Source organism: Schistocerca piceifrons, chromosome 2, assembly GCF_021461385.2.
Source record: "Schistocerca piceifrons isolate TAMUIC-IGC-003096 chromosome 2, iqSchPice1.1, whole genome shotgun sequence".
In the NCBI taxonomy this organism is placed as follows: Eukaryota; Metazoa; Arthropoda; class Insecta; order Orthoptera; family Acrididae; genus Schistocerca; species Schistocerca piceifrons.
The window spans coordinates 805,260,203-805,404,381 of NC_060139.1; the positions used below are offsets into that span (position 1 = coordinate 805,260,203).

The 144,179-nt window shown below is 38.8% G+C and overlaps 2 protein-coding genes across 2 annotated transcripts; both read right to left on the reverse strand.

Annotated features, from left to right (window-relative positions):
- Positions 1-17,000: 17,000 nt before the first annotated feature.
- On the reverse strand, positions 17,001-71,856 carry LOC124777431 (androgen-dependent TFPI-regulating protein-like). The gene is made up of 5 exons (XM_047252832.1): positions 71,555-71,856; positions 62,466-62,609; positions 26,789-27,009; positions 17,400-17,551; positions 17,001-17,294 (listed from the first exon to the last, which is right to left on the reverse strand). The coding sequence occupies exons 1-5, from the start codon at positions 71,732-71,734 to the stop codon at positions 17,236-17,238; spliced, it is 756 nt and encodes a 251-aa protein (XP_047108788.1). The 5' UTR covers positions 71,735-71,856; the 3' UTR covers positions 17,001-17,235.
- An 11,583-nt stretch (positions 71,857-83,439) lies between these two features.
- LOC124775876 lies at positions 83,440-86,080 on the reverse strand. Its single transcript, XM_047250710.1, has 4 exons — positions 85,650-86,080; positions 85,406-85,550; positions 84,019-84,291; positions 83,440-83,973 (listed from the first exon to the last, which is right to left on the reverse strand). Exons 1-4 carry the CDS (start codon positions 86,078-86,080, stop codon positions 83,440-83,442), a joined length of 1,383 nt encoding a protein of 460 aa, XP_047106666.1.
- Positions 86,081-144,179: the final 58,099 nt, after the last annotated feature.

Sequence of the window (144,179 nt, forward strand, 5' to 3'; positions counted from 1 at the left end):
AACTAATGAGGAGGTATTGAATAGGATTGGGGAGAAGAGAAGTTTGTGGCACAACTTAACTAGAAGAAGGGATCGGTTGGTAGGACATGTTCTGAGGCATCAAGGGATCACCAATTTAGTATTGGAGGGCAGCGTGGAGTGTAAAAATCATAGAGGGAGACCAAGGGATGAATACACTAAACAGATTCAGAAGGATGTAGGTTGCAGTACGTACTGGGAGATGAAGAAGCTTGCACAGGATAGAGTAGCATGGAGAGCTGCATCAAACCAGTCTCAGGACCGAAGACCACAACAACAACAACATATTATTATTCTAGTCAGCAACTTTGATGCATGAATTTTTAAGCTGACTGTGCAGTAATTCTCACACCTTTCGGCTCTTGTTATCTTCAGAATTGTGTGGATAATGTTCTTCCTGAAATCTGATGGTACATCACCAGTCTCAAAAATTCTACACACCAAGTTAAATAGTCAGTTTGTTGCCACTTCCCCCAATGATTTTAGAAATTCCATTTTAATGTTATCTATCCCCTCTGCCATATTTGATTTTAAATCATCCAATGCCCTTTGAAATTCTGATTCCAATAATGGATCCTGTATTTCTTCCCTGTCGACTCCTGTTTCTTCTTCCATCACATCATCAGAGAAGTCCTCCCCCTCATAGAAATCTTCAATGTGCTCTTTCCACATATCCATTCTCTTCTCCACATTTAACAATGGAATTCCTATGGCACTCTTAATGCTCTTAATGTTACTATCCTTACTTTTAATTTCACCAATGGTTTTTTTTACTTATCTATATACTGAGTCAGACCTTCTGACCAACATTTTTCATGATGTCATTTCACCTTAGCTTCCCTGCACTTCCTATTTATTTCATTCTTAAGTGACTTTCTTTTCTGTATTTCTCACTTTCCCTGAACATTTTTGTGTTTCTTTCTTTCATCAATTAACTGAAGTATTTCTTCTTTTACCCGTGGTTACCTTCTTTGTACCTATGGTTTTCTTTTCAGCTTCTGTGACTGACATTTTCAGAGATGTCCATTATTCTTCAAGTGAACTGCCTACTGACCTCTTCATTATACCTTATCTATAGCCTCATGGAGCTCAGAGCATTTCTTTTCATTCCTCAGCACTTCTATGTCCCACTTCTTTGTGCATTAATTCTTCCTGACTAGTCTCTTAAACTTCAGCCTACTCTTCATTATTATTAAATTGTGATATGAATCTATATCTACTACTCTGCATAAATTACAATCCAATATCTGAATTCAGAATCTGTTCCTGACCAAGATGAAATCTAATTGGAATCTTGCCATATGCCCTGGCCTTTTCGAAGTATGTCTCCTCCACTCAGGATTTTTGAACAAAATGTTCACCATTACTAGCTGAAATTTATTGTAGAACTCAGCTAGTATTTCTCCTCTCTCATTCGTCCTGTCAGGCCCAATTTGTGCTGTAACCCTTTCTTCTATTCCTTCCCCTACAACTACATTCAAATCCCCCATCAGTGTTAGATTTTCACCTCCCCTTACAGATGGAACAGCCCATTCAGTACCCTTGTAGATTGTCACTATCTCATCATATTCTGTTTGTGATTTTAGTATGTACACCTGAACTATTGTTGTCGGTGTTGGTTCACTGTTGTTTCTGATGAGGGCAACCCTATCACTGAACTGTTCACAGTAACTCACCCTCTGCCCTGCCACTCTATTCATAATGAATCCTATTCCCATTATACCATTTTATGCTGCTGTTGATGCTACCCTATACTCATCTGACCAAAAATTCTTGTCTGTGGACTATGTGAACATTATTTTGGACTGCCTGCACCCTTTCATGTTTGATGTCTTCCCCATGGCAATGCCTTCTTCCAGCAGGATAACTGTCTCTGTCTTTGTCCAAAGACCAGAATGATGATGTAGAGATTTGAAGGGCATGATAGTGATCTCATGTTGACATTTAGGCCACATAATTTGCTTGATCTGAATGCATTGGAATATACTGGGGATGCCACCAGGGGACAGCCCGTCATCCACAAATGACTGGCCTGAAATTTATGGAAAATGTATGACCTGTGCATGGGCATGTCATACCACATACCTCTGGAAACGTATTAAGGACATGTCAAATCTGTGCTATGCATTCATAAGGTTGACCAACATGATTAAACAGGTGGTCATAACGTGTCTATTGGTAGTACTTAGATTTTGACTCGCAGAAGCTAAGAAGTGACCTGCAGTTCCGTGACCTTGCAATTTTAAAACAATTATTTTGTCAATGTTAGACTGAATAAGTCATTTGTCTCATTAAAATATCAGTTATGCCAATTTCTGCTGGAGTTATAGGCAAATGTCACCTACAGTTAGGAAAGCATCATCAGCTATGATTTTGTAAATAATTTTGGTTAATTTTGCATAGTATTTGGTATCTGGGATATGTATTCTTTCTTAAGAAAGGAATAAAATATGAAAGATTATGTAAAATCAGACAACGGAGATTCCAGGTGGGAATAACAACAACGTAGGAAAAGATAGATTGCTAATTACCATAAAAAAGAGACATCAAGTTGTACACAGGCACAATTAAAACACTCACATGTAGCTTTTGGCCACAGCCTTCATCAGTAAAGACACACACACACACACACACACACACAGACACACACACACACACACACACACAAGCAAGCACACCTTAACACAAGCAAACACATCTCATGCACACATGACCCCCAACTCCAGCATCTCAGATCAGAATGCAACATCATGTGGGATGTAAGCAGCAATCTGGAAGGGATGGGGAAATGGAAGGGGAAGGGGAAGGGGAAGGGGAAGGGGAAGGGGAAGGGGAAGGGATAGTAGTGTATGGGTGGGGAGAGAGACAAATGCTGTGGAGTGCACACAGGCTATATTTCAACAGGGAAAACCTTAGGAGGTTGTGGGGCAGGGAGGTGGGGAAAAAAGTAACAAAAAGTGAGAGGAGAAAAGACGAGTGGATGTATTGGCAGAGGGTTCCAAATAAATAGGGTGGGAAACTAGAATGGGGAGGAGATGATAGAACATAGGGTGTGGAAATTGTTGGGCAGAGGGTGTGGGGACAGTATATTACAGTAGGTTGAGGCCAGGATAATTACAGGAACAAAGAATGCATTGGAAGGATAACTTCCTCTGCACAGTTCAGAAGAACTGGTGGTGGAAGGAAGGATCGAGATGGCTTGGGTACTGAAGCAGCTATTGAAATCAAGTGTGTCACATTCAGCTGCATGCTGTGCCACAGGGTGATCTACTTTGCTTTGGTCACAGTTTGGCAGTGGCCATTCTTCCTGGTGGATAGCTGGATGGTAGTCATACCAATATAAAAAGCTGTGCTGTGATTGCAGTAAAGCTGATAAATGACATGGCTGCTTTCAAGGTGGCCCGACCCCTGATGAGGTAGGATAAATCTGTGACAGGACTGGAATAGGAAGTGCTGGGTGACATGATTTGGCAGGGCACCTGGGTCTTCCACAGGGATATGATCCTTCTAGCAAGGGGTTGGTATTGGGTGTGTCATAGGGATGGACTAGGATGTTGTGGAGATTGGGTGGGTGATGAAACACCTGTTTAGGAGGGGTGGGAATTATCGTGGGTAGGATGTCCCTCATTTCAGGGCATGATGATAAGTAACACATGTCTGCAAAAAAATATTTTTTGAAAGTTGTTCGAAATCTGACAACAGACTTTTATATACTTTTCAGCACTGATTTCAAAAATGCAATTCATTTTTTTCTATCATGTCAGGTGTTCTCACAAAAAAGGGAGTAATTTTGGGTATAATAACAAAATTTAAGCAATTTATCACATTTTTCCCAACGTTATAAAATTATATTTTATTTTTAAATCATGTTCTAAACTACATTTCCAGTACACTTCCATTTCTCTTTAAGCTCATAAGTCCTTATAATAACGCTTTTGCTTTCTGTCGAAGCTTCTTTTAGTGCTTTTCCAACTCTGGACTCATTGAGGATCATCTCCTTCTATCATCCAGCAGTAGTCGGCAATAATTCTGATGTGCCATCTTCCTAGATATCTTCTTTCCATCGTAGCAATCTCTGTCTTCTTCACTATCACCTTGCTGAGCCAATCATCTATATCATCCAAAGAATCTGGAGGAGAGGGTATTGCTACTTCATGCACATGAGGAACAGGGTGAATGGCTGAGTGAATTTAGGGTAAGAAATATCCTTTTTGTTTTTCAGATTGAAACCTCATACATTGAAAGAACAAAAACAGCAGTCATCACTATGATTTTTGGGCTCCCTCCAAACCGTTGGTATTCCAAAATGTAAGGACTGCTTTTTACAGTGAAACCAATGCCTCAGATCTTCAACACACACTGAACAAACTTTGTGTGGGGCCCAAGGTTTATCTTGATTGCCTAAATTTATATCCAAATAGGTGAAATATACTTTTTCAACAAAATTGGAAATGTTTCTTTGTTGCTTTTTAATGGTATAGTTACCACAAATGTAGCAGAAGCAATCTGGCCAGTTTAGACATCCTCTGGTAGCCATTGTCCATTGTCCATAAAACAACTTCACAACACAAGAAAACAGTCACTAATTTAAAGCACTAGTAACAACAACATGTGAACAGAACAGAGTGAAGAGGTACTGTGAGCTGAAGGACAATAGTAAAAGCTCACTGCTTGGTGATGGCGGGGGAAGGGACATGTATATCTAGTATGAAAACGGCTAAATAACAATTTGTGGAGTTCCTAAAAACCAAAATTCAAACTCACTAGACTGCTGAAATATCAAAAAATGCTAAAATTAGACAAGCAGTTTGTGAATAACTGTATGCGATGGAATTTTTTCACTATTTTTTCCCAAAATCATTATTGAAAACACTATAAAAATCACTTAATAAATTTGAAGCAATTTTTATATTGCAGACCTGTGTAATCAAAGTCCTGGCAAAGGATGTGGTTCAGTTGTTCCAGTCCAGTGGGTGATGAAGGGGACACTCTTTTGTGGCTGTTTTTTGTGTGTGTTGGTAGGATCGGGGTTGTGAGGGGAAATGGCATGGGAGATCTGTTTGCAGGATAGGTCTGTGGCTTAGTGCTTGTATGTGAAGGCCTTGGTGAGACCCTCAGCACACTGTGCAAGGGAGTTTTTGTCACTGCAAGTATGCCATACCTGGGTAGCCAGGCTATATGGGAAAGATTCTTTGGTGTGAAAAGGATGAAAGCTGTCAAAATACTGGTGCTGTTTATGGTTGGTGGGTTTAATGTTGACAGAGGCATGAACGGAGCCATCAGAGAGGAGGAAGTCAACATCTAGGAAGGTGGCTCACTAGGCTGAGGAGGACCTGGTGAAGTGAATGCGAGAGAAGGTGCTGAGGTTGTGAAGGAACAAAGATAGGGTTCTTGGCCCGAAGTCCATATGATTAAGATATCATCAATGAATCTGAACCAGACAACGGGTTTGGTGTTTTGGGAGGCTAGGAACGTCTCCTCTAGATGGCTAGTTAAGATGGCGGACATTGGTTTCCAGTTTGTCACATAACGCCACCTCCCCTCTTTTTTTTTTACATCCATGCTGCAGATTCTCCAGTGATGAACTTACCTTGATGCATGTAGTTGCTCATCAGTGCAGTGTATTGTAAATAAATTGCTTATAGTGTAAGGTATTTGTTTCAGAAAATTGTGTGTAGCACCTAATAGATGAAATAAAATTAATTCAAGTTAAATTGGTTGTTTGTAACAAATGCATTGTTTGTATGTGCGTAGATAATTAACATTCAATGATGTTATTGTTGTTTGCAAATTTATAGAGATGAAATGTCATTTTTATTCAAAAGATTTTATGAGCATTATGTACACTGTTGATGACTGCAACAAGCTACACTCAGTGCAGCTGGTCTGCTGCTTAGCACTTATCAGCAGTGCTATCCAAGACTCACCAGGTCAGTTGTCTTTTCTATGGCTTGAGTGGCGCTTCCGGAGTGCAGGCAGCTAGCGGCAAATACCACATAAAAAATACATTCAGTTGTCTGTTACTTATTTATGCAGTAGCAAGATAGGTATTGATCTATGGTATATGCCTTTTTCTTTTTAATTCTGCATGCAAAGATCAAGTAATTACCTTTCCATAAGTTCCTCAAGGGAAATGAAATGCAAGTAAAAATTGTCATTTTAATAGTTTGGTTATGCATGGTTGCTTTAGAGATTCAGGCTCTCCCATTTCAAGAACAGCTATTAACAAATGACAAATTTTGTCTTGTCTGGGTGAAACATTACTACATATTGTCAATAGTAAGTATTGTTCACATTGTGGTGAAAAGTAAGATTTCACAATTTTGCATTTCAATTAGAAATCAATGCTTGGACTAAAGTCAGTATCAGACATTGATCTGTCTGGCAAAATCTGACTATACTGTAGTGCATCTCTCTTGTAGTGAGAACTTTCATAAAAATGCATGCTGAGTTAATCACCTTGGCGACAGTGACAGATAGGATGGCCAAATCTGCCAGCAATCAATGCCTGAACACTGGAATAATTCCATTTATGCAAGATTATTGGCATTAATATCCCGAGTTTCCAGTCACAGTTAAGTTGCTTGACAGATCTCCAGTATGCCTGTTTTTTTCCTATGAGAGGGACTCAAATATTTGCTTACTATGCAAGGATTCTGCCAAATTATCAGGGTGAGCTCTGTACCTTCCAAACCTGATTTTATTCAAGCCATTATGCAAAAGTATAACTATTCATGCAACAAGTGGGTTTAATTTTCAATTTCATCTTTTAAAATTTCATTGTTAAGGTATGATAATGCAACCTATGAACTTGGTGAGAAGAATTCATATTTTGATGTTTGGAAAGTTAGCTTGACACATGTGCATGCATCCTTGCACAGGCAGATTGCTGACACATGAAGCAAGGCTCTGTGATCTCACACAGCAGCAATTTTGCTGTTTTGATGTCATGGAGTCACACGCTTTTACAATCTGGCACTGTTCACAACATCATGCATAGTGGTGATGGAACTTTTTGACTCATATTTTCACCAATAATCCTTATAGAGAAGGGAGAAAAGCATTTAATGACTAACCTGTATGTGATTCTACAGTCTGATGACCTGTAGTGACACATTCATAGTTCTGCTGTCTCTGTGCTGACAGAAGTAAACTTACACTGACAGACTTGCCATTGTTCTATTTGTTTTTTATAAGTAGGTACATGGGTCATAAAGGCATTAATGTGATGAAGAATTAAGCAGTCCTTATGAATTATTTCAGTCTCGTATCAAGTAATCTGAATAAATGTGTAATCAGCAGTTATAAATGTTGAATTTGGCTGTGTTATACCATACATAAGTATCATTAAAAGCTCACCTGTTGCAATATAAATCACTTAGTGAAAACATTTGTAGCTGACTATCAGATAGAACTGCAATGTACATAAAGTAATTGAACAAAGTATAAAATACTGGTGTAATGATGTACAGATGTTTCATTTAAGTATGTAGCTCTTGGCCTACTCATAATATTGTGATACAATGAAATATTTGTAAACTCATAAGTGTTGCAGGTTGTTTATTGTTAACACTCATAACTGTGTTTACAGTATAATGGTGTGGTTTCCATTCTCAGATAGCTTCAACATATTGTTACATAGCAGTTAACTGAGAATGGATTTTAGACTCAAATGTACCACAATATCAAATATGTAAGCTGAATGTCACGTCCTCCTGTAGGAAGGCTAACTTGACAAAAGTCAGCAGTTATTCTGCAAAAGTGTTCAAGGTGTAGCACAAGAAGTGGTTTCCGATAAACCCTTTAACAGAGTGTAATTTGCAGTCTCTGAATGCATTTAATGTTCAGATGCAACTTGCAGGTATGTATTCCTGAGATGGTTCTTGGTAAGCATTTAAGAAACCTTTTACAACATGTTACACCTGTTTCTTGTGGAAATAATACTGTGTGAATAAATACTTCCTATACACCTCACAGACGCCTTTTGTCTTACGTTACTTATGGATGCAATGACCTTGTAATTATTTAGCCTTTTCTACATGAAGTATCCTCATCCACGACCAGGAACAACTGGTTGACAAATAGTAGTCTGTGCAACTTAGAGATTCTATTTAAAAAGCTCAGCTGTACTTTCATATTTTTCTGTGATTGGCATAATTTTTTCACGACTGCAAAAGTAGTTATTATGACTCCCATGTAACATTTATCTCAATTTCCTATTATTAATTACAAAATTATTTCTCTTTTCTCTGGATGCTAATTCTCAAAACTATGACATATACAGTTATTCAAAAAAGTGTTGCATACTTTGAGAGCTGATGGTACTCATCGAAACAAGAAAAATAAGTCTAATAAATGTGGGTCCAGAAATGCATACTTTCTGAGATAAAGCCAATAAATGTGAGTCCAGAAATGCATATTTTCTGCTATAAACATGTGTTTACAGGCATTGTTCAATGTGGCATCCATTTGTGACAATGCACTCCTCTGCCCTCTGGCACAAGGAATGATGCACCCTTTGAAGTACCCAGTTTTTGTCATACCTGCTGGTGCACATTGCAGACGTGACCCTGTAGTGTTTGTGCATTGTTGATTGCCATGGCATAGACCAACCTTCAAGTTTTCTCATAATCAAATGCCTAGGCAACTGAGCTCTGGGAAGTGGGCGGGTTAAATTGTGGGGCCCTTGACAAATCCAGTGGTCCAGAAATGTCTGCATCAGATGTTAGCGCACATTATGATGAAAGTGTGCTGGTGTGCCATCACACATGAATCACATTTGTATTTGTTGCAGCAGTGGCACAGTCTCCAGCAAGGTACGTAATCCATTAACAAGAAAATCTAGAAAATGCACCACAGTTAACCTTTGTGGTAGCACGTATGGCCTTATTAATCTATCGTCATGTACGCTGGCCCATGCATTGATTGAGAATTTGTGTTGATTCCCTTTCTCCTGAACTGCTTGGGAAGTTACATACGCCTGTGCATGCTGGTTATGAAAATTCACAACACCATCCCTTGTGAACCATGCCTCATCGGTAAATAATAACTTGGATGAGAACTGTGGATCTGTGGCACATTTCTGCAACAGCCATTGACAGAACAACCATCTGCCTTAGGGCCTGAATGCAATGAAGTATGCCCCAGATAACAGAGTGAAACACATCTTCTGCTGCTAATCATTGCATGCTGGTCCCAGGGGTCTCCTCCACCGAATGTAGCACAAGGTCCTCCATGTCAGGCATGTGGATTGTTTGGAGCCTTCCACTGTCAGTCTTCCAAGGTGCAAAGGTAACTGTGTCCCTCAGATGCTGGAAAAGTCTGCTGAAGAGCTTATCAGAGGGCACTCTGTACTGTGGATATTTTTCAGTGCAGAGGGCATGGACTCATGGGCTACCTCCATTTGCTAACCATAGCAGAATATGATATCCACCACTTCATTTGTCGAGTAGTAGGCTTCCATTGCTGACAAGTGGTGGAAGAGAGAAAATGTGAACTATAGCATTTGTAAGTGCAAACAGTGCAATAACTGTAAAAACATAAATGAGTCTGTGTTTGCAACAAGGTAAAACATCGTGATTCATACCCAGGGTTGACAGCACTGTACAATAAGGCACACAAAGATGACAAAAACTAATGTAGCCTACAACATGACTTGAATCACACAACTGGCTGCAGGTCACCTAATGGTAGGTAGAGTACTGTGAGTAAGACATCATAATACCTCATCAGTGCATTTGATGGAGTGACAATGCAATGACTGTTGCTAATATTTGCAACCAAGTGTTGCAAAAGCCCATCCTATAAGCAACTGTTTATTTCAGAAAGTATGCATTTCCAGGCCCATGTTTGTTGGACTTATTTTTCTTTTTTTGATAAGCACTACCACTTCACAAAGTATTCGATACCTTCTTTTGAACACCCTGAATATAACAAGACACAAATGCGAACACATATGAACAGCACAAGCAGGGCGCAGCAATGCATCTCCTTGGCAGTTGTCTTCATCCTCTCAGTATGTTTCCTAAATAAAACTTCCATTAAACTTCATTCAGCAATAACCTCGATGTTTTTGCTTGGTTATGGAATGTATTTTATTTATAGAAGGAGAGACAGGTGGATCTAATTAAGACATCACAGTTGATCCATGATATGGCTTTAACGGGTAGCATGTACAATGATAGTATGAACATATAATTATATTTCAGTACTTACCAGAGAAGTTATCCATAAGAGTTGGTAAGGGCCCTCATAAGGAGGAGTTAACTTCTTGGTTCGCCCTTTCTTCACCACAGGATTTAGAAGCAATACTGTATTGCTGGGCTTGTACTAAGGAAGCGTAGTGCCTTTGTTTCTGTTTTCCAACTGCTTTTGTGTGGCTTTGGAATTACTGTGTTTATCCTGTTTCAAAATGGCTTTGATTTGAGGCAGTGGATTAGCCTTTTTGTGTCACCTATATTGATTCCAAAGTGTAATTTGTCGATTTCAGAACGTGAATTCATGGGTCTCCTATAAATGGCTTCATATGGGGAATATTCCGTTACCTCATGGACATGACTGTTGATGTCTACAGGTCTGTCACAATTTAAGTGTGTTTTCGATGCATAATGTGATAACATTTGCACAATAGTTTTGTGCACAAGCTCTGGGTACCTGTTGGCTTTACAGTAAAAGGGCATAGTTCATCATCCTTTGATTCATAGCATTTTGAAAACTTGTGCAACAATGACGACATGAAATCTCAGCCTTGGGTGGTGAGTATTGCTTGGGATCTTCCAAATGGCAATACAAAGTGACTGACAAAGGTGCAAGCAACAGTTTTAGCAGTCACATCTGCAAGTGGTATCAAAATAAAGTACCTTGAAAAGTGCTCAATAACTGACAATATATATTTACTATTCTTGATGCTCTGTGGAAATGGGCCACAGATTTTCAGGGCCACAGTATTAAATCCTTTTGATGCTTCTGGTAATATTTGTAAAGGAACTTTAGTCCTTAGTGGAAGTGCTGTTTGCACCTGAGGCAGACAATTTTGTATATACTTCCAAACATCAGTTTGTTCACGTCTCCACCAGTAATTTGAGGCTATTCTTATGTTTGTGGCTTGTCATCCATTATGGCAGGCCTGTATACTGTCACGACACTGTGCCATTACTTGTTGCAATTCTTTAGGTATTACTAATGTATTACCCAATGGAGTCAGTAATCTCCACCCACCTTTCTATGTCCATCTATTGTCCACATTAGTCTTTTATGAAGATTCGAGAGAAGCAAAGATTACAATAAACTTTCTCTTTTACTTAGCTTTTCATGTAGAGTTGGCTCCAGTTCTTCTTGTCTAGGGATGTGATTCTTGAAGCTGAAAATGTTACATTTCAGGTTCTCACAGTTGGATTGATAAACAGATTTGAAAATTGTTATTGAAGAATTTTTGTTTTTACGCTAATCTATTTTCTCACATTTTAGCATATCATACAGTCTCCTGATTTTTCACATTAACAAAGCTGAAATTTCATTGTTTGCACAAAATACAAAAAACATCTGATCACATCAGAGGCATGCTTATGACTCACACACTCTGCGGAAATAACCATATCCCAAAGGGCTTACAATTTTTCTTGACAAATGAATTTCTGTTAATTTTGATTATTATTTCATAGATGAATCCAGAAATAAATATAGTAACCAGTATAGGATTGCTTGATTAATAATAGAAATTTTAAGCATACCATTAATTCATAATTTCAAATGTTTCTAAAAAAAAATAATTTCAACTGTAAATTCAGAACTAGTACTTATCAATTATAGCAGCCAGACTAAAACATTTTATAAAGTAATTCATTTTCATAAATTTTAGTTTGAAATATAACACACTGTGTACAAAATTATATGTTAGTTTTCAGAAAAGCAACTGAGATAATATTGACCTGTCCACAATTCGAAAAATAATACTGGTATTGACAACTACTGTTGATAATGCTAGAGGAGTTACAAGTCTTGTGGTATCGTATACCATCATCTGTAACAGAATCAGAAAATTGTGCATACCAGTGGCATTCTACATCTCCCTCTTCGGGATTCTTTCAGTTCTTCTATGGGAACATCATCCGTTTGCACAACTCTAATTTTTCTGCTAAGCATGTCAGCATGTCCATGTAAATGACCAACTTTGTGCCCGACTGTATAATCATACTCAGATTTATGGGGTCCTTTAAATTCAACATCCACGTTGGCTTGGAGTGATCCGTAACCACAGCAAATTGGCATCCATATAACTATCACTTAAACCAATTTATGCCAAAAATAAGAGCTAACAACTCTTTCTTGATACTGCTGTAGTTAAATTCTGCAGAATTCATTTGCCTGGAAGCACAACCTTCTGGTCTTTCCTCACCATCTATTTCCTGGCTTGAAAAGGCCTCAACCATGTATCAGAAGGGTGAACAGTTTTTCAAAGGTTGTGTATACTACTAGGGGCAAACTAGTCAATACATTTCTAATTTTTCTCATTGCTGCCTCACACTCCTCTGTCCATTCAAACACTGTACCTTTCCTTAATAGATTTGTCAATGATTTGCTATTGTAGCCTAATCTTATAAAAATCGACAATAATAATTGGCTAAGTTGAGAAAAGATTGTAACTCTATAACATTTTTTGGCACTGGAAAATTATCCACTGTTTCAGTTAGCCTAGGATATGACTTAACTCTTTTTGAACTAATGACATGTCCGAGGTACTGAACCTGTGACCGCACAAAAGAACATTTTTTTTTACTTTAAACTTAATTTTGCATTTTTAAATCAAGATATTACGTTTTTTAATCTCTCAGCATGCTCTTCAATTGTTTTTGTAGAAATTAGAATATCACTGAGATACACAAGACACATAGTAGGTTTTAAACCTCTTAATAACAAGTTGGCAAATCTTTTTTAAAGTGGCAGGTGCATTTCTTTGACCAACTGGCATGAGCGAGAATTCATACAGTCCAGGCAGAACCACAAAAGCAGTTTTTGGTCTATCTTGTGGTGCAATATCAAAAACACATGTGCAGGGTGGTAAAGTATTTGCTGTTTCCTAATCTGTCTAAAGTCTCGTCAACATATGGCAGGGTGTAGGAATCAGGTGTGGTAACCTGGTTTACTGCCCTCATATCGACACATATACGATAGGTTTTCTTCCCATTGATTGATTTTTTAGGCACAACGGTGACAGGAACATCTCTAGCTATTTGTCTCATTAACGAACATATGTCACACTTCACTGGCATGTGCAGGCGCATTTACAAATCTCCTCACTTCCTTGCATAATAGAGAAAGTCTAACTGCTTCATACAAGGAGGTGGAGGAAGTTACCTTTACCTCACTCCCTATTTGTGGATTGATTCCGTGTATGAATACTTTGATAGCTCTTGCTTCAGCTTCTTCAATTAACACTTTGTTAGGTGTATTGTCTCTTCTTAGGGTGTAGGTGTAACAAGATAATGCCCTAATCCTGTCTGGAAATCCCTCCCTGCATTACTGTCTAAGGGTGGACAGCAGATCAGATAAAAGCTAACCCCATGCATGTCAGAGTAGTGCTCTGCAAATCCCTTTGCCAAGAATTCAAAAGTGGGTACTTCCCACAACACATCTACTCACTCAATATAAGTTTACTCAACACTTGGAAGCTCCAACTTGTTGGCATTTAATGAAAAATGATCTGGCCATGCACATGTACATCCCACATCACAGATGTTTTTAAAGAAAATGTTATTACATTTTTGCCTGGTTTTCCAGCAATAGGAGGTACAAAAGTTGTGACTATATCTAGTATTAGTTTTTCAGGTTCAGCCTTAGGGGCCCTTGAAGGTCCTGGAGTTGCCACATTTTCAGCAGCTCTGGCTTGATGTTCACAAGTTATCACATTAAGCCACTCTTATAACTCTATTTTTTCAAGTGTCAGGGTGCTTATCTGGTGTTATAGAAAACTAATTCACTCAAGCTCTTCTGTGGCAACAGATGCAGCATTGGGAGCTGATTTGCTCCTCTCCACTGGTTGGCAAGGTTGTAAATCAGGCATGGTTACAAAACTTGGATTGAGACTGAACAGTTCCACACAAAAAGAGGTCTCACTCAATTCTAGGTGACAAATATATTCCTTTGTTGGAAGTTCTACAGAGTTGTCAACTAACACAATACACTGCAGCAACACTTACATCACATGGAAATGGTGGTGGTGGTGGTGGGGGCAGCAGGGGTGGTGGCAGCAGCAACCTCAGCAGTGACATCGGAGCAGTGGTGCTGGTGGCATTGGCGACAGTGGTGGGAGAGGCGGCGACAGCATTGGAGGTAGCCTGGGGAGGCTCACTGTGTCCATCAAAGCAATGCTGCCTGCAGCAGTCCAGCAACTGCCAGTGGCTAAAACTCTGCTTGGCTTGGACGGTGGTGGCACGTGGATTACAGCATGGTCAGCATAATTACTTAGCCATCCTGGGTGACTGATGTGACAGGTGCGCTTGGCATGCAAACTTGTGTACGAGCACACTAGGCATGCGTCCAGTGCTAGCAGACATGTAACCCATGGCAAGGTCCCCCTGAATAGGTCAGGCGTGCACTACACGCAGGAAGCAGCTACAAGGGTAGCGGAGTACGTGTGGAGTGCACATATGGATTTTTAGGTTAGAGAATTCCCTCCCTAGGCCCAACAAGATGCCTCCTGAGATGCGACAAGGTAGTAGTAGGCAAAACACAACAGGGAATAACAATATTAATGTGGTGATAGTAAACTGCAGGAGCATCTATAGAAAGGTCAAAGAACTGCTCTCATTAATAAACAGTCACATGAAGGGACGTCGAACAGATGTGCAGAACTATAGACCTATATCTCTAACATCGATCAGTCGTAGAATTTTGGAACACATATTATGTTTGAGTATAATGACTTCTCTGGAGACTAGAAATCTACTCTGTAGGAACCAGCATGGGTTTAAAAAAAGACGATCACGTGAAACCCAGCTCGCGCTATTCGTCCGTGAGACTCAGAGGGCCATAGACATGGGTTCCCAGGTAGATGTCATGTTTCTTGACTTTCACAAGGTGTTCGATACAGTTCCCCACAGTCGTTAAATGAACAAAGTAAGAGCATATGGACTATCAGACCAATTGTGTGATTGGATTGAAGAGTTCCTAGATAACAGAACGCAGCATGTCATTCTCAATGGAGAGAAGTCTTCCGAAGTAAGAGGGATTTCAGGTGTGCTGCAGGAGAGTGTCATTTGACCATTGCTATTCACAATATACATATATGACCTTGTGGATAACATCGGAAGTTCATTGAGGCTTTTTGCGGATGATGCTGTAGTATATTGAGAGGTTGTAACAATGTAAAATTCTACTGAAATGCAGGAGGATCTGCAACAAATTGATGCATGGTGCAGGGAATGGCAATTGAATCTCAATGTAGACAAGTGTAATGTGCTGCGAATACATGGAAAGAAAGATCATTTATCATTTAGCTACACTATATCAGGTCAGCAACTGGAAGCAGTTAATTCCATAAATTATCTGGGAGTAGGCATTAGGAGTGATTTAAAATGGAATGATCATATAAAGTTGATCATCGGTAAAGCAGATGCCATACTGAGATTCATTGGAAGAATCCTAAGGAAATGCAATCCATAAACAAGGGAAGTAAGTTACAGTACACTTGTTCGCCCACTGCTTGAATATCCATACCAGATAGGGTTGATAGAAGAGATAGAGAAGATCCAACGGAGAGCAGCACACTTTGTTACAGAATCATTTAGTAATTGTGAAAGTGTTACGGAAATGATAAACTCCTGTGGAAGACTCTGCAGGAGAGATGCTCAGTAGCTCAGTATGGGCTTTTGTTGAGGTTTTGAGAACATACCTTCACTGAGGAGTCAAGCAGTATATTGCTCCTTCCTACATATATCTCGCGAAAGACCATGAGGATAAAATCAGAGAGACTAGAGCCCACCCACAGGCATACCGACAATCTTTCTTTCCACGAACAATACGACACTGGAGTAGAAGGGAGAACCGATAGAGGTACTTAAAGTACCCTCCGCCACACACCGTCAGGTGGCTTGCGGAGTATGGATGTAGATGTAGAAGACACCGCCGGGCACATGCGTGTCACCAGCACATGTGACTGGACAGGAAAAGGTTGAGTAGACCTAACGGTGGTGATACCATTACAGGACACCACTTGTGCTTATCATGATGGGTTAAGGAGTGTAAGTGGATGTACAAGACTGATTCTGTTCACTGTAGCATATACAGGAAGAATGAAAAAGAGGGTTGCCAAAAAATAGAAATTTGTTCTCTTTTTCCTGTTCTAAAATGGAACATGCTCAGAAGTCATCATTTTGCATGTGTAGTACTGCAAGTGGGAAAATAATAAAGGCATATGGACCTAAAACTGTTTTAGCTACTCTTCAATGCTGGCCATGGACCAACAATCTACAATGCTTACATTTGATACTATTTAATTTTATAACTGGGACATTCTTTTATGGATATAATGTATAGGATAAAGAGCAAGTGACAATATTGTAATACTGAAAGACAGACATTGTTAGAGAGAAATGTTGCACTTGGTAAAGTCTACAAAAACAACTCAAGGAATTGCAATTAATTTAACAATTTAAATATTAATGTAAAGGCATACTGCATTGACTGCAGTTTATACATACTTACTTCAGCAAGTTAAAAGTAAATGTTTCTGTGTCTGTCATGAAAAATGAATAATATGTAATATGTTGTGCATCACTTAAAATAGCATTTGAACATTTATACTAGGATTCACTGAGAAGACTTTACAAGAAAATCTAAAACGAAAATTTACTTGACTTGTAAATATTTCCTTCTTTTTGTATGGAGAAGTAATATTTCCTGATAGACACATGTCCAATATTTAACTATTTCAGTTGTATGTGCAATATTTGTTGGATAGAATAAAAATACTACACAAACAAGTCTACAGAAGAAAACTGTTGTATCTCTTATTTCCACCTCTCCACATTTGTACATTCATAACATAAGTTGCTTCTTAAATCCAATAAAATCCACAACAATAACAGCAAGGATACCTTAAGAATTAACAAACTAATCACATATTAAATTTGAAATATCAGAAATGGAACTGGTCAATTACTGCTACAATTTTGTGTCATTTGTAAAGTTGTTCACAATAATAAAATTGTGTTTGGAACTCTATCTGTGTTTCTTTTGTTTTGACAAATCCTTTGCTTTCATCTTCTGTATTTCATGGCCTGCAAACAACATCCAAGTTATTCTCAACATAGTTTACAGGTTACTTATATAAAGAAAATGTAGACATTATTAGCATAAATATGTTAAACAAGCTGGATAGTTACCCCATATTTGCGAATTCAGATATTCACCAAACAAAGACATCAGTATCCATGCTATAAATATTGCAGCTGAGAAACAAATACGCTGGGTCCAGTCCAAAACTCCATATATTGGATAGAGCCATCTTCCATCATAGTAGTATGTAGAGAAAAAGCTGAAATTTTGAAAGAGACATGTATATTGTCCCTGCATAAGTAATTATTTATTAGAGATAATTGTTCCTGAGAATATTGCATAGCCATGCTCTCATGCAGACTGGAACACCATAAGCATGAAATGAAATGTAAATGGCTGATAAGTCACAAATATGTCTTACTGAATTTAAATATTTGTTGTAAACCTACGAAATGATTCAGATAAGAACACACCACTGGTAAAGATCGTACCCAGTTTAGCTTTTATTATAGGTTTCATCATTCACACCTAAGCAAAAAGGATGTAGGAGCATTCAGTGATCATAAAAAGATTTTCATTATAGAAAAGTGATGAATTTGTTAAAGGTTTCACTTCAGCACAATGATTCGTACTACAATATTCTCTGATGAGCCAAAACATTATGACCACTGCACACCGTGAGGTTGAATGGCTCCTAGTGGTGTTGTGGGCACATGATCCAGTAAGGAAAGAATTTAAGTGGCAGAGAGATGAATGGGCAGTCATTATAATGAATATATGGGCCGAAATGCAGAAATTCACTGATATAAGTGGTTTTGACAAAGGGCACATTGTTGTGGCACTGCAGCTGGAAATGAGAATCTCTGAAATGGTGAAGCTTGTCTGGTGTTTGTATACTACTATCATGAGCACCTATGGAAAGTGGTTGGAGGGTGGTGGTACAACGCATAGGCTGTATGATACTGGACATCCACATTTCATCACAAAACATATAGGTCGGAGGATCCACACCTGTGTAATCCAGGATAGACAGTGATCTGAGGCAGATCTAGAGTACAATGTTGGTGCAGCACACCATTCAAACACCATTGTTGAATCTTGAGCTCTGCATCAGTCAACTCCTCCATGTTCATGTGTTGACCTAACAACATTATCAATTACAAATGCAGTGGGCTCTGCATCACTGAGGTTTCACTGTGGATCAATACAAATGTGTCACCTGCTGAGTCAATCACACTTGTTGTTACACCAGGTCAATGGCTGGATCCTTACACACCACCATCCAGGTGAATGGCTGCTTGAAATGTAAACTGCACCACAGATGCAGGCTGGTTAGAGCCCTTAATCAAAGCTTGAGTAGATCCCAGCTTTTAATCCAGGCACTCATACCATTAGAGCTTCTTACCAACTTGCATTGCAAACAGTACAATGAGTAAATGTCTGCAACTTTCAAGACTTAAATCAAATAGAACTCACATAAAAACTGACTGAGTGCTAAATCACAATACTGACATGAAGTCTTTGCTGCCACATGGTCTGCAAGTGATATAGTCTTGTTGATCTCAGGCTCTTGGTTTTAAAAGCTCTCAGTCCTGTACTGAGAGTGCTGCTCAGACTCAATAATACATTCATGTCACACTAAATGCTTTGGGCCCTGACACACAAATTTTTCATGGATAGCATTCTTGAAAACTGTACTGATATGTTCTAGTTCTTGAAACATCAGTATTTCATCCAGGTGGATGAATATTGGAAAAAAAGTCTGTGGATGCAAGTGGTTCAGATGTTCCACCTTGAATGTTTTTGTGATCCAGTGTTGTTGCTGGGAATACAGAAATGTCTGCCCCAGACACATCAATGATGTTTGTTGCAATCCATTATGAAGATGCAGTGAGATGATTCAGCCTCCTCACTGTGTGCCACGCTGAACAAGTCACATACTGGTTTTCCTTCTGAGTGTTAGCAGACTGTTGAGAAATAAATGAACATGGCAATGTGCACTTCTCTGCAGTCTGTTTGAAATTATGACACCAGCAGATAGAATGTTTCTGTGCAAGTTACAGTGATTTTGTTTTGAAATGCTTCCTGATAATGTCCCAGTTTGTAGTTTCTAAATCGGTGTCATTGGTTCCGAAAGCTGTTTCTCCAGTTGGAAAATTCTGTCATTGTGATTATCTACAGACTGACTGTGCATTGTGATCCCTTCATTTTGTCAGCCATAAAAGGCACTGTTTCAAGAATTTCACCTTGCAAATTGGTGCATGGATAGAATGCACAATGGGTGGTAGTTGCTGAAGATGTATATTTCTTAAAAAAAAAAGAAGAAAAAAAAATTAGGTTACTTGCATTCCTGCAGGAGCCCACACCTCCCTGAGTAAAATAGATGGCTTTTTGTCTCCTACATCTTCTTCTGTTAGCAATTTTTGACTTTTTGTGACTGATTCTTCTAAGTCTCAAGTACAGCATTTTTCTTTTTTTTTTTTTTTTAAGTTTGTACTTGGAAAAGCTGATAATGGTTTTGAAATGAATTAGCTCAGTAACTTCACTATCAAACAGTCCTAAAGCATATTGTTACTTTGTCACCTAGTTGCTAATTTCTGTGGTAGCAGATTGGGACTACATTTGCAAAAACCAGACCTTTGCAGTTTTTCACCAGAAATGAGGTATTTTCGCTGCCATATGTGATATTTCTGGACTGGTGTCATTCAGTGGTGAGTCTCCCATGGAAAAACATATTTAAATTAACACACCAAAACTTTAATAATGATATTAGTGATTCTTGTATACTCACAATCATGTCAGTGTCACAAGTTGTTGGTTCTACTAAAAGTGATTATTTATTTAGCACAACACAATGGAAACTGCCATGGATGCACACAAACATACACACACACACACACACACACACACACACACACACACACACACACACACACACACACACACACAGAGAGAGAGAGAGAGAGAGAGAGAGAGAGAGAGAGAGAATTTACATTTTGCTGTGTCCATTACAGCCACCTTACATCAACATTTCACATACATCTGGACTTACCGAGCGAGGTGACGCAGTGGTTAGCACACTGGACTTGCATTCGGGAGGATGACGATTCAATCCCATCTCCGGCCATCCTGATTTAGGTTTTCTGTGATTTCCCTAAATTGCTTCAGCCAAGTGCTGGGATGGTTCATTTGAAAGGGCGCGGCCGATTTCCTTCCCCATCCTTCCCTCACCCGAGCTCGCGCTCCATCTCTAATGACCTCGTTGTCAACAGGACGTTAAACACTAACCTCCTCCTCCTCCTCCACATCTGGACTTGGACCCCTAGAACACTCTGACAGTCTCTCTAAACCACAAATGCACAGACTGCAGCACATGAGGCACATGCAGCCCACCATTAAAGTGATGGTAGCCTGCCCCTCACCATCCATTCTTGTAATTTTTTCCTCATCTTTCAATTCCTTTTAGAAAGTAGAGGACTGACAGAACTTCATTCTTTTGAAGCAGACCAGTCTAGCTGGCATTGGGGCTAGTAGATCCCAATTTGGAATAATAACTTGTCTCATGGCACATTGTTTTTGAGCTTGCACGCTTACACAACGATGCAGTGGCACAGTGTTCATGTGTTCCTGTAAGGAATGACATTGTTCAGTCATCAGCTGTTTGTGTATTCTAAAATACACACCTTGCATCAATGAGCTTCATCAGCCTACTCATTAGTGTGTTGAACTTTTTGCAGTGAGAGTAAGCAACAAGTTTATATGTTGCTGATACCTGTACGCATTTACTTCATGATCACTGATCGATAATAATGTAAGAAAAGTTTGTACACTAATCATTTTTTTGTTTACAAAAATTTTTGTTTTTCTCTTCATAAGCATTGTTGTACCCAGTTGGAGGATGCTGAAAAATTAAACCAAGAGTGGATAAGGACCAAGTTGAAAGCACAGATTACAGGATGAGAAGTAGCAGTTTCAGGATAGATGGACTGAAAAATACTTTTTCGAGTAGTTGCTGAATAATATCGTTTTCATTATTTGAAAAAGTTTTGTAATTATCCCAAAGGAATACAACTGGGAGATACTGTGAAAGACTGCATTCTGCATTTTCTGAATTGACAGAAGAATTATGTAAACAGAAAATTTATTTCATAAATGAGAATGGGAACATCAGTAAGTGATGTTCAGAAAACCTGTTAAAGACTCAGAAACTGCAACAGAAATAAGTTTTGAAATCTCTCGCCATATAGCAAATAGGCTGCGAATTTGTCATAAATTGTTTCGATATGGCTGCTAAAAAATTTGCTCAAAATCTGTTAAGCATTATGAGAAACTTCAGCTAAAACATATGGCTATGCAAGGGAGAATTACTGCAGTATTGGTAAACATAAAGGACCAGTTGAATATTTGCTCAAAGAAATTTGATTACTTTTCATTGGCTACCAATGAATCAACAGACATAACTTCCGCACCTCAGATGTTAGTATTAGCGTAGGGTATAATGCATGAGTTTGAAGTATGTGAAGCATTGGCTGGAAAGAGTTCATTGTCAGAGCAAAGTAGATGTTGCGATATGTTACTGAACTCTTACAACAGTGTTCGAACATTAATTTAGATCTGTCTAAGGTATCAGGTATTGGGACTGACAGAGCACTTCCATGGTAGGAATTAATTCTAGATTGGTGTCATTACTAATATGGCATTTAGGAGTGCATGATGATTATTTGATACTGTTACATTGTATAATCAACCAAGAGACTTTGTGTCCAAGGATAACAAGTTTTGAATGTGTCATGAAAGTTGTGGTTGCAATAATTAATTTCATAAAATCTCAGGGCCACATTCACAGACACTTTAAAACTATTTTTGAAGAAACTGACAGTGAAGGTGATTTGAATACAGAAATAAAATGGTAACGTTGCAATGAAATGCTGGAGAGATTTCTGAATTACTGATGAAAATGAAATTCTCACGACTAAAAAGAACAGTAATATCTCTGAATTTAAAATACAGACTGCTTATGTGACTTGGCATTTTTAACTGATATTACTAATCACTTAAATATGTTAAATACACAGCTTCAAGGCAGAAATCGATTGATTACTCAACTTTATGGCCATATCATATCCTTTCCACTTCTTGTTGCACAAATGGTGTGTCATCAAATGAATTTATTTATTATTGTTTGGCTTTTGCGTGGAGGGGCATGATGGGGAGCTGGGGGGTGGGAGGGGGGGGGGGGCAGGTTACATAAGAGTGTAGAGCAAAATACTTACAATATAAACACTTATAAACAAACTAATTGAGCATTTAAGTAATCTATCGACTTTGGAGTTGCCAGCGGAAGTTGATACATACTTATCAGTTCCTCTCTTCTGGCGCAACATAGCTTTTGTTGGAAGTGTTAACTCCAGCCTGCACTCTGCATAACATTAATCTGTAAAACTCTTTCCAGTGGTGTTTACTGGATGTCAAAAGCAAGGGACTTTTCTTTTATTGTCCCATTTCAAATCTTTTCCTAATTACCAGCTTATTCCTATGTTGAGACTCGTGTGTCTACCATTATGTATAAATTGTGCTTCTCTGTTTCAAAAGCCCACTTGCTATTGTGTACTCCAGAGATTACTTAGTGCAGGGTGTGGGTGTACTGGCAGTTGGGGCCAACAGCAGCCTGAAAATGTTGATACTAGCCAAATGAAATCGAGCACACACTGGTTTAAGATATATATGTTGTGCACTTGTTCACATGTCTGGGAAAAAGGTTGACAACTGTATGGGCAGAAGCCCACTGTGTGTGTGTGTGTGTGTGTGTGTAAAACTTTCTGGGAAAAAAGTCTACAGATTTAAAAAAAAATTAGTTGTGGCTTTATAATTATGTAGTGATTAATTTTGCTAAAAATTGAGTATCTGCTCAAGTACCAATGTGTGCAAAATTTATATTCTAGTTATTTGCTGTGCAAATAAAATTTTGTAAATAAAGGTTCAGTGGCATACCAGTTAGGGATCTTTGTATACAAGCAAATCTGCTTCATGGTAGTTCCTCTACCAGCATACCAGAAGTCTTCTGGTCTACTGTCACATAATCTTGAGGGGAATTCTTGTGTGATGTGCCTGATGGTCTCTGGTTCTCCACAATCATTAAGTGGTAGTGGCTGCTTACCCCAGTTGTGCAAAAAGTATGCGTATCTCTATTGTTTGGTTCTAATTCTATTTAGTACTGACCTCATTTTGCATGGAATGGGTGATATATGGCATATTATTTTGTCCAGTCCAATCCATGCATTACTAACGTTGAACTCTACAGCGAGCCTTGCGGTTACTGTTGATGATCATTCAGAGCAGAGTCAGTTATAGTCTCCATCATTGGCATCTTGATGTGCTGTTAGATTTTTATAATCCATGATCTTCTAGTATTCATTCATGAGATCATTTATATGTAAAAGGTGAAGGAGTGGAATGTGGCCTTGTACTGGCAGTCATTCTGTAGGTGTTTATTTAAGGGGAGTCGGAATGACGCAAATGACGAAATTAACATTTTTTAGTATTTTCATTATAAAATTATTTGGAGTTTTCTGAATAAAACAAATCAAGTTTCATCAGTCTAAGTGAATTCTAAGTGTGTTTTTTATCTCTGAAAAGTTGTCGAGCCGCGTAAACAGTTGTAGCGACTTGGGGGGGTGTGTCACTTCTGAAGGCACCGCTTGCTGGCTGCAAGCAGTGTATCTTTGTGGAATTAGACAGTGTTTTGTTTTCCAATGTTGTATGGCTTTATCTCTGTGACAAGTGACTGTTCATATTGGTAAACATAAAGACTATACTGTATGTGTTGACTTGGTGAGTTTGCTTCGTGTTGTTTGGCTGTTCAATTTTGCATATTTGACGAATTTTCCTCATACCTGTTTTACATGTTTGGTTTGTGGATATTAATATGCCCAGTTTGAGCAATTGAGTGTTTAAGAAAAGGTACAATGAGTGGAAGAAGAATCTTTTGTTGTTTTGAAGGGAGATGCTGCTCAGACTGCTTCACCGCCTACTCCAAATGAATGTGATAGAACTTCTTCCAGCAAGAAACTTTGTGGCCACAAAGAAAAATTTGAAAACTATGAAAGTGACAGTAATGATGTGAATGAAATAATTAACATTTCCTTGCTCTCTAATATTTTGAAACAAAACATATTACGCCAAGTTTGCAAAGGAAGAGGACTGGAATTGAAAATTGGTTTGGCATGTAAAATGTTATTGAAGTGTAACAAATGCACCGCAGAAGTTTCTTTTTCCAATTCTAACAGCATTTCTCATAGTGGTAATAGTGGAAAGAAGGTGTATGATATAAATGTTAGGCTAGTGTATGGCTTGCACTGCATTGGCAAGGGCAGTGCTGCAGGGACAATGTTATGTGGAATTATGAACTTGCCAAAACCACCAACCAAGTTTGGATTTTATAATGAATTGGTGGGATCTTCTGCTGAAGATATTGCTCAAGCAACAATGAAGAAAGCAGTTGATGAAGCTGTGACAGATAGTGGGAATTGTAGAGATTTATCTGTTGCTTTAGATGGATGATGGCAATGTAGAGGTCATAAATCTCTAAATGGAGTTATGACAGCTACCAGTGGAGACAGTTGCAAAGTAATTCATGTTGCTATTCTCTCAAAACATTGTAGATTTAAGGGCAATACCAAGGACAAACATAGTGAAAGTTCTGAAGCAAACTTTCACGGTACGAGTGGAGCGATGGAAGTAGAGGGAGGGAAAGCAATTTTTTCCAGATCACAGGAGTGGTATAATGTATGATACACTAACTATCTAGGAGATGGTGATTCTAAAGGATATAAAGCTGTGGAGGAACTCAAACCTTATGGTAATGACATTCACATTAAAAAAACAGGAGTGCATTGGACATGTGCAGAGGTGCATGGAGGCTCGATTCAGAGATTTATCACAGCCAAGTTTATTGGTAAAGTGTTTACATGGGAAAACACAAAATCCAAATGAAAGTGTAAATAATTTAATTTGGATTAGGATTCCCAAAAAGTGTTTGTACAGATAAAAACATTGCAATTTGGAGTGTGTGATGGAGTGGCAACATACAATGAAGGAAACATTAACAAATCTGATGTGCTGAAACGTTTAGGTTTCCAACCAGGACACAACACCATTTCAACAATGCGCCTAATTGATGAAGAGAGACTAAGAGGTGCAGGAAGAAGAGACAAAATCCTACAACATGCAGAAAAAGGGAAAGAAGACCATCGAAAGGGAAACTAACACTGGAAAAAGAAGAGAATGCTGATAATCCATCATATGGGGCAGGAATGTATTAAAAAACCTTGGAGGCCATTTCCCGTAACTTTAAACTTTTCATATTTGAGGAACATTTTCTCAAAAACTGCTAACAGTATATCAATGAAATTTATACACAATATTGTTTACTTCTTTTCCTTCATTTTTATAAGAAATTGTAAAAAAAAAAATATGTAATTGAAGAGTTATAGAAGAAAAAGTGCAAAGTTTTAGAGAAAAAAATAAGCAGCTACAAAAAAAAATTGTAAAACAAAAACCAATAAATATTTCTTAACATGGCACTATAATTTTGTAGAGAAATATTGACTGAACATGTAGTGCAAATTTCAGAGCAATATGTTCAATGGTTTTAGAAAAAATGTTCCTTCTATTATCTAAAATTAACATGGAGGAGATGGATCGTTCCGGCTCCCCTTAATACTACCTGCAATCATTCGAATGGTGTTATTTATTTGGACATCTATCTCTTAGACTTATGAGCACAATATTCAGCAGCTAAGAAGACAAGACCCAGAGCAGAAGAACAAAGTTGGATGCTGATATTCCTCAGGTTGTACCACATAACTTTTGAATTATGTTGTTTCTCGTTTTCAGTTTTTTGGCTGTTTTTGTTAGATGCTCTCTGAAATGCAGAGTTCTATCATGGGTTACCCCCAGGTGCTTTGGTGGTTTATTATGAGTTAGTGTAGTTTTTGATTTCTTCTGGGAAGTTAATTACTTAGGTGGAAGCAGGAAACCTTCATTTTTGTGGCATGTGCTTGGGGCCAACATTTGCAAAAGCACTATCCACTACATCTAGGTCCTCCGTTGGGGTTTCTTCTGATTGGTGAATTGAGGAACGCCTTGTTGCAGGTCCCTGTCATCAACGTAACCAAACTTCCTTGATTTTGTTTTTTTGTCATGCCTGCATTGTATAAATTGAAGAAAAGTGGGGCAAGAACTGATCCCTGTGGTAGAGAGATTTTTAATTTTCGTGGGGAGTGGATACTGGATACCGTGACCACTTGGAAAAGTCAGTTGTTTAGCATACTGTCAATTAGGTGAGTGAGCAGATAAAAAAAATGATCAGATGCTTATTATCTAGAAAACATGGGAAATCATTTACATAACATAAAGAAACAAGTGGTTGATAGGAACAGTCTCATTAAGTATGATTCATTCCTGTAGGGAAACTCATTATAATTCAGTTACATACCATACACCATAAGCCACCGTAATTGCTGCAATACCATACACAGTAGTCCGTCGTGATGCAGGATACCAGTGAAATGTTATTAACATCTCAGTAAATGCAGCAACAGTAATATTTGTGTGCAGTGCATGATTTAACCAAAGAGGCAAAAAGGTGTCCAGTGCTTTAGGCAATATGAGTTCACGATCTATTGAATATATAGTCCAGAATACCAATGTCACGATCTGTGCAAGAAGAAATTAAAATGTGAAACATTGATTGCTGTTTTCTTTTCACTGCTGTGCTATTCAGCAGGTATTGTTTTTCATAAAATTGAAAAACTGAAGTGCCACTTAATTACTTATGTACATGAAACACTGTACAACTCAGCTCTGACAGTTACATAAATTTCTTATAGTCTAATGACAATAATACTTTTAACACTGAAGAATGACCACATTACTAAAAATACACCCACAGTTAATTAATCTGTAAGAATTTCTAGAAACTTTCATTTGATATCAACATCATGGTTGCTTTAAGAATCTCACAACCAAATAGTTAGTTTTTGTGAAGCAGTTGCCCAGTTACTGGGTACTGTCTATAGTTGGAGGAAACTAATTTTGGTGATTACAAGATGATGCAGGCTGTATGTATACTTATCTTCACTATAGTGTAGTTCCTATATTATTTTAAATCACTATATAAAATCTCATCCTCTGAAACATCATATTCCAATAAATGATTACACTTAAGAAATTTAGTTAAGTGTGTTACACAATAAAGTTCATTTTATCTACAAATAATGCCCCTGTTTGTCTCCTAAAAATATCTGGAAACTATCGAACAAGCTTTCCTCAGTAAAACAATCAAAACTGACTGGCATTAAGGCAGAAAGAAATAAAAAGCAGGTTGATACATTTTTAATTTGTTTTCTTAATCATTTTCCATTCATTAATCTTAATAATTGTTACATTATAATAAATGTATTGTGCCTTTTACAGTCCTTATTAGGTTTCTCAGACATTTTATTTCTCACAAGATGCTTGATACATAATGCAAGACCTGCAATATAAGCAAAATATATTTTCTTTCATCTGCAACAACTGGTTCTGTCACTATGAAAAAGATCTTAGGCCATTATATTGCTAATGTTTGCCTTGGCATCTAATATGTGTGTGTGGAAATGACAAACCATCAAAGTCACAATCACAGATAGCACAGATAATGATGTGAATGTATTTATTGAAAATTTGAAGTAGCAATAAAAAATTTAAGATAAGAGTCTGTGTATAATGATATCAGTATAGAAATTGTAAACAAGGATTAGCAATGTGCAACTAATATTTTGAATATTGTATCAACATCAAATTTATATCATACTAACTAACATGTGCCTACATTCTGACAAGGAGGTAGAAGACCTGTACTAAGAATTTTAAAAACTGATAAATGACAACAGCCTCCACTAAAAAGAAAATTGTAACACAAGTAGGTGAAAAATGTGGACAACTTTCCTACATAGATACCTCAGGCAGTTACAGCTAACTATACTTTATTGAATCATACATACAGAGATGTGACTTACATTGAACATGACTCAGATGTCACTATGTGCATGTCTTCATGGCAGTTGTTAGTAGTTCTGTGTTATTCTCTGGGCAGTGACTTATGAACAAAGTTATTCTACAGGGTGTTACAAAAAGGTACCGCCAAACTTTCAGGAAACATTCCTTACACACAAATAAAGAAAAGATGTTATGTGGACATATGTCCGGAAACACTTAATTTCCATGTTAGAGCTCATCTTAGTTTCATCAGAATGTATTGTACTTCCTCCATTCACCACCAGTTGGCCCAATTGAAGGAAGATAATGTTGACTTCGGTGCTTGTGTTGACATGCAACTCATTGCTCTACAGTACTAGCATCATGCACATCAGTACGTATCATCAACAGGTTAGTGTACATCACGAACGTGGTTTTGCAGTCAGTGCAATGTTTACAAATGCGGGGTTGGCAGATGCCCATTTGATGTATGGATTAGCACGGGGCAATAGCCGTGGAGCGGTACGTTTGTATCAATACAGATTTCCAGAATGAAGGTGTCCCGACAGGAAGACGTTCGAAGCAATTCATCGGCGTCTTAGGGAGCACGGAACATTCCAGCCTATGACTCGCGACTGGGGAAGACCTAGAATGATGAGGACACCTGCAATGGACGAGGCAATTCTTCGTGCAGTTGACGATAACCCTAATGTCAGCGTCAGAGAAGTTGCTGCTGAACGTGGTAACGTTGACCACGTAACTGTATGGAGAGTGCTATGGGAGAGCCAGTTGTTTCCGTACCATGTACAGCGTGTGCGGGTGCGATCAGCAGCTGATTGGCCTCCACGGGTACACTTCTGCGAGTAGTTCATCCAACAATGTGTCAATCCTCATTTCAGTGCAAATGTTGTCTTTACGGATGAGGCTTCATTGCAACGCGATCAAATTGTAAATTTTCACAATCAACATGTGTGGGGCTGATGAGAATCCACATGCAATTGTGCAATCATGTCATCAATACAGATTTTCTGTGAACGTTTGGGCAGGCATTGTTGGTGATGTCTTGATGGCACATGTTCTTCCACCTACGCTGAATGGAGCACGTTATCATGATTCCATACGGGATACTCTACCTGTGCTTCTAGAACTTTACGACACAACATGTGGTTCACGCATGATGGAGCTCCTGCACATTTCAGTCAAAGTGTTCGTACGCTTCTCAACAATAGATTCAGTGACCGATGGATTGTTAGAGGTGGACCAATTCCATGGCCTCCACGCTCTCCTGACCTCAACCCTCTTGACTTTCATTTACGGGGGCCTTTGAAAGCTCTTGTCTATGCAACCCCAGTACCAAATGTAGAGACTCTTCGTGCTCATATTGTGGACGGCTGTGATACAATAAGTCATACTCCAGGGCTGCATCAATGCATCAGGGATTCCATGCGACAGAGGGTGGATTCATGTATCCTCGCTAACGGAGGACATTTTGAACATTTCCTGTAACAAAATGTTTGAAGTCACGCTGGTACGTTCTGTTGCTGTGTGTTTCCATTCCATGATTAATGTGATTTGAAGAGAAGTAATAAAATGGGCTCTAACATGGAAAGTAAGTGTTTCCGGACACATGTCCACATAACATATTTTCTTTCTTTGTGTGTGAGGAATGTTTCCTGAAAGTTTGGCCATACCTTTTTGTAACACCCTGTATAATTATGTCATGCCTGTATTGTGGAACCACATTCCATCAGGTTATAGGCCCAGATTATGGTTCAGGTTATGTGATCAAAAAAATGGGATTTTTCAATTAGATGAAACCTCAAATTTGTGAGCTTAAAAGTGTAGAAATCAAAGTCATTGCCAAGATGAACAGGATGCACATTACTACTGCACAAGGAGTTCAACTAGAAACTCTGTCATGTGATAGTTCCAATACCTGGAGAATACAATTCAAAGCAGTACTCATTAAAAAGTAGATGAATATACATATCTGAGAACATAATGCAAATTGCAGTACTTGATGAACATGAAGTGCTCACCACTGTGGAAGCTGCATACAAAGCAAGAGTAGCAGCAGACAGGAAAGCAAAAGCAGAATTGTTTTTCTCGAAGAACTGAAGCAAGTAAAAAACTACATCACAGCAAGTATGGCTTAGACTCACATCAGTCTATGCACTCAAAGGAACTACTCACACAACAATACTGCTCATAGGCTTTACAATTCACAAACTTCAACCTAGTGATGATGTGACACAATATCTAACTGAATTCTTTAATGTTGTGGACAAGTTACGTACAAGCAATGGATGTTGACAAAAAAGGTGATCTTTTGTCAATACTGCCACTCTGCAGTATTCCTGATAGCTACAACAATATTAGATGTGGTACTGAATATTGTGACAATACACCACATGTTACAACAGTAAAAGTACAAATCTTGGAAGAAAACAATGCAAAGATTTGAAAGACAGTGGACGTGTGAGTGTCTTTCTTAAATTGCATAAAATATTTAGTGAACAAGCCAAAAAGTGCTGTGAGTAATAGTGATAAACCGGAACAAAAATCAACGTAAAAACAAAACAAGGAAAATCAGCATATAAATGCACATTCTGTAACAATTAGGGAAGCAAAGATGATGAGTGCTGCTTCAAGAAGAAGTACACAATGCAACAAAGATTGTTGCTGTTTCTTACGAATGAGGCTGGTCCAGAGTGTTGTGACTCTAGCATAGAAATGCAAGAGAATTTAATGCTTGCATACAGCATCACTACACTAGTATCAGTCAACATTGACATAAACTTCATAACCACTGCCAGTAGTGTCAGCTCCATAATCATGAAAAACATTTCATACATGCCAAAACTTTTAGTATTAAATAAAGTGGACAAAACTCACACAGGAACATTTGAGAAAACTTATGCAGTTATGTGAGATACAAATGTTACGGTCAGAGTGATCACAAAGAGAGCAGGTAATTTGTTTTATGAACAAGAAAATGGTCCAAAGTCATGCATCATTGCTAAGCCAAAAGCTACAAAAAGATATGAAAATTTGGCGTGCTCAATTTGACTACTAGTACTCATGAGATATGATCAAAATGCTCAAAAGTGAGTAGGTGATAGTTTGAAATTCAGTAATTTCTGTCTCAATAAATGCTCTACATGTGTTAAAGGAAAAAGTCACTGGCCCTCTGTTCACCAAATGAGAAGGAAACAAAAAACAAACTACTGGAACTGACCCTCTATGATGTCTCTGGGCCATTGAGAGAAACATCTCAAAGTGGAGCATGTGGCCTTTATAGACAACCATAGCACATGATGTCAATCATTTCCTTTGGCATAAATGAGAAGTTGCCAACAAATTTATTGAATTCAAAAATGTGTTTTTGGAAAGCATTATTTAAATCATAAATTCTTTCAGCCAGATAATGGTCAGGAGCACTGCAATGAAAGAATGGACTTCATCTTCAAAACAGCAGGAATTCTGTTACGTCTGACAGTTACATACACACTATAGTGGAATGGTATTGCCAAACAAAAGAACCTTCATTGGTCAAAATGGCCCATTGCATGCTGCTCAAGTCAGGATTACTGTCATCATTTTTAGCCAAAGCCATCAACACAGCCAACTACATCTGAAATAGTAGCTTCACTAAGGGACAGTCTGATGGAGCTTCTTATGTGAAGTAGGTGAAGAGGAAAACCTGACCTATCTCATCTTCATACATTTGCAGAAAAGTTTGTTATCCTGAATTAATCACAAAACAAAGCAAAGTTTGATCCTAGAGGCAAAGAAGGGATTTTTGTAGGATATTCCAACTGTTTGAAAGCCTGTCATGTGGACACCAACAGATCCCAGGATTCACATATCAAGAGATGTGTCGTTCCTTGATCATGACAGTTTTGAGCCCAAACAAACCTATATAGAGTTTTATTAAGATGAACCAGACCATCACCAAAGAGGAGGAATCAACATGAATTCTACTAGAGAAGATTTCAGTTGAGATACAAACACTGTACCAGAGCCATTGTCAGCTGACAAACCATTCTACAGCTTTGAAGATGACAGGCTTCCAGTCACTATATGCCAAGAATTCAATCTGGATTATGACTTTTCATGTGATGAAGACTATAATTCTTCAAGTGCCACTCTTGCTCAACAGTCTGTGTTAGGTGCGGATCCATCAAATGCTTCAATACATGATGGTAACTTCATTTTGAATGCAACAGAGGTCAATGCAATGATACATGGCCATCAAGAGTGGTTTGAGCTACACATGATAAAACCAGGTCACTAGTGAAAATGATACCTGGGACATTGTAGACAGGCCAAGTAATTAAGGATGATTGACTGTAGGATTGTTTTGAGGAATAAATACAAAAGTGATGGATCACTGCTGAGGAGAAAAGCAAGAATAGTTGCACAAGGAGAATAGTTGCACAAGGATTCAAACAATGGCCAGGAGTAGACTTTGTGGAAACAGTTTCTCCAGTTGCAAGAACTGAATCATTTTGACTCCCCACGACTCTGACAGTCAAATTTGACAAAGTGTGTGAACTTAGAAAAGTCATTTGTGAGCTGCACCAATCTGACCAACAATGTTATGCTAAGTTGAATGAAACCCTAAAATCAATTGAATTGTGAGCCACAGATTCAGTTCCATGTATCTTTGTAGCCAGTGTAGGAAAACATGCAGCCTACATACTCATTTATGTAGATGGCATTATAATTGCTTCAACACACCTGGAAAGGATGATACAAATCAAGTTATCTATCAGATTTTATGTCAAGGTTCTTGGTGCCATAAGATGCTTCTGCACATCTAAATAAATCGATTTGTTGTCAAAATTACATTATGTCAAAGTGGCTATATCAGAGAAGTTTTATACTGATTCAAAATCAAGGACTTCAAGCCAGTAAGGATTCCTTTGGCACAGGGAGCAAGTTGGACACAATAGCTATGAATATAGAATATGGTGCTCATTATCCACTGAGAAAACTGTTTGGAGCATTGATGTACATTGCCATTGGTACTCAATTAGTAAGCTAAGGCAGTACAATAACACAACCATAATTTCATTCACTGGCAAGTGATTAAGCAAATCCTCAGATACCTCAAAGGATCCAAAGATGAGAAACTGATATATATCAAGGACAAGGAAGGAATCTTCAATTTTGCACACGCTGATTGTGAAAGTTCCGATACTGATAGGAAGCCATATGCAGGTTACAACTTCACCTTATCCAGATGAGCAGTCAAATGATGCTCATGCAAGCAGATAGCCATTGCTTTTTCATAACTGAAACTGAGGAAATGAGCCTCACAGAATCAGTAAAAGAAGCAATTCACCTATCAACATTCATGAACAAATTGGGTTTACAAAAACTCTTAGACATCACCCTGTTCAATGACAATTAGTCAGCTGGAAAATTAGCATGTAACTCAGTTTTTTGGTCAAAGATAAAGCATATCTACATAAAATATCATTTCTTATGTCACACTCTACAAGAGCATCAACTGAAAATGGAATATCAGCCAACAGAAGATATGATGGCAGATGCACTGATGAAGGTTCTTCCTGCACCAAAGTGTGAGAAATGTGTTGAAGGTCTTGGACTTCAATCCTAGAATCACAAACTTAAGACACAATTCTTAACTTAGAGCTGTCTGTAAACATAGAAGAGGTGCACTGAGATTCAAATTTTACTGCCATGTAATATCTTTGGCATCTATAGATGTTACGAAATGATTGTTTGCACTCAGCTGTTAGTAATTCAGCATTATTGTCTGTGTAGTGAGTTACAAATTAAGATGTTCTGTAATTTAGTACTGTACCTGTATTGTCAAATCATATCCCAACAAAACATGTGGTGAGAGTGAATTGTGATTTATTTGTCTTGTAGCTCTTTGATTCAGCTACAGGAGACAAGTCAAAATATTTGTAGTGACAGTTTAACATAAGTGGACAACTGATGCTAATAATAAAATTACTTCGATAGTAACAGATTTTCGTAAAAAAAAAAAAAAAAAAAAAAAAAAAACGAATATCACCGTGCTCAAATTATCACTGTACATGAATAATGGCACCATAAAGTTTTATGACTTGAATTTCCCATTTAAGTCTGCTAGTCATCTAAATCATATGGTTCTTAGCAGAAAGGTTTCATTGAACATTTGAAGAAGAGTTACTACTATTAGGTTGGTCCACAAGTTCAAAGCATTTTTATTTTGAATGTTGGTATACTGGTTGCTATGGGTTTATTTATTGTCATTTTTTATATTTAGTTCACTACTGGTATTTGAGTTTACACTTTGTCATTTTGTCATCTGCAGATAGGGGTTGGAGCTGTGGATGCTAGAAAATGGAGTGCCAAGTGGTGAAGTTGGAACATTACTGACTTACTTTTGAGTTCAGTAGATGGGTGATGGCAGCACAGGTGCCAGAAAGATTTGTGCCATGTATGAGAATAATGCCATTGAACAGAGCATGACATGGCAAGAAAATGGTTTTCTCATTTTAAGGAGGATCATTTTGATGTTAGTAACTCTCCATGTTCAGAAAATCTTCAGGGTTTGATGAAGACTGTTGAAACACATTAATCCACAGTGATCCATGTCAGTGTAACCAAGAACTGGCAAATGTGATGAACTGTGATCATTCCACCAACATGTGACATTTGCATTCAATAGAGAAGGTTCAAAAATAAAGTGTATGGGTATTGCATGCTCTAAGCCAAAATCACAAAAATCAACAGGTGGCCATATGTGCATCTCTGCTTGCTTGTTATCAATTGGATCATGAACAGCACTGACCATTCCTACACTGTGCCATTGCTGATGATGATAAATGGTGTCTTTGCACTAAAATGATGAAAAGAAAGAATGGATGAGCCCAAATGAAGTATAAACTCCCCATACAAAGATCTGCATACATCCACAAAAGATAATGTTGTGCATCTGGTGAAAAAGTGACAGCGTGGTGTACTACAAATTGCTTCCCTGAGGTGTAACCATCAGTACTAACAGTTATTGTCAACAACTGAGGTGTCTTGCAGATGCAATCCAAGAACAGCGACCAGGAAGGCTGCATGATGTGATGCTAGTCCACGATTACGCTGACCTGCATTCGGCTAGACTAACAAAAAGCACTGTACAGGAGTTGGGTGGGATATCATTCCACACCCACCATATTCACCTCATTTTTTGCTCTCAGATTTTCACCTTTTATACTATCTATCAAGTGACATTCAAGGAACTTCATTTCCAGACGTAAATGCACTCCAAACATGGCTCAATGAGTTCTTTGCCTCAAAACCTCAAAACCATGTGATTTCTACACTCACAGAACTGAAAAGTTATGCTAGCATTGGCAGACTGTTTTAAATGCTGAAGGAGGATATATTATTGATATATTTATTTTCTCATGAAGTTTTCTGTAACTTATTCACTGCAGCCCCCCATGCGACATGGACCTTGCCATTGGTGGGGAGGCTTGCATGCCTCAGCGATACAGATGGCCGTATCAGTTTAATAAGTCACAGCTCCAAATACTAACACGAATTCTTTACAGATGAATGGAAAAACTGGTAGATGCCGACCTCGAGGAAGATCAGTTTGGATTCTGTAGAAATATTGGAATACGTGGGGCAATACTGATCTTATGACTTATCTTAGAAGAAAGATTAAGGAAAGGCAAACCTATGTTTCTAGCATTTGCAGACTTAGAGAAAGCTATTGACAATGTTGACTGGAATACTCTCTTTCAAATTCTAAAGGTGGCAGGGGTAAAATACAGGGAGTGAAAGGCTATTTACAATTTGTACAGAAAACAGATGGCAGTAATGACAGTTGAGGGGCATGGAAGGGAAGCAGTGGTTGGGAAGGGAGTGTATATTAACAAGCAGTAAAGGAAACAAAAGAAAAATTCAGAGTAGGTATTAAAATCCATGGAGAAGAAATAAAAACTTTGAGGTTTGCTGATGACATTGTACTTCTGTCAGAGACAGCAAAGGACTTGGAAAAGCAATTGAACGGAATGGAAAGTGTCTTGAAAGGAGGATATAAGATGAACAACAACAAAATCAAAACGAGGATGATGGAAAGAAGTCGAATTAAGTCGGGTGATGCTGAGGGTATTCGATTAGGAAATGAGACACTTAAAGTAGTAAAGGAGTTTTGCTATTTGGGGAGGAAAATAACTGATGATGGTCGAAGTAGAGCAGATATAAAATGTAGACTGTCAATGGCAAGGAAAGGGTTTCTGAAGAAGAGAAATTTGTTAACATCGAGTATAGATTTAAGTGTCAGGAAGTTGTTTCTGAAAGTATCTGTATGGAAGTGAAACTTGGACAATAAATAGTTTGGACAAGAAGAGAATAGAAGCTTTCAACATGTGGTGCTACAGAAGAATGCTGAAGATTAGATTAGATGGGTAGATCACATAACTAATGAGGAAATGTTGAATAGAATTGGGGAGAAGAGAAGTTTGTGGCACAGCCTGACGGGAAGAAGGGACCTGCTGGTAGGACATGTTTTGAGGTTTCAGGGGATCACAAATTAAGTTCAAAAATTGGTTCAAATGGCTCTGAGCGCTATGGGACTCAACATCTTAGGTCATAAGTCCCCTAGAACTTAGAACTACTTAAACCTAACTAACCTAAGGACATCACACACACCCATGCCCGAGGCAGGATTCGAACCTGCAACCGTAGCAGTCCCGCGGTTCCGCACGGCCACCGCGGCCGTCACAAATTAAGTATTGGAGGGCAGTGTGGAGGATAAAAGTCATAGAGGGAGACCAAGAGATGAATACACTAAGCAGATTCAGAAAGATGTAGGTTGCAGTAAGTACTGGGAGATGAAGAAGCTTGCACAGGATATAGTACCATGGAGAGCTGCATCAAACCAGTCTCAGGACTGAAGACCACAACAACAACAACATCCACTGCAGTTCAAAAGGAACAATGATGTACATAACTGCAATAACAGAAGAGAAAATGGTATTCATTAGAATGAATAATTTGTAATTTGTAAATGCAAACTGCATGGACTTCCTTTCTTATTTATGGAGTGGCAGTGTTGTATTTTGTGTTTGTGTCTAGTGAAATTACTGATACACACATCTAGGGTGACCAACATTTAAAAGAAAATAAGGGAGATACTTATATCCTTGACAAAAAATTAAGGAGATTAAGAGCATGACGAAATTGCACAAAAACCCAAAGCAGTAATTGTAAAAGGTAACTAATTACACATCACAAATACTTGCACATATTTTGTGACAGATTTTGCCTCAGTCAGTAGTTTTATATCATTTGTAACAAATTCAAAGAATTCACTTCATGAGTAAGGAAAATGCATGGCAACTTGCCATTCAGATTTGATCAGCTTTGTACTACACTCCTGGAAATGGAAAAAAGAACACATTGACACCGGTGTGTCAGACCCACCATACTTGCTCCGGACACTGCGAGAGGGCTGTACAAGCAATGATCACACGCATGGCACAGCGGACACACCAGAAACTGCGGTGTTGGCCGTCGAATGGCGCTAGCTGCGCAGCATTTGTGCACCGCCGCCGTCAGTGTCAGCCAGTTTGCCGTGGCATACGGAGCTCCATCGCAGTCTTTAACACTGGTAGCATGCCGCGACAGCGTGGACGTGAACCATATGTGCAGTTGACGGACTTTGAGCGAGGGCTTATAGTGGGCATGCGGGAGGCCGGGTGGACGTACCGCCGAATTGCTCAACACGTGGGGCGTGAGGTCTCCACAGTACATCGATGTTGTCGCCAGTGGTCGGCGGAAGGTGCACGTGCCCGTCGACCTGGGACCGGACCACAGCGACGCACGGATGCACGCCAAGACCGTAGGATCCTACGCAGTGCCGTAGGGGACCGCACCGCCACTTCCCAGCAAATTAGGGACACTGTTGCTCCTGGGGTATCGGCGAGGACCATTCGCAACTGTCTCCATGAAGCTGGGCTACAGTCCCGCACACCGTTATGCCATCTTCCGCTCATGCCCCAACATCGTGCAGCCCGCCTCCAGTGGTGTCGCGACAGACGTGAATGGAGGGACGAATGGAGACGTGTCGTCTTCAGCGATGAGAGTCGCTTCTGCCTTGGTGCCAATGATGGTCGTATGCGTGTTTGGCGCCGTGCAGGTGAGCGCCACAATCAGGACTGCATACGACCGAGGCACACAGGGCCAACACCCGGCATCATGGTGTGGGGAGCGATCTCCTACACTGGCCGTACACCACTGGTGATCGTCGAGGGGACACTGAATAGTGCACGGTACATCCAAACCGTCATCGAACCCATCGTTCTACCATTCCTAGACCGGCAAGGGAACTTGCTGTTCCAACAGGACAATGCACGTCTGCATGTATCCCGTGCCACCCAACGTGCTCTAGAAGGTGTAAGTCAACTACCCTGGCCAGCAAGATCTCCGGATCTGTCCCCCATTGAGCATGTTTGGGACTGGATGAAGCGTCGTCTCACGCGGTCTGCACGTCCAGCACGAACGCTGGTCCAACTGAGGCGCCAGGTGGAAATGGCATGGCAAGCCGTTCCACAGGACTACATCCAGCATCTCTACGATCGTCTCCATGGGAGAATAGCAGCCTGCATTGCTGCGAAAGGTGGATATACACTGTACTAGTGCCGACATTGTGCATGCTCTGTTGCCTGTGTCTATGTGCCTGTGGTTCTGTCAGTGTGATCATGTGATGTATCTGACCCCAGGAATGTGTCAATAAAGTTTCCCCTTCCTGGGACAATGAATTCACGGTGTTCTTATTTCAATTTCCAGGAGTGTATTTCTATTTCTCACATATGTCCACTTATTATTCATAAGAGAAAATACTCTCTCATTGTGAGAATTTCTTCCTGTTGTACTCATAATCTACCAACTTACTCAAGTTTTCAAATTTCACATTATTTGATTTCAAAATTGTAAAAACTTTTATCCATTTCTTGCTATCACTTCTCTCTAAAGAGGCAACATATTTAAGTGCATCATAAGAACTACAAAATTCCTCACGTAATTCATCATCATTGACACTATCCAGTTTGACACATTCCACAACTTCATATGTGTCATTGAATTCTCTTTTTCAGACATAGCAGAGTTAAACAATTTAAACTGTCATAAAATGTGTTAACTAAGTAAGAATTGAAATAATCATAGAATTCAGTGAAGTTCTTCTCACTAGTAGATGTCAAACTTGATAGAAAAACTGTAGCTAACAATTTATGAGTACCACTACCAAAAAATCTTTCTTCCTTTCTCTGTCTATCTTTACTAATTAGTAACTGTACAGCTTCATAGGATTCCATAATATCATAATCGGTATTCTCTAAATGCTTTGCTTTTTGAATGAAAACATTTCCTGTATTCACAAATGAATTAATAGAAGCCTGAACCATTGTGTCTACTTCTGTACTTTCATTGGAAAAACACTTTTTCAAAACTTTAGGACAGTCTGAATCATCTTTGCTTTTAAAATAGCTTTTTATAGGCTCCCAGGTTTTTAAACGGCTTTTTACAACAGGTGTGAGAGATAACCATGTCAGAGGATTTCAATGCATTCAACATGAACAAATTCAAAAAATGGTTTTAACATTTCCATTCATTTGACAGAACTGGAAAAATGACTACATGTTTTTTATACTAACACTTCAGCATCTACATATTGCGAACAATTGCATGCAAGTTTCATGGCATTATGAAGTTCATGTTTGAAACAACTGGCTTCGAGGATTTTTTCATTCTCATTACTTAACAGTTTTACGACTGAAGGATCATTGCCATAATTTATATTGGCACCAGCAACACAGTATGATGATATATTACTGACATTCAAATTATTTGATTTCAGGGAGTTTTTTTAACAACCTATGGACATCCATTGCAGTTTCATCTGCCTATTCTATAAAATCCAACAATTTGTTTTGAATTCCACTAAAGAGGTCAAAATATCATATTACAACTGGAAACATTTTCCTGTTTGTATGATAGGAGGCATCTGTTGCTAAGGAAAAAAATGTGCTACACTTTTTGAGGTCATTCAAAACTTCCAAAAAATTGTTCACACTTCTTGGGGCCAATACGTTCATTGTGATCATTTCAACCTTAGTTCGCCCATAGTTTATTTATTCCTTTTTGACACATTACAATTACTGCACACATTTTATGAAAGTTTGATTGCACAGTCCAAGCTCCTATGGCTTAGCTTGTGTTGTGCTGTGTGGTAGACTAGTGAAGATTCACCAACAATGGTTTTCACATTGTCGTTAGTTAGACATGTGAGGAGAGCTGAAGAAAGTAGTTATTTTGGATGAATTAGTGACATCATTTGCTTTGCTCTTGTGACCCACAAGCATATACAAGACGTTAACTCAGAAAATTGTCAATTTCTAATTACTATGTGCTGAACAGTAGGAAATATTTTATTTAGAATACACAGTAATAATTTATTACCTGAAGTATTCATGTGCTGTACACAATCTTGTCACCTTGAGCAATGCTAAGCTCATGTTTTCTGATAGATCAGCTTGCTTTACAAGCATTTGACCATGCTGGTCCAATCCAGGAATATAAAGTTTCCCACTTTGTAAGGTATGTACACATATACTTTGTTTTCTTTTTTGGTGGCGTTTTAGCTTTTTCCTTACTGCCCATCTCAAAATCTTGAACAATGATTCACAGTCAGCACTGGCACTGAAATGAAGTCATATCTTACCATCAAGAGTTGGTTGACCATTTTTAAGATAATCAATAGATATAATGTTGATACAAAACTACACTCCTGGAAATTGAAATAAGAACACCATGAATTCATTGTCCCAGGAAGGGGAAACTTTATTGACACATTCCTGGGGTCAGATACATCACATGATCACACTGACAGAACCACAGGCACATAGACACAGGCAACAGAGCATGCACAATGTCGGCACTAGTACAGTGTATATCCACCTTTCGCAGCAATGCAGGCTGCTATTCTCCCATGGAGACGATCGTAGAGATGCTGGATGTAGTCCTGTGGAACGGCTTGCCATGCCATTTCCACCTGGCGCCTCAGTTGGACCAGCGTTCGTGCTGGACGTGCAGACCGCGTGAGACGACGCTTCATCCAGTCCCAAACATGCTCAATGGGGGACAGATCCGGAGATCTTGCTGGGCAGGGTAGTTGACTTACACCTTCTAGAGCACATTGGGTGGCACGGGATACATGCGGACGTGCATTGTCCTGTTGGAACAGCAAGTTCCCTTGCCGGTCTAGGAATGGTAGAACGATGGGTTCGATGACGGTTTGGATGTACCGTGCACTATTCAGTGTCCCCTCGATGATCACCAGTGGTGTACGGCCAGTGTAGGAGATCACTCCCCACACCATGATGCCGGGTGTTGGCCCTGTGTGCCTCGGTCGTATGCAGTCCTGATTGTGGCGCTCACCTGCACGGCGCCAAACACGCATACGACCATCATTGGCACCAAGGCAAAAGCGACTCTCATCGCTGAAGATGACACGTCTCCATTCGTCCCTCCATTCACGCCTGTCGCGACACCACTGGAGGCGGGCTGCACGATGTTGGGGCGTGAGCGGAAGATGGCCTAACGGTGTGCAGGACCGTAGCCCAGCTTCATGGAGACGGTTGCGAATGGTCCTCGCCGATACCCCAGGAGCAACAGTGTCCCTAATTTGCTGGGAAGTGGCGGTGCGGTCCCCTACGGCACTGCGTAGGATCCTACGGTCTTGGCGTGCATCCGTGCGTCGCTGCGGTCCGGTCCCAGGTCGATGGGCACGTGCACCTTCCGCCGACCACTGGCGACAACATCGATGTACTGTGGAGACCTCACGCCCCACGTGTTGAGCAATTCGGCGGTACGTCCACCCGGCCTCCCGCATGCCCACTATATGCCCTCGCTCAAAGTCCGTCAACTGCACATACGGTTCACGTCCACGCTGTCGCGGCATGCTACCAGTGTTAAAGACTGCGATGGAGCTCCGTATGCCACGGCAAACTGGCTGACACTGACGGCGGCGGTGCACAAATGCTGCGCAGCTAGCGCCATTCGACGGCCAACACCATGGTTCCTGGTGTGTCCGCTGTGCCGTGCGTGTGATCATTGCTTGTACAGCCCTCTCGCAGTGTCCGGAGCAAGTATGGTGGGTCTGACACACCGGTGTCAATGTGTTCTTTTTTCCATTTCCAGGAGTGTAGTTGTCTCTGCTCTCCAACGTTTCAATGAATTCTGACCATGTGCGTAAAATTTGAATGCTTAAAAACATTTGTACATATGTTTTGAAAAATTAAAAACTGTAGAAAAACGCCCAATGAGCCTGAAAATGTGGGAGCTGGGAGATTATGAAAACATATGTACAAATACAGGAGATCCCAGGAAATGCAGGAGAGTTGGTCACCCTACATGTATGTGACCTTTCTTTTTATCTTTGTTATAGCCTTTTAAGGTCATTGATTTTCAATACCTCCTTGATGGAACATTCTTGTATGCTTTAATTTGTGAATGAGACATATCATCATCTATGCAGCTTACCTAACACATAACTGGTGATCAAGATTACAAACCTTTGTGCCTTCCTGCAAACCAGTATCTGCAACAAATGGTTAAATGTGTACTGAGACAATGGATGACTACAACAGTTTATTTTATGCCACCATCAACAAAACCAACAAACTTGAGAACGACACTGGGTTTTGGAACTTGCTGTCCCGTCTATTATGAATGTAAACCCTGTGCAGTGCAATGAAAACAGTGATAATTTTGCAATGAGTCCACAGTATTATGAACATTCCTGATGAAGTGGAATGTGATGTTAAGCCAGACTTAAAACCTCTGTTCATAATTTGAAATTCATCTGTTTTGTGAGAACATGTACTGAGAGCCTCTATAACAGAGCTGCAAATGCAAGCAAGATGGCCAGTTCTACACTACAATCCAGTGAATTTTCCTTCTAAAAGTGAGGGTGTGCTTATATCAGGCACAGGAAATTTAATGGTACTGGTAATCTCATCTACACTGCAGCTGCAGTTCAGAGGTCACCAGTAGGATCTACATTACACTCAAGTTACCTACAACAGTTTCCATGGCAGCATCAGTAGACCATCTGGCTAAACCTGACCAGTGCCTACTAAGTTGGGTTGTGCAGACATCACACCACAATGCCTGCTGAGCATTTCTAAGGAAATCTGAAGCTTATGTAACAGAGTGGAAACACTGGCTACACATGTGGCGTGCACAGCAGTAATGATGGGGCATCCATAGTGAACTCAAGGCCCAGTTCAACCACAGTATCACCACATCAAGAACTACAGCAATAAGGGAACAATGCCCTCAGCATATGCTGGTACCACAGCTGCATTTGCCAACATACTGTTATGTATACCCCATTGTGCAGTTACACAAACAGCAATCACAAAATGAGTCACGCATGACAGATCACACATCAGATACATAGTGCTGCCAGCACAATAACATGTTTACAGAATGTCAATGAACATTCGAAGGAAATGTGGTCCATGGTAGCAGTTAAGTGGCTGCAAACTATCCTCAACAGCCACCTCCACATGCATGTTCTATTCCATAAAAAGAATTTATATATAAGACAGGTGTACAGGCATGGTGTATCTCATACAAACTAGATATGATAACAGAATGCTGCCTGAAGCTACATAAAGGACAACAAACAGGGCCTTCAAACACAGCTGAGACCAGCTAATGACTCTGAACTCAACACCTATAGCCACCTTGGTTTCTCCAACCCTTTCACATGTTCATTTACAATCACTGATGTCACTGAATCTGTTTTGGATGCTGACTTTCCCACACACTTTTTGCTAACATTTGACCTGGAGAGAAGACACTTACTGAACACAATTGGCAACACGAAATATCCAGGATCAGAGGTCACCCTACTTATAGTGCATTAGAGAGAATTGAGAAGGTTTACACCTCTAACAGATATGTCATAGTTCCTTCAGGGTTTTTGTGCACATATACATGGCAACATGGACCTTCTCCATGATGATCAAATGCCATGATTTATAGGCTAAATTAGGCACTATGATGGTGAAGTGTGATCATGTAACACAAGGAAAAAATACTTATTTACAGCAAAACCCAGGACCTGAAAATAAAATTATCTGTCACGAATAGAGAATTAGTGACAGCCAAGGCTGAGATCACGTGGTTGATATGTGAAAATGCTTCTTCACAGTTGGCTGCCTGTGTATTAAAACTATTGAGTGAGTTACAGATACAGGCCCACTGCAGTGTTATCAAACACAATAAGGCACATCTCGTACACACATGCTCACACTACCTATCTCACTATATGAATGTAGAATTGCACCTGAAGTACTAATGGAGGCAAAGGCAATTTTTGAGGAGATGTTACAGACTGTGATCATTCATCAGTCCACCATCACATGGTCTCTGCTCCTGCATCTTTTCTGCAAGAAAGATGGCTTATGGAGGCTATGTGATGATTACCATGCATTAATTACACAAATGATTGCAGGCAGGACTTCACATGTACACTAGCTAGGTCAAAGGTCTTCAGCATCCTTGAGTGTCAAAAAGCATATAACCAAATACTAGCAGTGACTAGTGAAATCCCAAAGACTGTGGTGATCATGTCATTCAGTTTATTTGCATTTTCATTCATGCCTTTTGGCCTCAAAAATGCTGCACAGGTATGCTGATGTTTGGTGGATGAGGTATTCATAGGACTACTTATCTTCACACATATAAGTCACTTTTATGTATTTCTCTAATAAACAGCATGTGTGCAATGTGCATCATAGTTTGTTTAACAATGGAATACTTTTAAATGAGGACAAATGTGTCATTGGAAAGACTGAGGTGATTTTCCTTACCCATACCATTTTGGCTGATGGTATTCCCCACTGAGAGAAAAGACTGCAACAGTACAATCCCTGATGAAACTAGAAGGTTACCAGTAATTGAGATTCCTTCTTGGTATGGTAAACTGTAACAATAGGTGTACAGACACCTCTCACAGATGTGCTTGTGCACTGTAGCATCACAGTACAGCAACCTAAACTGGAGAAGGTGCTCTGCCATCTCTGGGCAAGCTTAAGCCATGCAGTACTTCTCATTGAACCTGTGTCTCGTTCTAGCGTGACTATAGTCATGGACTTGAGTTAGTCAACAATCAGCACAGCACTCCACCAATAGGTAGACAAACACTGACAACCACCCAATTCTTTCTCCAAAAGATCCCAGCCAGCCCAGAAAGAGTGGAGGGAACTTTTGCTAGTATATGAGTCAGTCAGAGACTTCCAACATCAAATTGGGGCTCATATACTGATATTTTTGCAGACCACAAGGCAATTACTTTCAGTTTTGAGAACTTTAGTAGCAAGTGCTCACCCAGACAGTTCCAACATGAGCCAGTTACACAACAAACATTCACTATGTAAAAGGTGCTGAGAATGTAGTGACTGACTACTTCTCTTGAATCTGTGGCATGGTGTGACTATAGATTACATAGAGCTCACTACAGAGGAGGCCCTGGATCCAAAGTTACAAAAGCTGTTGAAGAACCCATCTACAAGACAATATCTCAATCAGATTCCTGTACCAGATTCAAAGTTAAAAATGTGGGATGACATCTCCCAGAACAAACCACACCCACACGTTTCATAGAAATTCTGCAAGACAGTCTTCAACAGGATCCACAATCTATCCCATCCTGGTGGCCAACCATACAATTAAGCTGGTTACAGGCTGCTTTGTGTAGCCTTCTATGAAGGAGTGCACACATACATTGCCACATTTCTGCATCCCATGCCAATTGAGTAAAGTGAGCCATCATGTAAATGCTGACAGCAGTAAATTCCAGAATGTACCAGCTGGATTTGGCCACATTCACACTGACTTTATCAGCCCTCTTCCATCCTTGGATTGATGCAGGTAATTATTCCCAGCTGTAGACAGTTATACACAGTGGGCAGAGGTAAACCCCACTTACTGATATCTCACATGAAACAACTGCAAAAACATTATTTGTACAAGGGTTGTACATTTTGGGTATCCATTCCACATTACAGCTGATTCTGGCTGCCAGTTTGAATGCACCATGTTCCAGGAGCTAGCCAAATTGTATGACTTCCAATGTCATCATGCAACAAGCTACCACCTTGCTATAGCGGCAGTTATAAAAACAGGAACCTCAAGGTCATCTCACCATCCTACATCATTGCCTGTTAGTGATAATTTCAAATGTTAGTAATGTCTATTTTTAGACTAGAATATGATGGTGTACTTCCCAAAAGAAAATTCTTGCCAGCTGCTATGAAGAAAGGATTACAAGAAATTTTGAAGAAAAGTACATTTTACTTTAACCTGTGGAAAAAAAGAGGACCGCAGACATATTTGGCTGAAAATGAGATGTGAACATTCTCAAAGTATATACATGGATTTGATACATATTTTATCATGACAGTGTAAAAGTGTTCTGAATAAAAAATAAAATACTGTAGGAGGAGAGAAACTGTTCAAACTGTGTAATGAAAAATGTCATTGCTGCCAAACTGGTGTTCTGTTGGACCTCGTAGAAACTTCCAGCGAGAAAGTTGTTAAGAAAACTAAAAAATTTTGGCAATAACATGGGCATCATTACTGTATTGTGTCACATATGAATGCATTTTTTTTATGAGAGACTCTGTGCACAGCAGCATGCAAGAACCTTTATGCTGGTGCCAGGATTTCAGTTCCAACTGCTCACCTTAATAAAACTGAGACCCTCTGTCACTGCACCCATGTTGTCAATGAAGTCGAGCAAAGTATATATTTGCATGTGGTTTTGTAAAACCCAAGTTGTTTGAAGTGTACTACAAGACTACTGTCATCAGCACACACTACATACAGTTTACACAAAACTTCAGTTTTGAGGGTGCAGTGTCTCTGCATTCCATTACATATTTTTGTCCATCACTACACTTTCTGAATCAAAAACGAAGTGAGCTGAGCAGTGTTCAGTCATCTGCCAGCTATGGCTCACATTGGCACCAACAACACCTGTCGCATGGGTTCTGAGCCATCCTCAGTAAACACAGGTGGCTGGCAGAGGTGGTGAAGATTGCTAGCCTCACACATGGAGGTCGCCTTTGGTTTGGAACCTAGTGGAGGCTCTCAAGCAAAGGCTTCATTGACTCTGTGACAGGCCAAGGGCTGCAGATTTCTAAAACTGCATTATCATGTTGGGTTTGTAGAATTACCCTTAATAGTTCAGGGGTGCACCACACAAAGGAAGCACCTATTCGGGTAGCAGAGTACTTGTGGAGTGTTCAGTCGTGTACAAAAAGAGCGAGACCCCTCGCCTTTTCGTTATTCTGATCTGCATAGCTTTAAAGTTTGCTACACAGCATAAAAGGCAAGGTGACAAAGTGCTACCAACATACTACGCACAGGCATGAAATTGAAAAACTGTCTGAACTTTGTCAGACTGTTTTCAATCATGTGTAAGACTATATTAATGGTGATTAGTGTGTTAAACACAACATATAAATATAAGATATAAATGAAATAAGAAATGCTGATTAGTATGAGCTGTACTAATAAAACTGAATTTCAGCTTATCAAGATAACATAACTGTTTTAGTAAGACAAAGTACCCCAGATCATTACAAATTAGCAAAATATTATGCCCATTTAGCCGCAAAATGATCTGTTTCACCATTCAGACCAGTCATAATGGATTACTATTGCTGACCTACCATGGAAGTGTGCAAATTTAGCAATTCATGAAGATTCATAATGAAATTCAGTTAAAAATCATTCAGTGCCACACTTAAATCAGTTCAGTTATTGAGAGAAGCGGAAAAAGTGGGCAGTAACAAGAATGAAAATCTAAAAGATTTTCATATTTACATCCAGAGGGTGCCTGTACAGAATAAAGGTAGCAATGAAACCTATTGGGGGCGCAAGAAGTTTTTAAATTGCTTTATTGATAGTCTATCTGCCTCCATTGAGATTAGAACCGAAAACAAACCAGATCTCCCTTGCAGTAGCAAATACCTTTCACTATGCTAGCAGACAACCCAGGCAAACAGCCCTCTATTATTATGCCAGACATGAAGAAGCCAGCAATTTCACGATGAAAATGGCAAAAAGATCTGCAGTTTCTGTTGCATAGAGCTTTCTGGACTCAAAAACAAGAATTTTCTACCTTTGCGTCACTGCTTATGTGACAATCATTCGGGATGTTACCGAAATAACAAAATACTGTTATTAGCAAGTAAATTAAGTAGGATAATTCTGCACCACCCCAGGAAATAAACAGCTACATAGCTGCCAAACATATACTACAATGTTTTGAATTCTCCATTAGACTCACCACAGCCAGAAAACGTTCATTAGCCAAAGTGTTTCTTAAGCTAGCTTGCAATGGGAATGCTCACACTTCTAAAATGCGGTGGTATCTGGGATCTGAATTACCATGTGTAGAGGCAAATGGATTTTATTTCTGTTCCTGTAAATGTGATTTGGATCGAAAGCTTAGCTACGAGTAATATGCTGCTGTATCGATTGCAACTAGAGCATATCTAATAAAGACTAGGGGGAATTATTTATGTGGCCCCCATCTTCAGTCACTGTCATAGCTACTTTCGTTGTTAGGATTTTGTCACGTAAGTCGGTAAAAATGGAACCCTACTAGTCTCACTTTCTTGACAGTCCATCTATCTACCCAACCCTTAAAACCTGTTTACCTCAAGTACATGTAGACGTAATAAGTGAGAATGTATCGCACTTCCTGTGGTATATGATCCCTTGGTGGTGTAAAAAAGTGGGCTTCTACATCAACCCAATCTAAAGATATGGCCGTTTATGTAAAGAAAATTGACACGAAAAGTCAAAAAATGGCTCTAAGAACTATGTGACCAAACTGCTTAGGTCATCAGTCCCCTAGACCTAGAATTACTTAAATCTACCTAACCTAAGGACATCACACACATCCATGATCAAGGTAGGATTGCATCCTGTGACTGAAGCAGGCGCGCGGTTCGTGACTGAAGCACTGAGAACCACTTGGCCACCGCATCCGGCGAATCCCTTTTCACCTCATGTATAATGATAGTATATGCTGTCTGGTGAGGATAAAGTGTATTCACCAGAAACTCAGATCATTTATTCACAGAATGTTTATGAATCTACATTCAAATTTTCTTTGAAGTCATCTGAAATATCCACATATAAACACCCTAGGAACGTTGTATGCAATATCCACTTCTGAAGATGCTGGCAGTACCATAACAAGTAGTTATGAATTTATTGTTATTGGTCCATGCAAGACATTTTATTTCAGTATCAACTTAACGCACATAGGTGTTTGTCTATATCTGAAAATAATGAACAAATAGTAAATAAACAGCAAACAACTTCAATGTTCAAATCAAATGTAACTCACATGTTGCAATTACAACTTAATTTCATTGTTACATCTACATGACTACATCTACAGGATTTCTTTGCAATCCAGACTTACGTGTCGGGCATAGGGTTCATCGAACAAACTTCGGACTATTTCTCTACCATCCCACTCTTTAACAGCGTGCTGGAAAAAGGATCACTTAAATCTTTTCTTATGAGCCCTGAATTACATTATTACTATGATCATTTATTCCTGTGTAAGTTGCCGAGGAAATATGTTTTGGCACTCAGAACAGATGTTGGTGATTTAAATTTCATGAAAATATCTCACGACAATGAAAAACGCTTTTGTTTTCATGACTGTCACCCCAACTCGCATGTCAAATCTGGGACTCTCTCTCCCCTACTTCATGACATTACAAATCTTGTTCCTGTTCCTTGGACATTTTTGGCATGTACGGTCAATCACATCTGTCAAGGATACCATACCATGCAGGAATACTATAGCAGTGAACGGACAAATATAGTGTAGGCAGTGTTTTCAGTAGACCTGTTGCATATTCTTAGTGTGCAGCCAATACAACACAGTCTTTCATTTGCCTTCCCCACAAAAGTAAGTTGGTGATCGTTCCAGTTTAAGTTTTACTGGGTATTGAGATGAATTGATAGTATTTTGAGTTGCATTTTGTCATATGACCAAAAGTTAATTATTATTACTGGATGCAGCTTTCATCTTTAATGTATTCCCCATTCAACAGAATACGCTCCTCGTACACCACACATAACTGTTTCAAAGTATTAAATTGTTACTGGTGTTACCAAGTTGCAATGGTCATCTAAACTTGCCATTTTGAATCAAAGGAAAATATTATAGTGAAATATGGCAACTAAGAAATGGACTATCCAAATGAACAAACATTTCTTGTTCAAGTCATTGCAGTAGGTCTACTCCAGAGTAACATAAATTAGCAGCAAAGTCCATTAGTGGATCGTTGTCAGGAAAACCAGCCCTCATAAGGCAAACTGTCACTACAAGAATGAAAGTTTCCAAGCCTGTCAATGAGTAGTCAAGGAAAGTGGACACATTATGTCTACTGAATCGCAACGCATGCCACTTATAAGGGGACCGGCCAAGACCTTGATGAAACTACACTCAGCGAAAGAGGGGACAAAATAAGTGAACACGTGTCTCGGCTTATCTGCATACACTTGAGTGCTTCTGAGAAAATGACAGTCAAAGTTTTCAATGGACTGTTGCTATAGTGTAGATACGTTTTAGCGTGTAAGGATTCAATTGAAGCAGTGGCTCTGTGGCTACCGTAGCTGCTTCAGAACTTTGCGTTGCGAGTTCGAAACCTGGCTGTTCCTTTGTTTCCCCCATCACTCTCTGAATTATCTATGAAAGTAGCCACTGAGTTTCCACTTCAATTGCATTTTCAGGCGCAAAAGGTATCTACACTATAGCAACAGCGTGTTGATAACTTTGACCATCATTTTCTCAGAAACGGTCATGTCTGCAGATAAGCTGAAACACACGTTCACTTATTTTGTCCTCTCCTTCACTGAGCAAAGTTTCCAGACAATCAGCATATGGCACCTGGCGAGTTCCCTCGTTAGTCAAGCTGCTACTTACACCTGCCAAGAACTATGTATGCCTCAGAGTAAACTGTGCCACTTGGAAACATGGCAAGTGAGGATAAACACATTTTTCTTCTTATAAGGCAACCTTCTACAGCTAAAATTCACGGAGTGTTCTCCAGGTTGCCTCAGATATTTCAGAAATGTTTATTGCATTAGGCCTGCTGGATATTAATAATGTAAACATTTCATTTCATGTGATATTTATCAGGATAAGACATGACAAGAGCGGACCAGTCCCTTCTGAGAAGAATTACAGAGTCTAAGTTGCTCTACATTGTAACAACAAAGGTACGGGCTTGCAATCTCTCATTTATGCCATCAATTTCTGTGTTACACATACTTGGCCATTGTTTTGTGGTTGCAGTTGTGGAGGAGGCAGTCTGTTGAATCATTTAGTCAATGCTAAATGGCCCATCTGGCTGAGGCAGACAAGGGCGCTATAATAGCACTCCATGCAGAGGGATTTTCAAAGGGCTATATAGCAAGAACTATGGGTCTTCACAAGTTGACGGTAGCCAGGTGGATTAGACGAAAGGAAGAGGGTGGTAACCTGAATGGAAGCCTCATGGCCATCACTGTAAAACAACAGCAGCTCAGGATTAGCAGATACGCCGTTTCAGTGAGAACCATCCATTTGCCAACACACGACAAATTCAGCAGACTTTGGGTCTCAATGTTAGAAATAAGACCAACACTCATCATCTAAGGGAAGGTGGACTGAGAGCAAGAAGCCCTGCTGTGAAAGAGACATTGACTGTTTCCCACAGAGAAGCCCGCCTTGGTTTTGCTGCTGAAAATGCCAACAAACCTCCACAGTTTTGGAGGTGGGTGATTTGCACAGACAAAAAAGTTTTCTCTACGGCATCAACCAGACAAGTACTTGTTTACTGGCCAAAAGGTGTTAGGTATAATCCAAAATATATTTACAGTTGCCGAAGGATTGGCAGGGAGTCGGTATCAGTAAGGGCATGGATATCAGCTGAAGGGTGTGGGCTCCTGTGGGAAGTTGAAGGAAGACTTGATATGTGCAAATACATATCAGTTCTGGTGAACGTGATGTTGCATTCTGTGACAGCAAGATTTGGCAATGATCAGATCATGTTCCAACAAGATTGCTCTCCTATTCATATGGCATGTGTGGTCAAGAGGTGGTTTGACGACCATAATTACTGTAATGGAAAGGCACCTAAAGTAGCTGACATGAATCCCTTTGAGAATATTTGGGCAGAAATTGTCAGAGTAATACGGGAAAAGGGCCAGCCACCGTCAACTCGACGACAGCTTTCTGATGTGATTCATGACACTTGGAATGAGTTACTTGAATCTCCTAGTTATGTGGATAGAGTTGTGGGCTCAATGCCCAACAGACTTCAAGCCATTTTGGAAGCCAAAGGAGGTTACACGTGATACTAAGCAGCATCAGCAGAGGTGTTTTTTTTTCCACTCAGTCCTTAACCAATCAGTTGCAACAGATTTTTAATTTTTTAAATTTTTTTTTTACAAACATGTATTTTGAATAACTTAATTTGCTAAGAGAAGAAATACTCAACTTATATATTCCTGCAGTCTCAAAAAATACATGACACATGTGTATATGCAAGAAGGGTAAAAAGCAATTCAGCAAGTATGCAAAATATTCAGGAGAAGCTTGCCGATGAAGGCGTAATTGGAGAGCGAAGGTTGGGCTGGAAGGAGAGGTAAGGAGGCCCGAAAAAGAAGAGGAAAATCAAATATGCAATAGACTTCAAGTCGTTGTCGCAGCAGAGGGTGGTTGGTATATGCGATTTGGAGCAATAGTAGAAGAATAGTTTTATTTACTGATTTTTGAGGCATTATTTTGTGACGGCTAAACAGTACTGCTTCATGAGACCCACTATTTGTCCACATGTTGCTAAATTGTCAAATTGGAAGCCGAAGACCAAGTTACATACATTACGATGACAACAAATGTTTTCCAAGTGGACTGTTCACTGTAGGCATACAATGCATTTATTGTGTGTTACATACACAATATATAAACTGGCAATGTCACCAACACACAATACCACTAATCTATGAAACAACTGTAACAAAACAGGGCATCCTCAATGTCCATGTGATGGATAAGATGACTAATTCGCAACATAATTGTCAATGTAAGCAGCAATTTCTGTTGGAACATGCTTCCTGGACCAAATAACATACATTTCCTACATCTTCAGTGCAAATCATGTAGCAAATGTAATTTAAAGGAGATAAAAATATCGAGTGGATTTACTAACACAGTTATGAACCACTTAAGAACATAATTCGATGGTCACATAGTTTTCAACCATATTATACGGTGTAGCTGTTGTCCATTAGGCTAGCAGCAGGAAGAAACATTCGCTCAGCTGATGTGCTGAGATAGCTAGCACTGGCAAAGCTCACGCTTCGACGATGCCACAGCATCATCTGCCACCACCTCCTGAGAAACAAAATACCTCAAGTATAAGCCAATGTGTTGTATTCGCATATCTGTGACTATGACTTGGGGCTAAAGTGTAGTTATGGATAGTGGGATGCTCAGATTGCGAATCTAACACAATAAATCATGATAAAGGGAAATGAATTAGGTGTCCTTCATCTTCCGTAACATCAAATTCATTTTAGTTATTATATCTTAAATGAACTGCACAGAAAATCATTCACCAGAAGTAAATAACTTTTTATCAACGCCAGATGATATTAACAGCTTGCTGGCATGGGTTAGCCGTGCATTCAACAGTGTCATATTGCGGACTGCGCGACTGCTTGTGCCGTCAGTTCGAATCCTTCCCTGGGCCTGGATGTGTGTTAGGTTACGTATGTTTAAGTAGTTCTCGGTCTAGGGGACTGATGACCTAAGCAGTTTGGTCGCATAGTTCTTAGAGCTTTGACCTTTCGTATAAATTTTCTTTACATAAACGGCCGTATCTTTAGATTGCATTGACATAGGTTTTATTGCTACCTTTATTCTGTACAGGTGCCCTGTGGATGTAAATATGAAAATCTTGTAGAATTTCATACTTGTTACTGCCTACTTTTTCTACTTCTGTCAATAATTGAAATGAGTGGCACTGAATGATTTTTAACTGAATTTCATTATGAATCTTCATGCATTGCTAAATTTGCCAACTTCCATGATAGGTGAGCAAGGGTAATCAAGTATGACTGGTCTGAACGTTGACACAGACCATTTCGCGTCTAAATGTGCATAATATTTTGTTAATTCATAACGATCTGTGGTATTTCGTCTTATTAAAACAGTTATGTCATCTTGATAAGCTGAAATTCAGTTTTATTAGTACAGATCATACTAATTAGCATTTCCTCTTTCAATTATATCTTATAGTTATATGTTGTGTTTAGCACGCTAATCAGCATTAATATAGTCTTACACTTGATTGAAAACAGTCTGACATAGTTTGGATAGTTTTTCAATTTCGTGCCTGTGCATAGTATGTTGGTAGCACTTTGTTGCCTTGCCTGTTATGCTGTGTAGCAGACTTTAAAGCTGTGCAGATCAGCATAACGAAAAGTAGACCAGTCTCACTTGTTTTGTCCATGACTGTACATGAGTTTTTTTTTTAGGCCAGGCAGTAGTTTGAAATGCTTTGTTGAACACTTGCCAGTCAATATGCAGCAAGGGAAGTCAAACGGCGTTAAGAATAAAGACACTTTGACTGTCAAACCGTTATCAGTAACCTGTCAAATTATTCATAACAAAGTTCCTGGACTCACTGCCCTCCATGAAAGTTCTTGTGCTCATGTTATTCTTTGAGCTGAGAGCTGGCTGAAACCTGAAGTGGAAAGCTCTGGGATATTTAGCAATATATGTCTGAAAGAGAGATTAGAGCCCATAAGAGGGGAGTGTTCATTGCTCTATTGAGGTCAATGCGAAGCTATCTGAGTGCGTATAACAGATGTAGGTGAAACCAAGTTAATTGCTGTATGTTTTTACTGGCCACCCAATTCTGATGTGACACTTCTAAAGTCATTCAAAGAAAGTCAGTAGCACACAAATACTCAGATCATGCAATACTAGTAGGAGGCAACTTTAACCTACTGAGTATGGACCAGGATGTCTATGGATATAATGAGGGGAGGGGGGGTACAGTACAGAGAGACAGTCATGCAAAGTACTTTCGAACATGTTTTCTGAAAACTGTCTTGTGCAGCTAGCTCAGCAGCCCACACAGAATGGAAATGTCTTGGACCTTTTAGCTACAAATAGACCAGACCTCACTGACAATGTCAGTATAGAAACAGGGATTAGCAATCAGACATCATTATAACAACTATGGCTATGAAAGTAAGTCAGTCAAGAAGACTAGGAGAGTGTTTCTACTGGACAGAGAGAGAACTGATGTCATGGACATAGAGGAATTATGGGCAAAGTTGAAGCAGATTGTAAATTGTGGTCTGGAGATTTTTGTGCCTCTTAAGCGAATGAAGGATTGAAAGACTCACCATCATTTAGTAATGGTAAGCTAATACGGATGAGTAAGAAAACAGACCGTGTAATGTTCAGAAACAGCATATGTTGTGTCCTACTTAACACAGTCATGTTGTTTAAATATCTGGGTGTAATACTGCAGAGCAATTTGAAATGGAACAAGCATGTGTGAACTATGGTAGGGAAGGCGAATGGCGAACTTTTAGGAATTTTAGGAAAGTGCAGTTCATCTGTAAAGGAGACCACATATAGGATGCTGTGACCTATTCTCAAATACTGCTCAAGTGTTGGGATCTGTACTGGGTTGGATTAAAGAAAGACATCAAAACAGTTTGAGGCAGGCTGCTAGATTTGTTACCGGTAGGTTCTAACATCACATAAATGTTACAGGGGTGCTTCAGGAACTCAAATGGGCCGCCTAATGCCTGAGCCTAAATATTTTTTAGCAGAGTGACAGCTGGAGCCCTCCCATTTCTGGGAAATTGAGGAGGAAGGAAGAGCAGGGGTAAGATTGACACATCTGCGCAATGTGTTGTAAAATCTTATTCAAGAACACTTGTTATTCTACATGATAAATAATTAAGTAATGTGAGTACATATTCAGTCAACTTTGCACACATAAATGTTCATATTATTTAATAATACCCTTTTACTGACATTCTGCAGTCATACGCACATCTCAAAAGCAAAATGAGTAAACCTAAGCAACTGAAGAATTATTATGGAATGAAGTTAATGATTTATGATTTACACTTTAATAAAGCCAATAATGTTGAAGAATAGCACCTCTCCTGCAAATATACATCTCCTTAACACTGTCAACAGTGGTGTTAGTAATGACACACCCATTAGTCTCATTAATTTACTCTGCATTTGTGAATCACAACATAAAAATGTTCAAAACAAAGAAATCTCTGGCACAAGCTGCTGGTTAGAAACCACACACTTTTATACAAATGAATGAAATATGTTACCAGTATCGCAGCAGTATTTCACAAATCTCTTACTCACTCCACTGTAAAGTTCTTTACACTCAGGCACAAGGCGGTTGCAGTGGGGTAGAGTTAGTGACAAATATTCATGCCATGTGAAATTTAAAACCTGTATAATCAGAAGGTCATAATTACTATCAGAATTATGGGCCAATTTTTGTGTGGAATTGATTATTGGGGCTGATATCTTGCAAGCGTGCTTTCTCCTCCCATAGTGTGAGGTCAAGTTGGTGATGATTTGTTGTTAGTTCTGGCATCACTATCCAACACAGCAGAACTTACACAGTTAGTGCTGCAAGTAAAGTACCACTGCTCCAATATCTGTTGCTTACCAGATCCTCTCAAAAGCAATCATCATGTGCTTGTGCACAAAGAATTACACAGCTGTTTGCATGTAATGCTGCATATAGACTCAAACAGATTTGCCTCTCCAGCCACCATACCCTGTCCGTTTCTCGATGTTGTATAGAGAACACGTTCTGTATAATGTCTCCATTGCACATGTTGAAAATGCATGGATTTTTTCCTCAACCAACCCAGACACCTTGTTGACATCTCATGCTACAAACAATCCATTGGCTCATACTTCCCAGACCCTGAGCAACCCTGTGTCACCAGCCTGTGGATACACCTGTATCACAACTGACAGCTTTGCTACCACCATGGCATCTGACCCACACAAGAGCCAGTCATCTAAATATCAAGACATTCCAGGTAATCTGCACTATGGATGGTGAAATGGGAGGGGGGGGGGAGGGGGGGAGGTGGAATAGGGGACTGACAGTGATGCATTTTTTGTTTGTGGGAAGTGAAATTATTGATATGCACACATTACATCTCTGGCACAGATTTTTTTATCTTTGTTGTAACCTTATCAGTTCAGTGTCTTCTTGACCAAACATTCTTATAATTAATGAAAATTAATTCTGTAAGTTTAAAGAATACATATCATTATTTATGTGGCATACCTACCTAACCCACAATGGTATCAAGAATACATTTGCTCAGGTGGTATTTCAGTGTTACGTTTTGTATTACTTGAATAGAATAGAGTATTGTTTAGCATTCCTATCCTTATTTATAACTTTCTCCTACTATTGAGAACTTTACATGTATCAGCAAACATTTTGCAAAGAATTTTGAATCCTAAATGTTTAATTGCAAACTATTTTTATGCAAAAATTTATTGCTTAAGAAAGTATTTTGATTTATGCACAGACCCTAGACTATTACAGTTTTTGTTTCTGTCACAGTTTATTCTCTCGATATATCAGCCACTGATGGATTTGCTGTAGACAGTGCCACTCACTTTAGTCCTAGATGTTTTGTCAAGTTTATTGTCAGACTGAATAGTACCTAATAATGTCACAATAATTCTACAATATTACAAAAATTTCATTAAATATTTGTATTGCCGAAGAGATGGATCAGAAAAATAAAATTTTGGTAATGAAAACACTGATGTTCTCAAAGTAATGCAAATTTCGACATATGCATGTAAAACCATAACAGCTATAAAGAAAGCAAATTTGCATAGAGAAAGTCATGGTTTAATAGAATTGATTAAAACCTAATATTAATGGAACTTGTAAAACTATTTATGGAATCTGTGCAGAGGAAATTAATTCTTCAAAATCATACTAGTCATGGATTAGACTTACTTAACAACAAAGGAAGCAAACAAGAATAATAAACTATAAATCTTTCAGTCTTCTATCCATAACACATAAAATTATCCTCAACCCCACAAAAAACATAAGATTTTAATCATCAGACTTACTTCAAAGTGGTAATAGCACAGTAGACCACCTGCAAGTTGTGAACAAAACTGTAGGATAAAGCAATGTGTATGAATTACTTCTTTGTCTTGAATTCATAGATTGGGAAAAAATATGCTTGCCTAAGTATCAACAAAATGTTTACTAGAGCTCTCAAGAATATATGTCAGTGCTACAGTTTCTATCAGGCCTCACCAGAATAAATGAAAAATCAGAACAGAGAGCTCAACCCGGCAAAGAGATTTGTACCTCCAAAACTATTCTTGACAGTCCTAGAGGAAGTTTTAATTTTCTAAATTCGATAAAATGACCACCTCAACACATTTTTTATTTGACAATGATCTTTATGAACACACTGATGGTGATGCCAATGAGAAGCCCTCTGTCACCAGTAGTGGTCAATTTAAGAGAAGCTGGACTTGGCAAATTTTAAGCCTGATTTTTTGGAGACATTTTGCGAGACATCTGTGGTTTGTTTCCATGGTAGAACTTATTTATTTATTTGTCCATGAGACCTTGTTCGTACATAGACTGTATATAAGATGTTGGAGATCATTAAACAGAATACTGTTTCCATCATTTTAACATCATCAACCTCTTATGGTTACACTACTTATTACTGGTACATTATTTGTATTTGTTCAGTGGTTGCAATTTTTTCTATCCTTTCTGCAGATAAGACTGGTACATTATTATTCATACTGGTACATTACTATCTATCAAAATACTCTTTCAGACTGTAGAAGCAGTGATCAATTAGATACACCTTTACTGTGGCTTTGAACCCTGCTGTGTTGTTTACAGGTTGTATGTTATTTGGTAGTTTCCGGAATATCTTTTTTCCAAGGTTCAGAACTTCATTTTGGTAGAGCTCAGTTTTTGTATGGTGCATACAGAGATTCATTTTTTGCCTTATGTTGTGAGTGTGTACATCTTCATTTTTGAGGAAAGTTGGCAGATTTTCAATCGCATACTGCTGTATGAATAGTATGGTTTCAAACATATGAAGGCATAGTAGAGGGGGGATTTGCAGATTTCTGAAGAGTGGCTTGCAAGATTTCGTGTGTTTGGCACACCTTCAATGATTCCCATGATTCTTTTTTCAATTCTAAATACCTTGATGGTGTTTGGAGAAGCTCCCCAGAAAATGACTCCATACTTCACGATTGATTGCACAGTTGCATATTTCATATTTTAGGCAGTCTTTGCTACAGCAGGTTTCACGGATCCTCATCACATTACAAGATGTGTTCAATATTTTGCTGAGACTTTCAATATGAATTCCCCCCCTGATATTATCCTGGATCGAGAGCTTGAGAAACTTTGTCAGATCAGCTCCATTTACAGTTTTGTTTGACAACTGGATATTTATAGTTTGTGGAACCTTTTACTTGACATTATGGAAGTTGATTGCTACAGTTTTTCCTTCATTTATGATTAACTTATTGTATGTGAACCGTTCTGCTATGGTACCCATTGTCATTGTTATGTTTTCGTGTAGAAAATTTTCTGATTTTGGAGTAATGAGATATCTTGTGTTGACAACAAACTGGTAAGCATTTTGACACAGTATGTTTGCTTATTGGTCATTTACAGATAAGAGGAAAAGCCTGACCCAGTCATTAGGTGTGCCTCTGATGCCTAGTTGATTTAATTTCTATAGTAGTGCTTCATGATCTATGATATCAAATGCTTTTGACAAGTCAAGATGCACACCAGTGATATATTCACCACTGGCAACTTTCTGGTAAATTTTGCATAGGAATTCATAGATAGCACTGTTGGTTAAGTGGTTCTTCCTAAACCTGTGTTGGGCTGTGGGTAGGATTTGATATTTTTCCATAAAGGCCGTAAGTCTTTTGTGGAAGACCTTCTCTAGAATTTTTGAAAAGCCAGACAATAGGGCAATAGACCTGTAATTGCCAACTTCTTCCGTGTTTCCTTGTTTGTCGATTGTTTCCAATTTTGCAATTTTTAAGCAAGCATGGGCAGTCCCTGATGCCAGTGCACTATTGCGTATATTGTTAGTGGTTTTACAATGGTAATGAAACACATCATCAGTTCTTGAGCCACCTTAATTCCACCCATGGAAAAAGATGAAAAAAAATCATCAGGGAAATAGAAAAGAACACATGCTTCCATTTTCTGCACATTTTAGTTCATCTCTAAACCGACAGCACCTTGGGACGTTAAGTCTACTGTAAGCCAACACACAGATTTGTATCTGCAAGTAGCCATCTGCCTCCATCCACTGCACATGGGTGGTGTCCTCAACACACATGTCTATAGGGCACATACTATTGCGGATGACAACTATCTGTGTGAGAAACTTGAATGTCTCAAAAATGTGGCTCAAGGTAGGCTACGCATCACACAAAATATGCAAGGCTCTGCCTTTCAAACTTTATGTGAGCATCCTACGTCAAAAGGCTGAGGAGGAAAGATTCAAATCCATGGTCTTCCTACTATATGTATGGAGTCTTTCTTCTAAAATATGTTAGAACCTAAGCATGAACTGAAGGTTCTCATTATTTCTCTGAAGGATTACTTTATGCTATGTGTACATATAACATGTGTCAGTGTGGACTTTCATATGCTGGGCAAACAACATCAGTCATTACATGGGACATTGATACTACACTCATCTGCTACAGCCCAAAAAATCTGTAGTGGCTGAACACTGCACTGAGACAGCACACTACATGGAGTATGAAAATATGAAGATTCTGACTTCTACATCATCCTTCTGAGAGTTATTAATTAGGAAAGTCATCAAAATCCAATAGACAAATGGTTCACTTTATCCCAGTTGCTGTTTTAACTTGGTTAAAATATGAAAATCATCATTTGGAATAGTCATCTCTCAAAGACAATAGCACAGAACCAGAGATGTTAATGTCCAGTGTTTATAAACTACAGTAGAATACATGACACAATCCCCATTATAGAGAGTGTGTCAGTAGTACAGGTCATCGCTGCTTGAGTGACATTTTTTCAGCTGTCTCTGCAAGCACTGTCTTTATTAGGTGGGTGGGAGGGCTTCAGCATCAGTATTATGTCTCTGAAGATGACTGGATAATTCTCAGCCAAAATATCAGCAGAGGACACTTACTGGATACAGCTGCAATCCTGGAACTTTGTAAACTTTGTAGAACAAGCCTTATGCCATGGAAACAAGAAGATTCATTTCTGAACCTGTTGTTATGAAAGACGTGTGTCAACAAAATCACAAAGTAAGTTAACAGAATCAGTGAATGGGTTATTACGAACTGTCATGGTCACTGTGAACCCATTCAGAATCTGCATTAAATTGCTCTCAGTGCTTGGTACATGCCATTAAAACCACTTCAAAACACAGTTGAATGTCTGGTTACCTCACTACTCACTTTACAGCATTAAGGAATTCTTCTATATGTGTGAGAATGGGTTTAGCTTTTACAACCTTTTCACAGTACTTTGCTGTATTTTCATCTACTGTATTTAATATCCACTGTATTACAATGAATGAATGAGAAAACCTATTTCACTGCAAAATGGTCAATGGCTAATAAAGATTCCTCATTTCTGGTGTTTTACATGATAAATTAACAATCAGTCTAAGAGGTGGGACACATAATAGCAATTGATCTGCAGGTTTTTTAAAATTTAGTTTTCCTTGATATACAAAGAAGTTCACTTAGATATCATATATGTAGCAAACAAAAAATTTTCTTTGATAAGTTACTAGCACCAATGCAAAAAAATGTTTTGGACAGAGAATACAGCTGTATTTTATTACACTAGGGGAAGTAATTTAAATAAATATGTGATACCTACTACACTATAGCTAGAATTGTATCTGAAGTTCTATTTACTTACAAGTGATAATGGAAATACAAACGTCCTGAAAGTGTAATTGTTCACTTTCCTTACATAGTGTTTGACCTGTTGCAAGTAGCTATTTGACTGCAGCTCTAGTACATCTTGGGCAACACAAAGAGCGAAGTGAAATGTCTGTATTTCCTGTAAATAATGTAGATAATTACTAAGGAGTGTAGTTTGTTTTGCTAAAAAGCAATTCAGTTTTTTTAGGTATGCTTACATTACATAAAATTGGGCACAATAAAGTATGGGCATGACTATCACAGTTTACTATGTAAGTGTAGCTAATAATTACTATTCATCTTAATATAAGGTGCATTAAAAAAGAAACAATCTGGAGGCTGAAGAATGAAAACCATTGAAGGGTAGTATTGCCATTGCCTATAAAAGATGTGGTTCCTATAGGACCACAGATGGTCCAGCCTTCTGCTAGAGGGCACAGTGCACAACTTCTTGAAATCAAATTACTTGATGTAATCAATGCTGCCTGCAATTGGTCCACTACTTCAAGATTGATCTACTGTCATTCTTTCAACCTCCTTAATACGTGTTGTTAGTCATATGATACCTGTAATCATTTTAATTATCTCAAGGCTTTGTGAGTGGTTTGTTGTAAATCTGTTTTAACAAAATATGTTGAAATATGAACAATTTAATAACTGTGTAATACTTGTGGTTGGTGATGAATGTAAACTTTTACAATATACCAGTGAAACATTTGCCACTGTCTAACTTGTGGAGCAATATGTGTGTAATTATGTATGTTTACATATCTCTGTGTCTGTATTTTATGTCTTTACATGTTGACAACATCTATACAATTTACATTACCTACAGATGGATAAATAAATAAATAAAAGATATTAATATAATAGAGGGAAACATTCCACGTGGGAAAAATTTATCAAAAAACAAAGATGATGTGACTTACCAAACGAAAGCGCTGGCAGGTCGAAAGACACACAAACAAACACAAACATACACACAAAATTCAAGCTTTCACAACAAACTGTTGCCTCATCAGGAAAGAGGGAAGGAGAGGGAAAGACGAAAGGATGTGGGTTTTAAGGGAGAGGGTAAGGAGTCATCCAATCCCGGGAGTGGAAAGACTTACCTTAGGGGGAAAAAAGGATGGGTATACACTCGCACACACACACACACACACACACACACACACACACACACACACACACACACACACACACACATATCCATCCACACATATACAGACACAAGCAGACATATTTGTCTTTAAATATGTCTGCTTGTGTCTGTATATGTGTGGATGGATATGTGTGTGCGAGTGTATACCTGTCCTTTTTTCCCCCTAAATTAAGTCTTTCCGCTCCCGGGATTGGAATGACTCCTTACCCTCTCCCTTAAAACCCACATCCTTTCGTCTTTCCCTCTCCTTCCCTCTTTCCTGATGAGGCAACAGTTTGTTGCGAAAGCTTGAATTTTGTGTGTATGTTTGTGTTTGTTTGTGTGTCTTTCGACCTGCCAGCACTTTCGTTTGGTAAGTCACATCATCTTTGTTTTTTGATAAATAAATAAAAGATTGAAAATGACATTATCTTGATCAGATTTTTCTGACACTACATTGTTCTGTGGGAAGGATTGAAAGTTTATATAGGAAATCTCAGAACTCTTTCCAAAAAATTTCTAACCTTTTTGAGAAAACAAATAATAGTGCAACAGACTGGTAATTTGCTACATCTTGTTTCTTTCCTTTCCTGAATAGCGGCTTGAGTTTTATGCTTTTAAACAACATGAAAAAGCTCCAGTTGATAGCGAATGGTTGCCTGTATTGTAGAGCTGTTTAACAATAAGGTTACCACAGCTCTTACTATAGAAATATGAGATGCTTTCAATGCCTGTATGATATGTAAACTTTAAATTTGTAATTATTGTTAAAATGTGTTTCTCATTAGCTGATTTTGAAAGAGAGAAGTAAATTTGTTTTTTGAGGACTCTGGTAATACATAACTATTATTACTAATTATGAAAAGGATAGATTACATAATAGTTGATATTCCAACCTGGACTTTCCACTGTTTGACTGTTATTACTGATTTGAGTCCACTGACAAACTGCTCACTTAAATTTGAAAATTGCAGTGATACAATTTCTCTTGTTCTACTACTTCTTCTTATTCCTCTTCTTCAGCAGTAGAGACCATGATGGGCCTTCACTTCCTCAACAATCTGTGACCATGTGTCTCAGTTCTCTACTTTTGTCTTCCATCTTGCTAAGGCCAGCCATCTTGCACCTGGTTGGCCCTTCCTTCCTTGGAGCAAAATCTTCTTTTTGTTGCTCCTGTTGTCTGCCACCCTCTTCATATCATCTGACCAGTGTTTTCTCTAAGATTTAATAAGTTTTACTTTATATTTCCCTGTGTATAAGCTGTTGCAATTTTTAGTTGTTTCTTACTCTCCAGGCCTCTGGCTCTTTTTTAAGCTGTAGATTTGATACAGTGTTTTTCCTTCAAATGCCCTAAGGTTTTTTTATATCCACTTCTATTATCACCCACATTTCTGGTCCACACAATTTCTCTTCGATGCATAATTGTTATCCATGATTGTCTAACTGCATGACAAAAATGTGTGGGCTTTACTTGTCTGCTGTTTTGCTATTTTCTGTACAAGTTTTACTTTGTTATTGGCAGTTATAATATAATTGCTTTTTGCCACTTTGTTCACATCACTGATTATTTTTTTAAGTACTGTCTTCTATGTTTTCAAAAGATCTTTGTTGCTGATGACAAAAATCACTGTGAAGTGAACCATCATATGCACAATACAATTTAAGACACAAAAATTATTTACCTGCGCCCTTGGCCCCCTTGCACAGGGTTCAGACTGGAAATCATGACCAGCTCAAAAGAAATTTAAAAAGCACCTCACTAAACACTCCTACTAATTATTTGTCATCTAGATTCAAGTTAATTCTTATTAGTTACATCACAAGTAGACTGCAGTGTCACTGTGAAGCTGTGTGACAAGTGTTTGTGTATTTTAAACAGGTTTCTGTTGTCACAAATGCAAATGACTATTTTCTTTGAAAAATACCAAAGTAATCAAGTACATGTCAGGCAGGTGATTGCCGATAAACAACAACTATTCACTACGACTAAGGAATCAGCAGCTTGTTTCAAAATAGAGGCTTTCTTTCTTCTTTAATGGGATGCATTTAGCTTGTATAATCACAAATACTATTAAGCAGTATAATGATTGCTTATTGTAATGGAGGGACAGATTAAGTTTCTATTAATCGGTTGTATATCATAAAATTCTACTAATGGAACTAAAATGGTATGGCATTAAAGGCATTCCTTTTGGATAGATGGTGTCTTAACAGTAGAAAACAGAAGTTCACTTTAACAAATAATACAAGAGGAATAATGTTAAATTTAGAGTGGGGAAATATTAAATACTGTGTGCTGCAGGGCTCAGTTCTTAGCCTGTACATGTTTTTTGACCTACAAATTGATTGATTTGAGAAGACATTTCAAAAACTGTTATGTTTGCTGATGGCATAAGCACTCTGATAAAGGGTTCTAACACATCCATGTGAGATACAGTCAGTAGAATAATGGGACAGGCTTATAATCAATTCAGCAAACAGCTTAAAATTTAAGGTTACAAATTCTCATATTATGCAATTTGAAACAAATCAGAATTACTTACAGGTACCAGAATTAGACATCAATGAGTCTACTGTGCATACTTTCACTATTACTGTTTCTACGCAGAGCTTTGCCTTCCACTTGTTTTATCACAGCCTATCCCTCTTCCACCTGCCTCCTCCTCACACCCTGTCCATCATACAACTGCCTTCTCACAGCCTTTCCTTCATTCACCTGCCTCTTTACACCTTCTCCCTCTTCCACCTCACACTCTCTTTCTCTTCCACTTGTATCCTCACACCCTCTTCCTGTACTAGCTGCCCATTACCTGTCTCCATTTTCCACCTGTCTCCTACACCTCCACCTTCTCTCTTTCCATCTCCTCCTCCCCCTCTCTCTGTCCATCTCCTTCCCTCCCCTCTCTCTCCATCTACTCCCCTCCCTTCTCTCTTTCTCTATCCTTCTCCCTACCCTCTCTGTCTATTTCCTCCTCCACCCTCTCTCTGTCCATCCCCTCCTCTCCCTCTCTCTGTCTATTTCGTATGTCACCCCACTCAAGTTGGATGTGGTTCTTACTTCCACAGTACTCTTTTCCAGACAATAAGTACTTTGTGTATCAAGTTTGCTTGATATCAGTTTATGATGAGATGTGGGACACACACACACACACACACACACACACACACACACACACACACACACACACACATTCCATTTATACATTCTTGTCAGTTACTAAAGAGAAATAGGGTTCCTGATGAACTGTATTTATATCCATCTTTGCAATGTGTATATATTTAAAAACAATATATTTATAAGAAATTTAATTGTGGATAATACTTGCCTTACTTCGATAATGACCAACCACATCGTGTGTAAGAAATCAAAAAGCCATCCAAATTATTACAGAACACAAAATTGATACATAATCTGATAAAAAATCTGTCTTCAAAATTCCCACATTGATAGTCATTAACTTTTGGTAATTTATCATTCACTAGAAAGCTTCCTTTTGCATTGTATTGTGCACCTATGGTGGAATGTTTATAATTTTGAGTTATATGTGGAACAAGAAGCTTAGATAAACTATTAAGGTCATCAAAACTGATGGCTGGCCTTTAATTTCTGGCAGCTGACTCTGTTATAAAAAGGTAGTGAAAGGCTGAGGTTCTGAACCTGGAAACACCAACTATACAATTTCAATATTTACAAGACCCTCAAGAAAGAAGATAAGTAGAAAGTGCTTAGTTGTTTTCTTGACTGATACATGAATTAAAAGGGCTGAACTCACATCAAACCTGATAGAACATGCTAATTCTAGTTGAGGACTCAAGCAAAGGTCACAATATATGTGTATAAATTAATCCTGATGTAATTCTGATAGCTATCATAGTGATTAGATTGTTATTTGTCATAATTTGTTGATAAAATATTTCCCAGAAGAGCCTGCAGTGTTGTATTTTGAATACAGCTTGACTTGTTCCACATCCCTGAAGAGTCTCCTACACAGTGGGGTTTACAGAACACAATGTGTGAACTAATTACTCACTGCCTGTCTTTTGTTAGTGAATACCTCAACTCAGTCAACATGCCTGAAGACACTGAATGAGCAGAAGGAGTGCATCTTAACCATAGTGAAAGTTTAAAAGTCTACAGAGAAACTAATTTCTTGTAGTATGCTTTGTGCTATCCCAAAGCATTTGATTCTATGGAAGCTCTAAGATGGTCAGCTAACCCTCTGTGCTAACTAACATTATGGAAACTGTAATGAAACATGAGATTCTGAAGTTACTTAGAGAGTAATATTTTCAATGTGCTACTTAGTTGTTGGTAAGAAAGCTGCACAACTATGACAGTGTTTGGTCTGATAAGAAAAATAAGTACTTCTATAAAGAGAAGGAAGCCATAGCATTAACACTGTGAGCTCAGTAAATCATTTGACAGTATACAGTATAATGTCTTATTGAACAGTCTAAAATATTATCTCATTGATATTGCCATGGCTTAAAAGCCCGTTTTAGAAAACAATCAACAGATCATACCTATTCATGGAGTAAAGTCACATGATGCAGTTCAGGGACCCACTCTTGGACATACTTTCTCTTGGCTTATGGAATGAAAGCACAACAATACAGCACACAGGATGTATGATCAATAAATCATTTATTCTGCTAAATGATCAGCAAGTCTTTTGTATGTAAATGCTGACAAGTTCCAGAATGAGATTTTCACTCTGCAGCGGAGTGTGCGCTGATATGAAACTTCCTGGCAGATTAAAACTGTGTGCCCGACCGAGACTCGAACTCGGGACCTTTGCCTTTCGCGGGCAAGTGCTCTACCATCTGAGCTACCGAAGCACGACTCACGCCCGGTACTCACAGCTTTACTTCTGCCAGTATCTCGTCTCCTACCTTCCAAACTTTACAGAAGCTCTTCTGCGAACCAGGCAGAACTAGCACTCCTGAAAGAAAGGATATAGCGGAGACATGGCTTAGCCACAGCCTGGGGGATGTTTCCAGAATGAGATTTTCACTCTGCAGCGGAGTGTGCGCTGATATGAAACATCCTGGCAGATTAAAACTGTGTGCCCGACCGAGACTCGAACTCGGGACCTTTGCCTTTCGCGGGCAAGTGCTCTACCATCTGAGCTACCGAAGCACAACTCACGCCCGGTACTCACAGCTTCACTTCTGCCAGTATCTCGTCTCCTACCTTCCAAACTTTACAGAAGCTCTTCTGCGAACCAGGCAGAAGTTTGGAAGGTAGGAGACGAGATACTGGCAGAAGTAAAGCTGTGAGTACCGGGCGTGAGTCGTGCTTCGGTAGCTCAGATGGTAGAGCACTTGCCCGCGAAAGGCAAAGGTCCCGAGTTCGAGTCTCAGTCGGGCACACAGTTTTAATCTGCCAGGAAGTTTCATATCAGCGCACACTCCGCTGCAGAGTGAAAATCTCATTCTGGAAACATCCCCCAGGCTGTGGCTAAGCCATGTCTCCGCTATATCCTTTCTTTCAGGAGTGCTAGTTCTGCCTGGTTCGCAGAAGAGCTTCTGTAAAGTTTGGAAGGTAGGAGACGAGATACTGGCAGAAGTAAAGCTGTGAGTACCGGGCGTGAGTCGTGCTTCGGTAGCTCAGATGGTAGAGCACTTGCCCGCGAAAGGCAAAGGTCCCGAGTTCGAGTCTCGGTCGGGCACACAGTTTTAATCTGCCAGGAAGTTTCATATCAGCGCACACTCCGCTGCAGAGTGAAAATCTCATTCTGGAAACATCCCCCAGGCTGTGGCTAAGCCATGTCTCCGCTATATCCTTTCTTTCAGGAGTGCTAGTTCTGCCTGGTTCGCAGAAGAGCTTCTGTAAAGTTTGGAAGGTAGGAGACGAGATACTGGCAGAAGTAAAGCTGTGAGTACCGGGCGTGAGTCGTGCTTCGGTAGCTCAGATGGTAGAGCACTTGCCCGCGAAAGGCAAAGGTCCCGAGTTCGAGTCTCGGTCGGGCACACAGTTTTAGTCTGCCAGGAAGTTTCATGCTGACAAGTTGTTTACCAACCACTGTGTCCATAAAAAAAAGATGTAGACTCCTTATCTCCTTAAACCTCAGTCAAGTAGTCTTCCTTCACAGCTAGCCCCCCTATACCCCCACTCCACCCCCCATGCACAAGTAATCACTGTTGTCTCCCAACAATTCTCAATGTCTCTACATGTGAAGGGATCTGTCCTCATTTGCATATGACAGTTATGAGACAGGATTGCTGGAAAATACTTACATCCAGGATGTGAAATGTTTAGTACTGCCAACAGACCCACATGAATGTTAGAGTGCATCTTAGCTTTCAGACCTGCTACTTCCTTCTTCAGGGAAGAGAGGGAAATAGAATGAGGAGCATTAAAAAGGAAAGGCAGGTCACTCAGACTCAAAGATGAGAGAGACCCAGCTGAAAAAAGTAACAGTTCCAAATGACAGTTCCAAATGCTAGGATAATTACATCATTTTTTCTTTTATGTTTGTCTGTCAGCAGTACTAAACATTTTGTCCCACCTGAAAACAAGTACTGGCCAGCAGTTCTGTCTCACATTTACTAATTCTCATGATAAAATTTTTGTTCGGTGCAAGTTATTCTTATTACTTCTTAGTATCTCCATGCTTGCATTAAATATATCATGTAAAACTAATAACTGAACATCTATGAATGCACATTCAAGGATATTTCCAATATTACACTTACTTACCACTACGTATACCCACTAATATTATTTATGGCATATAATAAAAAGTTTAAAATTGATATGCACTTTATATGCATGAACAGAAGTAATCTGTATAAAGATTATCATCCCTATAGAAGGTTTTTTTTCAGTTTGAAGCAAAATACATTAATGAGGAGAATCTAGAAATATAACAGGTTATTGAGAATTTTCATAAATTAATGACTATATTAAAATTATAACTTAAAACCAAAATATATCAACACTGATATTTTTAGTTTGCAATTCAGTATCAGCATTAATATAACAATTGTTTATTAAAAGAAATCACATTCATTTGATATATAACTGTTATTGTTCAGCATTAATTTCTAGACACACACACTTGTTGAGTATATAAAAGTAATATAATGAGAGAAAAGTATCTTTTAATGGTGTGAGCTCCTCTGAAAAATAAGACACTAATTGTAGCTTTTTTATGGATGAATAGTCTCTCAAGTGCCTTTGAGAAATAAGATAAGACATCTATTTTAGTTTATAGTTTGTTATTAACATAATCTAAGGAAGCTGTTTCTATAGCTTCATCTATGTGATTATTTATTCTTTCAGTCAGTTCACAATTTGTGAAATCTCCTTCATGGTGTGTTTATGAAGCACAATGTCTGAATGAATAAACAATAAGTTCAAGTGTCCACATTCACAACAAAAGAAATAAGGACAAATTAAGATGCACACATCATAAATCTTAAGTTACTGAAACATAATTCCATAAAAAGGAAGATAGTTAAGAGAAGATTTTCCAGTGTAGACTCACTGCAGAGTCTGCAGAACAACAGAAATGAAAAAAATACAATAAAAGTTTCTGTAAAAGCCCAATTTCGGCCAGGTGCAGGACGAATTTTACAGTGCAATGTCAAGCTTAAGAAAATCATATAGTGAAAAGAAAGGATGTAATCTTTCATGAATATAGTTATCTTATAAGCTCACATTACTCTGAGTGTAATGAGCTTTAAAAAATCATTGACTAATATACACAAATGAATTTGTGTTGTGTTGTTTTGACTTAGTCTGCAATGACATTTTCCCCCCGACAGAAACAATTAAAAAGAGAAGAAATAAAAGCCAATAAAAAATTTTGCTAGTCATTTAAATGCAAGAATATCATAAATAGTTAAGTAGAATCAAACAATTGTTGTTATTGAGAGTAGAAAGAGAAACAAGTTAAAATAGAAACCTAAGTAACAATGAAACTATATAAACTTACAAAGTTCCAGATAGTTAAAAATCTGCTCCAGTATTTCTCAAGACCATGAGTCCATTCAAGATCTACTGGTACCTTTCCTTTACCTAATTTAGCAACGAAATAATATAACACAAAAACATGATGCAAAACAATACCTAAATGAAAAATGAAGTGCTTTGTACTCATTTTAGTTCCAGGCATTTTAGTCTCTGTGTGTGCTAGCTCTGTCAGCACAAAAGTGATGTACCTTCTTTCAAATCACTCATGCAGATGAGTGAAGGCCAAAGTCTTGTATATTTCTGCTTGCATGATGCAGTAGTAATACTTACATAACTGTTTCAGTCTAACCTGTTCCTTTAAAAAAAATAAAAATGCAGCAGCCTCTTTCCCTCCATGAAACACAATAAAAACTTGATCACCTTGATATGCCCAGTCCTCACAACTGGACCTGCTATGAAGCAGACAAACTTCAAACAATACTATGTGTTTAAAAGTACATTTCTGTCCTCCTTATCATTTATTCTTCTTCCTTTTTTTCTGCTGTACATGCAAAAGTTCATTTCTTTTTTTCTTTTTGTGAAGTCAAGGTTACACTTACCAGTACAATTAGGCATTATTACTCAGTCATTATTGGTTTAAATCTAGCAAAATAAATAATAGTTGATACATTGCGATAATTTCATCAACTAAATTGATTTTGCCTCCTGCCTGCATACAAATAAATAATTTACTACTTTGTCAAAATTTTCAAATGAAGTCAGCAAAGACTATACTACCTTAACACTCCTCTATCATTTCTAATGTTTTCTGCATGAAGGAGAGTCTGTCAAGAATTTATTTATTCTGTAACAAAATTTCTTCCTATGCTTCTGAGAAGCATGTGAATCTGCATGCCTTCTGTACTGTATTACATTGTATATTTATTGGTCCATTTTCATTATACAGCACAAATGATATCTGAGAAATCAAATACATAGTAAACTGTACTTATGTGGTAGGATGATGTTCTAGTTTTGTGCATCTTTGACTGTCCCCTTGTTCAATAAATACTAATATCTAAGTTACAGTGTATTAGATCAAATATTTTGTTGTTAAAATGAACAAATGTATCTAATGAATGACATATATGTAGATGTATTAGTGTGACAGACAGTTTACAATATTTCTGTAAACATTTTCACTTCTGAAAGCACTGATTGTATAGTTCTGATTTATCTAATAAAATACCTGTTTTTAATATTTATATCTTTTCTTTAAAATGGGATACAGTACTAAACAGTTACTAAAACATTTCTGATGTACTGGCAATAATTTTTCATAATAATATACTATGTATGGATGAAGGATGCAGTAGTTGTTTCAAGATTAAGAGCCTTGCACATGATAGAGTAGCATGGAGAGTTCCTTTCTCTATGTTTGTCTCTTCAGAAATAACTGACAGAATTATATAAGACAATTTATCATTACATTAGCAAAACTGACTTGTTGTTTCCTTCACAATTCATCTTTTATAAGCAACAGTCTACAATCTACACCACACACACACACACACACACACACACACACACACACACACACACACACACACACACACAATTCACTCCAGAACATACACCAAATATTACAAATATTTAGCTCACATATTCACTAAATAAAGGACCCAGTATAAGACACTAACAAAATAGAACTCAAAGACTTATAAAACTCAACTTTTTATTAGACAAAAATGGGATTTATTTTCATAATAAATTGCTCAGTAAAAGTTTGCAATCTGTTAATGGCCTCTGAGCTACCTTGTTTCAGAACTGTATAGAGTTTATCATCTGCAGCCTTTGGATTCTTGAACTCTTTAGGTGCAGGCTGAGATTAGGTACACAAAAAACAACATCATACCTATTATTGTATCAACTCAAAGTGGAGAAGCCATCTCAGCACAGATGATACCAGCAACAAAAAAAGCAGCAGAACAAACACAACCAATAGCAGTTACACAAAATGCAGCAGTACAAATAATAATCGAAGCAAAAATGTCAACAACAGCATCACCATCAACAGCAGCATCACAGACAGCAGTAACAATGGAAATCCCAGCAATAGCAGGAGCAGCAGTACAAACAATAATCAGAACACCAATGCCAACAACAACATCACCATCAACAGCAGCATCACAGACAGCAGTAACAGCAGAAATCCCAGCAATAGCAGGAGCAGCAGCAGACATGGAAACAACCATCCATGGGGCAGCAAATAGACGGAAAAGGACACCTCCTTCCCATCTGAAGGATTTTTTTAATTGCAGATATGACGAAAAAGAAGCCACCAAGATAAGTAACACTGAATGTCTAACAGTACTCCACCAAAATATTCAGTGTGTAAAAAACAATGTGCAACAGCTGGAAGTTGAGTTACAAATCCTAGACAGCACTGTTAGCTGTATTAGAGAGCACTGGTGTAAAGAAAGTGAAATCTTATATATAAATTTACCCTCATATGTCCAAGCATGTTCTTACTGCAGAAACACAATGAAAGGTGGAGGATCATGTATGTATGTTAAGAACAGCATTGAATTTAAAGTCATAAATTATATTATCATGCTAAGTGTAGACAGAGACTTTGACGTGTCAGCAATAGAGATATTTGCTATAAATATTCCCAAGAAACTAACTATATTATGTGTGTATCATTCTCCCAGTGGTAATTTAGAGATATTCTTTTCAAAACTTATACAAAGCCTAGAACTAGCGTAGACTCTGAAACATAATATACTTGTGTGTGGGGACTTTAACATAAATACAAATAAAACAGATGACACCAGTAACACATTTATGAATATCCTACATAGTTTTGGTCTATCTTCACTAGTCAACTGTGAAACAAGAATAACCACACATTCATCATCATACCATATAGCTAGGGATGTAGGCAGAGAAAACTGTGACGTACTTGTCAAAAATCTGGGACTGTCTGACCATCTATGTCAGATTATAAAAGTAACAGCTTGTGTAAAAACAGAATCAAAACTGCATGTATATAAAGGAGTCTACTCTCCATCAGCTTTGCAAGAGTTTTCCTTAAAGATAGCACATGAAAGTTGGGAAGGAGTGTACATAGAAACTAAAGTGAATAGCAAGTTCTCCAATTTTATGTCTGAGTGTAAATAAAAATTTGTAGAAACATTCCCCAAAGCATTAATTCCCATTGGAACACCCACCAACAATAAATGGATTACTAAAGGAATTAGAAAAAGTGCTCAAACTTGTAAATACCTAAACTCCATTAAAAAGGACAATAGTTTTTTTGCACTACTACAAAAACTACAAACGGATCTACAAGAAGGTACTCAGCACTGCAAAAAAATCAGCCAATGATAGGTTCATAAATTTAGCCAATAATAAAAGTAAAGCTACATGGGTTGTAGTGAAACAAGAAACAGGAACTGTGAAGCAGGGAGGTACTAACACACAAATCAGGAACAAGAAAAACTTAGAAAGTAACATGAAAGAATTAGCAAATTATGTGAATACCTACTTTAGCAGCATTGCAATGAACTTACAGAAAAAATTTCCAAAAGGTGCTAATCAACCAATACAGAAGCATATAGTAAACTCAATGGTATTGCTTCCAACTACTGAGGAGGAAGTATGCAATCTTGTAAGGCAATTAAAGAACAAAAACTCGGCAGGTTTAGATGAAATCCTAATGTGTGTGCTAAAAAAATGCATAAATGGTATCAATGCTCCACTAACAGAAATCATAAATGAATCCTTCAAAACTGGTTGCTTCCCTGACTATCTGAAGCATGCCAAAATTTTACCAGTTCACAAGAAAGGTGACATAGAAAACATTGAAAACTACAGACCAATAGCCCTATTGTCATGCTTTTCCAAAGTGATAGAAACAATAATGAAAAACAGGCTTTTGAGCTATCTAAGTAAATTCAACCTCCTCTGCAATGACCAGTGTGGTTTCAGGCCTCGTAGAGGTACAGAATCTGCAATAGCACAATTTACAAAAACAGTTTTAGGAGCACTAGATGAGAACAGCTATGTAACTGGCCTTTTCCTAGACCTGTCTAAGGCATTTGATACAGTTGACCACCAGAAGCTGTCACATAAATTAGAGATATTAGAGGCACTAGGAGTAAGGGGAGTGGTTCTCAAATAGTTTCATTCATATCTAGAAAGCAGAGTACAGTCAGTAGAGATCACACCTGTCTCCAGTGGATCAAAGTACGTTGAGAAACACATATCTGATCCACAATATATCAATATTGGGGTCCAAGTTAAGTCCCATAGTGCTCAGAGCCTCAATATTGGGGCCCTCAAGGAAGTGTACTTGGCCCTGTATTATTTCTGGTGTATATAAATGATTTCCCGCAACATATCAGCCATGGAGAGAAGATATTGTTTGCAGATGACAGCAACATAGTAATCACCAGTAAGACGCCAGCACAAATGTTGGAAAATTCTACTGAAGTGCTGAGGGATGTTCACAAATGGTCACAGGAAAACAAAGTAACTCTCAGCATAAAGAAAACAAATACAATATGCTTTAGAATGAACAGAAAACAGAGTCCCTTACATTTAAAACTAGATAACATCTCCAAAGATGATGTACCTGCGACAAAATTCTTAGGGTTGCACATTGACAGCCAAATGAATTGGAACGAACATGCTATGAAACTCTCGAAAAAGATATCCACAACATGTTATGCACTTAGAGTCCTTGTATCTGCATGCAGTAGTGAATGTTTGAGAACTGTATGCTTTAGTTATGTTCATTCAGTAATCAGTTATGGTATTATATTCTGGGGTAACAGTGCTCAGAATTTACAAACAGTATTTAAAATGCAAAAGAAAGCAGTAAGAATTATAACAAAAAGCAGTAAGAGAACTTTTCAAAATGTTAGAAATTCTAACTGTTCCTTGTGAATTTATATTCCAAACCATAGTGTACATCAGGAAAAATAAAGAAAATTATAGCACAAATAGCAGTTTTCATAACTATAGTACAAGAACAAGTCATTGGCTTCACCTAGACAGGAAGAATAAACATAAGACTCAAAATAGCTTCTTGTATGAAGGTGTAAAACTCTATAATAAACTGTCGCAGAAAATAAAAGAAGCAGATAACATGTACTGCTTTAGGAAAAATCATACATTGTTTTTGCAGGAAAACTGCTTTTACCCTATAAGTGAATTCCTTAGTACAAAATGATTGTAAATAGCTTTTGTTTCACAATATTTTGATAAGGAGCAAAAATGATTGTAAATAACTTATATGTCACAATGTTTAACTACATGTAACAACAAACTGTATAAATATAAGAATGTATGCAACTGACAACATCCATACATTTTAAAATGTCCATGAATGGCTAAATAAATGAAAACAAATAAATAAATAAAATAAATAAATCAAATATTGTGAGGGAGACGGCTGGTGGTTATCAGTGGGCTCTGTATTATTTTTAGGGGAATGTTCAATAAAGTGTCGTGCTTTATGTGGAAGATCTGCTATATTTTACTACTTCCTTATAGTAATTGTTATGGCTCCCATACAGTGCACTATTGATACAATACAGAATATAATGAATGAGACATTTCTGGAGGAAGTATAGGGCATCTGACAAGTGGCTCCCTATTTTTAAACAGTTATAATTTATTTATTTATGAACCAATTTTTTTAGAAATACTTTTGTTAGAAACAGCACTCTCTGAGGTTGTATTTAACATTATTTTTCTTTTGTTTCAGTTGGAAAACGCCACCTGTGTTGACTGGAAAGAATAGGCTAAAATAGCAGAAATGTTATGAAGTCAGGGAATGTGTATGTGAGACAAGGATGGAGGAGAGCTGAATGAGAGACCCGTACAACACCATATTTTTAAAAAAAAAAGTTAAAAATTGCTATTCCTAATTACTAACAACAGGGAGTGTTGCAAAAAGATCAGGAAGACCATCAAATTCAAGGACACAAGGGAATGTTGACAGAGTTCATGAAGTGTTCACAAAGAACCCTAAGAAATCATTGAGTCAAGCATCTCTCAAATGTGGACTTTCATGTTATGCAGTTGCAGTGATTCTCACTTTTATGCTATGGGAGCCCCATTATGTGCAACAATTGTTTCCTTATGATTGTGACAGAAGAATGGGTTGTAATGATGATTCGCCTGAACTTTTTGAGGACATTCTGTGGACTGATGAGGCAGTTTTTCATGTTGGAGGATTTATAAACAGGCACGACCACCATTATTTGGTAGCCAAAAACCTACACAAATGTGTTGAAAAAGCACACAGCCATTCAAAGGTGACAATATGATATGGTATCGCAACAGCAAAGTTGTTGGTCCTTTCTTTCTGCAGAACACAATGAATCACAAAAGATATCTGAAAATTATGCAAGATCATGTATGGTCAGTAATTTCACAATGGAACAATCCACAGCTTCACTTCATAAAGGACGGAGTGCCTGCTCATATTGCAAATGATGTCTGCCAATGACTGCATGATCATTTCCCAAGTCATAGGATTGGCAAGCATGGTACAGATGCACAGCCTGCCCACAGCCCTTATTTAAAGTCTTGTAATTTTTTCTCTGGTAGTTGGCTAAGGAGGTGGTTTACAAGAGAAAACCATTGAACTTAGATGAACTGGAAGCAGTAAAATCTGATGTGTTATCCAATGTTCCATCTAACGTGTTGCAGGCAGCAGTATCACACATTCCAGTTCATTTAAAAAATGTGAAGAGAATACTGGAGATTATATGGATGTTTAAAGTGATGTTAAACACAACCTCAAGGAGTTATGTTTCTAACAAAAGTAGTTCTAAGAAAATTGGTTCATAAATAAAGACTATAACATTTTAAAAATAGGGAGTGACGTATCATACATCCTGTATATTGTGCATGCCTTTCTCACATCTTTATACCTATATGTGTCTGACTGCCACATACCATGAGTATCTAAAACAGTAAGTACCTTATCAAGAAGTATTCATTCATCCACAAGGTCATTAAAAATGTGATAGAAATAAGTTGTCCAGCAATTACAGAACATAAGACTGCAATCATGATCATGCAAATATATGGCATCAAGCTATCTGCTGGTGAAATCAGAAGAAATAAAAAGAAAATATGCATTTAAAAAATTGTGAGAGTAATGTCAACTCTCCAGAGAAAGATAATTAATACAAATTTCTGAATTATATTGTAGTTTACTAACTGATTAAAATCTTGTGTCTATATACTCGTGACGAGTGAATTAGAGACAGCTGCTTAAATTGAGAGAGAGAGAGAGAGAGAGAGAGAGAGAGAGAGCCAGTGAGAGAGAGAGAGAGAGAGAGAGAGAGAGAGAGAGAGAGAGAGAGCACTTCTGTTGCCATGTAAAATGATGCAAGAGGATGTCATCAACCCTGCACTGGCTGGCAGCAACACAGATGAGTGTAAAATGGCAGCAAGAGCAAGACACATAACAATGAATTTGGTTGTGTTTGACCTAGAGCCTACTTTATCCCCAAAGTCATATAGGCAACAGACATTTAACATGCCACCTTGTCAAGAGTGAACAGTGAGTACCTTAGTTTGAGAAAAAATGCGTGGCCAGAGTCCACAGCCATCGACAGAGGTCACTGTCAACTAAAATGGAACAGTGGAGAGGTGGTCTGCAATAAAGAAAATTACTTGCCTATCCAATGCTGGGCAGCAAGTGGCACGCAGCCACATCACCAAAAAAGAAAGGGGAATGGGGTACATCCGCAACTGGTCCACACACATACCTTAACCTAGCATACAACAAAGGGCACACATATTAACAAAAATGCAGCCCATCATTGACTGTTCAAAAAAGAAAGAAATTGGCCCAGAGGGAAAAATCTTGGTCCACATTGGCACACACTAATGGTAGAGCACCAATCCATACAAAAATAGCATAAGATGACGTGCACAGTTGTCTATATGGGATGAATCTGAATTCCTAGTATGTCTCCTACTGTCTTTCACTGATGAAGAATGCATGCATTTGTAAGTGATCTATACCTCCAGCACAACACTGCACCATCTCAACTCTCCTGGATTGGTCAGAATGGCTAGAAGAACATTTGACAGATACAGAGATCCTTGTGCCCCTATTTAAATCAGCTGACTCTAGTCCTGTTGAGCACCTCAGTGATGCCATGTAATGACATATGCACACATTGGACTCAGCTAACAATCTCATTGAGTTGTGGGAGGTGCTTGAGTGAACACAGATCAGAATGGCTTCTCAGTGCTTTTGGTGTCTCATGGAATTCATGTGACTACATGTTACTGCTTTCATGGTGACAGGAAGTGCTGCATGCAACTGGTTAAATGCATCTAAATCAGTTGTGTGTAATGTGCATAGAGTTTAATATGTATAGTAATGGACACAGTATGACTTCCAGAGTGAGGCCACTATCAACTGTCTGAGGCCCAATAAGTCTACCATTACATAGATTCTTCTTTCTTACAATAAAGATTTGATGCCTGTCATAAGTTTGTGAGTAGCCCACCTAAAATGCTTGATTTCTAAATTCAGTGTTTACATTCTTGTTATCTCCAGTTAATGACAGAGCAGAAAAATTAAGGAACATCATCCATGAAAGTTCACTGCATATTAGTTTTCAAAGCACATATGTTATCATGAGCACTGTTTGACATCCAAAATTGAAACAATCAAGCTACTGAGTATAGTGTTATTTTACTATGTCAAATATCCTAGCTTGTTTTTAACTGTCTCTCTGAGCATACCTGCTTGAAATGAGTATGGTGAATAATGGTACCTCTTATGGAAATGTCAGCAAGGAATGGAAAGGATCACCATGTCCACTTTGTGTGTGTGCCTGGAGACCCTATTCAACATTTTGAAGAGGCTGTTCCAGCAGCCATTAGAAAAGCAGGGTTAACAAACTGAAAATTGTGGTGCACATTGTAAGGAACAATGCCTTTCTATGGGTTCAAAGGTCATAATTGGAGCATTCCAACAAATTGCAGAGAAGGTTGAGAAGACCAGCCTCGATCATGGAATTTCAACAAAGCTCAGAATCTGCAACATTGTCTCCAGAACTGATTGTGACTTTCCTCTTTCTGAATTAAGTGGAACTTGAACCAGAGTCTCCAAAGGTTCTGTGACAAGCTATGTTGAGACTTTCTAGACTTAAAACAGGGTTGAGAACTGTAGGCTACCCCTGAATGGTTCAAATTGTGCTACATGTTGAAAACTGCTGCCCAGGTAGCTGATAGTGTGGAGGGTGCACAATAGGTTTCTTTTGGCATAAGCAACTCTCCATTGAACCCAGATAGAGTAACATCCCATAACATATAGTGTATGGTAGAGAGTAGTAAACCCAACAGATAATACTATCAAAATCACAGCAATAAACTGCTGAAGCATTTGATACAGAGTGTCACTTTTTGTAGCACTCTACCAGAAAGCAGCTCCAAGTTAAAGCTAGCAGACCTCAGCATATTATATTGCAGTGCCTGTATTATTAAGAAGAACGATGTAATGTTCCTTCAGACATGCGTCAAGTGGGAAATCCAGATTCAAGTGCCAGTCCAGCTCAAATTTTCATTGTCATCATTCTCTTACATAGCTGATGGTTGCCCATATTCTCAACTGTGATATATTTCTTGTAGACCTCAGTGTATTAGAATGTGTAGTGAGTTCTTCAAGGTATGGTAGCTTTCATTTGTAAGGATGCTGAATCTATTTGTTGATTATGATGTGACAACAGAGGATGTTAATTAAAATTAGTAAAAAAAAATTCTTGATTGCGCAGTCATTTATTAAAAATATGACCAGTTTCAGCCTCGAATAGTAGTTCATCTTCAGATAATGCACCATGCAGATGATGATGATGGCTACAACAGCTGTTCCAAGCATCATCATCATCAGCCAGATGGCACATTAACTGAAGATGGCCTGCTACTAGACAGGTCATATTTTTAATAAATGACAGTGTGATAAAAACTATACCCACCAGGTTAGCCAAGAGTGCTAATACGCTGCTTCCTGGACTCGAGTAGGCATGCCGGCCCCGGATTGAATCTGCCTGCTGGATTAACGACGAGTGCCTGATGTGCCAGCCAACCTGGATGTGGTTTTTAGGATGTTTTCCACATCCCTCTAGGTGAATACTGGGCTGGTACCCATGTCCTGCCTCAGTTACATGACTCACAGACATTTGAAACACATCCGCATTTTTCCATGATTTACACTAGATGCAGACAGATGGGGTACTCTGATTCCATCCCGGGGGGTATGGGGTTGTGGCAAGAAGAGCATCCGGCCACCCCTTCAATTTAACCTGCCAAATCCGATTTAACCATGCCAACCCCGCACAACTTGTGGGACAAAGGTGCAAGTGATAGCGATAGTGTGATCGAAACTATATTTTACTAATTTTACTTAAATGACAGATCGCTGTTTCCCAGTAATGTTATCTAAAATTATAGGAGATACTAATGTAACTCCACAGGTTGTTATATGTACTGCGATAGTTCATAGGGCCTACAAGGACTTGGTTTCTTTTTAGATCAATACGGAAATGAAAGAAAGTTAGTTTTACGTTTATGTTTAACTTCAGGATCTCTGATGGCACTACTGATATCTTAAATGTATTACTCTACTGACATGGGTTGAGGTTAGTGATGTAAAAGCAGAAGAGGACTTGTTAGTTCTCCCACCTGTGAGAACTAAGGACCACTGTGGGGAAAATGTGTGAACACTGATGCAGATAAAGCTTAAAAACTTTTCATACTGGTTTCCGGAGTAGTTTGTTTAGATTTCTGCCTCTGTTTTACTGAAAGATGACCAAAAGGCCATCCACACATGGAGCAAGTGAAAAGGAATGAAATGACCAAGGAATCTAAATTGAAAACTGGGTGCCGTCTGGCTGGCAACTAGTTCTACAGGCAGCATACCTCTGAAATGAGAAACTGCTGGTGCCACATGACTTCTCTATTATTGTTATCATTAATACACATGAACAAGAAAATGAAGAAATTTCTAGATGTTTCCGCACATGCAAACAAACATAAACTGGAGGCTGTAAGGTAAAGGCACCAGTAGTTGACATCTTAAGAAATGAAACTACTTTAATTTGATATTTATGAATACAAGTGGATGTTGGGCACAGACACAATTAATCTTCAGGTTCTTTATTTATTATAATTCACTATGTTAAGGTACATTAAGTGGTAAATAAAAATTATAACAAAAGTATAAGTGCAGTCATCAATAGTTGACTCTAGAGAGACATGAAAGTTTCAGTAGTTGACAGGAAAAATATTCAGTAGCTGACACTAAATAAATAACTTTAGTCTACACATCACAGTCAATACTGTTTTGGAATTCATAATTCAAATGTTCATTAGTGATATTTGAGAGTGGTAAAGGAAGCTTGTCAATAACCTGTGATGGACTAATAACATGACATCATTTTCATCAACATAAAAAACTTTGTTCTGACAGTTGCAAGATTTTAGAGCTATTACTTACATTTCACCATCCTCAAACACCCACTGAACAATACAAACATATTTGAAATATCTCTTCTTTCCAGAAAAAGAAACAAGAAGAAATTCGCCATTTTTATAAAATTTATTCATATTTTCTTCTTTGTTTGCTGTTTCTTTTTCTGTTATAATTGTTTGATCAGAATTGTCATCTTCCTTGCCATCAGATGTCTGCGAATCACTATCAGGGAGCATACTAATGTCCTCCACACTGCTGCCTGACTCACTTCTTCATCTTCAGAATCTGAGGACACTGAAATTGTTCTTTTCTTGTGCACTTTTAGCTTTCTACGATTCTCTACTTTAGTTTGCTTCTTGAGTTTCTTAGCAATCTTAGACGGTTCTTTCTTCAGTTTTCATGCTTTTGCTCTCTCAGATTTTAGTCTTTCTCTTTGGCTTCAGTTGTTCCTTCTTATGATGATATTCCTGCCACTGGTTGGATGTCACAACACTTGGAAGTTTTTCTCTTAATCTTCTTTTCCCTTGTTTTTCTGTATTCTGTAGCCAAAATAATGCACGTTTGAATGGGGAGGGGATTAGTGGGTCCCCTGATTTCCTATTAATATTTCCAATAGAAGCACACTGAGGAAAATCAGAATTTTTCATTGAATTCTTGGGCGTGACACACTGGTCTGTTACATTAGTCTCCTGTCTTTCTTTATTTTGGTTGTTGCCTGCCAAGCTTTTCATGTCTTCCTGTTTTTTACTTTCGATTACTTCCTTATTTTGTTTTTCATCTGGATGGACATTTCCTTCCTCCACTTTTTCATTTTGATTTGCCACACAGTTATGTGTGTCATCAACAGACTGGGAAAGGATAGAATTGTGACAATCATTTTTAATTTCCCTCCAAAGCAAAACCAAAGACTGGTCATTTATATTTCCTCCCCACACATCACTTGTAGACTCAAAACATTAAAGTTTATCTTTCACAATGTATGTTTCTAGAACCTCTAATCCAACTCTTAAGTTTAATTTTTCAGAAGTGGCAGTTCTGTGAGAAGTAATTATAACATCATCACTCACTGATGGAATTTTTGAGTAGTCTACAGCCTCTGGATTCCATGGAACAAGTCCAGTTCTCCTGAATCCATTCTGCAGGACAGAAGGTTTAATGAACTCATCCAAAGTTTGTTCCAGTAAGGGTGCAAAATGGATCTTCTTAAGCACTGGTTGATCCAAATGTTCCAATCTCCACTGATGTACCTTGATTTTCAAACTTTCCTTTAACAAATGAAAGACAGCAACATCCATAGGTTGAAAAAGATGTGTAGAATTTGGAAGCAAAGCTATGAGTATTATCCCATGCTCATTACAAAACTTACTAGTGTGTAAGGTGAAATGTGATGCATGGCCATCAATAAGCACAATGAATGAGATTTTCGGTTGGGCACACAGTTTTAATCTGCCAGGAAGTTTCATACCAGCACACACTCCGCTGCAGAGTGAAAATCTCATTCTGGAAACATCCCCCAAGCTGTGGCTAAGCCATGTCTCCTCTGTATCCTTTCTTTTAGGAGTGCTAGTTCTGCAAGTTTCGCAGGAGAGCTTCTGTAAAGTTTGGAAGGTAGGAGACGAGATACTGACAGAAGTAAAGCTGTGAGGACCAGGCATGAGTCGTGCTTCGGTAGCTCAGATGGTAGAGCACTTGCCCGCAAAAGGCAAAGGTCCCGAGTTCGAGTCTCGGTCGGGCACACAGTTTTAATCTGCCAGGAAGTTTCATACCAGCGCACACTCCGCTGCAGAGTGAAAATCTCATTCTGGAAACATCCCCCAGGCTGTGGCTAAGCAATGTCTCCGTATATCCTTTCTTTCAGAAGTGCTAGTTCTGCAAGGTTCACAGGAGAGCTTCTGTAAAGTTTGCAAGGTAGGAGACGAGATACTGACAGAAGTAAAGCTGTGAGGACCAGGCATGAGTCGTGCTTCGGTAGCTCAGATGGTAGAGCACTTGCCCGTGAAAGGCAAAGGTCCCGAGTTCGAGTCTCGGTCAGGCACACTGTTTTAATCTGCCAGGAAGTTTCATACCAGCACACACTCCGCTGCAGAGTGAAAATCTCATTCTGGAAACATCCCCCAGGCTGTGGCTAAGCCATGTCTCCACACGTATCCTTTCTTTCAGGAGTGCTAGTCCTGCAAGGTTCACAGGAGAGCTTCTGTAAAGTTTGGAAGGTAGGAGACGAGATACTGGCAGAAGTAAAGCTGTGAGGACCGGGCGTGAGTCGTGCTTCAGTAGCTCAGATGGTAGAGCACTTTCCCGCAAAAGGCAAAGGTCCTGAGTTCGAGTCTCGGTCAGGCTCACAGTTTTAATCTGCCAGGAAGTTTCAATAAGCACAATTACTGGAAGTGGTAGTTTCTTTTCTAGAAGGTAAGGAAGGAAAACATTTGTTATAAATTCAAAGAATAATGGACCTGTCATCCAACCTGTTTTAGATTTACCTATTCTCCAATGTTTTGGTACACTCTCCGCTACTTCCTGTGGTATTCTAATGTATTTAAGCAGTGTCAATAGAGGTGCTATATCACCATTTGCATTTCCAGTCAACAAAACCGTTAGACATTCTTTCGCGTCACTATTCACTTACTGGTACACTTTTTTTTCTCCTTTCAGGGCCAACACTTTGTTTCCTTTGGGGTTCAGAAAGAAAGCAGTCTCATCTAAATTAAAAACTCTTGTGGAACTTTGAAGGATTGACCTAAAAGTGTTCTCTGTTAAATATTTATCTATCTCAAACCAGCTTCTTATAGCTTCTGGCTTTACTCCTGCCGTGCTTGATGTCAGATTTTGTGACATTCTAATCCCAATATTGGGATGTCGCTTCAGAAAAGCACTGTACCAAGTTTTCCCTGGGTGATTAAAAACAAAGGGATTTTTACATTTCAGTTGTTCAATCAGGTGCTGCACACTGTCCAGAAGTTTGAGTTTTGTTATGGGGAATCCGACCTTAGCCATAGTACAAACCCAATGTACTAATAAATCCTCCTCATCTTTGGTAAGAACTGTATAAGGACCCATGCGATGATTTCTAGGTGTTTACCCTCTGGCTTTGTACATTAAAGTAATTAGAGGAACCGAGAAACCTTTTGCTGTTGTAGAAACAGGCATTCCATTAAGTACTGCATCGATGGCAAGCTGCATTTGTTCCTCTGGATAACTGAGCATCTTCCCTTTTACTGGTGGCATTATAATGACCTAAATAATATAAAACATAATGTCAGAAATTCACATTACTTGAATGCCAGTAGTTACATGGTATGAGCTAGTGGTTGACATAGGGTGTCAACTACTGGATCTATACATGCAATGATAAATTTAGCACAAATTCTACAGAGCTAAGCTTATGAGGATACAGGGAATGAAAAAAGTATTAAAAAAGTTGTTGGACTCAGTAGTTGACCGATGTGTCAACTACTAAAAATAAGGAACATATTAGCACCAGTACTTGGCACCTGATGCCTGACCTTACCATAACCTAAATTCACAAATATGCTTACTTTGTTTAATACTGGAACCATCTAAAAAACTATACACAAACAATAATAATATCATAAATTTGCTTTGCCACATCTAAAACTTACCTCCTTATCAATTTTGAGAAGAAAATCAATGAAAGCAGAGAAGCACAAACACACTGTTACAAACAGAAGCACCATGGAGGTTGAAAATAATTTTTACCTCCATGAGAAGCACCCACTTCAAGATGACTGCTAGAAAAATCTGATACTTATCGAATTATGCTTTGGATGGCACCACCATACAACAACAGTAAAATCTCTGAATAAAGCGATTTTCTTATTTTAAGAACTTTTATTTGAAATTGTCAACTACTGGTGTTCGGTCAACTACCGGTGCCTTTACCTTATATAGCATCCAAGGAGCCTCATCAGACAGAGTCAAAATTCATAGCTTTTTTTACAAAAGTGCTACTGTGATTTGGTACAGTTCATTTCTTCTGCTGTATGACAGCACTACTTTTATTATCAAAACCCAGATGTCTTGAGGTTTACAGGTATACATGGAGGTGTGGTTATAGTGGTTTGTGCACATTACATTGTTTGTGTGAGAACATCATTGCGTTTACATGTATCGGAGATTTGTGACTTTTTTGTCACTTTCCTGCAGTTGTCACTGTTCGTTTCTACTTGAAAATGTAATTTTGCAGAAGGACAAGGGCTGCGAGTCACATAAGAGAATAATTCCGGTATGTTTCACTTTTTGTACATTTGATGTATTAGTAATTTTATTTTGAACAACAGATGTGTAGTACACTGCATTCATGTTACATGAATGACTTTTCTGACTTCACACCATGCATTCTGTGTCAAATTCCCTCCTGCAATAGTTTGGGAGCTCGTAGCTTCATAAATTGGGATGTTTTTCCACTTCCTATACAATGCTAATGCTCACAACCTGCTTGTTTATCTTCATATTAACCTCTTAATGTTAAGCGTCACAAATTCTCATCATATCAGTGCAATTCTTACGCTGTAAATATAAGGTTACCAGTTCTCCAGTCGCAGTGGCAGAAGGTGCGGTTTCTGCAAGAAGCTACCAACGCTTCTGACATCTGCTACCATGTTCTGAGTGTTTCGGGTACTCCTAGCACAACATAATTTTTTTTATTTTTTTCGTCCATGAGAAATTTATTCATGAATTAAGGGGTTAAACCAACACACAGCTGTGTTCAAGGACATGACGCAACTCAGTTCATTCTGCAACGTAGCAGCCGAGTTACTGGCAACTGGTTGGCAACTTGTTGCAGGTGATCTACTGATGAGTAACTCTGCAGTCGTGCCATCTGTAGAGCTCTGTTTAACTAAATAGGAAGTAATTTGTAAACGACCTATCACTACAGACCTATTACTGACTGGCATCGATAAGCAGTTTCATTAGAGTCACTCTGTGTGCAGAAGGTCTCTTAAATAACTAAAACTGTGTGGTTCTGGAACTGAAGAAATGTATAAACAAATCTTCGTAAGCTTGTACAACTTTCACCATTTATTGTTAAGTGGTCTATGTGGAATTATTGTCACATGATGTGTCAAGCGTCATATGGTGTAGGAATAAAGGTAAGTGGTCTGTAGATGGTAGATTTTAGTAGAAATGATTAAAGCTGAAAGAAGAATTACGCAAAAGGCATTATCAAAATTACTTAGGTATACTATCTAATTGCCCAGTGCCGGAATAACACAGTAATTCTTTTACTCCATAAAAGGGAGTAATCTAGGACACAAAACATAGAAACTTTCCAGCCTCCTTTTCATATTACTGGTATACAAGAAATATACTAAAATTACTAGAAATCATGTAAAGGATCACAAGGTTTTAATCAAGTAAAGTAAAAAAAAAAAAAAAAAAAGTGGGTAGCTGAAATCCACGGAACAATAATCAATTCTGGAGTGGGCTTCAAATAGCTAATGATGATTATGAAACAGTTTTCCTTCGATTTTAGAAGTCAGCAAGGTCTGAGCAGGCACACGGGGGGAGGGGTTTATTAGTGATTGGGAGCTCCAACTTTAGGCGGGTGATGGAGCCCCTTAGGGAAATAGCGTAAAGGTCGGAGAAGAAGGCCAGTGTTCTCTCTGTCTGCTTGCCGGGGGGCCTCATCCGGGATGTGGAGGAGGCCCTACCGGAGGTGATAGAGAGCACTGGGTGCACTCGACTGCAAATTGTTGCTCATGTCAGCAACAATGACTCCTGCCATCTGGGTTCAGAGGTCATCCTCAGTTCATACAGGTGGTTGACGGAGTTGGTGAAGGTGGAAAGCCTCGCTCATGGGGTGGAATCTGAGCTAACTATTTGTAGTATCGTTCCTAGAACCGATCACTGTTCTCTGGCTTGGAGCCAAGTGGAAGGCTTAAACCAGAGGCTCAGACGTTTCTGCAGAGATCTGGGGTGTAAATTTCTCGACCTTCACTATCAGGTGGAGAAATGTAGGGTCCCCCTGAATAGGTCAGGCGTGCACTACACCCAGGAAGCAGCTACAAGGGTAGTGGAGTACATGTGGAGCGCACATATGGGTTTTTTAGGTTAGAAAATTCCCTCCCTAGGCCCGACAAGACGCCTCCTGAGACACTGCAAGGCAGGAGCAGGCAAAATGCAACAGGGAATAACAATATTAATGTGCTAATAGTAAACTGCAGGAGCCTCTATAGAAAAGTCCCGGAACTGCTCTCATTAATAAATGGTCACAATACCCATATAGTACTAGGGACAGAAAGTTGGCTGAAACCAGATGTAAACAGTAATGAAATTCTAAACTCAGATTGGAATGTATACCACAGAGACAGGCTGAACAGTGAAGGGGGAGGCGTGTTGATAGCGATAAGAAGTGCAATAGTATCAAAATAAATTGACGGAGATCCGAAATGTGAAATAATTTGGGTGGAGGTCACAGTTAAAGCAGGCCCAGACATGGTAATTGGATGTCTCTATAGGTCCCCTGGCTCAGCAGCTGTTGTGGCTGAGGATAATTTGGAATATTTCGAGTATATTTCCCCACCATGTTATAGTTCTGGATGGAGATTTTAATTTGCCGGATATAGACTGGGAGACTCAAACGTTCATAATGGGTGGCAGGGACAAGGAATCCAGTGAAATTTTTTAAAGTGCTTTATCTGAAAACTACCTTGAGCAGTTAAACAGAGAACTGACTTGTGGCGATAACATATTAGACCTTCTGGTGACAAACAGACCCGAAATATTTGAAACAGTTAATGCAGAACAGAATGTGATCATAAAGCAGTTACTGCATCGATGATTTCAGCCTTATATAGAAATATTAAAAACGGTAGGAAGATTTTTCTGTTTAGCAAAAGTGACAAAAAGCGGATTTCAGAGTACCTGATGGCTCAACACAAAAGTTTTGTCTTGAGTACAGATAGTGTAGAGGATCAGTGGGCAAAGCACAAAACCATCATACAATATGTGTTAGATGAGTATGTGCCAAGCAAGATCGTAAGAGATGGAAAAGAGCCACTGTGGTACAACAACCAAGTTAGAAAACTGCTTTGGAAGCAAAGGGAACTTCACAGCAAACATAAACATAGCCAAAGCCTTGCAGACAAACAAAAATTGCACGAAGCGTAATGTAGTGTGAGGAGGGCTATGCGATAGGCATTCAATGAATTCGAAAGGAATGTTCTATGTACTGACTTAGCAGAAATCCTAAGAAATTTTGGTCTTATGTCAAAGCGGTAGGTGGATCAAAACATGTCCAGACACTCTGTGACCAAAATGGTACTGAAACAGAGGATGACAGACTAAAGGACGAAATACTAAATGTCTTTTTCCAAAGCTGTTTCACAGAGGAAGACTGCACATTAATTTCTTCTCTAGATTGTTGCACAGATGACAAAATCATAGATATCGAAATAGACGACAGAGGGATAGAGAAACAATTAAAATCGCTCATAAGAGGAAAGGCCGCTGGACCTGATGGGATACCAGTTCGATATTACACAGAGTACACAAAGGAACTTGCCGCCCTTCTTGCAGTGGTGTACCATAGGTCTCTAGAAGAGCGTAGCGTTCCAAAAGATTGGAAAAGGGCACAGGTCATCCCCGTTTTCAAGAAGGGAGATCGAACAGATGTGCAGAATTATAGACCTATAACTCTAATGTCAATCAGTTGTAGAATTTTGGAACACGTATTATGTTCGAGTATAATGACCTTGAAAGGAGAATATAAGATGAACATCATCAAAAGCAAAACGAGGATAATGGAAAGTAGTCGAATTAAGTCGGGTAATGCTGAGGGAATTAGATTAGGAAATGAGACACTTAAAGCAGTAAGGAAGTTTTGCTATTTGGGGAACAAAAAAACTGATGATGGTCAAAGTAGAGAGGATATAAAATGTAGACTGGCAATGGCAAGGAAAGCGTTTCTGAAGAAGAGAAATTTGTTAACATCGAGTATAGATTTAAGTGTCAGGAAGTCATTTCTGAAAGTATTTGTATGGAGCATAGCCATGTATGGAAGTGAAACATGGACGATAACTAGTTTAGACAATAAGAGAATAGAAGCTTTCAAAATGTGGTGTTTCAGAAGAATGCTGAAGATTAGGTGGGTAGATCACATAACTAATGAGGAGGTACTGAATAGGATTGGGGAGAAGAGGAGTTTGTGGCACAACTTGACCAGAAGAAGGGATCGGTTGGTAGGACATGTTCTGAGGCATCAAGGGATCACCAATTTAGTATTGGAGGGCAGCATGGAGGGTAAAAATCGTAGGGGGAGACCAAGAGATGAATACACTAAGCAGATCCAGAAGGATGTAGGTTGCAGTAGGTACTGGGAGATGAAGAAGCTTGCACAGGATAGAGTAGCATGGAGAGCTGCATCAAACCAGTCTCAGGACTGAAGACCACAACAACAACAACAACATAATGACCTTTCAGGAGACTAGAAATCTACTCTGTATGAATCAGCATGGGTTTCGAAAAAGACGATCATGTGAAACCCAGCTTGCGCTATTCGTCCACGAGACTTAGAGGGCCATAGACACGGGTTCCCAGGTAGATGCCGTGTTTCTTGACTTCTGCAAGGCATTTGATACAGTTCCCCACAGTCGTTTAATGAACAAAGTAAGAGTATGTGGACTATCAGACCAATTGTGTGATTGGATTGAAGAGTTCCTAGATAACAGAACGCAGCATGTCATTCTCAATGGAGAGAAGTCTTCCGAAGTAAGAGTGATTTCAGGTGTGCCGCAGGGGAGTGTTGTAGGACCATTGCTATTCACAATATATATAAATGACCTTGTGGATGACATCGGAAGTTCACTGAGGCCTTTTGGGGATGAGACTGTTGTATATCGAGAGGTTGTAACAATGGAAAATTGTACTGAAATGCAGGAGGATCTGCAGCGAATTGATGCATGGTGCAGGGAATGGCAATTGAATCTCAGTGTAGACAAGTGTAATGTACTGCGAATACATAGAGAGAAAGATCCCTTATCATTTAGCTACAATATAGCAGGTCAGCAACTGGAAGCAGTTAATTCCATAAATTATCTTGGAGTACGCATTAGGAGTGATTTAAAATGGAATGATCATATCAAGTTGATTGTCGGTAAAGCAGATGCCAGACTGAGATTAATTGGAAGAGTCTTAAGGAAATGGAATCCAAAAACAAAGGAAGTAGGTTACAGTACGCTTGTTCGCCCACTGCTTGAATACTGCTCAGCAGTGTGGGATCTGTGCCAGATAGGTTTGATAGAAGAGATAGAGAAGATCCAACGGAGAGCAGCGCGCTTCATCACAGAATCATTTAGTAATCTCGAAAGCGTTACGGAGATGATAGATAAACTCCAGTGGAAGACTCTGCAGGAGAGATGCTCAGTAGCTTGGTACGGGCTTTTGTTGAAGTTTCGAGAACGTACCTTCACCGAGGAGTCAAGCAGTATATTGCTCCCTCCTGCGTATATCTCGCGAAGAGACCATGAGGATAAAATCAGAGAGATTAGAGCCCACACAGAGGTATACCGACAGTCCTTCTTTCCACGAACAATACGAGACTGGAATAGAAGGGAGAACCGATAGAGGTACTCAAGGTACCCTCTGCCACACACTGTCAGGTGGCTTGTGGAGTATGGATGTAGATGTAGATGTAGAATCTGTGATGCCAGTATTTTAATTACATTAACAGTAAACACGAAACTGCTCACAAGCAAATATGTTATCACGGACGCTAGTTACTTGGTCCATGAGAACAGCTGTGCATGCCGTGTGGCCAAGATAAGCTTCGCCACCCACCAGCCTGTCTACTTCTCCCGCAATATCTAACACAGCGTTATCACCTCACTGCTTCACTCTCGCTATCCCGCCCACCAGACTGCTTGATAAGCATGCATCATTAAGAATTTTATGCAGTCATAAGCTAATCCCCCTCCCCTCATACAGTCCAAGCGTCCTTGCACACTATCAGTTTACGCTTCAAATATGTCAAGCTTGGAAGATGATGAGTTGTCTGTTTTGGCTACTTTTGCGTTTTTGAAACGAAAAAATCGAAAAAGATGACATGATACTATGCGAAAGACTGGTTAAAGGAAAAACTTATTCTCATCTAAATTTACTCTGTGAGCTGAAATACTTTTGCATTACTAGCACAATTATTTCAGGACCAATGTAGAAAAATATTCGAATCTTGGATCACATGTAAAACCTTTGGTTAAAAGCAAGATTTTTTATATATTTATTTTTTATTTTGTTGCGAGTTCCATTGATCCTGATAACAATGGAGTTGTAAGGATATGGAATGAGTCAGTATTTTTACAATGTTAACAATACGGCGGCACACAATATGGTTAATTCATGACAATACTCATTGTAAAAACATGGGACACTATAAGAAATAAAAACATATTTCATAGCTCAGAATTAACACATATGTGTACACATTCAGATTAACAATATCAAAGTATTTGAGCAACAGTACAACATTACGGCAAGAAATACTTTCATTTATGCCTACATTGCATGGCTAACTCATTTGTGTAATACAAACTTGCTCCTATGTACTATAAATTCACTAACTGAATAGAACTACTTTTGTATTGGGTATACCTTCAGTTTGCTCTTGAAGTTTGTAGTGTTTCAGGAGCAAGACTTTTGATGACACTGGGTACAGCATTGTAAATTTTGATGCCTGTATAATTTACTCCTTTCTGTACAAGGGTATAGTTCGACTGATTACTATGAAAGTCCTTTTTTGACCTTGTGTTATGTTCATATTATTCACTATTGGTTTTGAGGAGAGAGTGGTTTTTATTAATGAAACATACATGGAAGTATATGTACTGAGATATCATTGTAAATACCTGTAGTCTCCTAAACAGATTCCTGCTTGAGTGCATTGGTTGCACACCAAAATAAAAACTATTTTTGCCAAGGGCTGGTTGTCCCAAAAGATGATCCTGTAAGCCAAAAGTGCATGGAAATATCAAAAATAAGCAGCTCTTATGGCCTGCTTGTGTGTGGTTGATGCAATTTTGCATAAGGCAAATGTTGCAGAATGTAGCCTTTTCTCTCGGTATAAGATATGGCTGGACCAATTTAGTTTGCAGTCTATATACACACCCAGGAACTTAGCTGAGTCGACCTGCTTCATTTGTTGTCCATTACATTCTATATTTATATACCCCAGTTGTTTATGTGCCATGTGAAACTGTACATAACCAGTTTTTTTTTTTTTTTTTATAATTAAAGAGAGTCCATTACAGATAAACCATTTCAGTATGTCATCAAATGCATTGTTCGCAGATGTTTCCTGGTTGTTCTCTGTTGCTTTGTCAACTAGAAGAGAAGTATCGTCAGCGAATAGGCTGAAATTGCTCACTAACGTGCTGCATTGTGAGAGGTCATTTATAAATATAAGAAACAGTAAGGGTCACAGTACCAAGCCTTGAGGCACTCCAGTGTTGACTGTGCCCCACTTGGATAAAGCTGGGATTCCACTACCATCAGTAATTATTACCCTTTGTTTCCTATCTGTAAGGTAGGATTTAATCCTTGTTTCCAGTTTTCCACTTAACCCATAGTAATATGCTTTATTTAGCACAATTTCATGGTTGACACAGTCAAAAGCTTTGGATAGGTTACATAGGATACCGTTGTGAAAGAAAATACAGCACCACATGAAAGACTGACACAATATGACGATTTATCTGGAGATGAAGGGGCTATTATGACCTCAAATATCCAGCTCTGTGCAGATGTGGTACATGGGTATCGATTTGTGTACCTTGTATCTTCCTGTCAAATATTTAAAAAATCACAGGAGTTGTTAATACGAAAGTAAAAGGTAAATAGACTGAATAGAATGCCTGGGTACACAGAACATACCACGCTGAGTCAAAGAGTAGCGTCAAGATCTTGTCAACTTGCAGTAAGTCAATCAGAGAGCTCCATGAAAACAGGACAATCAGGAACCAAAACTAAATTTCACTGCAAAACTTTACTTGAGGAAACCAAAAGACTACACAGGACAAAAATATGGAACCAATGCGAGAAAAGCATACTTCAATGTAAATGTATATGCTAGCCAAGCCCGCAGGTTGTGCTGTTGTATTTGACCACAAATTTCACATGCACATTTTCCTCAGTATGTTGCAAGTGTCAATCGTAGTCAAAACAGTGTTCTGTGCAGTTGTGAGTGCATTGTGTTGGGGCTAAGCGAATTCGAGAGTGGAGATATTGTTGGTGTTCATATGGGGGTGCTGCTGTTACCAAGGGAGCTGAAGTGTTCGGTGTTTTAAGAAGCACAGTATCGAAGACAAACTGCATATAGGGAAGGAGGAGAAACATCATTGGCTAAGTCACAACGTTGACGAAAGTCTGTACTGAGTAATCATGACAGACACATATTGAAGAGGAGCATGAAGAAAATTAAGAGGACAACAGCTGCAAAAGTCACTGCAGAACTGAATGTCGCACTCACGAATGCTGTCAGCACCAAAACAACATGAAGGAAGCTCCAAAAGCAGTGAATTGCAGAGCAACTTGGAGTTCCAAAACCACTCATCAGTGATGCGAATAACCATGACAGGAAAATTTGATGCCAAAGCATAAAAGCTGGACTGTGAACCAATGGAAGAAGTTAATTTGGTCTGAGGAGTCTTGTTTCACATATTTCCAACTTCTGGCTGAGTCCATCATCACAAGAGTGAAACATAGCAGGGGTTGAGTGAGGATTTGGACAGCCATAGAGTGGTATTCCATGGGTGCCATGGTAACTCGGCAAGGTCGCATTACTGCCAAGGATTATGTGGCCATCTTCGCCGATGAGGTTCACTCCACAGTACTACGTTCATTCCTCAGTGGTGAGGCTGTGTCCCAAGATGACAAGTTTCCTGTTCACATAGCTTGCATTGTCCAGGATTGGTTTTGTGAGTGTGAGGATGAACTGTCACATCTCCCTCGGCCACCACTGTCAATACTATCGAGTCACAACCTCCATCAACGTTACCTGAACTTCCAGCTACTTTGCAGAAAGAGCGGTATAAGATGCCCTTTAAAACCAGATGGGCCTTGTATTTACCCATTCTGAGACGATGTTTTGAATGCCAACAGTTTTTCCACTGCGCATTAGCCATGGTAATCTGTTGCGTGTTTGGTGCTTCCATATTTTTGTCCAACACCTGTAGCTTCGCCAATAACTTCAGTTTGAAATAAGACGAAGACTGTATGAGTTGTTAATGGATAAAATTATGGATCCTTCAGTCATGTAAAAAAATTGTACAGACCATGAGTCATTGACCTTCAGTTAGAGGGGCTTTTAAACATTGCATCTTCATAATTGTATTGTATTGAACTGGGGACCTAGAAATGATGGAGAGGCTTCATCCTACTGTAGTTCCCACTGGTTCACAACCCCACAACAGGCCACAGCAGTCCACCCAACCCACTGCCGTCTCACACTGAATCCTGGGTTATTGTGCCATTCGGCCCCCAGTGGACATCCTCCAGTAACGTCTCATACCAGATGAGTTAACCCCAAATGTTTGCATGGTGGAATAATTACGGTGTATGCATACATGGAAATTGCATTTGCACAGCAATCACCAACACAGTGTAACTGCAGCAGAATAAGGGGAACCAGCCTGAATTTGCCGAGGAAGATGGAAAACCGCCTTAACAACCATCCACAGGCTGGCAAGCACACCGGACCTCGACACTAATCCACTGGGCGGATTTGTGGTGTGGACCAGCACGCCTTCCTGCTCAGGAAACAGCATGTTAGACCGCATGGCTAGCCGGGTGGGTCACATGTTCATGATACTTAATACATTGTCAGTTTCGAAACAAATGACATAACAAATATGACAATCATCTGCTAGTGTTACCGTTCCAACTGGAAGAAGTTCGTGTTACAACTTTCAGACTGTAAGCTGATCAAGTCACTGGTGGAGATGTCGTCTACTTTGAGGTGGTGGAGATAAGTCTACGTACAGCACCTTCCTTTACATCATTGTTGCACGATGCTTAACAAACAGCGAAGATCCCAGAGGTCTGTGAAATAGGTTGAACAATGACCATCAAAAAATTAAGTGACAAATTCCTGTGCTGTCAAAATGTTACAAAACCATTTGGTTACTAAACTCTTTGGATAAGGTCCAGGCACACTGCACAACCGGCTGCAGACACACAGGGAGAACCTGGGAAATAAGCAATTAATACAGGAAGATTAGAGTTTAATGCCTCATCGATGATGAGGTCAGAAATGGAGCACATGCTCTGATAGGTGAAGTTAGTCAAGCATGCCCCAATTTGTCTTCAGCGATTTAGGTAAGCAACAAAAAGCCAAATCTGGTTGGCTTGATGGGCATCTGCATCGTCATTCTCCTGAATTGAAGGCTAGGGTCATACCACTGCGCTACCACACTCGATGGTAGTTGAAAAGGCTCGCCATGCTGTAGACAGCTTGACTCTGAAACGTACAGTTGCAGCCACAATAGATATCACAGCCGCCTAGACAGTCTGTGGTGGCCAGTGATATTCACACATCTGTGAAAATGCTATATCGATTATTTATAACCTGACCCCCCCCCCCCCCCCCCATCCCCCACACACACACCCCACCGATTCTTTAAATAACTGCTATCCCACTATGTGCTATCGTTATCAAACACTGGTTGAGTACAGTTTGGATAATTTGCAAGCCATCATCAGAAGAGCTAATTTTTCACTCATCTCGAAGTTTTTGATGTCATAACTTCTGAACTATGCTGTATGTCATACAATGATGTAACTCTGTAGGCAGTGGTATAAGTCGATGTTGTCTGCAAGATGTTTTGCGAATAAAGATAGTAGTAAGTTGGTAAGAAACTAAAATGTCATGTGTCATGTCTGATGCTAAAGTTTTACCGAATGAGCATCAAAAATGTAGTAAGCGATAAGCTTTTTTTTCTTTTCATTATATTATAAGAATTGTCAGCAAGAAAAAGTTTCGGAAAGATTTAAAATTGTGTGTAAAGTTTATTGGAAGTTGCTAAGTCCCGATGAATGTAGTGTTGATAATTTGCACCGGAGTCACGATGCCATGAAATAGTAGGGCCGTTTATTTCTTCGCATATGTCAGACCAGAGATTTTCCAATTCCTTAAGCAGCTGAATCTTGAAGCAGAGTCACATTTGCTCCCCTGTGATCAACTGAAGTCAAATCTTCTAGAAGACTTTGAGACATAAGTCCATGTTGCTGCCACAAGGCAAAAATTTTCAGTTGTGACAAACAATCCAATCATCCATATAAAGAAAGGATCGCCCGAAGGCAGGGCCTGTCCAGAGACTATGGTTTCTAGTGCACTAACCCCAACTGCAAACAGTCATATGCTGCATCTTTGGTCAGAGACATGCTCCTGTCCATGCACCGGATGACAATCTTCATACAATTGAAGGATACTCCTCAGGAAACATGCGTCCCTATCATCCGAGCTTTCGAACAATCACTCCATTCCACAGCACCTGTTCAAGACTGCCTGACAGTGTTAGTGACGAAGTCGCAACATCCATTGAGTCGAAAACAAGGTCCGTCCAAGGGACAGCCTCTTATCCCTGATCATTCACACCATTGATGATCGAAGAAACTTTCCTCTTGTAGTCAATGTTCCATTGTTCCATATACCATCTGCGGCAACAATGTCAATTCAGGTGAGTGAAGTTTAATGAGTGAGGCAAGATAGGACACCAAGAGAAGGTCTGCCGGTCAGCACATAAAATGTCACTGGACTGTAACAATTTGGATGAAGCCAATCATGAATCAGTGCATGACAACATTCCCTACTCCCTCATGGTACATAAGTGTCAAAAAGGATGAACTAAGCTAACCATAGTTGAATCTAGGGTGGGAAAAGTTAAACTGAATGAGTCTCTGCCCTCTCTCACATCTTGTCACTGCCTATGCAGGTCTGCATTCTCCTCTCTCAGTTGAGATACCTGATTTACTGAAGATTGCACCATTTTCTGAGTGTTAACCAACTCTGCTTTTGACTTGGACATTATTAAACCTTCATCTAATAATAATAATATTGAAAACAAAAACAATAGAAACAAAATGGGATTATGAGAAGGACATGTAAATGTAACATCACCATAGTACAAGGTGTGTGTTTTAAGTAAGTACCATTTTGAAGTAAAAAGAAACCAGCTAAATTTTTTGTATCTATATTATTTCTACACAAAAGTCTGTCCTTTAATCTACTTTTCTACAGAATTCCCACAAATATTAATGCATTTATTATGTTGTACAATCAATTTTGAATACCGCCCTTATAGAAATCTCCTGCCTCTGCATAGCCTTCAATAATTTAAATTTTCTGTAACAACTTCATAAAGCACACATCTTGACACTCAAGGAAACTCATCACATAATGGTGAAATCATAAAGTATCTGTTCTCTCTCAATTTTTCATCACCTTTCTGCACCAGATCATCAGTAATGACTGAAGGTCATCCACTTCATTCCACATCATACATTTTCATACAGCCATCTTTAAAAGTACTCACCCATTTCTCTACCAGCCCATCACTCATAAATGTCAGTAAGTGTGCTTTATGCAATTGTTACAGAACGCTTAAATTGTCAAAAGCTACAGTCAGATGACAGATTTCTATGAGGCTGGTTTTCAAAGCTGGTTGTACGGTATGATATGTGCCTTACCATTGTTGAGAATTATGTAAAAATGTACATTAAAGTACAGTTTTCTTGTAAAAATAAAATTGTTATAAAAATCTGCTTCTTTATTGTTATTTCAAGATGGTACTTACTTAAAAAACATGCCTCATATAATGCAGTCTTTCTGCCTAACCATTAGCCAGGTAGATTTGTCACACTGTCTACAATCTACAATATGTGAAGCACGTTACTGGGGTTGACTCCATACAGAGAGCTCTATGACCTAATAAATTACTTTGTATGCACCCAACCATACACCTACTGGCAGAGTTTTCCTTCACATTTGAAATTATTCACACCCACACCTTCACTGGCTCTAATAAACTTCACTTTTAAATGAACTGACCAGTCCAATCAGCTTGCCATTGCAGGAAAAATTGTTTCTTCACTTACCCTACTGTGCTGATAATGCTGTATGTTGTTCCACAACATTGCTCAAAGCCACTGCTCACTTCTGATGCCATTTATAGTGGGGTCAGGTTTGCTCAAGTGTTAATTGACCTCGCAGCAGGTTGCATTGACATTACAGGATTATTGATAGAGCACCAGGTATGTAGAACCAGCTGGTCATCTGTCACAAAATAATAGAAGCTGCGAAAGAATAATAACAAGTTTATTTATCATAAATAATACAGCAGTCAAATACTTTGTACTGGCAGCACAGACTCACCAAGCTGGACTGGTATGCTGCAGTGAAGAAGTGATGCCAACACCCTGCCAAGGGTAGAGCTACATCAAGCCTAGGCAGGTGGTAGGCTAGCCATGGCAGCAAACTCCGATGTAAGCTGGTCATAACATTTGACACAGATGCATGACCAGCTACCCTGTGGTGAGCCTGGTGCAGGAGGCACCCAAGCGTGACAGTGAATCACTTAGGATCCTCAATGCAGGGTGCATCATCAGTAGTGCACAGAGTGAAACCTGCAGTAGGAGGGTATGCACATACCTGGCAGCCAGCAGCTTGGCAGTAAGTGAGGTGTAGGTGGTGCCTGAGGAAGTCTGCGAACTATGAAACCCAAGGTAGGCAGCCTGAAGTCAGCTGAAGTCAGCCAGGAGATGGACCCCATCACCTCCTGGCAGCATCAAGATTAGGCACAGCCCATGGGCCTGCAGCTGGCGGAGGTGCCGACTAATACTATTTAGGCAGGTTGACTCACATCAGGTCGACAACTAGCACAGAGTACTTCTCTGTGTTGGCTGCAGTTGATGAGAGCTACTGCGTGGTTCTGGCTGGTAGTATTTATGGTTACTCAACCTACCCTGTTATGGCATGACATCATTTTCGATTGCACAGACCACAGAACTGATGCAGCACCAGATTTGAATGTGGTGTAATCCATGTCACCACTGTGACAATCTGGCCCTCATATTGTGATGCATTGACAATAGTCCATCCTTGGAAGCAGGCAGTAGGGAGAGTCATATGGCAGCCAGACTTGCTTTTATGCCTGACCCTTTTCAGCATCTTGTGGTGAAATGTGATGACAGCTTTCTGCTCACTTGGCTACAGGTTACAGACCTCAATTTGTAAGGCAGAGACACAACAGTAATAATGATAATTAGAGATTGATTTCTGCAAAATGAAATGCCACGAAGGGTAGCCTTAGGTGATGAAGAAATGTGTTCCAATCCTGTTATGGACCCTCACGAGGGAGGAGCAATTGATACGGTTGCAGCTGCACTCAGATGATCCCAAATCACTTTTTACAATTATTCTGCCACACTATCACCATGTTTTTCACTTTTATGTACTTTATCAGGAAGTGCATTTTCGTTTGAAATTGTATCATAGAAGTCAGTACACGACACATCAGTAAAGTGTGTTTTGACAATGAGCAAGGCCCTCACTGTTTCAACTTTCATTCTGTTTTTTTCATCTGACCACAAAGAGTTCACTACCAAAAACACATGTTCCACAGCAGCATTTGACCCAGGAATTGCCAGACAAAACTCCACCAAATGAATCATTTTTCATGTTAATGTTTTTACTTTTGAAATAAGCAAATATTTTACACCACATTGCACTAACACTTTCTTTGTTTCCTTCACTTTTTATGAAGTTCGGTGCACATGAAAATTCATTGAACGTTCATCTTCATCAACAGGAATATTTGGTACAATACTTTTAACAAAAATACAACAGCTGCTCCTTTTCAGTATTAACCCAGTAAAATCCTTTAAAACGTGTGAGAAATGGTAAACACCATTCTTTAATATACTCAATGCAAGAGTTATAGAAGATGTCAGCATAAACATGAAATTGTTCTACAGTACGTTTAACCCTCTTCTTCCATCTTTCTTAGAGTCACAGGATGTGAGAAATCTTTCAGATTTTCTACATAGTAATTTGCCCAATAATTTGTTAATTTCTTGATAAACTTACACTATTGTGATTTCTTGTTTCTCAATACATTTAATTGTTGTGGAGAAAGTTTTAAACTGGCTAACAAGAAAATGTAGATAATCAATATACACACGGTTATCAAAGAATTGTTTAAGAATAACAGGACACTTATCAAGGGAAATGAAATATGATTTCAAAGCAGGGAATATCTCTACAATTCTTTTTAATGCTGGTAGCAGAGATAGCCACCTTGTCTTGCTGTGCCCAAGTACAGTTTTGTATTCAGTTTCAGTAAAGTTACAGAATGACTTCAGAGATTCAACCCTCACTGTATATATCTGGAAATGCTGATAGATTTTGTTTACAATTAATTGGCAGTTGATGAGTAGGCAATCTGAGCCAGTTTGTAAGGAATTGTGCTGGACAGCCAAAACCTATTATATTATTCACTGTGATCTGTCGCAGTTTATAGAACAAATTGTTTTTTCCTTTCCTCTGCTTACCATCAAAATTGGTGTTAGTGTCATCTGCAGAAACTGCAGTCACCTTTCCCTCAATATCATATTTCTTTAAAACCTCCAGCTCATAATTCTGAAGTAAATCTGAAGTTTCTCCAGCTAAATTAACCAATTCGAGCACTTTCACCATGATGCCATTTTCATGGTGAAAATACCTAATAAGGAGAGGAACCAACTTCAAATCCAGATGATTCAAAGTATCAATCATTACAGAAATGAATCAAGGACTTTTCAGTTCATTTAAAACCTGCTGGCCTGCATTAGGTACAATACCATTTGAAATGATTGCATTACATTTTGTGTGTCCACATGTGAATTTAGAATTGAAAATTTTTTTAACAACTGCTGTAGTACAGTCCATTAACTTAAAGCTATAGTTATGCATTGCACTGTGGTATGCAAATGCAGCTTCTTGTGCTGCCAACTGCCTATCCATCTCTGTTACTGATTTTAAGTTTACATAGTAGTCACTCATGGATTTATTTGCTCTTTTCGTTTGCTCGCTCATGCGATGTTTCTTCATCTTAATGTGATTCACAATGTTAGACCTTCCACCATGACCAATAGCAAATTTTGATCTGCACAACGTACATTCTACAGTTTCTCCACTACCAGTGATAAAAGGAAACTCACTTTTTATATTGCTGTTAAAATTACACTTTCATTTTGGCATAATGAAACAGTGATTGCACAGTGCAAAACATTAACAGTGTGGTGACGAAAGCCAGAGAGCAAGTATCAGTGGTGTAGAGTATCTCTGGACTGAAAGGACGGATTCAGTGGATCAATTTAGAAGAGAAGAATCTTCATTGTTATTCATAACCTATAGTGTGTTTAAAATTTCTTGTGATTTTTGACAGTTTGGACATGTTTGGGGTATGCTGAAAGTCATCACTCGCTTCCTAGCATAAATAATTGTGCCATTAATAGCAAGTCAAACAACCAGTAAAATAAAATACTCTAGCCAAGTGGAATCATTAAAAAAAATGGGACATTTGAGCGTCCACAAAAAAACTTTCGCGACAGCGGGACATTTTGGTAAAAAACGGGACTGTCCTGGGAAAAACTAGATGACTGGGCACCCTAATCTGGTCCCATCAGGGGAATGCCCACCACCACTTCCAAAGGATTTACAAATTTTCTTGGCAAATGAATTTCTATTAATTTCTATTATTATATTATACATGAATCAAGAAATAAACATAATAAATAGCACCAAATTTCATAACTAATAATAAAAATATTAAGTGTGCAAAATATTTCGTAATTTCAAATGTTTCTAAAGAAAAAATTTATCTGTACATTCAGAGCTAGTACATATCGGTTGTAAAAAAGAAAATAAAGTAATTTCTTTTTATAGATTTTAGCTTGAAATATAACACATCGTTTACAAAATCATATGAAATTATTTAGAAAATTCGAAAATATTTCTGGTATCAACTACTTCTGTTGAGCAACTTCTGTTGAGCAAAAGTAATGCTAGAGGGTGATGTCCCTTTACATCCTTATGTTGCATTTTGCTTCTGACATTGTTCTAGCTGCTTCTGCTGTTGTTCCAGTACCTTATTGTGCTGTTATTTCTTTTGGAAAAAATGACATTTCAGTCGAAACCAGTAATTTTGAACTAGAATTGTTGTGATTGTCTGGACACAAAATAACTTTTAAAGCTCTTATTTCTGCTGTATGAACTTAAGAAATTTTTTATTCATACTTGAAGTCCATTGAACTCATTGTCAATTTTCTAGTTATGGCTGCTGTATCTCTTTCACATGTATGTTAATGATCTTTCATAAGGAACATTACTAAATGCCAAGTTTATTTTGTTCGTAGATTACACAAACACTGTAATAAATAGTAAATAAAGGATAGTTTTAGAAGTCTTGGTAATGATATTTTCATGAACATTAACACTGTAAATGGCTTCCAGCTAATTATTTACCACTAAACTTTGAAAAGACTCAATACATGCATTTCATAACTTGCAAGATGCTTCTCTGCAGTATGTGCCTAAAATATGATGACAGGTAGAAAGTAGAGATTGGTAGTGTTACATTCTTGTTGTTACAACATGACAACAGATTAAATTGGGATGATAATACCACAGAACTACTGAGGTGCTAAACAAATCTTTACTTGCAATGTGGATGTTGTCAGGTACAGGCGATTTAAGGAGAAAAATGTAACACAATTTGCTTCATTCCATGTCATGTGGGATCATATTTTTAGAGTAAATCATCAAGCCATGTTAAACATTTTCTCATCTATAATATGAATCATTTGTGTTGTGGACTCAAGAATGCCCTGCAAAGCCCTGTTCAAGGACCTGGGGATGATAACTACTGCTTCTCAATATATTTATTCCTTAGTCAAATCTGTCATAAATAATAATTTCTCTTTCCAAAACAACAGCGCTTCTAAAGGAACCAATACCAGAAATAATAATAAACTGCACAAAGATTTCAAATCAGTTACTTTGGTTCAGGAAGAGCCCATTATTCAGGAACACACATTTTCAATAACCTCCTTAGTGGCTACAAAAAGTTTAACTACAAATAAATTCAGTTTCAGAAGAGCCAAAATAAATAAAAAGAAAAGGATTCGTGGGTGGCCTATTCATGCTGCTCCACAGGTCACTTCCTTAATAGAACTGACTGGTTTGTGTTGTTGTTGTTGTTGTTGTCTTCAGTCCAGAGATCGGTTTGATGTAGCTTTCCATTCTACTCTCTCCTGTGCAAGCCTCTTCATCTTCGAATAATTACTGCAACCTACATCCTTCTGAATCTGCTTAGTGTATTTATCTCTTGGCCCCCCTCTACGATTTTTACCCTCCATGCTTCCCTCCAATACTAGATTGGTAATCCCTTGATGCTTCAGAACATGTCCTACCAACAGATCACCCCTCCTAGAGAAGTTGCACCACAAATTCCTCTTCTTCCCAATTCTGTGCAGTACCTCCCCATTAGTTATGTGATATACCCATTTAATCTTCAGCATTGTTCTGTAGTACCACATGTCAAAAGCTTCTATTCTCTTCTTGTCCACACTGTTTATCTTCCATGTTTTGCTTCCATACATAGCTACACTCCATATGAACACTTTCATAAAAGTATTCCTGACACTTAAATCTATACTCACGTGTTCCAGCATTTCTATGGAATCCAAACTGATCTTCTCTGAGGTCAGCTTGTACCAGTCTTTCCATTCATTAGTAAAGAATTTGTGTTAGTATTGTGCAATAATGACTTATTAAATTGATAGTTTGGTAGTTTTCACATCAGTCAACACCTGCTTTCTTTGGGTTTGGAATTATTATACTCTTCTTGAAGTCTGAAGGTATTTTGCCTGTCTCATACATCTTGCTCACCAGATGGAAGAGTTTTGTCATGGCTGGCTTGCCAAGGCTATCAGTAGATCTAATGGAATGTTTCTACTCCCAGGGCCTTGTTTCGAACTTAGGTCTTTCAGTGCTTTGTCAAATTCTTCTTGCAGTATTATATCTCCCATTTCACCTTCATCTATGTCCTCTTCCATTTCCATAATATTGCCCTTAAGTACATTGCCCTTGTATCAATCCTCTCTATACTCCTTCCACCTTTCTGCTTTCCCTTCTTTGCTTAGGGCTGCTTTTCCATCTGAGCTCTTGGTATTCTTACAAGTGGTTTTCTTTTTTCCAAAGGTCTCTTTAATTTTGCTGTAGGCAGTATCTATCTTATCCCTAGTGATATATGCCTCTACATCCTTACATTTGTCCTCTACCCATCCATGGTTAGCTATTTTGCTCTTTCTGTTGATCTCAGTTTTGAGACAATTGTATGCCTTTTCAGCTGCTTCATTTACTGTATTTTTATATTTTCTCCTTTCATCAACTAAATGCAATAGCTCTTCTGTTACTCAAGGATTTCTACTAGTCCTCTTCTTATTACCTACTTGATCCTCTGCTGCCTTTACTATTTCATCTCTCAAAGCTACCCACTCTTCTTCTACTGTATTTCTTTACCCTTTCATGTCAACCATTCCCTAATGCTCACTCTGAAATTGTCTGCAACCTCTGGTTCTTTCAGTTTATCCAGGTCCCATCCCCTTAAAGTCCTACCTTTTTTGCAGTTTCCTCAGTTTTAATCTACAGTTCATAACTAATAGATTATGGTCAGAGTCTGCATCTGCCCTGGAAATGTCTTACAAATTAAAACCTGGTTTCTAAATATCTTCTTACCATTATATAATCTATCTGGAACCTTACAGTGTCTTCAGGCCTCTTCCACATTTACAACCTTCTTTCATGATTCTTATACCAAGTGTTAACTATGGTTAAGTTATGCTCCAAGCAAAATTCTATCAGGTGGCTTCCTCTTTCATTCCTTACCCCCATTCCATATTCAACAACTACTTTTTCTTCTCTTCCTTTTCCTACAATCAGATTCCAGTCCCCCATACTATTAAAATTTCATCTCACTTAACTATCTCAACAATTTCTTTTATTGTATCATATATTTCTTCAACTTATTCACCATCTGTGGAGCTAGTTGGCATATAAACTTGTACTACTGTAGCAGGCCTGGGCTTCGTGATTGTCTTGGCTACAGTAATGCGTTCACTACACCGTTCATAGTAGCGTATCTGTGTTCCTATTTCTTTTTATTCATTATTAAATCTACTCCTGCATTACCATTATTTGATTTTGTATTTATCACCCTGTGTTCACCTGACCAGTAGTCCTGTTCCTCCTGCCACCAAACTTCACTAATTCCCACTATATCTAACTTTAACCTATACATTTCCCTTTTTGTCTTTATACTATTAACAATATCAAATAACATGAGTATTATGTAAAATTGACATCTGCAAATTTTCAGTTTAGTGATGTTTTAAAATTATTGTAAATAGCTGTTGTAAATTGGTTTGATATTTGATGGTGTATGATTACAACAGCCAAAGATTTATTGTATGCACTTAATTGTATTGTATAGTTTCATGTTTTGTGGAAAATTTGTTATTACTCTAAAATTAAAATAGGTATAAGATTTTTTGAGCTATTCCACATTCGTGAGGATCATTTCACTTGGGAGCTGGCGAAGGGACATAAGTATATCTCATTTTTTTGTAAATATGCATTATGTTCCCTGTTTTATGATGTGCACTACTTCCTTGAGGATCTCCTCACTATGAACTTATGGAACAAAAAAGATATATGGTGTTATTTGAGTCCAGGTTCAAATACAAGCACAATCATGCTTCTTGATAATATAGCTTGAAAACCAGCAACACAGAACATTCCGTCACAGCAGCTGCTTATGGCTTATTTGTGGCCATGGAGGAGTGATACCCACCTAACATATGAATTGAGATCAAAAAGTAATGGGAGTTTTTTAAATCTGTAGGCTTTATACATCCGATTTTCAAATTTCCTTTTTATCTTGATGGTGCACACGTTACTGATATATGTTTGCATTTTCAGCTGTTTTAAGTATTTAGTTTATTGTTGATGGTTAAAAAGGTTGTATGTGCTTTTGAGCACTCAGCGATTTCTTACTTCTGAAAAAGGTGGATCACAGAATCTGTATTAAATTTTGCTTGAAAAATGGAATAAAGTGTAGCAATGCATTCAAGATGTTGACTGAATATGATGACTGTACACCATGCAGAACATCATGTAGAAACCTGTTCAAGAAACTTTGTATTCTAACCACTGTTTCTTGTATATTTATTCCTTAATGAAATTTGTTGCAAGTAATATATCTCTATTTCCAGCCAATAGCTCAATATATAGTATCAATACTATAAATAAGAACAATCTACTCAAAACCTAAAATCACTTACCCTGGTCCAAAAAGGGGTCCAATATTCAGGAACACACATTTTCAATAAATTGCCTGCAACCATTAAAAACCTGGTTTCAGAAACAGCAAGGTTTAAACAGAATTTGAAAGACTTTTTTAGAGGCAGCTCCTTCTACTCTATAGATAAATATCTTAATAGAGACTGTTAAGCCAGCTTAAGTAAACATGTCTTTTAGATTTCAATTTTGACAGCACTTGGTCACTACAGTGAAGATTAGGGATATTGTGTGTGATAAATTTATTGAAAGTGAATAACAATGTTTCATTCTGACAGTGTATTAATTCTGTAAATTTTAGCAGTTCCAGTTTACTGTAATGTATTTACCTATTTTAACACTCTCCTGACAAATTATCAGGGTAGTAAGTATTGTATTCAACTGTTTTATGTTTTTATGTTGCACTTTCTGACATGTTCCACACCCATGAGAATCAACTCATTTCTTTGGTCTATGGAGCAAAAACTGAATCTAAATCTAACTGTGGCTTTTGACAAATATACGATGAGTAAGACAAGAGTTTACAAGTGGCATAAATGTTGCAAAGTGGGTTGAGAAAACTTGAAAGACAATGACTGTCCTAGATGCCCCAATACAACAATTACTAATGACAATGCAGAAGAAGCGAAGAAAACGTTTTTGGGAAATTGCCAGATCACCATCAGAGAGGTTGCTGATGATGTCAGCGTATCTTTTAGCTCATTCCAAGCAATTTTTTTAATGTTCTCGTCATGAAATGTGTAGTTGAATGTAGAGAAAAAATGAGGTTGCTGAATGAAGTCATCAATGATCCAGAACTTCTAAAGAAGACTATAACTGGTGATGAAATGTGGGTATATGTGTTCCATTGGAAACTGACTGAAGAGCCAAGGCTGAGAAAATTTTGGTAAGTATGATCACATATGAAGGTTCCACTCTGTGTTTTCTGCCCACCTCGACAGATGAGTGGTCAGCATGGCAAAATGCCATGCAAGGGGCTCAGATTTGATTCCTGGCTGGGTCAGAGATTTTCTCCACTTGGGGACTGGGTGTTGTGCTGTCTTCATGATCACATCTTCCTCATCAACACACAAGTCGCTGAAGTGATGTCACCAGGAAAGACTTGCATCAGGTGACTGGTATACCCAATGAGAGGTCCCTGCCACATGATAGTTCACTTCACTAGTTTCTTTGATTATGTTGGGATAGTGCATCATGGGTTCCTGCCTTATTGTTGTATGGTTAAGAAGGAATACTACCTGGAAGTTATGTGCTGTTCTGCTCGCGTGAAGCCATCTGAAGAGAATGAGCAGCATTGTGGCAAAATCAAGCATGAAAATTGCATCATAATAATGCTACTGCTCACATCTCAATGTTTGTTCATGATTTTTTGACAAAAAACAAAATTGTTATGTTGCCCAGCCACCATATTCACTGGACATGGCCCCCTGTGATTTCTTTCTATTCCTGAGGCTGAAGAGAACCATGAAAGGATGTAAAGGATGTCATTTTGGCACCATTGATTAGGTAAAACCAGAATCACTAAAGGAGTTGAACACCATAATAAAAAGTGAGTTAAGAGAGGATTCCAAAGTTGTAAAAAGTTGCCAGCACTGGTGTATTATGTCTAAGTAGGATTACTTTGAAGGGGACGGTGTTGGTGTTGGTGAATAATAAAGATCCTATAAGAAAAACCAAAATTCGCATTACTTTTTGATCATACGTTATGTAAGCTGTCTAGTGCCTAAATCAGCTCCAAATTTACATCCTCTTATCATAAACATTCCTCAACAGTGCTCTCATTATTGTTGTCTTGGCCCAGAATTAGCTACAAGTTGACACCTTTAGTTTCCCACAAGACATTTTACTTTACTGACTCAGAACAGAGGACCAAAAAGTTTGAAAAATGTTTATAGGCTAGATTTTCATCTTCATTGTCAGTTATTTGACATCTACTTCTGTATGAAGGCCTATCTATTCTACGTGTACTATGGCCACCGGCAACATAAATTCATGTTGTTCCTGCCTGTTTTCTAATGACATCTACTTAACTGTTATTAGGTTATTGTTTTGCTCTTTTGTCATGTATTTGCATCCAGCAAAGAATTTCTTTGGTCCATACACTGTCCATTCACCTGCCTGCATGTCCTACACATCGCAGTTCCATTTTCAGTGCAGTCATAATAAAATATTTTACTTCAACCCGTTCCCTGATCCAGTTGTTTGTCTTCATTTCTTTCCTAGTAATTCACAACTTGCATTTTGCTTTAACTCACTGAGCAACCTTCAGTTTTTGTTTTAAAACTCCATGTGTTACTTCCATCAGTCAAAACAGGTACTATAGACTTTCCATCTCATGTGCGTCGGAAGAATAGTTTTAAAACTGCAAGTAGTTTACCAAAACCTCTCCAGCACATTTGTACTCTTTGGATTATTTCCTATGCTGTTCTTCAACCAGTTCTCCTTCACCACCATAAATACAAAGAATCACTACTGTTTATGCTCTGAAGAGCCAAAGAAACTAGTACACCTCCCTAATATCATGCAGGGCTCCCATGAGCACGCAGAAGTGCTGCAACACAAGTGGCATGGACTTGACTAATGTCTGAAGTAGTGCTGGAGGGAATTGACGCCATGAATCCTACGGGGCTGACCATAAATCTGTAAGAGTACAAGGGGCTGGAGATCTCTTCTGAGTAGCATGTTCAAGGCATCCCAGATATGCTCAATAATGGTCATTTCTGGGGAGTTTGGTGGCCAGCAGAAGTGTCTAAACTCAGAAGAGTGTTCCTGGAGCCACTTTTTAGCAATTCTGGATGTGTGGGGTGTTGCATTGTCCTACTGGAATTGCCCAAGTCCATTGGAATGCACAATGGACATGAATGGATGCATGTGTTCAGACAGGATGCTTACATATGTGTCACTTGTCAGGTGTAATAGGGATCCCATATCACTCCAACTGAAAACACCCCACATCATTACAGAGCATCCACCAGCTTAAAAATCCCTTGCTCACAAGCAGGGTCCATGGATCCATGAGGTTGTCTCCATAACAGTACACATCCATCAGTACAATTTGAAACGAGACTCATCCGACCAGGCAACACGTTTCCAGTCATCAACAGTCCAGTGTCGGTGTTGATGGGCCCAGGCAAAGCATAAAGCTTGTGTTGTGCAGTCATCAAGGGTACATGACTGGGCTGTCATCTCCAAAATCCTACATCGACGAGGCTTCGTTGAATGGTTCACATGCTGACACTTGTTGATGGCCCAGCATTGAAATCTGCAGCAATTTGCGGAAGGGTTGTTCTTCTGTAATGTTGAATGATTCTCATCAGTCATCATTGGCCCCATTCTTCCAGGGTGTTTTTCTGGCCGTGTGATGTCAGAGATATGAAGTTTCACAGGATTTCTGATATTCGCGGTACACTTGTGAAATGGTCATACGGTAAAATCTCCACTTCATTGCTACCTCACATATGCTATGTCCCATCACTCATGCGCCAACTATAACACCACATTCGAACTTGCTTAAATCTTGATAACCTGCCATTCTAGCAGCAGTAACCAATTTAACAATTGCACCAAATATTTGTTGTCTTATATAGACGTTGCCGACCACAACGCCATATTTTGCCTATTTTCATGTCTCTCTATTTGAAAATGCATGCTTGTACCTTTTTTTTTTTTTTTTTTTTTTTTTTTTTTTTGGGCGATTCAGTGTATAACTTCGTTGTATATTGGTAGAGTTCTGTTTTTAAACATACAGAGGATTTTAGTAATAATTGTTTTCTGACATCTTTTATGATGTGTTACAATGTTTGCAGGCCTTGACAGACCAGTGCTCTTACTTTTTATTGGCTCCATATGGATAGCGCATTAGTTGCCTAGGAGTCATTTTCCTACCATTTTTTCATTGCTTTATATTATGTTCTGTTGTTGACTGTTCATTTATTGGGCTCCACAATTTCTCTGATTATAGCCTCCAGTCTTGCATTTGATGCTGCAATATGTTGCTGTAAGCTGTCATATCTTGTACAATTCTTATGAAAGTATACTTTTAAACTAATTTAAATTTTACTCATGTTTGCACTTATCAGTCATCAATTAAATAGTGTCTGCTGTTATTGTGCCATGAATCCCACCTGATGGCAGTCAAATAACTTAGGCTTCTTAACCATGATTGTATCACTACCAGTACGCACCTACACCTTGTATGAATATGTATTATTTGACGGTATACATTGTATTGATGTTTTAAAGTGTTTGGAACATATTGCTCATGTATATTACTGTGTTTGTATCCTATTTATTATGCGCACTTGTCATTTTGTGATTTATTGAAATTACATGCATCCCATTGACATTTTCCTCATCTTATGAAAAATATTTTTGTAATAAGTGCAAAGAATTGTATATACCATGTTATTACTTTTTGTCTTATGATAGATCTGATGATGGCAGTTAGTTGAAACACATAATCAAACTACGAATAATAAGTGTGCCCAAGACAGAAACACTTTTGTGTGATTTTGCATGATTATGACTGCTGGCCTATATAAAGACATCCAGTCTGCCATTTTCAATATTTTTTTGGGCACGAGCTGAAAGTTAATTTAATGGTAGCTACAGTTATTTTGAAAAATATATGTGAAATTTACTGCGCCTTACTTTTCTCTTTTTGTTTCAAGTAATGTTGCCTTCCTTACGTTTTGTACACCAGAATTTCAGACTACATATCAATTGAAGATACGTTTGAATCTGATTTTAAGAGAGAGCAATCTGTTTATGTTGAAGTTATGATAGTAAACAGGAAAGTTATCATGGTCAGGAGAGTTTTATTCATATGGTGGTCACTTTCATTTGATTATCACAAAGAAAAAGATAGGATAGATTTAATTTTTTTATTGTGGTAGTTAAAAGAGTGCATCAGTGATTGTGCCCAGCAGTTTTCAGAGAGCTCATATTACTCATGCAAACCAAGTTGACACTTGGCACAGTGGCTGATGGGAGCAACTGTAAATGGGAAATGCCTTTACGGTCGCTCCCATCAACCACCGTGGTGAGTGTCAACTTTCTTTGCTCACGTAACACCTTTTTTAGCACCTTTAAAAAAATTTTCAGTATGGTTGCTTCTGGGTGGATGTTACCTGAAGTACAACCAATTGAAAGCACACTTATGCAGAAAACATAGAGGAATAGCTATTTGCCATGAATAGTCTAATATTGTGTTTGAGGGATTTGCACCTTGGAATTAATATGATTAATACTAAAACATGTCATTTCCTGCTACATGGATCAGCACCAAAATTCACATATTATATCTTTAAATATATATAGGGTGTTAAAAAAAGTATTTCATACTTTGAGAGGTGGCAGTATGGGCAAAATCAAGAACAAAATGTCCAGTAAGCATGGACTCTAAAATGCATACATTAAGAGCTATGAGCACTTGTTCATCTCTGCTACTGTGTAAAACATCTCTTATATTGCAAGCTCTTTGCTACAACAAATGACCCACAGAACGCAATAACGAAATCAGGGCACATTCCTCTGTTGTTGTCCACGGATACAGCATGCAGTAGACACCTGTTAGCATTGGTTGTTACTGTAAACTATATTCACAATTCTGGGTTAAGTGTAGCACATGCATTAACTGTAATGCAACTAGCAGGTGTTTGATAAGTTTGTGAAATGTTTTTACATTGAAAGTTATTACGAGGGCTATCCACAAAGTACATTACATTTTGGAATTAAAAATAAATAAAGTAATGGAAATTTTTTTTTATTATATACAGACAAAAGCCACACTTAAATACTACTTTTCTACATAGTTGCCATTTAAATTAAGGCACTTATTGTAGCGATGGACGAGCTTGGAAATTCCTTCGTCGTAAAATTCAGCCGCCTGCGCCTTCAACCACGTGGTTACCTCTTCTTGAAGCTGTGTGTCATCATCAAAATGCTGCATAGCCAACCACTTCTTCATTGGTGGGAATAAGTGGAAGTCGCTCGGTGTTACCGTATTTACTCGAATCTAAGCCGCACTCGAATCCAAGCCGCACCTGAAAAATGAGACTCGAAATCTAGGAAAAAAAAAATTCCCGAATCTATGCCGCACCTGACATTTGAGACTCAAAATTCAAGAGGAGAGAAAAGTTTTAGGCCGCACTTCCAAATCGAAACAAAGTTGGTCCATTGTAATATGAGACACAATTTAGGTCGAATGAATGACAATACAGCTACAGTAGTTTGGTTCGAGTCGTAAGCTTAGCAGTTAAGCTTAACCAGGTAGCCATTGCTATGCGTCAGGCGTTCCGTCCGTATTTATACGGGTACCCTTCCTTTTTCACGTGCTTCGTCTGGCTTTGACTTGATTGCATATTTTTCTTTGATCTGATAAGTGCCGTTCTCTTTGTTATAGGTGTTTACGTCACTCTAAGCTGAAAATGCATTACTGTACTGAGTCATGCAGTGTTTGTCGCGGCATGGCTTGCTTTTGTGCGCGCTACCGCGGCTTACAATAAAAAATAAAAAAAGAGAGGAATTGTCTCATAACCGAAACAACGGCAAGAGACTGCTATTTGTTGTTACTTACACTGCTGCTTTCTTTGATAATGATCAACAAGAACCAAATAATAGACTGCGTATGATAGAAGATGTTCTGAAGGAGAGTTTAGCGAAAATTTTTCTCCATTTGAAAACCTTTGCAGGCGCCTCTTTAGTACATTACATTCTGCACAGAAATTAGAGTCATCTTAGATTTAAAAATCTAGTCAACTACCGTGGTTCATTTCTGATTGTATCACTATCAGGCATAAGAATAATATGAATATGAACATGACATGATATGTATATTCTTACACGTTTGTTGTTGTCTCACTCTAGTTTCGTAGTTTACTAGGCAGACAGGATTTAAGTGAGATAGCAGCAAACATGAAACAATACATGGCAAAATGTTTATATTCGTATTATTCTTATAAGAGAATAATGCATGTGATTCATAATTCATAAAAGTTCCTATTAGCAACCATCTCTTCTCACAGGTATGAAAAAATTCAGAACGTAGAGTTGGCCATATTGACAAACCTCCCAAAGTCTTGTCAGTCAGATTTTCGTAGTACATTGGAATGCTGCTACATTCGAAGATGAACAACACGGAATTTGTATTTACTTCGTTGGATAATGTATGAAAATGCAGTGGTCGAAACTCGGGGCGGAGAGAAAAGCTCGTCTTCCACCTTTTTTTTTTACATTTATTTACTGACGCAGAGGTTTTGGCGCCGGTATTTATCTTTGTGCCTGCAAAGCATGCTTGTGTTGCGCTACATATATTCGACGGCAGAAGTTAGTTGTGGCGGCACCTACCAACATTTATCAGAACTTCCGCTTGCTTTGCACTCGATTCTAAGCCGCAGGCGGTTTTTTGGATTACAAAAACTGGAAAAAAGTGTGGCTTAGATTCGAGTAAATACGGTAGGTCGGGATTGTATGGAGGATGAGGAAACAACTCTCACTTAAAAGATTCGAGAACTTCATGAGTGGCATTTGCCGTGTGGGCCCAGGCGTTGTCATGAATCAGCAAGATCTTTGAGCCCAACTTTCCCCTGTGCTTGTTTTGTATTGCTCTTCTGAGGTTGTGCAGAGTTTGGCAATACCTTTGAGAGTTTGTTGTAGTGCCTCTTTCCAGGAAATCCACAAAAATCACACTTTTTCTGTCCCAAAAGACAGTCGCCATCACCTTCCTTGCTGACATTGTCTGTATGCATTTCTTGGGTTTTTGGGGGGAATTTGTGTGCCCCCACTGCACTGACTGCAGTTTTGTCTCGCAGTTCATATGCTTAACCCATGTTTCATCACCAGTAATGATGCGATCGACTAATGAGTCACCATCTTTCTCGTAAGCGTCCAAAAACGTTAACGCTGCAGCCATTCGCTGATTTTTGTGAATCTCTGTCAAGATTTTTGGTATCCATCTTGCACAAAACTTGTGGTAACTAAGCTTTTCGGTAATGATTTCATGCAACAAATTTCGTGAAATTTGTGGAAAACTCATAGAGAGTTCCGTTATTGTGAAATTACGGTTTTCACGGACTGCGGCATCGACTTTTTTGACAAGTTCGGCAGTCACTATGCTGGGTCTTCCACTTCGCTCTTCGTCGTGAACGTTAGTTCGGCCATTTTTAAATTTTATGGTCCATTGACGCACTCCACCTTCAGTGACTATGTTGTCCCCATACACTTCACAAAGCTGTCGATAGATTTCTATCGGTGTACTGTTTTTTGCAGTCAGAAACCTTATTACAGCATGCATTTCACACTTCACGGCATTTTCAATTAACACTGACATTTCAAACTGTCACAGTAACTCAACGGAGTACAGAACAAACCTCTCACTAGCACGGCAGGATGCCGACTGAGCAGCGGAATGCCATGACACCAAGATGGCCGCACTAACCCCGCCCCTAACGGACACAAACGAAAATGTAATGTACTTTGTGGATAGCCCTCGTATTTTACATGGCAAATGTCTGACACGATCTTCTGTTATTCTCTGGCAGATGGAAGCAACAGTTGAACTTGTTTGCTGTGTGCTGAAAAGCTCTGCTGGTTCACTGTTACAAAGTAATGTGTTCACTTATTTTTTTACTGCATTCTATAGAACATTCATAGTAGCAAAGAGTTAGATGTAGAAGAGATGTGTTTCACAGTAGTGAAGAAGAACAAATCCTCAGAACTCTTAATGTATGCATTTTACAGCCCATGTTTACTGGACTTAAATTTCTTGGTATTGTCCATACTTCCACCTCTCAAAATACGGAATACACTTTAAATAAAAACTATTGATTAACCTCTCAAAAGAGCATACTGGTCAATTTGGAGCACTTAAATGACATAGAACTGGTAGCAGCACTGATGTAAGTCATGGCAGTGAAGTGTAGTGTACGTGCCAGTTATTCGTATGGAATCAGTGCAGTAAAATGGGTCAACATTGGGGATGTGACAGAATGACAGAAATGAGTTATTGTGTTAGTTGTACCCATGACCCCTTTGTGTATGAAGTTGTCTGATTTGTTAATGTTTCTTAGTGGTTTGTCCAATGTGTATACAAAGAATGGTGTACTAATCATAGCCTTGTAATGTGGTGTAAGAACAGTGACCATAAAAGAGATCCTAACTGACTGTGGCAAGAGGCAAGTGCGATTCCTTGTCAATGACAGTTGGTTTCAAACCTGACCGGAGTTGCTGCTGTCAGCAAGTTCAGGTTCAGCTCAACAGTTTCGGAACAAAAATTTTGAAGGGAACTGTATCCAGTAGACATCTGAAATCAGGTATCCTGCAAAAGGATATCATTCAGATCAGCACAGAAAGCTGCTCATCTTCATTGGTTTAAACAATACAGATATTGGATGGAGGTGTGTAGTGTGCCTAACAATTCCAGATTTTGTCTCATTTCAAATAACACAAAGTGTTGGGAGCTGTGATGGACCATGAAATACGTAATCCACAATGTGTGGATGGTATTGTTCAGGCTGGAGGTGGTTCTTTGATGTTTTGGGGGTGTTCTTCATACTATGACTTGGGGCCATTCATTTACCATGAATATGAACCAAGACGTTTATTTCAACATTCCCAGTGTTCAAATATTGCCCTTGCTATGAATACTCTCATATTCCAAATTGACAAAAGCCATCTTCATAGGGCTGCACATTTCTTGTTTCATGAATAGTGGGTCATCCTGTCACATGCCATCTGGCTAACTAATTCAACCAATCTAGATGACTAATTTTTTGTTCTATCTGCCTGCTTTGCCTGTTTTATGTGAATGTTGATGTCATACAGAATTATTATCCTTAAGTCAAGACAGTCTGATAAATTGTAGAGGGAGTGGCTAATAAAGTACTCTTTTACTTTACATTTGAATATCCAGTTTCTTGCTGCATCTCTGCTGGCAAACTGTTATACATTTTTGCACCACACTATAAAACTCCTCTTTGAACCATAAATAGGACTGTACATGTAAATTATTTTTGCTTCTAAATAACCCTCTACAACCTGTAATTACAGGCTCTCATTTCATCCCTTAGTAGAGTCATCTTTTGCAAACACACTGATGTAAGTGCACACATTCACAGTGTTAGAATTCTGAGCCCCATAAAGAGAATATGTTAGTGATCCATTATACATATAATTAATTTTTGTGTGTCAAAAAATGTAACTGAAATGGAGAGGATATCTACATATAAGTAAACAATATGATACACCACATGAATGTATGATCAATATCTCTCAGTGTCCACATGAGTTAGGGGGTCTGTGATATTTTTTGCAGCCATGGTTTATAAATTGGTACCAATTAAGTTCGTATTTGACAGAAAATTGGAAAATTCTAATGTAAGGAGGAAGGAATATTTTATTAAAAGCAGCATTAGTATTTCAATGCAAAAAAAATCCTTTTGGCAGTTGTACATCAGGTACATCTCTTGTAGATATACCTGTAGCTTTCATTTTGTTCCCAAGTGCTGTCTCTATAGTCAATACTATTCATTAAATTCCCCACTTGATGTTCTGTAGAAATGTACTTTTGAGTTGCTGTATCCTTTATTGCTTTAGGCATATAGGATGCTCCAGCTTTGTACTGTTTATTTATTCCATGGGTCTTTCTATATCCCTTAATGTTCTTTATTGTGGGATCTTGCAATATAGATTAGTAAAACCTAAAGAATGGACCAATGTCCCATCTAGCTACTTATTCTAGAAATAATATTAAAATAGCTGAAATTTGTATCAAATTTTGCATAGGCAAAATGAAAATGAACCACACAAATCTTTGCTCCTCATTGCTGAAACAAATTATGTAAGTCTTCTTTCTGAAATATTTTTTGTGTTTATTTTCAAGATTTTATTGTTCATTTTTTAAATCACACTGCTTGATAATACAGCAAAACAATACATTTTTAGTCTGTTGTGTAAGATAGGAAAACAAGCAAAAACTTGATAATCCAGTTTATGAAGCAAAATCGGTTTTGCAGTTTCCCATGATCCAACTGAACACTGACAAAATGAAATTTACATATAATTTAAAGTAATTGAAAGTATAATTTTTCAGAACAATTTATATTATCAAAATAATGAGTGAGTTTGCTGACATGTAAGACCAATTTGCAAATTCTTTTGCTAAAACTGTGTAGAAATTTGAATGTCCTCTTCAAACTACTCTCATAAATGTGTAAGAAATCTAGATTTGCTTGTTCTTTTTTGAAGTCTCCTGTGCTTTCAGCATTTGAATTTCATAACCTGAAATCAATAAGGTGGTTATTGTTTACACAAAGAAATATAATGGGCCAGTGTTAAAAGATGATGTTAACATAAATGGTATGCAGAAAAAATATGGATATTTACCCCAAATTCTTGTACTCATATATTCACCAAATGTATACATCACCAGTGTCCATACATTTATTAGAAGTACTAAGGAAATATGTAGTGGTCAGGTAGATGTTATAAATACCGGGTAGAGCCATACTCCATCAAAGTAGTATGTTGAAAAGTATCTGAAATTATTGAAGATAAAAATTTAATTTTATCTGTGAACAATGATTTATGGAGTGATCATGTATTTTATGCTAGAGTATGACTCACCTTTTTAGAAGTATAGTTTTAAGAACCACATCCTGAAAAGGAATATTCAGAACTCAGAAAATAGTAAGAATTGTGTGTTAATTAATTTATTATTATATCAAGCTACACATCATATTTGCTGTTGACAACATTAATTCACATTTAATGGCAATCAGGAGTTTAACTTTGTAGGTAAATTGCAGAGAACCATGGTCAATAATTGGTTGTGCAAAGGGCAGTGACTTTGTCAAGGGAAATTTAACACAACTGATAATGTTGCACATGACAGCAAATAGCCTTGGTTGTTACTCCAGCAACTGCTTTCACATAGAGTTCATAAAATTTGTTTGGAGCTTTTGCTAATATTCTGCAATGTTTTTTTCCCCCCAAAACATCATAACAAGGCCAGTTGAAGTGAGGTGACAGAGATTTTATCCAGTATAAGGAATAGTGATTATGAAAAAATTAATTTTTTCTTGCTGTCAGTGAGTTTCAAATATTATCAAAGGGTGAAAGAAGTTGCAATTTGCCATTGGACTAATTCTCTTCATTGATATGACTTTTTTTAAAGCTGGAGATAGAGTGAATGAATACTGTAGAAGGATCACCCACTATGGTCATTAAAACTCAGTTACCAGAAAGTTATTCATATGTTTAAAGATCTGAATAATTAAACTTACAAATTTAGAAATTAGTGTACATTATTATAATATTAACAGAAAGGAAATGTAGTAAAGTTGTATAGCCAAGAACCTCACTAATATTTTGTTATGGAATAATGAACATCATGGTGTTGCTTGTACTGTCGTCATTGGCTGATACTCGTATCCGAGTTTTCATTTCTCTCCTGAGATTTCCTTTGTCACGGTTCAGGCGTGGAAGTGTCGTTGATGGCTTAGCAATCCAATCCTAGCGTGGAACAGGCAGCCACAGACATTACAGCTGATGGAAGGTGGAGGACGTGGCTGAGCCTGGAGGAGTTTACGTCTCCGGCGTTTGTCATTCTCCATTCTTCGACGTTCCAGCTTAAAGTTTTGAAGAGCATTTGAGGTAACTGAGCGCCAGCGACTTTGGACTTCTGCTATTGTGGAACAGTTACTCGGATCGATGTTCAAGTTTTTCAGATTTTTCTTGTACTGATCCTTATAACGTTTGAGAGGGGCACCTCATGGCCTTTTACCTGCGCTCACTTCGCTGTACAGCATTTGGCATGGAAGTCTGTCATTTTTCATCTGCTGGACATGTTCAAGTATAATGACTTTTCTGGAGACTGGAAATGTACTCAGTAGGAATCAGCATTGATTTTGAAATAGAAGATCGTGTGAAACCCAGCTCGCGCTATTCATCCACGAGACTCAGAGGGCCATAGACACAGGTTCCCAGGTAGATGCCGTGTATCTTGACTTCCGCAAGGCGTTTGATACAGTTCCCCACAGTCGTTTAAGGAACAAAGTAAGAGTATATGGACTATCAGACCAATTGTGTGATTGGATTGAAGAGTTCCTAGATAACAGAACGCAGCATGCCATTCTCATTGGAGAGAAGTCTTCCGAAGTAAGAGGGAATGGCAATTGAATCTCAATGTAGACAAGTGTAATGTGCTGCAAATAGATAGAAAGATAGGTCCCATATCATTTAGCTACAAAATAGGAGCTCAGCAACTGGAAGCAGTTAAGTCCATTAACTATCTGGGAGTACGCATTAGGAGTGATTTAAAATGGAATGATCATATAAAGTTGATCGTTGGTAAAGCAGATGCCAGACTGAGATTCATGGGAAGAATCCTAAGGAAATGCAATCTGAAAACAAAGGCAGTAGAATACAGTATGCTTGTTCGCCCACTGCTTGAATACTGCTCAGCAGTGTGGGATCCGTACCAGATATGGTTGATAGAAGAGATAGAGAAAATCCAACAGAGAGCAGTGCGCTTCATTACTGGATCATTTAGTAATCACGAAAGCATTACGAAGATGATAGATAAACTTCAGTAGAAGACTCTGCAGGAGAGATGCTCAGTAGCTCGGTACAGGCTTTTGTTGAAGTTTCGAGAACATACCTTCACCGAGGAGTCAAGCAGTATATTGGTCCCTCCAACATATATCTCGCGAAGAGACCATGAGGATAAAATCAGAGAGATTAGAGGCCACACAGAGGGATACCGACAGTCCTTCTTTCCACGAACAATACGAGACTGGAATAGAAGGGAGAACCGATAGAGGTACTCAAGGTACCCTCCACCACACACCATCAGGTGGCTTGCGTAGTATGGATGTAGATGTAGATGTAGATGTAGATGAAATATGATCAGCTGTATCATATAGCCTAAATGACGTATTTTCCACCCTTTAAACACAGTTAAATAGTTGAACACTTCTTACCATCAGTGTATACTCAAATTACTTGGTAGTACTCTTCACAAGTTGAAGCTGAGCTATACTACACATCAGTCAATGTTGCACTTGTTCCTATCAACCTTGGGAGCCAGCATGTTCAGTGTGCAACTTTGGAACATTCCAAGAAATCTAATGGAGAAAAAGAATATTAGGGTTTAGAAATGTAATAGAGTATGAAATTCACGGACAGTTAATGACTGGATTTAAAAACAACTATAAAATAGGGACACAATAATCTTTTATGCATAATGCAGTGATTTAGTGTTAGTAAAAGTTCATAAAACGAGTGTTTAAAGTGAATGGTAGGTGCGAAATTCTTTCCACAGGAATAATTAGTATGCATCATTAAAAGATAATAGAGTTAGAAAATCCAACAATCAGAAAGGTCAGGTTAATACAGAGGAAAGATAATAATTGTGATATCCAATTTCAGAATGGTTGTGAATCAGTTGTCAATGTGATTCTTTGATTATAAATGAAACATAAGAATGAAGTTGGCTAGCTTGTAACTACATTATTATAATTACAAAATGCATTGTTTTGTAAAAATGAGAACAGAACAAAAAAAACACACCATTCAGGAGCATGTTGTAGAGCACCAACTGTATACTTATCTCCTTCAAACGAGCAAATCTGCTATTACAGATCATTATGTTTTGATGGGTCTTTTGATGAATTATAATAATGTTAATTTGTGGCTCATAAATCCAATCCTGGGAGGCTATCATTAAGGAGTTGGTGGAAATTTGACTGTCAGAAGATCTTATCATCACAATGGTGGTTTCATGGTGGACACTACATGAAATGTTGCCAGTAGACAACTCCATTCTCTGTGTAATTTGAATTTATTTATTAGTTCAGTGAATAAGTTGATACTGAAACTGTGAGCCTTCACCAAGGGTTCTGCTGAATCAACCTCCTCACTTACAATAGAAGGGCATGTCCTCAAGTAACCCATGAGAACACCATGCATTTGCTGGTTGGAGCTTAAATAAAGAAGCTCAGTGTACATTCATGATTTTACAACTAGAGATGACCTGATGGCTAGACCAAAATACCAGATCGTATTCTTTGGATTCTGGCAGTTTTCCCAATATTTCACAGTAATAAATATGCTGGGAAAGATTTAGATGTCTCATATGTCCTGATCACTGTAAAGCATCTGTCACCATGTTCAGCTAATCTTGTGCCATTCAGCCTGTTTCTCTGATACTTAAAGATAAAGACTGTGTGCCAGTTATGGCAATTCTAGATGATTTAATCCATCATATTGTCACAAGATGTGAAACGATGTCAATAAAAACTCTCCAGTCTACCCAGTTGTACCCACATGAGTGACTCCAAATACATGTTGCAGCTGACAGTTCTAAGCAAAGAAGGGAAAGCAGAAACGTGGAACGGGTATATAGAGGGTCTACACAAGGGCGGTGTATCTGAGGACAATATTATGGAAATGGAAGATGATGTACATGAAGATGAAATGGGAGATATGACACTGCATGAAGAGTTTGACAGAGCACTGAAAGACCTAAGTCAAAACAAGGCCCCGGGAGTAGACAACAATCCATTAGAACTACTGATAGCCTTGGGAGAGCCAGCCCTGACAAAACTCTTCCACCTGGTGAGTAAGATGTATGAGACAGGTGAAATACTGTTGACTTCAAGAAGAATATAATAATTCCAATCCCAAAGAAAGCATGTCTTGACAAATGTGAAAATTACTGAACTATCAGTTTAATAAATCACGGCTGCAAAAGACTAACACAAATTCTTTACAGATGAATGAAAAAACTGGTAAAAGCTGACCTCAGGGAAAATCAGTTCGGATTCTGTAGAAATATTGGAACACATGAGGCAATACTGACCTTACGACTTATCTTATAAGATAGATTTAAGAAAGGCAAACCTACATTTCTAGCATTTGTAAGCTCAGAAAAAGCTTTTGGCAATGTTGATTGAAATAATCTCCTTCAAATTATGAAGATGGCAGGGGCGAAATACAGTTAGTGAAAGGCTATTTACAGTTTGTACAGAAACCAGATGGCAGTTATAAGAGTCAAGGGGCATGAAAGGGAAGCAATGGTTGGGAAGCGAGTGAGACAGGGTTGCAGCTTATCCCTGATGTTATTCAGTCTGTATATTGAGTAAGCAGTAAAGGAAACAAAAGAAAATTTGAAGTAGCAGTCAAAATCCATTGAGAAGAAATAAAAACTATAAGGTTTACCAATGACATTGTAATTCTGTCAGAGACAGCAAAGGACCTGGATGATCAGTTCATCGGAATGCACAGTGTATTGAAAGGAGGATATAAGATGAACTTCAACAAAAGCAAAACGAAGATAATGGAATGTAGTCAAATTAAATTGGGTGATGCTGAGAAAATTAGATTAGGAAATGAGACAGTTAAAGTAGCAAATGAGTTTTGCTGTTTGAGGGGCAAAATGTCATTCTGTGAGACAGGCCATGAGTGTGATCTAGTATAGTGTTCTGAACTGCTCACTGTCCTGGTTTCACCAATTCACTCAAGATTAATGGCAGTGAGCATTAAGCTGTTATAAAATACAACTGATAACAGAAACTTCCCTGTTTCTTGATGGGTACGTGTTGCACTGGGATGAAGTTCAGTTGTAGACTGAATTGCAACACATATTGGTTTGTACAACTTATATAGGCTGTGAGGCATATCTAGAAAAGGAAGGTATAATTACAATGTGGTTGGAAGAAGCATCTATTTATCACAACTGGCACCACAGTGTTTCCTCTGTTAACTGCATGACAAGCCACAATTCACTAAACGTCTGCAGTAGAGCTCCTGTTGAGTGTGAGTACAAAATGCTGCCAGGTGCAAAGTTGGTACTGAGATTCATCTTCCATGCTTCAAAGGGAAAAATTATTCTCCATATCAATTCTGTTTACACTGGGAATGCTGTGACTTTATAATAGCAAATGGCATCATGAATAAGGGAGACCAACCTATGAAAGTAAGGTGAAAATTTTCGGGCCTGCCAGAAAGATGGCTTTAAAATCAAGGAAATATTTCTGTGATGAAGTTGCACTATAATGTAAGTGAAGTGTTGATTTGATCTTACTATAGTCTGATCAAAGCTCCCAACTATTTGCTGTCATTAAACTTCCACAATAATTTGTCAGTTCACTTCCAGTTCCTTGTCTATCTCTCTTCCTTGGTGTGCTCGCATCTTGAATCCTGGATCCGACCATTTTATTTCATATTTCATCACACATGATAACAACACCAAAAATTACATACACACACATTGATGCTAACAAAATACACTCATTTCATACACTATCCAAACACTAATAGATTCTTTCACACAAGATGCCATTCAGCATCACATATACAGTTATTATAATTGCACAGATCAGCTGCATCAGATAAGCTTTGTATGACATTGTGTGAAGCTGAATTTTTGAAGGTCACAATTATTGTTGCAACTGGATCACCATAGTCATAAGTATAACAACTTAACATGGTGTGCTGGTGTAACAATAAACCTGCAGTGTAGAAGGTTGTAGGGTGCAATTATTTTTATTTCTAATTCTAATCAGAATCTTTGATTACTATTTTTATTCAATTAACTGCTTAAATGTAATTTTTTTATTTATTTCTAGTACTTTGCCATGCTATTTTTATCATTGTACTGACTTTTTTATTTGCTCTTATTTTTCATCCAACTATTATGTTTTCATTTGGAATCTGCTAGTGTCACCTACACTCCTGGAAATTGAAATAAGAACACCGTGAATTCATTGTCCCAGGAAGGGGAAACTTTATTGATACATTCCTGGGGTCAGATACATCACATGATCACACTGACAGAACCACAGGCACATAGACACAAGCAACAGAGCATGCACAATGTCGGCACTAGTACAGTGTATATCCACCTTTCGCAGCAATGCAGGCTGCTATTCTCCCATGGAGACGATCTTAGAGATGCTGGATGTAGTCCTGTGGAACGGCTTGCCATGCCATTTCCACCTGGCGCCTCAGTTGGACCAGCGTTCGTGCTGGACGTGCAGACCGCGTGAGACGACGCTTCATCCAGTCCCAAACGTCCGGAGATCTTGCTGGCCAGGGTAGTTGACTTACACCTTCTAGAGCACGATGGGTGGCACGGGATACATGCGGACGTGCATTGTCCTGTTGGAACAGCAAGTTCCCTTGCCGGTCTAGGAATCGTAGAACGATGGGTTCGATGACGGTTTGGATGTACCGTGCACTATTCAGTGTCCCCTCGACGATCACCAGTGGTTTACGGCCAGTGTAGGAGATCGCTCCCCACACCATGATGCCGGGTGTTGACCCTGTGTGCCTCGGTCGTATGCAGTCCTGACTGTGGCGCTCACCTGCACGGCGCCAAACACGCATACGACCATCATTGGCACCAAGGCAGAAGCGACTCTCATCGCTGAAGACGACACGTCTCCATTCGTCCCTCCATTCACGCCTGTCGCGACACCACTGGAGGCGGGCTGCACGATGCTGGGGCGTGAGCGGAAGACGGCGTAACGGTGTGCGGGACCGTAGCCCAGCTCCATGGAGACGGTTGCGAATGGTCCTCGCCGATACCCCAGGAGCAACAGTGTCCCTAATTTGCTGGGAAGTGGCGGTGCGGTCCCCTACGGCACTGCGTAGGATCCTACGGTCTTGGCGTGCATCCGTGCGTCGCTGCGGTCCGGTCCCAGGTCGACGGGCACGTGCACCTTCCGCCGACCACTGGCGACAAAATCGATGTACTGTGGAGACCTCACGCCCCACGTGTTGAGCAATTCGGCGGTACGTCCACCCGGCCTCCTGCATGCCCACTATACGCCCTCTCTCAAAGTCCGTCAACTGCACATACGGTTCACGTCCACGCTGTCGCGGCATGCTACCAGTGTTAAAGACTGCGATGGAGCTCCGTATGCCACGGCAAACTGGCTGACACTGACGGCGGCGGTGCACAAATGCTGCGCAGCTAGCGCCATTCGACGGCCAACACCACGGTTCCTGGTGTGTCCGCTGTGCCGTGCGTGTGATCATTGCTTGTACAGCCCTCTCGCAGTGTCCGGAGCAAGTATGGTGGGTCTGACACACCAGTGTCAATGTGTTCTTTTTTCCATTTCCAGGAGTGTATAATATGTAGCCTATTGCAAAGCAGGACTGCTCATCAGTTGGTAACATGGCAACTCATATATCCAGTGTGAGGATGGTTTCAGGTAACCAGTGATAGAGAGTTATTCTAGTTTGCTTTTAGAGATAAAATGCAAGTTTTCTGCCTTGCGTTTGCTTGTAGTGGAAATTTCTGTGTACAATGCAATTGTGATTTTAGTTCTGCCACATATTGTTGACTGCCGTTTTCTCAGAGGCATTGCACATTACAAGGTCATGGTTAAGTTAGGACATGAGCTTAAATTGAGAGCTACAAAACTCATCATTTGCTGTGGTTCAGTCATTGGTCACTTAAAATCAGCTGTCGAGAGAGCATATCACATTCCTGTAATATCTCATGAGAGCTGCCTTCAACATTGCTCCATATTACACATTAACAGCAGTTGTAAAATGAGTGGCCATGTTTTTGTGTTGCCTATAACTGAGTGGTAGCCAGAAGCTGATGTGGCAACACTGCAGCAGCAAGTGACAGATGTCAACTATCAAGTAATTTTAATTGGTAGTTATGTTTGCACAGCTTTTTGAAGTAACAGTGTTGTGTGTATTTCATTGCTATGGATAAACAGGAGTACTGCACAATCATAAAACTCTATATCATTTATAAGCTGTCTAAATAGACCTCCTAATGAGTCAGATCCATGGCCTGGGACAGCTTGTATGCCTCAGTGACACAGGTAGCCTTAAGGTAGTTGTAACCCAGCGAGACCAGACAAATGTGGTTCCTGAAGAGGGACATCAGCCTATCTAGTACTTGCAAATTAGGTCCAAAAATAAAAAATTTACTGTTTAGTTGCAAAAATCTTGTAATCAATGTATCAAAATTTGGAAAATGAAAAAGAATAAATTGCAATATTTCATTCGAAATGTATTCCTATCAGCTACAGAAACTAATTAATTACTTTTGTTGGATTCGTGGTCTGGACATAACAACACCTCTATTTTTATGGTGGATGACAAAAAATCTGTAGATGTAATGTAGATTCTGCCTGGAACTACTAGTGTGATTCAACCTCTTGATAAAGAATTTTTTGGACAGTGGAAAGCATTTTTCAGGAAATTATCAGACAACATAATTTCTGATACGTCTCTCACATTTCAGGTTTATCAGTGGAACAGTATTCTTAAGCTCCATTCATTTGTGCATTACCACTTTTTCACCATGCTTTACGAATTTGATCAAGTATGCCTGATAGGCACCACAATATGCAGAACAATGGCCGGGCCCATTTCTGACTCCATTCCAGTTCTATCTAAGTAAAGCTATGGTTACCATGAAGTGCCTGACTGCATCAATTTTGCTTTTGTTCATTGTGCCTGTTGCAAGAAAAATGATTGTTTTTGCCATTCAATAGACACTGCATTTTTGTGACTACTACAGGGAATAAAAAAACAACTGTTTCACTGATATTCTCATGTGCAACATTAAAACATTATTATAATAATGGCCTACCAAATTACAAGTCCTCATCAATGGAAGTCATCTGTGACATGAAACACTGTCATGATTTTATTTTCTCTGCTAGCCCCTTTTATCAGAATTACATGTGCAAGAACTGAACTGTCAATATTAAGTTATTCAAAATAATGATTGTATAGTTTAAGCCAGATGTTCACCAGAGCAAACAAGCACAAGCAAAAGAGAGACATGTCTGGTATACCTGGTAGGCCTCTTGCAGGTCTTTCAACTGGATGCCACTGCAGCTGCTTACATGTCCATAACCTTCCCCAGTTACCTAATTGGAAAATGGAGACCTGCAGTATAGCGTATAATCCGAATCTTGTGTCTTTCGTGGCCACTCCAACATCTATGAGAAGTGAATGCTTGGTTAAAAATCAGAGTGAAAAAGATGTGGTCTGAATGGGATTTGATCCCATGCTCTCAGTTGTGGTCTGAAGTCTGAATGGGATTTGATCCCATGCTCTCTGGATCACGAAGTGCGCACCCTGCCACTAGACCATTTTTGTTTTATAAAAAAGAAAAACTATGACGGTTAGACATTACATGCATAATGCCACCTCTCAAGATGATGCTCTATGTGGGTAATTAGTCTTCTGTTTAAAAATTTCCCCTCAGTGGCAATGAGAAGCCATGGAAAAATTGCAGCTGACAGACCACGAAAATTGTGGACCAGTGCTAAGGAGAGATGTAGATGCAATTCTGTGTAAAGTGCATGATCTCCACATATGTCATGCTTCCATACAAATTGAGACACTTAAATTCTTCCTTCCCTGTGCTATTTTGCATACTCCATCAAGAACAGTGCACTCGGCATGCAAAATAATCCTCACTGAATAACAAAGTTTCACATTGTGGCTCTAACAAGATAGAGTTGTATCCTGTATGCAAAAAATCAGCTCCAAAAACTAATAACACAGTGTTCATAGGCAAAGTTTGCTACTTCATCTTCTCTCCCGTTCTCTCTTGTATAAATGATTCTACCCCTATACAGGCAAATGGTAGTAAATTTTCACAGATTATCAGGCCTTATTATTTTGAATGGTGAGTGCATTACTACAAAGTAGATTAATGAGAAGTACTTTTTCGCAAGAGTTCAAAATAAAAATAAATTAAGAGAAATATTCACAAAACCTAGTGCCATATGTGCTTTCATGACAACCAGTGAAAATAAATACAGAAGCTACAACAGAGGGCCCTGGTGATATATTTAGAGCAAATATTTTAGCTAAAAGTTACATGAACAATGAATATGGATGATGGCTACAAAAATAAAAGATGAGCTGAAAACTGATGAATATTTTGGGGAAGTTTAAGAACAGTGTAGGATGATACTTTAGCAAGGGAGGGGAAGAAGAAACAGTTCAGTATAGGAGATACATTATTTTGGAGACAGCATGAAAAACCATGTCATTGGAAATTATGTATGCCTCAGATACTAGTAGAGAATCGAATTTGTTTCATACACAGGAGATATGGAGATTTTGGTGTACAAAAGTGCAACCAATATATGACAATGTTTTATTATTTTGAAAATCTGAGTAGAGAAATAAAAAGAGCTTTAAGAAGTTGTGAGCTTTGTCAGGAGGTTAAAGAAAATGATAGACAGTTAAATTATTCATTGTATCTAGTAATTCCTAAAACATTACATGACTTAATGACAGCACATTTTTTACACTCCTGGAAATTGAAATAAGAACACTGTGAATTCATTGTCCCAGGGAGGGGAAACTTTATTGACACATTCCTGGGGTCAGATACATCACATGATCACACTGACAGAACCACAGGCACATAGACACAGGCAACAGAGCATGCACAATGTCGGCACTAGTACAGTGTATATCCACATTTCGCAGCAATGCAGGCTGCTATTCTCCCATGGAGACGATCGTAGAGATGCTGGATGTCGTCCTGTGGAACGGCTTGCCATGCCATTTCCACCTGGCACCTCAGTTGGACCAGCGTTCGTGCTGGACGTGCAGACCGCGTGAGCTGCCGCTTCATCCAGCCCCAAACATGCTCAATGGGGACAGATCCGGAGATCTTGCTGGCCAGGGTAGTTGACTTACACCTTCTAGAGCACGTTGGGTGGCACGGGATACATGCGGACGTGCATTGTCCAGTTGGAACAGCAAGTTACCTTGCCGGTCTAGGAATGGTAGAACGATGGGTTCGATGACGGTTTGGATGTACCGTGCACTATTCAGTGTCCCCTCGACGATCACCAGTGGTTTACGGCCAGTGTAGGAGATCGCTCCCCACACCATGATGCCGGGTGTTGGCCCTGTGTGCCTCGGTCGTATGCAGTCCTGATCGTGGCGCTCACCTGCACGGCACCAAACACGCATACGACCATCATTGGCACCAAGGCAGAAGCGACTCTCATCGCTGAAGACGACACGTCTCCATTCGTCCCTCCATTCACGCCTGTCGCGACACCACTGGAGGCGGGCTGCACGATGTTGGGGCATGAGCAGAAGACGGCCTAACGGTGTGCAGGACCGTAGCCCAGCTTCATGGAGACGGTTGCAAATGGTCCTCGCCGATACCCCAGGAGCAACAGTGTCCCTAATTTGCTGGGAAGTGGCGGTGCGGTCCCCTACGGCACTGCGTAGGATCCTACGGTCTTGGCGTGCATCCGTGCGTCGCTGCGGTCCGGTCGCAGGTCGACGGGCACGTGCACCTTCCGCCGACCACTTGCGACAACATCGATGTACTGTGGAGACCTCACGCCCCACGTGTTGAGCAATTCGGCGGTACATCCACCCGGCCTCCCGCATGCCCACTATACGCCCTCGCTCAAAGTCCGTCAACTGCACATACAGTTCACGTCCACGCTGTCGCGGCATGCTACCAGTGTAAAGACTGCGATGGAGCTCCGTATGCCACGGCAAACTGGCTGACACTGACGGCGGCGGTGCACAAATGCTGCGCAGCTAGCGCCATTCGACGGCCAACACCGCAGTTCCTGGTGTGTCCGCTGTGCCGTGCGTGTGATCATTGCTTGTACAGCCCTCTCACAGTGTCCGGAGCAAGTATGGTGGGTCTGACACACCGGTGTCAATGTGTTATTTTTTCCATTTCCAGGAGTGTATCTCTTTGCCAAAGGGCAGAGGTGGTGATTCTTATATTTTAGCCTTGGTAGAATGTTGGTAAAAATATGTAAAGCTATATTCCATTAAATTAGCAAATATGACTACCATGATCATCTATCTAAGAAATTATTTCACCAATGTGGGAACCCCAAATTGCTTATTTACTGATAATAGAACTCAATATGTAAGTTATATTTTCCAAAAATTTTTTCATATGAAGGTCTGAAACATACACTTATTTCAAAATACCACCCACTATCCAACCCATCTAAAAGAATAATGAAAAAGATATGAATATTATGTCGTACTATTGTTCCATGAAGCATGTGACCCAGGCTCATTTGGTTCTGGCATTTTACATTATCCATAATGAGCTGCTGCATTTGTCACTTGGATCTTCCCCAGTAGAAGTATTGAACAAAAAGTTCATTGGAGTACTGTTGTTAAAATTCTTTTCTTGGCTGAAAATGAAAGAGGTAACAAATAGTAATTTACAAGGGATGTTAGAGAGGAATTTAAAATAAGTGCAATTTTCAGTGCAAGAACATAATTTCAAACCAAGTGCCCAAAATTTTAAACAGAATGACATTGTGCTAGTAAAAGTTTTCCATACCAGCTCACAACTAAACAAAGAAACAAGCAAATTTTTCCTTCATTATATAAGTCCGTATAGAATTATAGGAACTCCACATCTGAAGGCTGTTTTCTTAATAGACCTTAGAGTGATAAAGAATAAGTTCTATATAACATAGAAGTGATCAAAAGATAAGTGTCCTAAGGAACAGACAAATTCCCTTTCTGTGTGAATTCAGTGGACTGGCACCTGCTATGACCAAGTTGTCTGTTATATTCCTTCAGCTTTTGATTTTCATGTAGCAGTCTCTTACCCTTTTCCCTAACTTGTTTAAAACTGTAGTTACTTGTAACTATCTATACTGGAATGAAATAATTATATGTAACCAATGAAATAGGGTTACATTTGTATTTTAAAATTGTTCAAAACATGTGACTCCTCTGGTTTGGTGTCCGTCGCAGTACATTGACACTGAGAACAATAAATGAAGAAATAAAAAGCTGGAGATACTGCCACATGTCTCAGATCCAGAGAGCTTATCAGCAGAGCTTAGCCATCTCAACTCTGTGTTTTTTTTTAAATGGATACACTGATAAGCATATTCAAACTGCATTTTGACCAGCATGCACTAAACCTCAAGAGCAGCCAGAAGAAATGAAAAACTCCACAAAGATGGTTTTTCTGTTTTTCTACCTTATGTTGATGGCATCTGCTTTAAGATCAGCAGCAATTGTACCTTCATTTTTTCTAATATAAATCCATCCATACAACTTTCTGCTTCACCATAGAAGTGGAGGAAAATGGAGACCCTTATCTAGATGTCATGTTTTGTAGGAAAGAAGATGGCTCCTTGGATCACAGTGTGTTTCAGGAAACAACACACACTGACATATAGAGGGTGGTCCATTGATAGAGACCGGGCCAAATATCTCATGAAATAAGCATCAAACGACAAAACTACAAAGAACAAAACTCCTCTAGCTTGAAGGGGAAAACCAGATGGCGCTATGGGTAGCCCGCTAGATGGCGCTGCCATATGCCAAATGGATATCAACTGCATTTCTTTTTTTTAAAATAGGAACCCCCATTTTTATTACATATTCTTATAGTACATAAAGAATTATGAATGTTTTAGTAGGACCACTTATTTTGCTTTGTGATAGATGGTGCTATAATAGTCACAAATATATAAGTATGTGCTGCTGTCGCAGCTAATCTGCACATCAGTAGCAGACAAATTGCGTGAGAATTGGGAATCTCAAGAACGTCGGTGTTGAGAAAGCTAGCTGGCTGCTGTGGCTGAGTGGTTCTAGTCGCTTCAGTCTGGAACTGCGCAGCTGCTATGGTTGCGGGTTCGAATCCTGTCTTGGGCATGGATGTGTGTGATGTCCTTAGGTTAGATAGGTGTAAGTAGTTCTAAGTCTAGGGAACTGATGACCTCATATGATAAGTCCCATAGTGCTTAGAGCTATTTGAACAATTTTTGAGAACACTACATCAACATCGATTGCACCCGTACCATGTTTCTATGCACTACGAATTGCATGGTGACGACTTTGAACATCGTGTACAGTTCTGCCACTTGGCACAAGAGAAATTATGGGACAATGATAGATTTTCTGCACGTGATCTATTTAGCAATGAAGTGTCATTCACCAACAGTGGTAACGTAAACCGGCATAATATGCACTATTTGGCTACGGAAAATCCACTATGGCTGTGACAAGTGGAACATCAGTGACCTTGGCAGGTTAATGTATAGTGTGGCATTATGGAGGAAGAATAATTGGGCCCCATTTTATCGATGGCAATCTAAATGATGCAATGTATGCTGATTTCCTATATAATGTTCTACCAATGTTACTACAAGATGTTTCATCACACGACAGAATGGCTATGTACTTCCAACATGATGGATGTCCGGCACATAGCTCACATGTGGTTGAAGCAGTATTGAATAGCATATTTCATGACAGGTGGATTGGTTGTCGAAGCACCATACCATGGCCCCCACATTCACTGGATCTGACGTCATCGGATTTCTTTCTGTGGGGAAAGTTGAAGGATATTTGCTATCGTAATCCATTGACAACACCTGACAACGTGCGTCAGCACATTGTCAATGCATGTGCAAACATTATGGAAGGCGAACTAGTCACTGTTGAGAGGAATGTCATTACATGTATTGCCAAATGCATTGAGGTTGACGGACATCATTTTGAACATTTATTGTGTGGCGGTTATTGACTGCAAGAGTCGACCGCCTCATCTTTGAGAATGAACTTTTTTGAAAACTGTGGATCTTAGTGTGTTCCAAACTCTGTATTCAAGCATATGTGTTTGTACAGACATGATCAAAATAAAGTTTATTCCTTATAAAGGAGCGAATACTTAATGTTCAGTTCGATATTACCGTATGAACATCCCGAACCACACAATTGCATTAATGTGGTATTTACATGTAATCACACTGTAAAAGCATGCATTCTCAGAAATGATAAGTTCACAAAGATACATGTATCACACTGGAACAACTGAAATAAAATATTCAAATGTACCTACATTCTGTATTTTAATTTAAAAAACCTACCTGTTACCAAGTGTTCGTCTAAAATGTGAGCCGTATGTTTGTGACTACTACAGAGCGAAAAAAGTGGTCCAACTAAAACATTCATATTTCTTTATGTAATACAGGAATATGCAATAAAAATGGGAGTTCCTATTTAAACGAATGCAGTTGATATCCATTTGACCTATGGCAGCGCCACCTAGCAGGCCAACCATAGAACCATCTGCTTTCCCCCCTTAAAGTTAGACAAGTTTTGTTTTTTGTAGTTTTTTCGTTTGACTCTTATTTCATGAGATATTTGGCCTGGTCATGATCAATGGACCACCCTGTATATCTATGAGCTACAAGCTGTCATCAAGTATCTCTATGCAATGGTGTACTATGAACTCTTGTACATAGGGATAGAGCTATCTCAGGTCCAGAGAGCTTATCAGCAGAGCTTAGTTATCTCTAATCTGTGTTTGTTTGAAACAGATACCCCAATAAGCATATTTGAAATATATTTTGACTAGCAACGCACTAAACCTCAAGAGTAGTCAGAAGAAATGGGGAACTCCACAAGGATGATTTTTCAGCCTTATGTTGATGGCATGTCCTTTGAGATCAGCATGCTAAACTAACAGGTACTCCAAACATAGGATGATTTCTACTGCTATCCCAGCTTTCAGATAAAATGTATCCATTCATACCAGAACACATGCACACAAAAATAACATTTTATAGTTATTGCTTCAGTATTGGTTTGGTAAATGCTTGTGCAACACATCACTTCACAAAAGTGATATATTACACTACACATTCTACCCTTTAGACAAATGATGTCATCACTGTTATCAAACACAAATAACAATGATCATTTAAAGTTCAAAACAAGTTTTAACCTTCACAATTAAAAGTATCAACAGCTTGTGTCTACTTGATGCATGATCACAGTTGTAATTGCATTTCCTTTTTATAAATATACTTTTTCATGTTTATTACACATGGAATGACACACAATGACTTACAAAATATTAATAATCTGCATGTTTCCCCCTATTGTCACTTTGATTAAGGCCCCTTACAACCTCTGCCAGACAGCCATTCTCTTACTATGTATATGAATCCTTGGGTAACAAATATTTGTTATCAATATGGGTCATTGAACAGTTTTACAATATGTATTTTATACACTTTTTAGTCTAATCACCAATTTTTCATTTAATGAGTCATATTACTGCAGAATCAGGCTTTACTAGCCATATTCATTACACTTTTGGAAATCACTGGATGTGTGCTGCATCTCTGGCAAACCTGTGAAAATGATCTTAGAAGGGTTCTGCAGTGGAGACTACTGAATATGGAAAAGAGGGAAAATAGCCAGGGTACACCAGTTGGCACGGAAAGGAAAGAAAAGAAATACTAAGGACGTAAGAACCTAAAAAAAAAAAAGAAAATTGATCCAAAAGACTGATACTCATCCCCCCCCCCCCCCCCCCACACACACACACACACACTAACCTCAAACCCCTTATCACCACCCCCCACTCCAGGGATCCCATTCTGGGAGTTCTTCACAAATGTGTTGGAGAATGAAGATATTTGCCAATTCTACAGAATAAGCTCCATCAGCTTCTCCTCACTGGGTCCCAGAAAATTGTTTTAGGACCTTACTGTCGACACTTAGTTAAGAAGGTAGCAACATGACATAGTAATCCCCTTCTCTGCCATAAACCCAACATTCATGTTAAACCAATTCAATGGAATAAATTACCCAAACCTCCCATAAAAATCCTATAAACCCAACCATGTTACTTATCATCTTCAATAAAAAATCTGGAAATTCCTCTGCCTCAAATTTTTGCCAAACTAAATTCAAGCATCCACTAGAAAGATTATATGAAACTTTACTAAATTTACAAAGCTGGGATATTGATCTGTGTCAGTTGTTATAGGGAAAACGACATTCATTGTTATGAGACCAGTTTCCTCATCAGACCCTTTCAGCTTTTATGTGACGGACACCAAACCAGAGGAGTCACATGTTTTGAACAATTTTAAAATACAAATGTAACCCTATTTCATTGGTTACATATAATTATTTCATTCCAGTATAGATAGTTACAAGTAACTACAGTTTTAAACAAGTTAGGGAAAAGGGTAAGAGACTGCTACATGAAAATCAAAAGCTGAAGGAATATAACAGACAACTTGGTCATAGCAGGTGCCAGTCCACTGAATTCACACAGAAAGGGAATTTGTCTGTTCCTTAGGACACTTATCTTTTGATCACTTCTATGTTATATAGAACTTATTCTTTATCACTCTAAGGTCTATTAAGAAAACAGCCTTCAGATGTGGAGTTCCTATAATTCTATACGGACTTATATAATGAAGGAAAAATTTGCTTGTTTCTTTGTTTAGTTGTGAGCTGGTATGGAAAACTTTTACTAGCACAATGTCATTCTGTTTAAAATTTTGGGCACTTGGTTTGAAATTATGTTCTTGCACTGAAAATTGCACTTATTTTAAATTCCTCTCTAACATCCCTTGTAAATTACTATTTGTTACCTCTTTCATTTTCAGCCAAGAAAAGAATTTTAACAACAGTACTCCAATGAACTTTTTGTTCAATACTTCTACTGGGGAAGATCCAAGTGACAAATGCAGCAGCTCATTATGGATAATGTAAAATGCCAGAACCAAATGAGCCTGGGTCACATGCTTCATGGAACAATAGTACGACATAATATTCATATCTTTTTCATTATTCTTTTAGATGGGTTGGATAGTGGGTGGTATTTTGAAATAAGTGTATGTTTCAGACCTTCATATGAAAAAATTTTTGGAAAATATAACTTACATATTGAGTTCTATTATCAGTAAATAAGCAATTTGGGGTTCCCACATTGGTGAAATAATTTCTTAGATAGATGATCATGGTAGTCATATTTGCTAATTTAATGGAATATAGCTTTACATATTTTTACCAACATTCTACCAAGGCTAAAATATAAGAATCACCACCTCTGCCCTTTGGCAAAGAGATACACTCCTGGAAATGGAAAAAATAACACATTGACACCGGTGTGTCAGACCCACCATACTTGCTCCGGACACTGTGAGAGGGCTGTACAAGCAATGATCACACGCACGGCACAGCGGACACACCAGGAACTGCGGTGTTGGCCGTCGAATGGCGCTAGCTGCGCAGCATTTGTGCACCGCCGCCGTCAGTGTCAGCCAGTTTGCCGTGGCATACGGAGCTCCATCGCAGTCTTTACACTGGTAGCATGCCGCGACAGCGTGGACGTGAACTGTATGTGCAGTTGACGGACTTTGAGCGAGGGCGTATAGTGGGCATGCGGGAGGCCGGGTGGATGTACCGCCGAATTGCTCAACACGTGGGGCGTGAGGTCTCCACAGTACATCGATGTTGTCGCAAGTGGTCGGCGGAAGGTGCACGTGCCCGTCGACCTGCGACCGGACCGCAGCGACGCACGGATGCACGCCAAGACCGTAGGATCCTACGCAGTGCCGTAGGGGACCGCACCGCCACTTCCCAGCAAATTAGGGACACTGTTGCTCCTGGGGTATCGGCGAGAACCATTCGCAAACCGTCTCCATGAAGCTGGGCTACGGTCCTGCACACCGTTAGGCCGTCTTCTGCTCATGCCCCAACATCGTGCAGCCCGCCTCCAGTGGTGTCGCGACAGGCGTGAATGGAGGGACGAATGGAGACGTGTCGTCTTCAGCGATGAGAGTCGCTTCTGCCTTGGTGCCAATGATGGTCGTATGCGTGTTTGGTGCCGTGCAGCTGAGCGCCACAATCAGGACTGCATACGACCGAGGCACACAGGGCCAACACCCGGCATCATGGTGTGGGGAGCGATCTCCTACACTGGCCGTAAACCACTGGTGATCGTCGAGGGGACACTGAATAGTGCACGGTACATCCAAACCGTCATCGAACCCATCGTTCTACCATTCCTAGACCGGCAAGGGAACTTGCTGTTCCAACAGGACAATGCATGTCCGCATGTATCCTGTGCCACCCAACGTGCTCTAGAAGGTGTAAGTCAACTACCCTGTCCAGCAAGATCTCCGGATCTGTCCCCCATTGAGCATGTTTGGGACTGGATGAAGCGGCAGCTCACGCGGTCTGCACGTCCGGCACGAACGCTGGTCCAACTGAGGCGCCAGGTGGAAATGGCATGGCAAGCCGTTCCACAGGACTACATCCAGCATCTCTACGATCGTCTCCATGGGAGAATAGCAGCCTGCATTGCTGCGAAAGGTGGATATACACTGTACTAGTGCCGACATTGTGCATGCTCTGTTGCCTGTGTCTATGTGCCTGTGGTTCTGTCAGTGTGATCCTGTGATGTATCTGACCCCAGGAATGTGTCAATAAAGTTTCCCCTACCTGGGACAATGAATTCACAGTGTTCTTATTTCAATTTCCAGGAGTGTAAAAAATGTGCTGTCATTAAGTCATGTAATGTTTTAGGAATTACTAGATACGATGAATAATTTAACTGTCTATCATTTTCTTTAACCTCCTGACAAAGCTCACAACTTCTTAAAGCTCTTTTTATTTCTCTACTCAGATTTTCAAAATAATAAAACATTGTCATATATTGGTTGCACTTTTGTACACCAAAATCTCCATATCTCCTGTGTATGAAACAAATTCGATTCTCTACTAGTATCTGAGGCATACATAATTTCCAATGACATGGTTTTTCATGCTGTCTCCAAAATAATGTATCTCCTATACTGAACTATTTCCTCTTCCCCTCCCTTGCTAAAGTATCATCCTACACTGTTCTTAAACTTCCCCAAAATATTCATCAGTTTTCAGCTCATCTTTTATTTTTGTAGCCATCATCCATATTCATTGTTCATGTAACTTTTAGCTAAAATATTTGCTCTAAATATATCACCAGGGCCCTCTGTTGTAGCTTCTGTATTTATTTTCACTGGTTGTCACGAAAGCACATCTGGCACTAGGTTTTGTGAATATTTCTCTTAATTTATTTTTATTTTGAACTCTTGCGAAAAAGTACTTCTCATTAATCTACTTTGTAGCAATGCACTCACCATTCAAAATAATAAGGCCTGATAATCTGTGTACATTTTAATCTCCAAATCCCAAATAAGGGATTGAAATTTTTGCAAGCCCTAGCTTTTGTTATAATACTTTGGGTCAACGGGGATCAGTACTTCTTTTTAAATTTATCCTCTAAATTGATCAAAGACATAAGTTCTTTGGAATGAGAAGTTCTCTATTTAACTGTGTCACCCTATAAATAACTTAGTGCAAAATCTATTCTCTCTCAATTATCCCATTGTTTTCATAAAGATTTAGTAAATACTCATAAAAAGTATATGGAGTGAACCTGCCCATCCAGCTGAAATTTAGGGAATTGTTTGGGTGGACTAGTTGAATTTCCTAGCTACAACACCTCAATCAGCTCTGCCTACAGTCAACTATTTGCACTAAGCTTTCTTTTATTTAATTCCTCCTTAATCTTAGTTATTTATCCAAATTGTTCCACAGTTCATTCTTCATGCAATTTGTTTCTGCATTAGAATCGCGTGTACCTACATATGATTCAGGCTTTTCTGATAATTCATGATTGACTAAACTACCACATGCTCCTCCAAATGAGCAAGTGTAGAGCTTGAAAAAGCAGCCACATCTGAACCTTTGCTTTGTTCCAACACTCTTAACCTTACTTGTGTGCCTGAGATTTGTTCATGCATTGTGTTAAACCCTTGCTCATTCAATTTCTTTAATTGTTCAAGTCCTTGTCCACACCTCTAAACTGCTCATTCACTTCTTTATGAACTACATTGCACTGCATCATAATCTTCGAGTGTCACCTGCAATGGTGATATTTTATTTTGATTTTCTTATTTTTCTTTACGTGACTTGTTGATGTGCTGCTTGAGTGTGGTATTTGTTTGCTCGAATGTGTTGTTTGCTCCTTTTATTTTATTTTTTAATTCTGATGTAGTATCCTCTGTACTACATGCTTGTCAGTACTTAACTGTGCACCAAATGTCTTAAATGATTGTGGCACTTCTGCCTCCACACTTCTTGTCACCAAGGGCATACAATATATACAATAATATGTTTTTAATTAAACTTAGCTTCAAACTGTAACAATACTAGCCACAATGCTGTTGTACACCCACAAACTCTGGCTATGAATCCACATGCACAAACCTCATGCACAAATACAATGACAAAAAAAAAAAATCAAAACTAATCAACTCAGATTTTACACAGTTCACCAGAACCTCACCATGCTAAGACACGTGCAGGAAGCTGGAGCCAGAGTAGCGTGTTGGTTGGACTGAGTGGTGAGTGTGCCATAGATGCTGCCATTGCTGTAGGTACACAAGCCACAGCTGTGATGTGCTATGGCTCCTGTAGACTTGTTGTGGGATTAATACAACTGAAGCCCTTGTAGCAGTAGGTGAAATTCATCCAACTCATGGACTATTTCGTTTCTTCACTATTGTATTTGTAGTTGAAGGATTTAATAATTGTTCATTGACTACTCAAATCTTCTCAATCTTCTTAAGTCCCTGTGCTGACAGTTGCTTTTGCACTGCAGTCTAATCTTGGCTGTTGACCTGTGTTGTTAAGGGTAACAGCTGTCAACTCCAGTAAATCCTGTACAAAAATTATTAATATTCTTCAGTCATTCAAATTTGTGGTCAATATTCTTATTTTTTACTAACTTTTTTACTCACTGCTGTATTTGTTGTGTGTTGTTGTCACTGATCACCACATAAGGCTTTCTGCTGCTTATTTATCATTATATTGAATAGTGAGGTAAAGTCTGCTTGGGGAGCTATGGTTTCCTATTACCCACTTTTTCTCAACTTGTTATTTCTTCACACTTACCAATATCTCCTGATCATACTTCATTTCTCAAAGCCCTGCAATTACTGCTAGAAGTTAACAGTACAATCCAACATACAAATTCTTGAAGTAAATGTGATGCTTCTCATAAGGAATATGTTGTATATTATGCTCTCATATACAACAACGATGCATAACAAAGTTGACTCATAATTTGGAACGTCACAAATGTGTTTTGTCTGTCCCAGTTAACAGAAACCAATTGAAGATACAGATAGCAGTTTTACTCTTGTGCCTGTTATAACCTTCTTAGGGGTTGTTTTACTCATTGTATCAGGCAATCTATTGCTGCATAACTCCTGGAGACAGTTACTGTAAAAATTCCAACTTCAGAAAAGTTAAAATTAAAAATCATCTTGCGTTATGTTATTTTAAATACATTTATTATACTTTCAAAACATAGTTAAAGCATTATTACAAAGGCAAACAATACTTACAATACAAAAAGAGCAGTTACATGCAACTGCTCAAAAACCAAAACCAGACTGACCCCTTCTGCCATCATGGCAGCCACCCTTTATACTTTCTTAACAATCCCGAACAATCCTTGGCATTGTTAAGATGAACATTTGATTAATTAACAATTAAATTTTTTACCAAATAACTGAAAATACATATATAAACGTATGTCTGCTCAGTTCAGTAAGTACACTACAATATTAGTACATGTCTGTTAATGCTTTCGAGAATAAACTCTCAGTAAGAAATTACAATAATACATTTATATTTTCTATTAATTACTCGAGACTCCCTTCACAGGAATTATTCCCTTCATTTATAGAGCTTCTACACTTTGAACTGAAATAGATTACACTGTTATTTTCTCAGTTATAAGTTTTTCTGGATGAGTTACATATTTTGTTTACATGTGCAATCCTGAATTAGACTAGGAATTGTTCTTTTAAATAGGTCTCAATGGGCTGTTATGTTTCACTGTGACGCCATTGTCATTGTCATGGATGTTCTTCTTCCATGGTTCATATTGTATCTCCAACTCAGGCTCTGATGACACGGAATAAACCAGCCAACCTTCAAGTACCAAGAACATAGTAAGATTTATATTGTAGTCTCGGCTTGCAGATATGCTGTGTCCATCTGTTCCAGAATACATGCATGAAAGTGAAACACACATCCGAACAGCAGGCTATACCAATTAAATACTTAAATAAACTTTTTCCATGCCACTCATCACTTATCTGTTCAGTAAATATTTGGGCAATGCTTCACTTCACCAAAGTGAATGCAAATGATGCAGAATTCCATTGTAGATGATCTAGGTCTGTGGAGACAAGGAATATATAAAATCCTGTCCCAGTGTGGGAAAACTTACATTGGTCAGTTTTTCAGATTTGTTACACTGTTAAAGGCAGATATCATCAACGTAGATGTCACACCAGATTAGGTCAGCCAGAAAAATCTGCTGTTGCTGAACTCTGCTTTGACATGGGACACAGCATGAAATATGGAGAGACAAGGATACTCTCGCTCACCTCCATGTGCTGGGACTTGACTGTTAAAGAATTGGTCAAGTTTAGTATAACTAATAATTAACATAGGCATATGATTTCAACTCAGAAAAGCATGGGAACCAGCACTAAAGTATCATTGGCCATGAAAAATAAATATAATGAGTTAACACATATGGGGAATTAAAACCAGGACCATAAGCCAGGCACCATACCTGGCCCTTTTGTGTACAAGTCACCCTTTTTCCATTTCATGCATGTAAAGACCATGGCCCATTTCTTCAGCAGTAGACTCTGGATGTTGAGGCCATCTACAACTCAGCTATGATGACACTGTAGCTGTGCTCTCTGTTGCCTGTACTTTTCTGGTAGGTCAGCACATTAACTGCCAATCCCCGATAGCAATGCACCAGTAGATCCTGAAGACGGTGAGCAGCTTTTTCATGGAAATATTGTACAGTGTATACAACACTATCCAATGCTAAATCAAGCAATG

Coding starts and splice junctions, on each gene's coding strand:
- LOC124777431 (XM_047252832.1), bottom strand. CDS start 71,734: ATGCCTGGAACTAAAATGAGTACAAAGCACTTCATTTTTCATTTAGGT. Junction 62,610..71,554: donor TTTTAACTATCTGGAACTTT/GTAAGTTTATAT, acceptor CATTATTTACAG/GAAATACAGACATTTCACTT. Junction 27,010..62,465: donor TTGTATTTCCATTATCACTT/GTAAGTAAATAG, acceptor CTTCTTGCACAG/ATCGTGACATTGGTATTCTG.
- LOC124775876 (XM_047250710.1), bottom strand. CDS start 86,080: ATGGGTCCTTATACAGTTCTTACCAAAGATGAGGAGGATTTATTAGTA. Junction 85,551..85,649: donor GGAGAAAAAAAAGTGTACCA/GTAAGTGAATAG, acceptor TAAATACATTAG/AATACCACAGGAAGTAGCGG. Junction 83,974..84,018: donor ACTTAAGAGTTGGATTAGAG/GTTCTAGAAACA, acceptor TAATGTTTTGAG/TCTACAAGTGATGTGTGGGG.